This window comes from Rhea pennata, chromosome 8 (genome assembly GCF_028389875.1).
Source record: "Rhea pennata isolate bPtePen1 chromosome 8, bPtePen1.pri, whole genome shotgun sequence".
Lineage (NCBI taxonomy): Eukaryota > Metazoa > Chordata > Aves > Rheiformes > Rheidae > Rhea > Rhea pennata.
In genome coordinates this window covers 2,636,747-2,758,642 of record NC_084670.1, presented here as the reverse complement: position 1 = coordinate 2,758,642, position 121,896 = coordinate 2,636,747, and the positions used below count along the sequence as shown (strand labels likewise).

The 121,896-nt window shown below is 40.9% G+C and overlaps 2 protein-coding genes across 2 annotated transcripts; one reads left to right on the top strand and one right to left on the bottom strand.

The window, feature by feature from the left end:
• Positions 1 to 5,142: 5,142 nt before the first annotated feature.
• RAVER2 (ribonucleoprotein, PTB binding 2) lies at positions 5,143 to 41,972 on the top strand (the record flags this gene model as incomplete). Its single annotated transcript, XM_062581559.1, is given in 14 exon segments — positions 5,143 to 5,164; positions 5,167 to 5,366; positions 15,377 to 15,443; positions 19,429 to 19,898; positions 23,968 to 24,159; positions 25,608 to 25,734; positions 27,054 to 27,136; positions 29,246 to 29,350; positions 29,548 to 29,659; positions 31,636 to 31,868; positions 33,954 to 34,065; positions 34,460 to 34,605; positions 36,406 to 36,495; positions 40,283 to 41,972. Coding segments are annotated over 14 exon segments (2,106 nt in total), but the record flags the coding sequence as incomplete, so codon positions are not given.
• A 194-nt stretch (positions 41,973 to 42,166) lies between these two features.
• JAK1 (Janus kinase 1) lies at positions 42,167 to 107,309 on the bottom strand. Its single transcript, XM_062580937.1, has 25 exons — positions 107,212 to 107,309; positions 76,025 to 76,106; positions 74,580 to 74,778; positions 72,240 to 72,363; positions 66,479 to 66,632; positions 64,337 to 64,500; positions 63,065 to 63,407; positions 60,844 to 61,029; positions 59,774 to 59,931; positions 58,444 to 58,567; positions 56,715 to 56,901; positions 54,575 to 54,681; positions 53,187 to 53,333; positions 52,307 to 52,394; positions 51,635 to 51,762; positions 50,938 to 51,073; positions 50,494 to 50,645; positions 48,529 to 48,679; positions 47,956 to 48,050; positions 47,264 to 47,456; positions 46,486 to 46,610; positions 45,548 to 45,720; positions 44,974 to 45,091; positions 44,525 to 44,635; positions 42,167 to 43,876 (listed from the first exon to the last, which is right to left on the bottom strand). Exons 2-25 carry the CDS (start codon positions 76,028 to 76,030, stop codon positions 43,775 to 43,777), a joined length of 3,471 nt encoding a protein of 1,156 aa, XP_062436921.1. The 5' UTR covers positions 76,031 to 76,106; positions 107,212 to 107,309; the 3' UTR covers positions 42,167 to 43,774.
• Positions 107,310 to 121,896: the final 14,587 nt, after the last annotated feature.

The window sequence follows — 121,896 nt, the reverse complement described above, 5'->3', positions numbered from 1 at the left end:
CTGCAAAATAGTATTAACCTCTCTAAGCGTGTTTATTTCAACTGCAGCTTAATTGAGGAAATCTCTATAAACAAGGCAAAATGTGTTATCTCAGCCAGAAAACCTGGATAACAAGGAGTGCATTTTTTGTTGTTTTTTTCTTGTTCCCTATGAAAACAGAATAAACATGTGTAAGTTAGTGTGACACTTTAACTATGTTTACACCAAAAAGTCATGTTGCATGACAGTTTCTATGGAAACCTTTTTATAACCGAATAGCAGACTAGTTGGAACTCTCATAAAAATCTTAAGAACATATTGGGAAAGTTTAACTTGACTTACATTCTTCATGCCAGTTTTCCATATTTAACAAGTTACAGCATTTTAAGGGCAAAGTATTGTTGTGGTGTTTTGAATTGTGATGTCCACTGTCATGATAAATCATTGACAAGCTTACAAAACCAAAACAAGTTGGCAGTGAGATGCATATTTCATTCCCAATACGTACCAGCTATTCAGTCGTTCATCTTAAAGCTTTGTTGAGTTTTCCTCAAGTTTTATAATTAGCCGGATGTTCAGCCGATGTAAATGGAGATGTGCTGACTTACAATAGCAAATGTTTTAATTCAATATTATAATTTCAGTATTTTTTATGTGAAATGGTTTCACATTTTCTTGCAAACTTTCAATATTTGTTTCCAATGCCTTAAAAAAAAAAAAAAAAAAAAAAAGGCACTTACAGAGAAGCTGGGACAGAATGATTTGACATTGCAATTTGCAGCATATTAACAGGATAGCCAATAAAAATATTCTCTGAAAGAATATGGCGCACACAGTTGGGTGGGTTATACCTGCTTTTTTAGAAACCCCAAAAGCTTTTTTTTTTTTCTTTTTTAACGCTAAGATTGCCAAAACGTATGTTATTTCTAAATTTGAAATTGACTCTAATGAAAGAGGAAAAATAAGTCTTGGGCAGGGAAAAAGTCTGATTTAAAGTAGGGAGGGAATTGTTTTAGAAGAGGATATGGCTGAGATTCCACTGTGAGTGTATTAGCCTTTAGTGCCACTTATGGAAGAGGACTGTACTTATTTTGTGATTTAATATTTCTGCTTGAGCTTATTTTCTTTCACTTGAAATTATGATCCAAGGAGCTGAGTTTGCTTTGTAGTGGTTTGTTTTGAGATTTACTATGTTTTTGCTATCTTTAAATGTAACTTTCACACTGATTTGCTCAGGATATTCACTGGCCAACAAACATTATACATTCGATAGTAAAGACCATGATTCCCAAAGTGGATGTTAAATTACATTCCAGTGTAATGGTATCCTCAGAATAGTTATTTGCTTTGTAAGTTATATTCCTCGTCTCTCTTATTTTTTACTGCTTGTTTGCAGACCACTGTCTTTTACACAATAGAAACTGAGGAGGTGTTGCTAACCAGTCTCTTTCTGTTACTGAGTAGATCTGTCATTCCTAACCCAGCTAGGAGCAGTGTTATACCAAGTTTCATAGCTATCAAATTCCACTTTGTGTTCAGCTGCGGGCGAAGTTGCCTGAAGTGTTTTTGTGTAGAAGAAGGATTCAGGAGTAAAGAAATTCTTTTCTTTTCTTTTCTTTTCTTTCTTTTTTTTTTTTTTCTTTTTTTTTTTTTTTTGGGGGGGTGGGGGTAGGAATATACTTGACAAACTCTAGTGTGAGTTATGCATTGCCAGTATATGTAAGGTACCTGCTAAGAAGCACAAGCAAAGTGAAAACAACTGTTTAGTGAAGTCTGCATCTCTGAGCAAAGCTGGGGGCTCTTGGGATCCCTGGAACAATCTGTTGCCCATCTGGCATCTCTCAGACAAGACGGCACTGTTGGGATATGATTGATGGACCTGAAGTCTGATCCGATATATTGCAGTTCCTAAGTGCTTGGAGAATTAACATTAATCAAAGTATCTCCGGTATTAAAACAAGCTTAGCAGTTGATTGAGAAGCCTCACAATACCTGTCGCAAGCAGAATTTCCGTCTAGACGTGCAGAACTGTTCGGTTGTTCAGTGGTGCATTGCAACCCTGCGCTACAAGCTGAGACTGTGCTGCAGCTGCGGAGGGGTTATGAAGTTTTTTACTTCATCAGGATACCAAAAGTATCAGTTGCTCAGACACTGTGCTATTCTAGGTTGGTAATTTGATACGAAATTCAAGCTATTTCTTAATGAGCCACACTTTTAATTGTTACTGCACTGCAGAAGGTTATATTAAGAATGGCAAACTTATTTAAATTCGTTAGAAAAAATAGTGAAAGGAACTTCTGGCACCTCTGGTATATTTTCGAGGCAATTTACATTTGTGAGATAAACATGTTGATTGAATACTTAAGTGACCATCACTGAATTAATGGTGGTTACGGTTAAATCTACATCTTCGCTTTTCAGAAGTATAGTTCCCTAATGAAACAAAAGGAGCAGCTACGGCTTGAAAGAAGTCATAATATAAAGAGAATGATACTGTTTCCACTTTGTTCACATTAAGTAGTGCTAGAAATTGGGGGTTTTTATGGAAGCTTATAATTTGCAGCAACTGATGAATTCCAGACCTGCACTGCAGGAAAATGAATCAATTAAATTGTTTCAGGTTTTAGAAAATGTTTAAGTTTCTCTTTTGTATAAGCAATCCTTTTCTAAGAGTTCACAGATATGTTCCCAGTATCTCCTATATCCAGGAACACTAGGTGCATCTTTGAGATGCAGTAGGTGTTCTGAACCATGGTTTTTATTTTATCTGCACAGATCTGAATTTGTTCGAATGCTCAAGTCCATTCAGAAAGGATGTTTGTGCCACAATTCCCTTCTAACACTTTCTTCCCATGAAAATGAAAAATATAAATACACATGTCCTTCGAAGCTACAGAAGCATGGGTAAGTTAGTCTTTATCTTAGCTAGGAAAGAGGAATAAAAGCAATTCTTGTGGGTAAGGACATGATTCTTTATTAATAAGGAATTTAGTGAGCTACAAATGAATTACTGCGAAGTGGCTTATCTGTGCAACAACATCAAGTCAGCAATTCAACCAGTTATGCTTGCAGATCAGGATACTCTTTTCAAGCAGTGCTTTTTGCTTAGACGGCAATTTTGTAATGTAATGGAAGTGCATTAGAAAGCTGAGGACAGAAAAAAAGACTGAAAGCTGTGTGCAAAACATAAGCATGTAAAAGGCTTTGCTTTGAAAGCAACGTAAACTGAAAGTAAGAGTGTGCACACAGGAACATGTCTCTACTGTGTTTGCACATGGGAGTATGGTCTGAAATCAACTCAATAATGGTAAAGACATACAAACTGTGGATCGCTGTCCTCCTCCTCTTGGGTGCAGCTGTACAGGGGGAAACTGTTACCGCCTGCATTTCATCCTCAGTTGCTCAGCACCATCTCAGCATCTTTCTGAAGATGTTTCTCTCTCTGGCAAATGCAGCAGCGCAGAGCTTGCCTTCGGGCTCCCTAACCTGCAACAGTCCTCATGGGCCAGGTTAGCCAAGACTGTGCAAGCTCACTGTTTGTTCTCACTGGTACCAGTTACAAAGAACAAACTTGAGAGATATTTGGCTGGCTGGTCCGAAGGAGTGCTGGCCAACCCAGCACACGGGACAGGAACCTCTTCTGCTGGCCCCGTGTTTTGTAGATTGTGTCTCTGCACTTCTGGTGGATACTGTATGGTAAAATTGGAGAATACATGTGGCAGGAGATTAACTTGTGAAATGAGACAATTGTGTATCGAATGCATTGCTATTTTTGTGGAGGTTCAAAGAAGACTGGATTGTTGGTTTGCACCATCTTTATGCCATATTAATGTACCCACTGCTCACCTGTGGAGGCTGCAGAGGACTTTGGTTCTTGGTTTTTTTTTTTGTTTGTTTTGTTTTTTACTTGGATTATTTTATTTCAAATTATATTATCCTCTCATTCTTTGAAATATTGGAATGACAAGCATGACACTTGAGTTCTCCTAGTAGCATTAAAATTCTCCAGGTACTGTTTGTTGTGTTGTAGATTAAATCAGCCTTGACATTCAGGGTCAAGAAATAATATTCCAGTAATTCCCAGCGAGGTTTGTTTAGGGGGTTTTGCTTTTCGTGTAGGGTGATGCACGGCCTATTTCCCTGCTCATTTTCTTGGAGAAGCTCCTCGGGCAGTGGCAATGCCTTTGATCCTTCCTGCAGCACCTTATAGGTGCCTCCTAGGGTAGGAAAATCCCCTGATCTACCTGTGCAAGGTCAGGCACGTGCACGCAGAATGAGACCTGAGCGCTGTCATCTCACATCAGTCTCATTGGCATCAGAGGATCAAAAGAAGTTTAGATAAAATAGATGAATGCCTTGAATCGTAAAACATGACCTTTTACGTATGTATTGTGAAGCAGGAAAGATGTTCTCATTTCTCTGGAACTATTTAGAACTTTTGACTTTAATACAGAACTATAGTTTGTGAAGGATCTTTTAGCACAGCACTTTGATTACTTAAAATTCAGCTGCCCCGTTCAGCTGGCAAAAAGGGGCAGGTACCTTTGAGGAGTTTTTTTCTCTAGCTGGGGGGATTATTGGTTATCAGCATCACACAAGGGGAAGCAGTGTGCCCCCTTTGAACTCGAAAAGTACATTTAATGGTATAAATCGTTGCTCTGCTGTGACAACCTGATGAGCTTCAACAAACTGTGTTTTTCTTAAAGTAGCAAAGCAGGCCTGAAACTTTGCGCCAGCTTAATCCGGCGGTGATGCCTGAGGAGACGGCTGGGTGTTTCCCTCTTCCTAGCGGAGCGGTCTTTTTCAAGGTGCCAGAAAAACTTCTGACCCCGTAGCTGTGTGACTCGGGTAGGATTTCGTGTCAAGTTGGGAAATTTAAATAGTCGCAGTGGATGCTGCAGCCTTAAATCCCGTTTGTGAGCGTGTCCGCTCGCCGCCCCTTCACTCGTAGCTTTTTCTTTTCTCCTTTTTTTTTTTTTCCTTCCCTCCCTCCTTCCCCCCTTTCCGAGGTAGTTATTAGAGGTAATTCGTAAACGCCGAGGGTGGCGGGTGCAACCCGCTCCTCAGCCCCCGCGGGCAGGGACGAGCCGCGGGCGCCCAGCGCCCTGTGGGGAGGGGGAGCCGCCGCCGCCGCCGCCCTTCCCGCCGCGGGGCGGGGCGGGGCCTGGCGCCGCCGCCGCCGGGCGCGCTGCAAGATGGCGGCCGCAGCCGAGCGCGGCGCGGAGGAGCCGCCGCCGCTACCGCTGTCGCCGCGGGGGGCTGGGGCTCGGCCGCCGCCGCCGCTGGGCGCCGAGGAGGTGGCGCGGCGCCTGGGCAGCACCCGCCGCCAGCTGAGCAACCGGCGCAAGATCCTGCTGCGGAACCTGCCTGCCGAGAGCAGCAGCCAGGTGCGTGCGCGCGCGCGGGAGGGGCCGCGAGCGCGGGAGATGCTGAGGCGGCGGCGGCGGCGCCTGAGGCGCGGGGCGCGCAGCGCCGCGGACCGTCCGCGGGGCCCCTCGGAGAGGGGGCGGAACCTGCCTCGGCTGCGCGAGTCCGAGCGGAAAGCTTCGAGCCTGGCACTCTGGAAAAGGGGTCTCTTTTTCCTTTTTCTTAATTTTTGTTTTTCCATTTTTCCTGTTTTTCTCTTCCCTCTCTCTTCCCTCATTGGTCTTGCTGAGTCCGCTGGCGGCTTAGGAAAGTTCCTCTCTGGTTCTTGCAGCGGGAAATTAGTGAACTCTTAAAGCAGATGCTAACAGCGCACGAGTCAGTTTTTAAATGATTTAGTTGTGCTGCCGGTTACCAGGTCTTTAGGGACTCCAAACCAGTGCGAGTATTTAACTCGACGCACTAACGTAAAAACACGCAGTTACGGTTTTTATTCGGAAGCGCTCCCTGCATCCCTTCCTGCCTCTCTCCAGGGTGGCGGTACCTGCTTGCTCAGGTAAGTCCTTCCCACCTGCAGGCAAGCACAGTACGTGCAGGCCGATGCTCTTCCCCGGCAAGCGTCCGTCCTTTCTAGAGGAAACCTGCCGCGGATCAGCGTGCTTTGGTCCAGGCTGCGGGACTGCCTTGCCGCGGCCGTTCCTGGTGTTTCGCCCCTGTGGTGCCTCCCAGCCCGTGTGACCGCGCTGCAGCCGCTTCGCGGGTCGCCGCAGGTTTATAAACGGGAGCTGTGCTGTGCCGCAGCAGGATGGTTGCACCGAGCTTCGCCTCTGTTCCTGGCGGCTCTGGTGCCCTCCTCTGTAGCAAGCTCTTGCTAAGTCACAGCTCGGAAAACCCTGCTAATCTCTGTTGCCTTGAGGGCCATCGCACGTCGCGGTGGTGTTGATGGAGAAGACTTCCTGGCATGTTGCAGCTCCATCACCTTGTCATACCCTGCAGCGCAGTTGCATTAAACATCGCTGTTTCCCACAGCGAACACTTCATGGATCCGTGCGTGAACCGGTTAAATACAGATTTGGTGTATATGGAAACCATCAAATTTGGGGCTGTGTGCTCAGACAAAGAATGCTGGAAGACAGTGTTAGTGTGAAGGTCTAGTTCGCAGCCATATGGTATCTTGGAAGTTTGCCCACTTTGCTTTGACGACTTAGGAGTAGCACTGAGACCGGCATCGTTCTCTCGATGTGTGAGACTTGTGCTGTTCACGTACCGCCAGGCTAGAAGCTACTGCACAGGTCCTGAAATATAATTGGAAAAGATGTTACTTTAATTTTTAGCATAATTAAGCAATTGGTGTTTGTATATGAAGGTTGAATAATCACATTATGGAGAGGAACTTTCTGTTCTGGAGTGGTTTTGGAAGGAAAAAGTATGTTTGTGGTCAGGCATGTTAAACATAGCTGTATATTTGGCTGTCATGTTATTTCCATAAATTACCATGAAATTTATCATATCTTAAATCCGGTTAACACCTTTGGCAAACACTATGCAAAGATGTTTTCTTTGCCACTTTGGAGTTGAAATCGTTGATTGTCTAAGTAAAATTTATTCTCTGTAATGAAAGAGGTGAATGTCGCTGAAAATGCACCAAAGCAAATGCAGCAAATAGGATTTCAAAAAGTAATTATTCATCTCTGGTCCCTGGAGTGCTGGGTTTATCATCAGTCATTGTGAAGAGTGGGGCCAACCTTTACTAAAATAGCTTTCCAGTAAGAAACATTTCTTTTGCTGATATAGATATTGTTGATAGAGATGTTCAGTTTTGTCAGAAGGCTTATTATTTTCAAAATGAGAACAAAACTCCAAAATTTTCAGGTGAAATTAGGTAGTGAGCACTTTCTACTGCCTGTTGCAGCTACGTATTATTCTTTTTCTTTTTATTTATTATTGTATGTGTAATCTTCTGTTACCTTTGGAGCTCCACCTGAGTTAAATTGAGGTTAAAAAAAAAGATTCCCAAGGCCACAGGAAAAATGTATCTTAGTCAAGAAGTTTCTGAAGCAGAAACAGACAACCACAGGTCTATAGTCTTAGAAACCAAACGAAGATTTTCAAGTGTCAGAAGTGATGCCATGTGGCAATGGTGAGGGGGAAAAGGGTGCCTACTTTTGAGTCTTGATAAGTTAGATTTCCCTTTAAATGCATTTGGTAACACAACATCTGTATTCTTAAGAAAATCCAGAGCCTGTTTTTAGGAGGATGAACAGTCCAAAAAAAGCACCCTGTAGTCTTATCATTCTCAAGTAAATCATTGTTCCCTTATTAGCTTGGTTTATCACATGTAAGTGTGAAGGGGAAGCAAATTAAGTCAAAATTATGTAGAGAAGATGCTTTTTACAGTGGCCTTATAGCTCAGTCTGCAGGTATTTGCTAGCAGGTTTAATACTGCATCAAGCAATTCTCTCACTACAGCCATGGAGAAAAGCGGGGTTTTTTTGGTATCAAGTTTGCGATAAACATTTTTGTTACTACCTTTACTGACTACTGTGCTTGAAGTCAAAGTCTCTGATTACTGTTTTGTTTGCAAGTTAATCGATTTTGTACTGACACATCACAGTTAAATCTTCCAAGCTTGCCACTAATTTCCCATTTTCATCCTCATCTGATTCCTCCAGCGTAGTACCTAAAGTGCACTTGACTACGGCTTGACTTGACTGCCAAGATCTCACTGTGTACAGTTGGAAATTTTTTGCCTTAACACAGTATTTGTGTCTGTAGAGAGACAAACGCATGTTATCAAACGTGTCGTTCAATAAACTGACGTAACTTGCTGCGATCTCTCTGAATCCTGAGATAAAGCACCATTAGCTGTACAGCTATATTTTTAATTACTTTTTTCTGAGAATATAAAATTATGTGGACATTAATTTGTCCCTAGTCTGACTGAGAATTCTATTAGCTTGGTCAGCATTGCTAGTAAAACTGCTTACCAGATCAACTTCTGCCTAAACTAAGGCAGTGTTTTCCCTCCCTCCCCCAATCAAATGTTTTTTGTCATTGTGGCCGTATGAAAACTGTATTAAAAAACTTGTTCAATTTCTTCTTCTGATAAGGCATTCTTTCTTCTCTCAGCCTGACCTTCCTTCTCAAAAGCTAGGAAAGAAGTTTGAACATACTTAAGATTTTGAGGTAATATTGTAGCACTGGCTACTGCTTTAAAGGAGAATTCGGGACATTGTTTGAACCAAGCCACATCCTGCATCACAGCTTGCCTTCATCTTTCTCTATGGATCTTAGTTCATGCCATCAGGAATACCACGCTGCATACTAGCCTTTGCATGCAGGAGGTGCTTTCCAAAGAGAAATCCCCTCTCCCCCATTAGCCTTTTTGTAAGAGTAGGGGAGTGTCATCTGCTTTTACCAGAGTAATGGTTTTATGGTTCCACTAAGCTAAAAGGCTATAGGCAGCATCCAAGCAATCCTAGCAGGGCAGTGCTATGTGATATTTTACAGTAAAGCAGGAAAGATCTCACTGGTATCGGTATTTTTAAATTGTCAGATGGTGGGCCTGTTCTCATTAGCGCCCTTTGATGCATTTTTGTGGTGGGACTGATGTTAGCATCAAGGATGGTTTAGCTCAGCTGGTTAGAGCATGGTGCTAATAATGCCGAGGTTGTGGGTTCAGTCCCCGTATGGGTCACTTGTTTCCCTGCTGAGCAGGGGGGTTGGACTAGATGATCTCCAGAGGTCCCTTCCAACCTTGCTGATTCTATGATCTTTGCAGAGAGACATAAAGGTAAGCTTACCTGCAGTTTTCGTTTGCATCATTGCTCAGTAATAAATTAGTTGGAGTTTCCTTGTGATTGCTCTGTTGTGCAGGTATCTCTGTGAACCATCAGTTCTGAGGAATCATCTCATACATCTCAATAGCAAGTAACAGTTGCGTACTGTGTTGGCAATGCACAGTGTTGAAGGTGTGCAGCATGAACCGGAGGTCTTTGGAAGGGCATGAAGCTGCTCAGGGTGCTCTGGGGCACAGGAGGACTTCTCAGGGCAGAGGGAGTGAAGGAAGTCCCAACTCCCTTTTGTCCTTCACTGCGGGAGAGATGCCAGGAACTTTGGGATGACCAAGGTGTCATCATCTGTGTCCTCATCTGTGTCTGCTTAATTTCCATATAAGTGGCAGCTTATAAAGGTGATATAAATAGGCAGTCTGATATGCTGACATACCAGTTAAGATCTCACAAAATTGTTCTTAGGAAGAGTAGAACTTGGATCATCTTTTTTATGGATCATCACCGAAATGTATAGGAAAATCTTTTGCCTTCCCTCCTAAGGTTAGATGATTGACAGGGGCAGTTCATGTTTTGATTCGCCTGTTTGCTCTTTGCAGCTAAGGAACCAGTGATGCATAAGTTGCATTTGCTTCATGTAGGATGTGAAGTAAAGTAGGGCTGATTAGTTATTTTAATGCTCTGTAATTCTTCTTTGGCACGACAGAATCTAAAGTCAAAGCATTCAGATGTTGGTAAAGAGCTGGTGCAGTCCGCTCATAGGGATTTGCTTTGCCTTTTGGGACCTGATACTGCTCTCCATGTTTTTTTCCCCCAGTCTGTTTCTGATCAAAAGGCAGATCACCAATGAGAATGAGAATCTGCTTTTTATCTTCTTTCTGCCTGGATTAAGCACAGTTTTTCTTTATTCCTTTTTGATCAAAAGCCTTTTATGAACTGTGATGTTCTAAGGGAATCTCTCTCTTCCCCTCTGTTGTATGCCAGATGCTTAAGTAGAAGGGGTCCTTGTGTTTTAGTTTGTCCTCTGTCACTATGACCAGTTTATTTGCTGGATAGTGAGGAATGCACATGCCTTAGGATGGATGTGCTTTCTGATGTTCTTTATTGCTTTCTTTTTGCTTTGTGCTCTTGCTCTCTCTTGTTGCCCCATCTGTGTCTTTTTTTGTATGTCATTTGGTTTGCATACACTCAGGTATGCCCAGTGTCATGAACTGTTCTTCTTATCAACGCACTAACATATCCCTGGAAGAGCAGAGGAATACGTTTTTCATTCCTTATCCAGGATATGATGAGAAACTGTTGTACTTCTGTCTTAATATTTTCTTCTATTACTATATTAAAGGTCTGTGGAGTGTGTGGGTTTTACAAACGTGAGAGTCAGTTCTTAAAGAAGAGACCACTACTTCAGTATGCCCCAAAGGCAGGTTATGGCCTAGAATCACGGGCTTGATTTTAGTTCTGGTTTCGTAGGCTTGTGGTTATTTGTGGAAATGAAGGAGGTGTGCTCTGATGACGAGGTTGTGGACCCACCCGTATGCCCCCTGTTCCTGAACACCGGGGCAGGCGGGAGAGCTGGCACACGTCTTAAACGAACACTGGCTGCTGGACCAAGTCTAAGAGTGTGCTTTAAAGCAATGATGAAAAATACGAAAATTTCTTGGAGAACATACTCTGTGTGAGTTTCTATGTGCAGCTGGCACAGAGAGCCCAATCCTTGTCCAAATTTTTCCTCCTTAGCCGTAAATATTAAGGAGCAAGGGAGACTTTATCTGGCAGTCGATGCCTAGCGGGTGAAAAGCTGGGGACCTCTCATCTCTGCCATCATTAGCTGACAGGAGAGTTTAAACTTTCACCAATGTTTTGTTATCTAAACCTCTTGTGGGAAGTATCTAGTGCTCTAAACCACACTTCTTGCTCTCCAGCACATTCTCTGTGTTTTTTCCTTAGTAACAGGTTATTTTAAACTATGTTGATGTCCTCTTGCTTATTACCTTTTCTCACAACAGACTTTTTTTATATATGTCTACTCTGAACTGCGTGCATTGCCGTGTGCTCTGTAGTTTGGTGCCTAAACCTTTTGAATTAAATAGACATCCCTGTATGGCATTTGTAAATGTAAAGCTTTTCCCTGAGAAATCTTTCTCTTTCCTACTCTGCCTACACAGATGAAAACAAAGTCTTTTCTAGTTGTGAAATGATTTAAAACATCTTGACTAGCCAAATACATTATTTGGTTCAACTGGTTTAAATATAATTGATTCCCATTTCAAGAATATGTGTTTTGTGAAATTTAGGCCTTCAGCTACTTACTAGGAGCCAAGTTATAGGCCCGGCTCGTACAGTGTTTATGTTGGAAACGCCACTAAAGCTTACTGTAGAAATCTTGCCAGGCACCATTATAATGGTTTAACATTTTTGTTGCCAGAATAACATAATATATATAGAGAGGGAAAAACTTATTTTTAGGGTGCCGTAGGCTTTATCTACAGTATATTGTGCCAGGTGATGACTAAGTATTTCTTGCATATATTTTTGCTTGCAATCCTAGGTCTTTGGTATGACAAGGTAATTTTATTAGAAATAATATGTTGAGCTTTCTTGATTTGGTCGGCAGGGCAAACGTGCCTGGTAATGACTGCCTTTCTTGTGCATATTTGAGGAAGGGAGGTAACGAAGCACAAAGACAGATCCTCTCTATGGAAGATGTTCTTTCCCTTTAGGAGATGCTGATATCAAGCAGATAATACAGCGAAAACTCATATTGGTAGTTTTTCCACCCAAGACAAGATAGGACAGGCCAAGAATTGAAGTTTTTCAAGACCACATTTCTTACAGTAGCAAATAATACATTTTACATTTTTTTAAAGTCTGTCTAGCCTATGTTTACAAGTGCTTTCTCTTAAAAAAAAAAAAAATAGATTTATGATTTGGTTTTCCTTTTTCTGTGCTCCTTTTGGAGTATGAGCTGATTATTCTCTAGTTGAGATTTTAGTTTTTACTAATGAAGAGATTACCTAGTTTTTTAAAGTGTTTTTTTTTTTTTTTTTTTTTTTTTAAGAACTTTGAAGATTTAAGGGTCTGTGTAATAGCTGAGCATTATTAGTTACATTTCTGTCCCAGGATGTTTAGTTAGAGCTGCTGGCATGGTCCATGTGTTTATGCAACTGCTGTTGCCCTGAACAAGCTTCCTCTGCTGTTTTTCTCCTCCTCTCCATTCCTGTGGTATGTATCGTGCGCGGGGACAGATCCCACGGGAGCTGCCATGCTCCGTTTTTCTTCGGCACAGGCACACCTGGGAGCTGTGCTCGCACCAGGCTGCTGTGCCAGGAGCTGGTGCTCAACGTCGTACCGGGCTCCAGAGCCCACTGCGGCTCGCTCCTCGGAGTGCAATTATTGAGAGCCAAGATATGCGCCACTGTAAACACCGCTTGTGTTGGAAACTGCGTGAGATTCATTACAGCAGTAACTCTGCCAGAGAGCATTATAACAATTTACAATTTTGGTTGCCAAAATATTATTATCCAAGACGACATTCAGTGTATGATGCTCATGGCAACTAGACCTTCTGTGTGTCAGCGGATATTGCCATTTTGTGTAGACTTAATATGATGCAGTAAAATCATTTATTCTTGTAATTGTCAGTTACATTGTTTAGGCTGGATTAGGTTGGATTCATAAATGAGAGGAAAAAATCCTTTAGGAGAAGCAGTTTTGTAATTCTTGCATGGAAAACACTAACCATGGTGGGGCTTCACCAGCAGGTGATGGGGTGACACCTGGAAGCAGAAGCCACCGCTCCTGCATGGTGTCATGATGGATGCTGTTGCAGCTGCCTTGCAAAACGCGGGCACACGGTGACAGTGGCAGGACCCAAATGGTGGCACAGCAGGTGCCATGCTTGGGGAAACAGGCCTTTGCTTCAATTCCCAGCAAGCCAAGAGGGTCGCAGCTGAGGAGATACCTGACTTGGATCACTTGTTTCTCCTCCCAGAGTAAACAGTCCTTCCTGGCCCAAATACTGGATAACTACGAGGAGCAAAAGAACCAATGATGTTCAGCACTGTTGGTGCACAGTGTGTGCTGGGATGTAGTTAAACCTGGTTGGGAGCAGTGCTGCTTTCCTGCTGCTTTCCCTGGCAGTCCTTTTCAGGGCTGGCTGGAGCGGAGGCTGTTAAAAAAACAAAAGGATTGCAGTGCTCATCCTTTTCTAACTGACCTAACTGTTGAAAGATATTGAGGGTAACATTCAGAAAAATGATCGAGTCATTTCTCTAAGTGAGACTTGAATTCAAAAGCCAGCTTAGTACTTTTGAAAATATTACAAGGAGTCTTAGCTTAATGTAGATTGATAGAGACATAAATCTGTTTAATTTAAAGGAGTTTACATTTAAGGGTCAGTGTGCTGCCTTTTATTGTAGTAAATTGTCACAAACGGTCCTTTTATGAAAGATGATTTCACTGAAATAATATATAGACCCAACTGTGGAATTACAGGTCTCAGTCCAGCAATGGAAGCTGTAGGAGCAGAGAAACAAACATCTTTCAGGAAGAACCTCTTGCAGGATCCTGCCTGAGTTTGCAGCAACCTGTGGAAATCAGTGTAAAATTATTTTGCTTAGATCAGTTTTTCGTTTTCATTACTTTCTCATCACTTTTCACATGACACCTCAGCATTATGCCTTGAAGATAGACTTACCACAGGTTGTTTTCCTTCTCAATTAAAATTTCAAATAGTCATTAGGAAGTCACCTGGAATCATCTGGTTCACAGAGGATTTTCAAGATAGTGTTAAGAATCATTTGAAATAATACTTGCTGCTACTTAATTGCCTCATAAAACTTTTAAGGTTATTCTTCTAAAATAATGTATCAAATAGAAAAAGAGGACACATTTACTTTTTTTAAGTGGGACAGTAATAACTCCATTGGGAGTGGCTTCAAGGTCATAATATAGTTGAGCTCTGCAAAGCTTTGGAGAAAGCCCCTTGGCTCATCAGTTTCTCATGATTTTGAACAAACTGCTGTCGTAACTCTTGTTAGAGAAATGTCCATGGTCAAAGCACCTACCTGACTTGAAGCATTGAATTGTTCCTCGCATATTTTGCTTTTCAGAAACCACCTTCTTATCATATCTGAATAGAAGATGGCTGGGAGCCTGAGAAGCACTCTCATGTATTATTAATATAGTATTTGACAGCTGTTAACTAGTGAAACTAGAGATTGGTGTTCACTTGACTAAAAGGTGTACACTTGATACCAGACAGATAGGACCTAATTAACATCTAAGTAGTATTTGGCAAAGCTGCAGGTAGACTGGGCTCCTGGAAGTTGTCTGCAATGACACTTTCAGATAAAGTTTGTTCATTAGTCTGCTTACTCAAACCGTGTTTTGTTTTACTGTATGGCACTTACCGGCTAAAAGATTAAATATGTCCAAGTTACTACTAACTGCCTCTTCTAGGGCAGGTTAATTTTTGTCTCTTCCTTTTTGCAGTTGAGCTGGTAATAGCCCAAGATTTTTTGTGGGTCACATGCATACATTTTTCTGCAGGAAAAGGGGATGCAGCATACCCCTCCTATGCTCACTCCTCTCCGACCTGTCCCACTCTCCTTCTCTTTCCCCGTTAATTACTCAGAGCAGATAAAGGCAAGGAGCTCGTCACTGACCACCTGTGTTATTGACAGAGGATACTTCCCGAAGGGGTATTCTGGGCAGAATTCATGGCTAGTAGAAAGAATATTCATTGGTAAAGGAGTGGAAATCTGCTAAAATGAACTTGAGCAGTTAGAGGCAGCTAGAGTAACTGTTGCATTTGATCATAGCCTTGCCTGCCCTCAGTAGACTGCATGATGTAGTATTGCTGATATCTCTAGTCTGTGTAATGTTTTAACTATGCTAGCTGTCCTTCTGAAAAATTGTGTTTTTTCCTATGTAATGAACTGTGGTGTAACTCATCTTTATCAAAAGATAGTCAGCAAGACACCCGGTTGTGCCTATATGCCTTTATATAATGAAAAATAAATTTGTCAAATTCGGTAAGTTCATTTCTCATATGAGATTAAAACATGACTGCAAGATTATAACAAGCTCTTTTATAAACAAATATTTGATAGCGTTTCCCTGGTGACATTTTCTGTTTATTGGGAAAGTTTTAGTTCAAAAGACAAAGCTGAATTCATATACTTATTTATTAAGTCTGATGAATTAATTTTTCTGATGTTGCTTGTACTTGTCTCTTTCAGGAAATCCATGACTTATTTAAAGATTATGAAATAAAGTATTGTTATGTGGACAGAAATAAAAAAACAGGTAAGAACTTAAAATCTTCCAGTGTCATGTGTTTCAGTGCTGTGAGGAAATTAAGGAGGAACATCTACCATGCATGAAGTCACCAGCTGTCTGCCAGTGCATCACCCGATTAACCCTTGGTGGGTTTTTTGGCTGTAGAGTTTGTCAGCTTCTACCAAAGTCAAGGGAAAACTGGAGAACATATTGATGTCAATGACAAGTAGATTGGCCCATTGTGGTATCTTTTGGGCATTCCTCTTAATCAGTGTCTCTTTGGGAGAAAGTGAACCTAAAATGTCTAATATCCTGTGAAAAATAAATCCTGAGGCCTCTCTTAGAACAAATCTTCACAAGTGTGTATGACTTGAGGAGAGGAAAGTGTGTCTAGCTCCAGATGCATTAATGTCAGGTAACGTAAGCCAAAAACACTTTCTTTTATCCATACTTAAATCTTTGAAGGAAACCTTTTCTTGAATTATGTTAAATCTTGACTTTTTAATGTTCGATCTTCCATTTAGAAATTAATTTTCTAAATACGGGATTCACAGATTCCTAGTGCCTGTGAGATACAGAACTGGGCAAATGTTTCTGTGCCCATTCCTGTCCTTCTAAATCACCCTGGGTACCACACACTGCAGCCTGGGTCATCTCATGAGGTGACCTTGCATTGCAGGGCCAAGTCTCAATGCAGTATCTCTGTCAGATTTCAGGCATGATTTTGCCAGGATAATGATGTTTCTGGCCCTCAGGAACAAAAGTTTGTACTTTAGTGTCCAATTATCTTGTGAATTTGATTTCTGAATCCCTGTAAGGCAAGTCTGTGGGGGAGGTACTATAATCTGTTATCTATCAACAGTCATATGTATATATCTGTGTTCAATGTGATGGACTTATTTGGAAAATACAGCTAGTTGCAGCTGCTGGGAAAGACTAAAAGAAGGTGATTTTTACCATTTAATCTAGATCTTCTCATACATAACTTTTTTACTACATGCATATTTGTGTTGGCGTGAGTGTGTGTATATATATGTCCCTGTGTGTGTATAAAATAACTTGAATATTCCCGTGAATTTTTGTAGGTCTTTTACTGCATGCCTCTTCAAATTCTAGTGGCTGGAGTACGCTGCTTTTGCTTTTTGCTTCTCCTTTTGATACAATAAATTATTTTATCTCAGCATTCAGGGGATTTACAACTGCTTACTGTCACAGAACCTTAACATGAGGCTATACAATCAGCAAAGGTTGTCTTGAGCCTCTTGGTTCTACAGGCTCATGTTCTTAATATTAAAGATTATATTTGATGTTAGTAATTTTGCTTTGCAAAATTTGCTAGTGATTTTCACTGTGTCTGTGGATGGTTATCCGTGCTTATTCTAACTTGTTTAAATAAGTACCGACACATCAGAATAGTCATTCACCCAAAAGATATTCAGATATGTAGTGCAGTGTGAATTGTTCTTGTAGGTAGCTTCATTTTTATTGTTTTTTGTTGTTGTTAAATACATTTCATGTCTTTTTAGTTTGATGAAAGTAATCAGAACTCTTTTGAATGAGATGTAAAATTCTTCTGAGTAAAAACAGTTTTTATTTACTCTACAAACTTATTTAAAATTGATGATGAGCTCACAGAAATGGCCATAAATGACCTGAAAATGTTTGGAAAAAAAAATCTTAAAAAAAACTCTGAATTTTTAAACTTGTTTGACATCTATCCACATCTTTTGTGTAACCATTCCTAGAATACCAAATATTATCCTATTACAGAAATCTTGCAGCACTGTATCAGAATACTGGGTTGTACAGCAGTGCTGATTGCCTTGTATTTTGTATCTGTTTCAGAACAGGTTGCCCATTTCCTCACAGTGTTGTCATTATTTGATTACTGATGTATCTTTTGAATTACTACAGATTGTAAAATGCACTGCAAGTGCATTTGTTTGTACAAGCTGATTGCTTGCATGATCTGTAGCAATGTTCTCTGGAATAGCAGAACTGAGATCTCAAATATTATGTGTTAGTAAGATTATGCTCAATTCTTCATTTGCTTTGTGAGTTGATACAAGGTAGTCACATTTGTGGCACAGTTCACATATGGCTTGAAAATACTCTGTGGATGTTTATATTTTATTTAGAAATCCTCTTTAGACTGTTAAAGGTTTGATTATTTAGGCATGAAAGAAAATGTTATCATTTCTGCCTCTGAACAGTGTCATCTTACAATTCATTTGCGTTTTTCACTTGTACAGTGGTGTTCGTAGAAACAGATGATTAATAGGTGTATCTGGAATAAAAGATGTTTTCTGTTCAAAGAATAATCTTGCTACCAGAGCTTCCTGGAGTTGAATTTCAGGAAGTGATCCTATTGCAATAAGATAGGATTTGTTGTGACTAGCACAAATCTATCCGGAGTCATGGTGTGGTTTATTCATAGAAAGGATCAGTGAGAGAATTTCAACAAAATAACTGTAGTTAAAAAGAAAAGAAAGAAAGAGAGGAAAGAGAGAGAGGAGAAAAAAGAAAGTGTTGTGTAAGTAATTGTACCAGGACCTGATTTATGACCATGAATTCTGTACTATTCTTAGTTTTGGGATACTTAAGAATACTGTATGTATTTTTTGGCTTGAGTTCTTCCTACAGAAATGATAATTGCATAGTGAGGAAGAAAGCATTCTTCATACTTGTTTCTGGACAACTGAGTCTCCAAATTTGGTTATAGGATAAGAAAATACAGTTACCACAGTTCTCAGGCTGCGGTTTTGAACAAGTTTCTTATACTGAGTATTGTTGCTGCAGACTTTCTCCTCTTCTGTCTTTGGACCTTTTTGACTGGGCTCTTCAGCTTTTATACTCTGGTTGTATGTGTCCACTGAGAGAGGAGTCAGAAGAGGCGGATTGGGAATGGCGTAAGCTTCCTTGCTTGGAAATGTGGGGAGATTCTGCATCATCCAGGCTAGATACGGTGTGGTGGTCAACATCTGTACCCCAAAGCATGGGCCAGCAGGATATTTTAAATAGTAATGTCCACAGCATAGCTGTGAGTTTTCTTTACTTTTCTTTTTTAAGATTCAGAAATGTTTGTGTTTGAGGTATCTGAGTAAGTCTGTGGCCATAAGGCAGGGTGGGGTACCTTTGCTGCAGTTCTAGCAAGGTCAGCTCCATAGAACGAGAGATGTTCCTCCTGGGGAATAAAGGTCCCTCTCATGAGTATCATTAAGGTAGAATTGGAATAGACTGAGCTAACAAACTGAGCTTTCTGGATCATTTCAGGAGCGATGCTGGCTCAAATCAATCTGCCTGTTAGGGATGTGGTATTTCCTCACTGTGGCAGACAGTTGGATGGCATTTGAAAAGTTTCAGGCAAAACCTGGGGTCAAGTTTGAATGGAAACCCTGATACCTTTTGTGTAGTAGCTTTTTGATGTCTAAAGAGTGGCAGGCAGAATTTGTTTATCAGATGCTCAAAGAGGTAAAGGGCGTTGTTCAGAAGACCTACAGACTTGATACAGCATCTTTCACACATTTCTATTAATTTTTATTCCCAATTTAGAATGTTTTAAATGTCTCTTAAGGACTTGAAACCTAAAAAAGATCCAGTAACCACAAAGTGAGAATTTATGGATGCTGTCTCCAAATAAATTCGGTTGAAGCAGTAATATGTTGACCTCAGTGGAAAATGTAATTACTCTTTGTTTACCAAATTTAAGATGATGTTGGATACTAAGTAGTGAGGGTATATATGTTTATATACACACTCACATTTAATATTTTTGAGTTAATTAGATATAATGTCTAGTTGATAATGCCAGATTTTGAAATATATAACATAAATGCCAGCATTCCTGGCTCTGTATTGCTTCTTCACGGTAAATTCAAAACTCCTGTTTTTCCCCTGTGACTTACACTAGTGGGTTTTGGGTTGGCTTGGTAGTGAGGCAGGCTATCGTAATTACTTACGTAGCTTGAAGGAAGCTATGGTAGTTAATGTAACTTGTTTTGGTCTTTTACAGCATTTGTTACTCTGTTAAATGGAGAGCAGGCTCAAAATGCAATTCGGAAATTTCACCAGTATTCTCTTCGGGGAAAAGAAATATCAGTGCAACTGCAACCAACAGATGCTTTGCTGTGCATTACTAATTTACCCATTTCGTTCACATTACAAGAGTTTGAAGAACTTGTGCGTGCGTATGGCAATGTGGAGAGGTGTTTTTTGGTTTATAATGAAGTTACTGGCCATTCAAAAGGCTATGGCTTTGTGGAATATATGAAGAAGGACTCTGCTGCAAAAGCGAGACTGGACCTGCTGGGGAAGCAATTGGACGAGAACACACTCTTTGCACAGTGGATGGATGTTAATCAGCTGACTCCAAATCTTATTCACTCTAAGTGCCTTTGTGTAGATAAATTTCAAAAAGACTACGCTGATTCAAAAGAACTGACGCAGACTTTCTCACTAAAGTATAAACCTGTGTTCTGCCAGGTATGTTGAATTTGTATCTCTTGGAAGATCAAGGTTATGATTTTAAATAGCTCTATGTTTGTATACTTCACTGCTTGCTATCTTGTCTTCTTTTTCATTTAAACAGTGAATGAGTATGCATGTGCATTGCAGAATATGATGTGGTATAAACGTTTTATTGGTGTGGGTTTACAATCATTGCAATATCATCTGGGAATTCTGCAGGAGACCGCTCCCATGAAGTGCCAATAAAATGTTTATAATGCATCCCATTTTCGTGTATTTTATTGAACGTTATTTCAGAAATATTTTAGAGCTTTTGAAGTAGATGTTAATAAATGGTTTTATTGCTCAGTGAAGAAATCCAGAGTGTATGAGCACCGTAAGTGCAACTGTGTAGATTGTGGAGAATATATGTAATTAATTAGAAACCTCTGAAAATATCTAATGTGTTTTTTCCATGGCTTGAGATCTAATAGTTGCAAGCATGCTGCATTGAAGTGCTGCATCTTTTGGGAATCTTGCAGGTACAGAGGAGGTAGATCCTTACTTGTCTTTGCAATTATAAGGGATTCCTTCTCATCTGGGTGGCCTGTGGGATACTAAACAGCAAATGTTGCTCATACAAGTCCTGCAGACTAGTGCACCATAGACAGGCAGAAGGAAGGCTTTGTTTATAGTCACGCAGTTGGGTATGATTTCACTTGTTTTTTGTTTTATTAAGTATCTTGAAAGGCTGCTCGGGGATTAGCTTCAAGGATAAGCAGCCAGGGATTTTAAGCATCTAAGAGCAGGAGGTCCGTTAGACTGTCTGGTCAGACCACCTGCAGGCCATTACGTCTCCCCAGAGCCTCTTTTGGAGCCCCGGGAACGTGCACTTGGCTAAAGCATATCCTTGCACTGACTTTGTCCAAACACATCGAGAGGCAGATAAATTGCAAGTAACTCTTTCCAGCAGCCACTCGTCCCCTGTTACTGCGCGCTTCGGTCTGTCTCCTTGGTTGGCCTCAGCTTTGCTCCACTGGTGCTTGTTTTGTCTTTCCTTCCCAGATTGAGGAGCCTTTGCTTCCTGTAAGAAGGTATTACACACTGTAATCAAACCACTGCTCAATCTTTTTTTAATTAGCTGAACAGATTGATCTTATAAAGTCTTTTACTGAAGGCCATCTTCCCAGCTGTCAGATAATCCTGCAGCTGTTATCAGCTCCCTCAACAGTTTTTCAAAGTTCTTTTAAAATTACAGAGTTCAAAGACTAGCAGATTTCTTTGATAAAGACTGTTCTCCATAACACTGTTCAACTGTGCAGTTAGACGCCATTAAAAATTGACCTTTACCTCGCTTCTTTAATCCTAATGATACATGAGTCACTCCTGGCACAGGTGGAGGGGGGGTGTCCTGTATGCATTACGTCAGGTAGTGGCACTAGGTAGAGGTTTACAAAATGCAGGAATTAAACAGCATGCTTTTGTGCTCTAAAAGAGGTACCTGGTCAAAAACACATACAAAAAGACATTCTTGGCATGCTCTCATGTTACCTCTCACTTGTATAAATACATTTTATAATATACTTTTTATAACAAGTCTATTATAAATAGTAGTTATATAATATTAAAGATACTAGATACCTTCTATAGATAGATCTTATATCTGTAGTATCTGTGTAGTCTCTGTACAGTATAGCTCTGGTAGATATATAATAATAGAAGGAAAGTAGGTTTACTTATGATAATTTATGATTTATTCTCAGTGATTCTCAGAGGATAGATGTGGCATATTCTCTGTCATGCCTCCCATTTCCTCCGGGCAGGGAAAAGCCCTGCCTGATAAGGGAGGCCCCCGCCCCGGGCCATTGGGCTGTGGCAGCCGGGGAAGGCAAGGGGCGCTGGCCAGCGTGGGAAACAGAACATCATATACCCATGTCATGTATGTTTATCCAAACAGTGCCATGTCAGTTTTGTTTTTATGAATGAGATGACCTAAGAGCTAAGTATAAAGAAAGGCAAGAAAAGAAGACCCGAGAAGCTGTGGAAAATGCAGGGAGGGGTTGTGGCATGATATGCAGAGAGGTAAGAGAGAGTAGAGCAGCAGAAACCTGAGGGGGTTCAAGAGGGAACAACTAGGAAGAGTGCTTTAGCTTTGTCTAGTAAAGTTTTGTCAGAAGAATTAATGCATTTTAGAAAAACATTACGTTTATTCACACTCTTGCTTTTTTTACATCTTGAGCATTACAATGTCTTTTTTCTCCTTTCATTTTTAATGTCTTGGCAAATCCAACCTTCACACCACCCATGCAGTTAGTTCTCCAGGGATCATTTTGATCATTGTGCCCAGCTCCTGATATGGCTTCTTTGATGTAGCTGTCTTGTACTATTTTTCTTCCACAACTCAATTCTGCTGTTAACTCTGATGCAATATTTTGTCACGTAAATATGTGTGAATTAAAATTATTAGCAGAACTCAGTAGAACCCCCTCTTTTTTGATTTATTTAATTTTATTCCTAAGTTTATATATATATATATTTTTCATTTTGAAATTACTTTTATTTCTCCTCCGTTGAAAGTGGAAGTGTTCTGTCAGGAAGCTGAAGCCAGATACGTATGCATGGTTCTTAGAAAACTGGCATTTGCTGCAAGGAACTTAGTAGATAATGACACACATTCCTCTAATGAAATGGACAACCTCTCATTCCTTTCCCAGGTCAGCTTTAAATTGTATCTAGGAGGTCTCCGTTGGTATTTAGATATGAGCAGAGGGCTTTTCTTCAGTACCTCTTTATTTGGGAAGTTGAAAAATTTCTGATCCGTTTGCAAAATACTGATGCTGTGAATATACGTATTAAGGAAGTTTTTCTCTGTGCAACCTACACACACACACACACACACACACACACACACACATGTGTATAGATATATGCATTTATATATATATAAAATATATATATATATATATAATTTTGAACAAACAGAATGTGGCCAAATATTCAGTGCCACTGTTAAGACTGACCTCTGGAGAAGAGCTGTGGAGAACACACATTTATTACACACACACACGTGTGTGTGTATGCATATGTGTACATATATATACACATATATGTACATATATATACACACATATGTACATATATATACACACATACATATATGTACACATACGCACACACACACACGTGTGTGTGTATATGCAAATGTGTGTTCTCCACAGCTCTTCTGTGGCATTGAATATTTTACTACCTTCAGTTTGTTCAGAATCATTGAGATTTATATGTCAATTTTTACTGTATTTTAAGTCTTACCATTTGTGGGGCCAGATATTTGGGAGTAGGTTGTTTTTTCAGTGAAATCTGGAGGAGGCTTTAAACTGTTCCTGTTCATCAGAACAAGTAGCAGCATATCATTTCTGCACATTCTGGCCTAAGCTTTACTCCCTCCCTCTTCACCCCTTTTTTTGTTTGGTTTAAATCTGCTCATTCTGCTTTAAAACTCTTCAAACAAAGGACAGAGCATGACAAGAAGGCCTGTTTTCAGTGTAATTGATTGATCAGTCTGGCATCTTCTGTTGGCATTAAATACAACCACAGACTTCACATCCTCCCAGAAGGCAGTATATGTCACTGGACTTTATATTGCTACATGTTTCAACAACTATCGTATAGTCTTCTGAATGATGTTTTTGTTAGTGCGGGCTTAAAAAAGCTGAACAGTAAAGAGTTTGTAATTCTTATCATGCAAAATAAAAATTGTTGTAGTACGTGGATGTATTTAAAAATTCCTTCTCATCCTTTTTATGCTTTAAAATAAGCTGTTCAATACGTTTCATAGCTCAGGTTCTCCATGAGATTAGATGGAAGTGGCAATAGTAATTGAAGTAGATGCAGGATGCCTGCCAAATATAATATGAAGCAATGATACTCAGGTTATATTTACCACATTTGAAAAAGAAACATATTCATTTAGGTAGGTATTAACATGGATATCAACAGTTTGCAAAGTATTTTGCAGGAGTAGGTAAAAATACTGTAAGACAAATCCCTGAAATTCTGTATTTTTGTTCAATTTTATGACATGTTGTATTATGACATGTTGTTTCAGTTTGCTCAGGATGAAGATAGTTATATTGGTGACTTTGCAGTGGTGGAGTACGAAACTGCAGAGCAGGCTGAGAAGGTGCAAGAAGTCACCGATGGCATGATCGTCAGAGGGAAGAGAATCCAGGTGTCGTACTGTGCCCCGGGAGCACCGGGCAGAAGCACGCTAGCAGCACTCATAGCAGCACAGAGGATGGTAAGGGGGCCCTTCGCTTGCAAAGTGAGGTGTGCTATGCGTTCACGTGTACAGCAAAATCCATGTGAAGCTTGTGTTTTGACTGATGGTAGCCTTTAAGCAGGAGAAAACCTGATGAAACATGAATACTTCAAGTGTGATGCTACACGGAAAAGCAACTCCATGAAATAATACTATAAAGAAGTCTTACGTTTGTATTCATATAAAGACTGTGAGTGAAAACTGTTAATGTGATAAAATCAATTTCTTGAATCTGTTCTCAGAATGAGTTTGTTGAGCCTTGAGCAACCTGAGTTGAGTCAAAAAGCTTGAGCTGCATTTGCATTAGGAAAATTACTGAGTTTCTGGAAGCATCAGCCAGTTTGTGTATTTAGCTAGCCTATTTCAGTCTCTTCCTTAGGCAAAACAAAGCCATATACTGCAGGGAGGGAGGGTAGAATAAAGCCTTAAGATACCACAAAGTTACACTTATGTAGCTGTGTGATTTTAATAAATATAATTTTCTGTGAGAGGACTTGTTTTAATTCTAAACAAAAGTAAATAGAAGTGGATTCATTTGAAGAGTTATAACTTGATTTAAAACAAAGAGACAAATTGTCAATTTTAAAATAAATTTTAAGGTAGTAAAAATGGTTTAATTTCATGGTCAATATAGAAGAAAGCTTTCTACACCCACATGTCATATCAAATTATTTCCTAGAAAATTGAATGTGATAAGTGTTACATGAAGCTGCCTTGAAAGTAAAGCAGAACAATCTTGTTATGTATCTTTATAAAAGAGGAGATGAGTGGAACTGTTGTAAGATAGCGTGTGTTGTTCATGTTAACAGTGCCTTTCGTATCCTCCTTTAGTGATAACACTTGTTTAAGGGGAAAAAAATGGGCCCTAGGGAAAAATAATAGCTATGAAGCTTTTGGGGAGTAGTTAGGAGTTTTGTTTGGAGAGAAGGAGCATAGAAAGGAGCAGGAAACAGAGAAGGAGATGCTGGGATTATTTTTGTGTGTAAAATGAAATATGTACATTAAAGTCACAAGTTTGAGGTCTTTGCGTTCTGAGAAATAATAATTCATAATGTGTAAACTGCAGTGTTGACCTGTGATTAGATCTTTAACTACTGCAAAATCTGGGAGACAGAGTAGGAACGTTCAGGTGCTTCTAAGTCTATTAGGAAGCAACAGAGAAAGCATGAAAACAGAAGCTTAGACACTTCGCTAGAAAGGTGAGAAAGGCAACACTGATATTACCTGAGTAAAAGTAGTGCTGGGATGTATTGTCAGTTAACTGTACAGAATTGAAGTGAAATGGGTTGATTATTTAGATTTGGGATGTGGATGTTTTAGCTCGGGTTCTGTATATCTTATTCAAGAAAATACTGTTTATGTAAGGATTTAAATGTATGCTTTGTTTTCTCCTGATTCTAACATTTTGGTATCTCTCTTCATTTGAGATGAGGAATAATAGGAAAGGATTGCTCCCTGAACCAAATCCAGTGCAGATTATGAAAAGCTTTAGTAACCCAGCTATGCTGCAAATGTTAATGCAACCCCAGCTGCGTGGACATACTGTTAAACCTGGTAAGTTGTTTAAAGCTGAGTTAAAAAAGAAACCCTGTGCTTAGTGATACAATGTTTTCAACAAAGGACAGAAGCAGGAATAGCCTTTTAAAATCTGTGTAGATAGTTTTTGAGTTTGTCTGTACAGACACTTTTTCATTCTTTGTGGAAGCAACAGCAAAGAGGATAGATAGGCTACTGCAAGAGGGTAAAATTTAGTGTTAGCTAAAAACACCCTTGTGTTAACTGTGGGGTCTCTGAGTGTTTATATTAGAAGTAGATCTAAAATGTAATCTCTTTTCCAGACATCTTTAAAATTGCATGTTTAAATCTGATTCCAGATCTGAACTTTGCAGCCTGAAGTCTTCCATCTTAAGTTCATACTATTTTAAAATGATTATTCACACTTGCATGAAATGCTATGTACAACCATGGTAGCATAAGAAAAGAATTAGACTGGAACGTTTCTCTGAAGGAACTTACCTTCTCAATACGATGATTGTGAAAAAAAGTTATATTAAAAGCAATCTTACTACATTTCAAATAGTGAAAGGATTGGGAACAAGAATAGGAACAGATAATTTGGAGAGTCAAGTAGGAGCAGCTAAGCGTGTATGACATATGTATTGTATTATTTCTCACTTTTTAATTTTAACAAGAGGCTCAGAAGTACGATTTTCACAGATGTTTATCATTGGCTCCTGGCTTTTTTTGAAAGTTTGTCATTTTGTTGGTATCTTTGAATATTCAATCTCTTAATTTCCCAACAATTCTCTCTATAATCTTTTCTTTCTCTGTACTGTGGAGCTTCCCCTTTACTGTCATCATTCTTTTGGTGCTGTAAAACAAGTAATTGTACTGCTGGGAAGTCTTCACTTTGTCTTAGCATTTTAATCTATTAACATTTTTTCCAACTTCACTGTTTTGTAAGCTGGTTACTTATTTACAGTTTGAACATACTTCAGCTTTCATTGATGAAATCTGCTAATTTACTGCCCTTGTATAGTTGGTTAAAGAGAAATCTTTTGTGAAATGACTGTATCTTTCAAAGCACTTTAGCTAATGCTCTAGTCTTGCAGTTAGCTGCAGACATTTCTGCATCTTTGAGTAAAACTGTCGACTTCAAAGGAGCTCCGTAAATACACATCTCACATCTGATCTCTAATATACTGTTAACTACAGATCAAAGCTGGGTACATTGGAAGTTTCATTGTAGTGACTATTAGTATATGGAGATTTTTGTGGAAATCAATCTGAAATATATAGAATAATTCTGTAAAGACCATTTTATCCTCTATCTTATAAAAATCCTGTAACTTTTTCTTGTGTTTCTAAAACAGTTCTTGGAGCATCTGCAGGTTTACCTCACCTTATAAACACAGCAGTTGGCCCAGCTTTTTTGCAGTTAAACAAAGTTCATCAGGTATGTGTCTCAACACAAAATAACTTTTGCAAAAACAGATATTCGTGGAGAACATGAAATTACAGCTAAAACTAGGTATTCTTGTTAAGGCTATCTTTTAAAAAAAAAAAAAAAAAAAACAAAAGACCACTCTATTATTGTATGCCTGAGGGCATATAAGATTCCGCTGTCCTTACCCTCCACAAGTGACTTACTTTATCTTACTGAGTTTTTGATTTTCTAACATTTGCTTATGAAGCAACAGCTTGCCATTTCTGGCAAGAAAATTACCTCTTCTAGAGGTAGGAGCGCATGGGGTGTCTGTCTCTCTTGGAGCTGCTCATGCTTGCTGCCTGTAGAGATGTTATTGTTTTATCTTATTCAAGCCAAGAAGCTTATCATCATCTTCATTTTAAAGCCTACAGGAGTCAAAATATGCTGTATTTTCCATAAAAATTGTAATGTGCAGATGTTACTTGTTAGTCAAAAATAAACCAAGGCAATAAGCTGTTTAAAGTGTTCTCAGAGTACTTGTAATTCATTGTAAAGTTGCTATGACTTCTATATGACTCCAGAATTTCTGAAAGTTCCTGTAAAGGCTATTTAGGGTGAATTTACTGTGGACATCAGTGATGAGAACAAAGGCTCGAATAATACCCTCAGCCAGAACTCCTCCCTGCAGCAGTCTATTTGGCCAGCGGCCTGCCTAGCTTCCTCCTTGTCCTGGGGTTCGCTCGGGGCTTCTCCAGTGTTACAGCTCTGCTAGGAGCCATCATTTGCCTTTAGTATTTGTGCGGGCGGATTTTCATAAGTCACTATGAGGAACTGGAGTCAATTCCAGTGACTTACTCTTTCTGATGTTTCAGATACTCCATACAGCAAATAAAATCCTCTTAAGTATTAGTTATTATTTTTGTTATTCTTTTGACAGATGTAGACTTACAGATCATCAAAGAAACTAACCTAAAATGCAGATATACTGTTTACAATAAATATATTTAACTTTTCTGTTTTTCTCCTAAAAAGTGCCTGAGGAAAATATTCATTTCAAATGTTAAATTGCACATTAGATACCACAGTTGGTATCTTTAGTTACCGCTACTTTTTCTTGGAGAATCTATGCTTCCTTGGAAGGCAATATGAATGCTTTCTAATCCCAGCTGGAGAAAGGCATGTTTTACACAGTTAAGAGTCTGACTGATATGATCCAGTGTTTTTGGCTAACAATGCTGCAGCCAAACAAGTTAGTGCTTTCTTTTTGGAGAGACTCATGTATCTAATACTCTTCCATGGAGCCTGCCATCATTTAATTAGCTCCAAACCTGATCTAATAGCCTGAATTTTGTTGGCAGTGATTTGATTATCTCAGTTCCTCCTATTAGGCTCATTTTGCTGTTATTCAATTACTTACTCCGGACTGTTCCCTAAAGCTGGAGAAGCAGGTCACTCTTACTATTCTGGAATTCAGTATGGTCAAGTGCAGGGGAAGAAAGAACATCTTGCAGGCTTGACTCCTTCCCGCCTCCTCAGCCACACACTCGTTCAGCTTTCTGTGTAGGTTGCTTTTGCTATTTTATATTCAAAGTTTCCTGAAGTTTTATGGTGATCTTTACTATGTAGGAAATTTCAAAAAATGAGCAAGCCAGTACTCACTGTGATTTCACACATCAGTGTCCCATTTATCTTGTCGTTACACTGCTGTACAAAAAGATTTGTAAAGCAACTTATGTTTTGCCTGGCAGATCACGCCCAGGAACTGCTGCCAGAAAGATGGTTAAAAACATTTCCAAGCATGTGTTCAGCTAGTATGAATCATCATGCGGTTTTGTGATCTGACATGGACAGAAGTTTTCTTTCAAACCACCATGCTGACCTGAGCAAAAAGCTGAATATACCTGCAGCAAAGTCTGAACGTGGTATCCCAAGGTTGTTGATTAAGTGCCTTGATGGTGGTGGTGAACAATGATACAGAAATTTTGGATGAAAAATATTTTGTAGAAAGCACAAATCACAGTGAGAATGAATTGTCAGCTTTAAATTTCTGTAAACAGTATTATTCTGAAAATGTTTCTAGAAGATACTGTTTTCCGTGTTTCTCAGCTAATAACATTTCTTTGATTAATTTCACAGAATTCAGTTCTGGGGAGTACATCTAATTTACTGCTGCAGAGCCCTCCTCACCTGCCATTGCCGCAGCAGCAGCTCGTGAAGATTGAGAATATTCAGGCTAATAGTGTAAGGTCATCACTAACTCTGGCTATGTTTGGATACTCTTATAACTGAGAGAAGAAATATATTTTTTTAATCTATTATAATTTAACAATTTGCTGTATCCAGAAAGATTAGCTGAAATCTGTTAATCTGAAAATTACAAGAAATAGCTACAGACAGATTGTTTTAATCGTTTGAGCATTTTCTGTTCTTCCTTACAGAAACCAGGTTTGCTGGGGGAACCTCCAACAATGCTGCTTCAGACAGTGCTGGGAATAGGGGTAATGCCATCTGTGAGTTCGGGCATGGGAACCCGTGGAGACGCTCATAAGTGTAAATGACATTTTATTTCCTACCAAATCAGCTTGACTTTTGTGCTTGAAGTGCTTGTGGTTGAAGAATCAACTTGAAGTTAAGTGTTTTACTTTCTCCCACTTTAGCAAACGCAGTAATGTCTTTGAACCTCAGCACTGCACAGTAAGGTAGGGACAGAGCTGGACAGTAATACGAGTCATATAGCTATTCCCTGTGAAATGCCTATGGATATTGCTTCACTGATAAGTTTTTTCATCAAACAGCACAATACTGGAGGCTGCTCAGTTCAATAAACTGAAATATTTTAGGAGTAAAAAAAATCAGAAGTGCAAACAGTGTACATACATCCATTTAACTGTTATAATTCTGTGACAGATGTATGACTCCCTCCTTCTCCTCAAGAAGTTCAGTGTTTTTTAGCTCTCAGTGTATTATTTTTACTCTGTATGTTTTTAATTGCGTTATAATAATAACTCTACAGCAATATTTTATATTGTTTATCCCATCCAAAATAAAAATACTTGGAATGAGACCATATGTCCCAGCCACACTTGTCATTTCTTGTGGCAAACTAAACCTGACTGAATTTTATTGCCAAGTCAAGCAGGTATATGACTGTAAGCATCTAGGAGTAAGCAGAATAGTTAAATGTGTGTGGGAATGTTTTGTGTATCCCGTATCTAAGGTTGTACCGTCTGGCATTATTGCAGTGCAGCGTTAAGGTACCTAAGGTCTATAGCATTTTGGGTGGAAACCACCACCTTTGTTGGAATGTGACTGGGGAATGTTTCCCTGTGCCTTGGGGATGCAGATGGGGCAGCTTAGACATCTGAGGCTTTAAAGGAGCGTTTGGTGACGTCTCTTTCATCAATTCATGTCAAGTGAAATCAGCTGTGATCTTAACTTAGTGCACTCAGAAGTCTTACTTTGAACTACTTCTGTTCCATTTTCTGTCAAATTTTGGCATAAAAGGGTTTCCTGTTTGATGCATTTGTCTTCCAGACAAATTGGAGATCAGTCGTTGTATCTGGCAGCTCTTACGGATATGTCATTAAATTGATGATAATCGGTGCATGCTTTAGGCGGAAACAAACTGGAAGTGTGTCATCTTGTTGCCTGACTTCTCTCATCTGTTCACTCATGGGAGAGTACCCTGTGGCATTTGCTGAGTATTTGAGGATTTTTAAAAATTCCATTTGCTCAATTACTAGCATTTTGAGTACATTTTAATGTCTAGTCATTGGCTGATACTGTTTTGAATGCAAATTCCTAGGCACGGTGATGCCTCTAATTTTTATGAGGAAAGATCTGTTGTGACACTGCAGAGTGTATCTTCTTATGTTACCTCCATTGAGAGCCATATATTCTGCAGTGCAAGCTGGACCCAGTGCTTTTTAAATAATTTCTTAGTTGTTGCATTTTTGCTGGGTGACTTAGTTACATTGTTAAAGGAACTCCCATCTGTTTATAGTTCTAGACATGATTTGATTTAGTATACTAACCAGTAGCAAATAAAAGCTTTCTGAAGGCTTTCCTTCAGAAACCTACTCTGGATTTTTAGATTTTGGTTTTGCAGAATGCTTTCAGGCTTTTTGTTTTGTAAAAAGAATTTTACTGATGCCAACTGGTGTGGGGTTGTTTTCCCTGTATCCGCATACAAGACCTCTAGGATGTTGTTCGAAGGCTTTTTGAAAGCAGCAGGAAATGCTCGGTAACCTGCTATGAAAGGGGATGTTTAGAATGAGAATACTATCAAAAACACTCAAATTTTCTTTTATAGAACTAGTTTTAAAGTTGTTTGTTCCTGGGTGGCTAAAAGAATAAAAATTATCAGAGTCCAGTATTCTGTAACAGCTGTGAATTAGATCTGTAAATGTTTTTCTCATCAGTTAATAAAAAATCACAGGCAAAACGTACAGATAAATCTTGTCTAACAGAAAAGTTTCTCCATTTATGGTTGACTGCAGCATCTAATCTGCCTCCAATTCAAACAGCAGCCACGGCAGCAGCGGGGATGGGCATGTTGCCATTCTTTGCAAACCAGCACATTGTTGGGCAAGCTCTGCCAGGGCAAAACAACACTCCGGATAAACAATCCACTACTGAAGCGGTTGTCTCGGCGGCACAGCCCTACCATCAGACCTTCACAAATCTTTCTGCGGGAGTCCTGCGGGCTGGACATGCCAAACAACAAAACCAGCTAAAAAGTCCTGATGCAAGTCTGGGGGTAAGGTACACTGAATGCCAATGTTGCCTCTTCTTCTGGTATTTTTTTTTTCCTTGTGTGTGGATTCAGTGTCTTTTTATTTTAACATGCTTAAGAGTTAACTGCACCTGCTTACTATAGTTCTTCACTAAGGAAATTTGCTAGATCACAGGATCATTCATGAGATACTTTAAGGTCATTTCAGTTATGAATTATAGGGAGAGAACAGCAATGCACATTGGTGGTCCAAATGATTTAACAAAGGAATCTTTTTTTTTTCAATGCTGTTTGTTTTTCCGTGTGTATGCCAATATTTGATGATGAAATTATCTCAAGGGAAATGTCCTTTTTAAAGACTGAAAATTGAACTTGTGGTGGAACATAAGGCCTTCAGGCTTCCAGATTGCTTTTAAGAATGTATGTGTAGGTAGTTTTTCCCCTTTTAGTCTATGTCATCTTAGCTACAACTGACATCTTCACAATCAGAAATTAGTTTTATTATTTATTTCCCAAAGTCTGAGGGGGAGAGGTTGAACCAAAATTGTCTATTTTTTTTTCTGTATTGCCTGTGATTAATAGAATATGGTCTTTACATTTACATTTTTATAATGTACTTTGGCATATAGGTAGAAAAAAGAAGGTTGTACTTAATTCAGATCAGATCTCTATTTTCCTGATATAGCTGAAGTGACTAGATTCTGAAGGGCGTTGGTGGCTGTATTCTTTACACAGCTTTGACAGATTTCGTCCTGTTTCAGAAAGTAGACTTTTTTAATTTTTAAATCACTTTTTACTGTAATTAAGTGGGATTTTACATATATATGCCTGTTTTCCTATGAATGTTTACACATGGATAAAATATATAAGGTACCTGTGTATGCCCATGTAGCATCAGCATTTTAGTTCAGTGTTTCATTTAGTTAAAAATGAATGTATTGTTTGTGATGAGAAGTTCCTTTTTGGTAGATATTCCAATTGTTTCCTATTCCACATCAGCAGACAGATGGCCTCTTTTGCAGAAATCAGTTCCTTAATAAGACATTCACAGTTTGTACGCTGATACTGAACAGTCTTCATAAGTGCCGGCTTTTGTATCCAAATTAAGAATTTCAGCTCTGTTAAAGTTCTGTGTGTTTGAAAACTGGGCTCACAGTTTGTGAAAAGTTGATGATTAATACTATTTTTAGTATTCTTAAATAATGGGACCTTTGAAAAAATCACTGGAATATATTTAGAGTAGGGTGCTATATAAACATCTTTGAATTATGTATTTCTGTCTACAGGTTATCTAACTTACCGTAGCTGCTTCTTTCAAGCCTATTTTTGGTGGCTTTTTCTAATACTGTAAATAAACCTCCTGCTCATACATTAAACACAATATTTTGTCTTACTGAGCCACTCAGTTATTGAAACTAGCAGCTGTTGGCAACAGTTTTCCCCTCAGAATAACTCTACTTTTCCTTCCCAGTGAACTATTTATCTATACCTACAAATTTTCTTCTTTTCCACAGAGAGCCCTTCCCTGTCAAGGGGCCATAAACTGATAGCGTACACTTCCTAGGCCCTCGTAGGAAAACACTTCGGGTGGTTTGGAGAAGTGAGTCCGTCCTGATACTTCATTTCCACTCTAATGTTTTCCCCTTTAGAATAAATGCTGGCGGACAGAGCAGTCAGTAAGGTGGTGTAACGTCATGTCACAGACATTCCCATCTGAACATAGGGTTCATTTGCCCTCCATTTGCTTGGGACTCTGGGTGACTGGAGTTGATTTTTGTTTTGGCTGTATACATGATGCTAATTCCCTTCATCTGTGGTTGCTATGGTGGTTATTATGCATTTGCTTGAATTTATAAGCTTTGGGTTGGTTGTTGTTTTCATATTCCTCAGTAACTCACAGTTTAAAGAGACACCTTCTAAAAAAATTATTTGGCAAGAAGAAAATCTAGGCAGTGTCCAGACAATCTGTCCCCAAAATATATGCAGAAAGATTTCCTGTTGCTTTTCATTTTTTTTTCAAAATCATGCTGAGACACATATCTTATTTCTGACAATGTAGTATGAATGTAATACGTACTGACACATGATACCTCTCCAATTATTTTACAGACTCCCTTGAAAAAACAGACCTCGCTGCTGGGAGAACCACCAAAAGAAATACGTCTTAGTACCAACCCCTACTTGAATTTGGCAAGTGTGTTGCCTGGTATATGTCTTCCAGGTAAGCCACCATTCAGCAGTTTTCATTGAAAGTTTTCTTGACTAGAATGTGGCAAATTTTTCCTCTGCTTGACAGATAATTTGAGTGACATTTATCTTTAATGAAATCCTGTATTCTGTCTTAACATTGCTGTTTCATTTGTTCTCTCAGTTAATATTTTATTTGCAAAAGGGGCAGATTTTCAGAGTTGATGGGCTTACTGATGTAGATAAACCTTCTAGAAATCTTTTCAATTATTTGTAACACTGTTTAGTTTTGAGCTCAGCACAATCTGAACTAGCGAATTTCTGTTACAATCCCAGAGTATTGCTATACTGGAGTGCAACCAGAACTGAACTGTTTGAATTAACTTGCGCTGTTTATGTGAACTGTGTATTATTTGTGTTATGGACAGCAATTGCCAGCAAAGCCTCTAGCCCACCGCAGCAGATTGGACTTTCGAACAACATTTTGGATGCTGCTGTGTCTCAGGGAGCTACATCACAACACGGAGTGGAAAATTATTTTGGTTACTCTCAACAGCACGGGGAGTACACACAGGTATGTTGTTTTGCAGCACTTTCTTTTAAAGCCTGGTTCATCACTCAGAGCTCTGGTAGCAGAATTTTTGACAGGTTGCTCATACATCACTTGTCTTCAGACCAGAGGTTGGCTGTCGTTTTTCTCTATGGACTCTCCAATGCACTTCTTGATACACATGTGACCTGTTACCCCAGCATGGAGTTGAATAGTTTTGCCCAACATCACCAACCACTCTTCAGGAGATCCTAGGCTTTCCTACAACCTAGAGCCTTGTAAGTCCTCTTCACTGATAGTTTATCTCTGTGAGTGGCGCAGAAGAGATTTAGCACAAAGTACACTTAATCCCAGTCAGAAAAACCTCAGTCTGTTCACTGCTGCAGGCCATAACTGTTGGAAGATTGCTTCTCCAGAACCTTTTCTGAATTTAGTACAGTCAGCCAAAGAATTATTCTCATATAACTTCTGGCTTGGCTTTTGTTTCTCTTCAAAACCATGAAGTCTTTTCTCTTTGCCTTCCTGAAACCGTTTTCCCAAGTTTTGGCTAGATCCCAGAGATAGTATGTTCTTTATACCAGAAGTTCTTGTACAGCTTTGGGAATTTTTCCACTTCCCGCCAGTTGATTTCACTGCATAGGATTTCTTTACCATATGTAGCATTTGGTGATCAAAGTTTGGCCATTAATGTGGAGGGCTGCCCCTGATCAGAGTGGTGACAGCAAGGACTGAATTTCACAAACACTGGAACTGCCTGTGAAATAACATTCCTGTATTTTCATTAGCCATTACTAGTCTGTATAGAAGTGTAACAGTACAGATGATTCTAGCTATGTGCAAAGCACATATGGAAACTGGATAGTAGTGCTATTGGATTTTCCTATATAAAAATCTTGGATCTACTTGGAGAAGGTCTTCGTAGCTGTCTCCTCCTGCCCCCATCCTTATCATCTCCTTCTCCCCTGAGTTAAAGCCGTTTTGCGTGATCTCATCCCACAGTGGAGACGCAGAAATGAACTGCACTGCTGTCTTTTCCTCTCCTAGGCTGGTAACAAGGAAATCTGAATTGCTCCTGGCATGGAGCAGGGCTGCTGCAAGAGCAGCTCAGTCCGGGGGATTGGGAATGGGTGTGTGGCTGGCCCTGAGGCTGGCTTGTGCTCACAGGGCTCGGCCAGGTGGGCCAGGAGGGGCAGAGGGGACAGGATACCTGGAGAGTGTTTGCTGTGGCAGGGAACTTTGCCAGGGTCATTGCTCTGAGCTGGAGCAGATCCGGTGGAAATCTGGGTGAGAGGAGCAGGAGAGAGTGGCAGTGGATGCTGTGTAACATGTCCCATGCAACCACCTGACAGTCTGGAGTGTCTTGCCTGAATCTGATTATTGGCTTCAAGTTTATTTTGATGCCTCCTGGAGGTATTTCCCATCCCCAAGGCCCTGCAATCCTGCTTAAAAAAAAAAAAAAAAAAAGTACTATTGCAATATTTAGTGTTATTTTTAATATCAGTAGCCTGAAGGACTCAGATGGCGTCACTGACGTACAGAGGTGCTGCACATTGTTCAGCCCCATCTGCACTTCCCTGTAACAGAAACGACACTGTACTTCTGTATATACTGCCACGGCAGCAGTGCTTGTGTATCTTTTAAGCACTTAGCATTGCTTTAAATATTTGGTTTGAGCTCTATCGCTGCTGTTAAATGTGTTTTGATGCTTCTTGGAGAGCTTTGCCTTTAATTCATTCTCATGTCCTGCGAGGTGGTAAGAATTGTTCTCATTTAAAGTGATCTTAGTAGACAGCTAATGGGAAGAGATTTTTTCCTCCTTTATAGGAGGCTGTTCAGCAGTGGTATCAGCATTATGCTCAGGCATATAACACTACCCAGGCCAGAGTCGATGAGTTTGAAACTGAAGCCTCTGAGGTGAGAAATAATTTTACTTTCCTACTGTCTCCACTGGCTGTTTCTCCCATCAGCTGTGAGGATGCTTTAGGCTGCTGGGCAACTGCTTTGTTTGTGATACTGGCTGCTGCAGTACGGTAGAAATAAAGGACGGGGCTGTGTGGGAAGGGTGGCACTGCCTGGAGTTTGGATCCCTGCACGTTCACTCTTCAGGATTCAGACTCATGCTTTCGACTGTGTCTTCTATAACTGTTCCTCCTGCTAAGCTCCCACAGTATGAAGTTACCTAAGAAGTTCAGAAGTGTATTAAAACACATCTACCAGGAAACAACACTCCATAAAGTTATTTCCCAATGAGTCTGTTTAAGGACTGTTTTTTCTCCCAGGCCATTGTATAGCCCCTGTGCTACCAGCACTTTTTGTTTTTTTAAGGAATTATGTAAAGTAAAAAAAAAAAAAAACAAAAAAACAAAACAAGACTCTACATGGTACTACAAAAATTGCTGCATGCCTGAGCTACTCTGAATTGCACACTCTTCCTTTCAGCAAGAGTGCAACTGAGATGTTTTCGTATCCACTGACTGCTCCTATCAACTAAAATGAAATATTAAACATACTTTCTTTCAGCTGGTTTATCATGGATCCCATTCTGCGTTTAGGAATCTCCTAACGGATCTTACCCAGACTACAGGACCTGCTTGCAGGTGTGCCTGCATTTTACGCAGCAGCCCAGGGTTCACGCTAGTCAGGCGGCTGGCAGCTTCCTCCAAAAAAACCCATAAATAAGGGAGAGGAGAGCCAAAGCAGAGGGGCTGCAATGCAGCCCAAGCCTGCTGCTAGTGGAGGTGCTTCTTGTCTGTCTTATGCTGCCACCGAGTGGCCAAACGGAAAACGAGGTGTTTTCAGAGGCCCAAGTGTGCCAAAGGTTGCTTTCCTTCCCCAGCCTCGACAGGAAAAACAAAACAACCCTCTTCAGAGACTTTTGACCCAGAACAAACCAAGGTGGAACTTTCCCATTGCATCGTAGCCGTGCTAGTCAGAGTCCTGTGGTGTTCAGGATCACATGGGGTTCCTGGTGAATGTGATAAGTGAGAGCAGCAGTTTGGTACAACACTGAACTTGCTCCAAGCCCCCCAGGGTCCTGGAGATCGCTGCTCGATTACTACCGCCAAACCCCTCAGGTGAAGAAAGGTTGGAAGTTTGTGAGTGAAGTTGTTGGAAAGATGGTGTCTGCGAGGATAAATGTGCAAAAATGCTTTTAAGTAGGTAAGTAAAGAAAATGGAAAATAAATGAAGGAGGAGGAGGAGGTAGTTCAGAGTGTTTTTTCAGACTTTGGCCTGACTTGAAGACAAGGTCTGTGTTTGGCAGTGAGTGCTTTTGGGATAAAACCTCTGAAGTGAAGGTGGCAAGTCGTGGCAGCATACTTGCTACCTTCAACAGCCATTTTTTACAACTGTTAACTGGGCCTTGAGAGAAAAAATATTTTTAAATGGCTTTCATTTGAAGTATATACCAGAAGTCAGATGCAACCTACTTCAGTCAGACTCACCAAACAAAGCTTTCTCTGTCTGTTGGATGCAGTGGACCTTTGGTTTTTGTCAGTAAAACATGCCAGAGGGATGGGGAGATGATGTGAAAGTAGTGAGAAACAGTTTAAAGGAGGCCGTAGAGTCTAGGCTGAAAGATGAGTTTAATGCAGACCAAGATGATGCTAATAGAAGCTTTCTTTGGTCTAAGTGCAAGCCCTCCCATTTTCTTGGAAGTCTTGGGAATACAGACTGTCATGCCCTAGGATGGGCAAGACCTTAAACACCAGATCGTCATGTGTTTTGGAGTGGCTGCAGGGCAGCGTGCTGATGAGCATCATGAGCTTTACTCCTTGTGAGTCCAGTCCCAGCCGTGCAGTCATGAGAGCGATGATGGTCTCCGAGAGCCTCTGGAGGCGAGCAGGGCCGGCTCGCCGGCACGGCCGCTGCCTCCGGGGGAGCTCGGCAGCCCGGCCTTGTGCGCAGGTCTCGCGTGTCACCGTGTGAAACCCCGCTGTGACACAGAGACTGGTGGCAGGGTTCAGCCCACAATGTTCTGGCATTTGAGAACGCATATCTGAGACGTGGCGTGAAATGCCCGGTTTTTGGAGGAGATTTAAAAGGAGCATGCAGCTGTAGTAGGTCATGACTTGTGGACAGCAGACAAAGCCTGGCTAGAACCGACTTCGATGCACTTGGAATAAAGGTGGCCAAGGCCTGAACACGTCACGTACTGTGAAACCTATCAATCACTGTGCAGCAAAAATTGCACTTTCCGATTCCGAATAGCTATGACGTGACTGGAACCGAGGGAAGTTGTACCAGCACTGAAAGACAAGCGAGAATCTGGCGTTTGTGGTAACTGCAACTTTTCAGTTTATTTCCAGGCTAGCGAGGAAAGCTTGCATGTGAAGATGATGTTGAACAGCTTGCTGCAAAGTCTGTCTTAGTGCCAGATTCCATAAAAGGTAGAAAGAGAGCAATCCCTTGGCACAGACCAGGCAGATGCATAACTTGCCTTGACAACGAGGTACTTTTCTCATTCCCAGAATTAAATGATAACTCTCGGAGAAGAGGGTTCACAAAGCTGATCCCCAGAGAGGCTCCGTGTTGTTCAAGACTGAGGGTGTGTCAGTGTGAGCTCGCGTTAGCCCTGCCGTCCGCTGTTCTGCTTCCGTTGCTGCGCTTGCGAGAGTCGGAAGGAGCCTGGTCGGAGGCTGGTGTGAAGCCAGCAGAAGTGACGGTGTAGGCTGAGCAGAGGACTGGTGTACCCCATGGGACAGGCTCTCACAGCTCTTCAAACTGCAGGAGAGGAGACAGGAAAGAAGAACAAAAAGTTCTTTCCTCAAGCAAATTCCTGCTTAGGGTAAAGGCTGTTGCACTCACTCTAAAATGAAATACGAGGCTAGCAAAGGGCAGCGTGAGTCGTGAGTGTCACCGAGCAAGCGGTACTTCAGAGAGCTGGCCAGAGAGGAGACACGAGGCTCAGGGGTGTCTGGGCAGCGTAGCTATTCTTGTGGTTGAATTAAGGGATGAGCGTTTCCCTGTTTGGGAAAAATGTGTCACAGCTGCTAAAATACTAAAACTCCAACTTGAAGCAAAATGCCCACCTTCCTGATGGAGGAGCCAGGCCTACACCAGCGTACGCGATGTGGCTGAGCAGGAGGAGGAGAGACCCGGGCTGAGGTGGTTAACACGGAGCAGGTACCTCGCCAAGCCGGTGTGAGGCATTTTAGTTCAAGTGAAGTTTTTTTTTTTTTTTTTTTTTTAAAAAAAAAAAAAAAAAAAAGGTTACCACACTCCTCTTCATTGCTCCATCACACAGGAGTTTGTGGCTGCAAGTGGTCAGAGCTACCTGGTGGCTGACACCTCAAACTCGTCTTGGCACAGCTGCAAAACAAGTCCTTAAAAATCTTATTTGCAATGATAGCTGTACGGTGCCGCTGTACCCCATTCGCGGTTTTGAGTGATGCGGGTAAACCCGTAGCCTGCTGGTGAGCTGCTTTTGGGGGTGAGCATGGCTGGAGCTGCGGAGACCCTGCCGGGTACCAGCATGGCCACTGAGCTGCTGCGTCCAGCCGTGCCTGCGGAGCGTGGCCGCGTGCCGCAGCCCTCCCGGCACCGCGGCGCAGCCCGGTTTGACAGGGAGAGGGCACGAGCAGCGGCGCGGCGCGGCGCGGTGGGCGCTCAGCCCTGGCCTCTGGTCCTTCCCGCGCCGGAGCTGAATTTCTGGCGCCGCTCGTTCGGGATCACGTGTGGCTTTTTCGCTTCTCGTCCTTAGGTGGCTCCAACCAGGAGTGAAAAGCGAGGCTCTTCGTACCTCGTTTCCTCGCCGGACCCTGGCCCGGTGGAGTACGTGGGCCAGCAGATTCAGGGCTCAGCAGTACGTTACGCAGAATCCTCTCTTAAAAAAAAGCGTGTTTATTGAAATTTAATCAATCAATCAGTCCTGCCTTAAGGTATGACGGCAGGCTCCTGAAACCTCCGCTGTTTATTGCTGCCTTAGCTTCAGCCAGTGCTTCTTTCAGCGCGGGTTACACCGATCCCCGGAGGAACGCCCCTGTACGGCAGGCAGCGGCGCCGAGTGACCTGGGCGCACGGGTGAGCCCGAAGGCAGGTCGCAGCAGCACGACCGGACCGCTAGTTCCAGTTTAGTGCCCTGCTGAAATTAACAGTGGTTGGAAGCCCATAAAGAAAAAAAACGTGATGATTTTCAGTAACTTACTTACCAGCCAAAAGCAGTAAGAATACTGAGGAGGGACCTCGGAGCCTTGCCCTGGTTTTCAGGCTGAGAAAGTTAGAGGATGACGTTGTAATATCCCCCCTCCCCCCCCGAACTCAGAATGTGTTCTTTTTTTTGGGGGGGGGGGGGTCAGTCTTGCTTTTTCCAGGATTATGACCTCTGCATTTACAGCCTTTATATATTTTAATAGTTCCTCTTAATCCTGGATTGAAAAGATAGATATACCAAATGTATTCAGAGCCTCTGTGATGCTTTCAATAAATGTTTGTTAAAAGCGAGCTGCTATAGTTGTGTGCTGCCTTGCAATATCAAATCTGGTTTGAGCAGGTACGTGGTATTTGGCCTGAGCTATAACCTTTGTCTGCTCTTAGGCCAAGAATCCACAGCTTTTACCTGGCCTAAGTAATTTACAGGTTGTGAATGCATCTGCGTATGGTGGAAAGCCCTGGAGCACAAATACGTCGCGCAGCCGCCTAGCACTCGCGGTGAATTAGCTGTCCTGCGCTCTGCCCCGGGAGGGTGCCGGCAGGAAGGCCGGGTCGCTGGAGACACTGCGGGCAGCAGTCACGGAGGGGTTTGTAGAACTGAATTTTTCTCTTATTAATTAACTAAGCAACCGCAGCTAGTCTTTCTTTTCTGCTGTACATCCTTGTAGCTGAAGACTCTGAAATCACTATTTTTAGTATCAAAGTTCATGACAAATAAGCTGTGAGCCAGCCTTCTGTAACGGACCCGTGTGCAGTCACCTCCTTGGACCCTGCTGCAACGTGATTTGGACTTTTGATTCCTTTAGCCTTGAGGCCGTAACGGCTGGCCGGCTAACTTAATCGCTGTACAGACTACTGAAGCCATTTTTAAATACTAAATTTTTTTTTTAAAAAAAGTCTTAAACTCTGCATTTCAAGCTTTATGATGTAAGATGCATATTTTTAAAACGTACTTAAAAAAAAGAAGAAAAAAAATAAAAAGCAAAGCACTTCTTATAGGAAAGTAAGTAACTAAGTAAGTAAGTAAGTGTTGTATTGCATGGGCAGTATGCGATGCACATACTGGCAATAATTCCTTAAGATGGCGGGCTAGCAATGCATTTTATAGATGCTTAGTCTGGCTGGAATTCTACATGTACGTATTGAGACATTCACTTGTAATATTTTGTTTGAACTGTCTGTATATGCAACGTTCTCAAAGCGTTACCCTTTTCAATGAAAATAAATTGCTGGTGTATTTCTGAGTGGCTTTCTGTGAAATGGAGCATCTCTGGTGGTAATTTAATGTAGAGAAAGGTTGTTTTAAAGACATGTTCTGGTTGCCAGTGCTAGAGAATTAGTTACATTTTAAAAATAAAAAACTTCCTGTGTGGTTTATGATTAAAACAAGTATGCACATGGAGGAAAAAAAAACAAAAAAACTTTATTAGCTTTGTTTGTATAAAGAGTAACAAAGTGCTTATAGCTTTAAATCAGAGTCATAACTGACATACATACAAGAAAACAGGTAATACTGTAAAAAATAAATCTGACCTCGTTGCAGCTCATAATTACAGAGGGTATTTTTATATATATATATTTTTATATATATATGTATTATTTAAAGACATCTTTCAGTTATTGCCAGAATTATTTCCTCAAAGCATTTTCAAAATCCAGGTTTGGTGGGGAAAAAACATTAGTACCCAAGTTCTTGGACAGGGTCAGCAAAAGGTTTCCAGTTTGCGTAAAGGGTTGTTTATAAAGGCCTGACAGATTCACAAAATGACTACAGTGCCCTCCCGTGAGTGGCGCGTGGTTTAAATGCAAAGTCTGCTCCTGACAAAGAAAACACGTGGTCCCAAACTGGCCTCACCGGCCTCTGGCTTTTACTCCTGTTGTTAGCTGAACGCTGCTCTGCTGTGCGTATTGAGTCGGTGAGTCAAAGTAAGTCCAACGCTGTTGTTCAAAGCACAGCCATTTAGCACAAATGAGCCCTCTAGCTACTAACCTGTTTTGTCCTGAGTGTTTACAGAAAAACAGCTAAAATTAATTTACACGTTGGCCAAAGAAACCATTGACAAAGAATAAAAATCAGCAAGGCAAGCGCCCCTCCGGTGGCGCAGGCGGTAAGGCAGCGGGCTGCGTTTCGGGGGAGTGCGCCCACAGAATCGGCACAGATTCATTTCTGTTTCTAGCCCCAAAGTGGGCAATTATTATTTCCCGAGGCGCCTTTCACCGCGCTGTTGCTCGCTTGCATGACATGCTGCAGAGCGTCGTGTTTGCATGATTAACAGCGGCGTAACTGGTGGCAGCTTTAGCAGCTGGAAATGTGAAGGAGGGGAGCGATGTGTTAGTAAAAGCAGGCTATCAAGAAACTGGGTTTCTCAGTGAAATACGTGGCTAGTTACATACGCTGATTCATGGAGGGGAACATGACGTCAATTTCTTTTTTTAATGGCTAAGAGAGCTGTTACAAAGGCTTGATTATTTTATCTATCTTCTCTGACAGCTTGATAGTTCTCTGAGCTGTTTTTTTCAAATTTTTTACTAAAATGCAAGTAAGTGCACATGCCAGATAGTTGTCAGCCAGAATTAAAAAAAAAATTTTAATCAAGACCCCATTTAAAAATTATTAAATTGCTATAATAAGTTCTCTTATGTCCACTGGTTGTAGTATTCAAGGAATATATGTGAATAGCAGACTTGCTTGTTTTAAATGGTACAGGTTATTTGTACGCACTTAGAACTGTAGCGTTTTTGAAGAACGTTCTTTCAGTTTGTATTCATCCAGGATAGTTCAAATTGTGGCTACCTTCATCAAATAAACATTAAAAACATCTTGCAATAACTGGAGCAAAAGGAGTTGAAGCTATTTTTTTTTTCTGCTGTATCATTAATTTGATCCAACTGGTGACTAAATTAAAAAAAAAAAGGAAAACTGTTGGAAAAGGAATCCTTTAAACACATTAGCACAGTCAGAGTACAACAGTTAAAAAAATGAAAAGTCCTGGGCGTTGATGTTTCAACACACATCTGAAGTACTGATAGTACAAAAAGTGAATTATATCTTAGTCATAATCGTTTCAAATCCTTGAATGAGATTGTGAAAGGTTGTCCGTTCATCATGTTTGAATATCCAACACTTCCTCATCAGCTGGTCAACCTAACCAAAAAAAAAAAAGGAAAGAAAAGAAAAAAGAATAAAAAAAATTTAAAGGATGAATGAAACATTTAATTTGTTCCTCCAATAAAATGAAGGAAATGAAGGAGCAGATTCTCACTGCCAAGAAATGAAGAACAATACTGAAGCAAGGAGAAACATGCCAAGAACTGTGCTCAGAATCAGCAAGTATGTTACCTTTTTTGGTTGTTTAAGTAAAAGGTAGGTGTTTGTCTGACAGTGCAAAGAGTTGATGCAATAACAGTGTGAACAGTAGCTTAACTTCATCACACTTTCAGGAGTTTGGTCAAAATTACTACTGCGTGCCTCGGTAGGTCGCACCCCGGGCTAGGCCAGGCAGCTTCGCTGGCGGCTAGGGGCCGGGGACCGCCGGCCTGATGCGCCCCGCCGGCCACGCTGGCTCGGGCCCGCGCGGCTCCTGGGGCTGGGCGAGGGCTGCTCCCTTCCTCCGTTTTGACCTCCTGGGGCTCAGTAGTTCCAGCCATGCAAACACCATTCTAGTAACAAACGTAAACCATTTCCTACACGAAGTTACCGGGCCTGTTTGGCCGTGAACGTGTGGCACTCTCGCTGCTTATCTAGTGTGAGAGGAAGGACGAGAGCACTGTAAAAGTCCGGGTGCACAATTACCTCTTCGGGGCAGTTGGGGGGACGCGGCAAACGCTTTTCTTCTTGTAACACACGAACAAGTCGTGCTACTGTCATCTGGCCTTGGGTGGGACCAATCATTTTCAAGAATTCCTGTGTGAACAGCAAGAGTCAGCTGTGCCTTCACTTACTCTGTAAATCCATACTATTTAATGTTAAGAGGGTATTTTAATCTCTAAATGAACAGTAAATGCTTAGCATAGAGATCATACGCACCATGTACGCACATGAGAAAACAGTAAAAATCTGTAAAACTAGTTTCCTCACGAGGACATTAGTCACCACAACTTATCTTTGTACAGGGTCTTTAGTGAAGGACAACTATGAGGATTGTTTACGTACCACAGAAATTAATTCCATTTCTTTTTAGAAAAAAACCAAAACATCTAGTTTAAGGAGCTTTAACAGTAATTCCTCCAACAACCACTTACTGCCATTGGACTGGATTCTGAGTCACAGTAGGTAAGTAGTTCATACAACGTCACTCCAAATGACCAGACATCTGAGGCAATGTAAAATTTACTTTGAAGCAAGCATTCTGGGGCATACCTACAGAAAAAACACAGCTTGGTTTATTTTTTTTCAAAGCTGCACAGATCGACTCACATGTGCACAACCTGTATGCAGCGTTAACATAAGCTAAACAAAGAGGCACTGTGTGTATTTGCATAGTCGAATACATAAATTCATGTATCCATAGGGCCTGAGATGCCACAGGAGTAAGTGAACTAGGTACAACTGTTGGACAGCAAATCACTCTGAAACTAACAGAGACCAAAACCAAAATAAAGAGAAAATGGATCATCATTAAGTGCAGGAAGAGATAAATGGTGTAGTAGATTAGCAAGTCTACCACATGCCTCTTCCTTGTGCTCATGTCGTACATTTGTTTGTTTAGGGCTCTTACCAAAACAGGAAAAATCTTCAGGAAGCCTAAGTCTGGGGGAGCAGACAAGTTACTCTACTGCACAGTCTGGTCAATGAAAATAAGTTACATGTTACTACCAAAACACAGGGCTGTCGAGGTCATCTTTGACCGTGTAATACTCCTTATCGGTCTCAATTGCTTTGGTGAGTCCAAAATCTCCGATCTTCACTCTGTTCTCACTTTCAACAAGGACGTTTCTTGCTGCTAAGTCACGGTGAACATACTGACAGGACCCCAAGTAATCCATTCCCTAGGAGGGAAGAAAGCCTTTTACGCTAGTTTCTCTAACAGTGAAGTTGCTGTTTGTCTCCCAACTTCCCTTTCAAACGCTCCCTTGCTTGTATAACAATATTCTAGCCAAACTTCCCATGGCAGGAGCTCCTAGCATTGGCACTCTTATTGGTCCTTTTCTTACGCCATCCTCCCTCTAAACTCTGCCTTCGGGTTCCTGAGCTGTTAAGACTGTTTTTCTTGTTTCTGAATTGTGCTTTTTTCAGCAGACCATCCACTGTCTTTGGACCCTTCTTGCCATGGCAACAGGTCCTTTATACACTACTAAAATCAGTTGTCTGTGTCTAGCCCTCTTCTTAAAACTGTCCAGTCCACCATAATCACTCAGCTACAGCCTCTTGCAGGAAGCACGGGGCTTTACGTAGTCTCACTTACTGCGTTGTTTACTGCACCTCTTCCTCACGTTAAAGACGCTGCATTGCTCCTTCCTTCTCGCCAACACACCCTTTCTAAATGCTGTCCTCCCCTAACAACTTCTTAAAGTGATCTTTCATGCAAGGGAAGCTAGCAGCCATGTAATTATTCCTTTGCTGATCTCTGTGCAAATAGCATCTGAAACCCTGGACAAACTGCTTCAGGATTCAGGTCTCTGGAGACAAAGCAAGGAGAACGGACTTGTTCACAAACTGAGCTTCTCTGCCCCCGCCTCCCAATTACTCTATGAAATTAAACATTATTTTAAGCTAATCAACCAGAAAAGTTAAGGTGCTGCTGCCAAGCTCACCTCGCAGATCTGAACTGCGTATCTGAGAAGTTGTTTGAGGTTGATTTTGTTCTTGTTCCGTGGGAGATACTCCTTTAGGCTCCCAGAAGGAAGAAATTCCATGATGAGTTTAATCCCACTTCCACCTAAAAATGTAATATATGTTTTAATTTGCAGGCATGTAGCCCTTCTCATGTCATTACCACCAATAATTATTGTACGTTGCTTATAGCACTGGTCAACTGTTACTCTACAGTAGCACTTATTCAGCAATATCATATGGCCACAGCCAAACACTAGCCAAAAGTCACCAACTCCCATTAGCAGTCACTGCTGAGAGCTGTACAAATCCAGAGCAGAATCTATTCCAGACAGCATCGATATCATCCTTAAATACTGACTTAAAAAATCATTATTGTAAATGTAAAATATAAGGCATGAGTTTCTTTTCTATGAATAATAATATACGCTTCTAATAATGACCTGCGGGTCTATGGGGTTATAACTGGGCTGCAATGGTCAACTCACTCCCGGAACACAGACCCCAGTCTGCCCACCTGCTCATTGCTTTTAATGGATTTGGTGAGAACAGCAACCACTTTGGTCATGTCAAAGTTAGCTGAGCACAAAAAAAGGCAGGAGAAGGACTTCAAAGATAAATTGCTGCTTCTTCCGTGAAAGAGAGATCTAACTTAATAAGACAGGAAGCAAGACCATGTGCTTTGTAAAATGCTGATTAAAAAAAAAAAAAAAAAAAAAACTTAAGCCAGGTACTTCAGTATTTGACATAAGGATTTACCATCTTCTGTGCAAATTCCCTTATACTTGACAATGTTTTCGTGATAAAGATTCCTCAAGATTTCTATTTCCTTCTTAAGGTCAGCAATGTGATTCCCTCCACTCTCCGGCTTTAGAGATTTAACCGCCACTTGTTCCCCTGTATTGTCGCCTTCTGGATCGTATCTGCAGAGTTCCACCTTGCCAAAGTGACCCTAGTTGTAAAAGAAGGGATAGCGTTACTGCTCACCAGCCGAACTGTCACTGCTGCACTACCTCGGGCGTTTATGATTCATGTCTTCCTGTTGTGACGCAGAAAGCACATACTGCTATGTACACACGCACACACGAACGCTTGCTTATATAAAAAACACAAAGACCAGAAACTCTGCTTTTAGTAACAAATTCGCAGTTCAGATCACTGTGTACTAAACTTCCACCAAACACTGCCCAGGTTTCCATACAGAATACGCCTCCTCTCTACAGCTGAGTTAATCACGTATTTTACACCACCTTTAGCTCCGAGTAGACTGGGTGTGTACACAATTCCTCCTCCTCGTGATGCCCCAGCTACCCCCTTCCGGAGTTACCTGTTCAACGAATAATGCAGCCACTCGTCATGCTCAGCCCTGACTGGACTTAAGGGCAAGCCAGCCCAGAAAAGCTCTATTTCTGCTTTCCAGTGTAGGGACCTAAACCTGACATGCCACCTACCTCTCCCAAGTCACGGATTCTCTTCAAGAATCGTTTTTCAAAGAGCGTGGGATCGACCTCTGCAACAGGCTTCTTCTCAGAGACAATATCAGGATCTGAGAGTGGAAAAAAAGAGTCCCAAGTTAGTTAGCAAGGACATCTTGGTCTTCACACTTGGAGACAATCCGACTCCTTTCCAGTCCCCCGCTGCTCGTGTGTGTCTATCCCTACTGTCACAAACTTTTCTTATTCTTATCCTGCCTACTTCTTAACAGGGAATTCCTTCTGTTTGCACATGCCAGCCTTTCACTTGGTGATCTTCTGCTCCCACTTTGTGGGTTCCTTGCTGGGTATTCTTCCAGATTCAGTTTTCTCATTTGCACAAGTGTCTGGTTACACTTATCTACAGAAAAGACTATTTCCGGTGTCTCAAGAACACAACATGCTCCCATCACTACAACTGAACACAGCCTGGTTACTGCCGCCACACAGTGTAACTCTCTACTAGACTGCTGTTGTAAGGTGTCCAACCTGGCCAAACAGACTGATCTTCCTTATCCAACCCTCCACCTGGTGAGCCAGGTCATGCCTTACTTTGCTCCTCCAGTTTGTTGATGTCTCTCATAATTGCTCTGAAGAAGGGTCTCTGGTTGGGGTCGTAGTTCATGCACTGCTTCATCAAGTCAGCCAGCTCCTTGCACGACGGTGTTGCCAACACAAAATGTCCCTCGTAGAACCGCTCCTTCTGTAAGGTATAAATGGAAACTCCTGCATGTATTTTGGCTTTTAAGTGAATAGACTCATGCTTGACATGAGAAGATGTGACCATAAAACACTTATCTGTGAGCTGCTTCTTAAATTCAGGAAAAAAAAGAAGAAAAAAAAGCCTCCTTTGCAGCAGTAATGCTAAACCGTCTGCCAGTAGTACTTATTTCTGCTGAGCCTAGTGTAGTTTGGAGTCTTGGAACACCTGAAGCTTCTAAAACATGCTGAACATTTCACCTTTCAGAGTTTGTTTTTCTGATAGCAGTACTTCTGGTTTGGGACCAATGGTTGGCTGGAAACGCGTACTAAGGAACAACGCAACACCAGCTGCTCTTCGCAGTCTCTGGGGAGGTAACAGCTTTGGGGCAGATGGGATGAGGGCAGCTTTGTGCATTTTCTAGAGCTCTGCAAAACTACCCCGGCTGCCCGCCACACGCTGCCCAAGCAGCAAGTTCCTTTCAGCTCTCTCCTGCTAAAGCAACTCAGTGACTCAAGTACTCAGCCATTTCCTTCAAACACGTAGCAGCTGCTGTCTTGCTCCACTGTAGTCTTAACACAGCAAAACTTCAAGAGAGAAAAAGCACATATGGAACATATGCTGAGGAACTCCAACAGTGATTAATACAAACAGCTAGCAGTAAGGCAGAAAAAAGTTTTTTTTTGTTTTGTTTTGTTTTGGTTTTTGTTTTTTTTAACTTTCTGAGCAAGCAATACAGTATCCCACAGGAGACTGGGGAATAGTCTGAACTAAGTCAAACAGAAACAAGCAGGGACAGAAAAACCTAGGTACTTCTAAGCTGAAGCTGTCAGTTTACAACAGAGCATCTTCAACAGCAGAAATTAAACGTGGTTATTTCAGAAGCTTCTTCCTACATGGTAGAAAAAAGGGGATCCTTGAGGGTGACACATTCCTTGTTCTTCCCAGCTCCATCAGGAAAGAAAAGATGGTGCAGACAGTGAAATCTCAATATTGGGGAGGCAGTGGGAGAGCAGACACAGGGCCAGCGAAAAGAGCAGCAGCCCTCTGGGAGAAGGAATCACTGTCCCTCCCTGAACAGCGCAGGTGTTCACAGCCCTGGCTAAGAACTACAATGGATACTGGAAATGGCCCTTGCTGAAGGAGAATGAGGAGGAGGAGGAGGAACACATCAAAACCAGGACAGATCAGTACTGTTTAGTAGCTCAGAACTGCAATGATTCAGAAGAATATTTGAATATATCAAATTGAATGCACAACTGCTACACACGCAATGACCTACTGTACTGACTGTATGATTTGAGTCTGGGGAGTGTAGTAGGATTACACCTGCAAGAAGCAGGCAAAGGTATCTATCCAGTGCTGGCTGAGTAACACTATGCTCCAGCACTACAAGCTTGATGTCATCTTCTCACCTCTGTGCCCGTGTGGCTAGTTTCGGCTGTCAACACCAGAGGTGGCTACATGACAAGGTGGCTTATGTGACTACCTGCAAAATGCTTTGGGCTGGACAGAAGGGTTAGGAGAGGACAGGTGCAATCAGAAGCATAAGAAGTTCTTTTTAACTGTTATTATGCTGAGTCTTGGAAATCACCAACAAGGTCAGTAAGGAAGCAATAATTAACAGTCTTTGTTGTAAGGCTATGAGTTCCTGCTGCAATCTGAAGTAATTTGGAGGAAATCAGCTTCTTTTCAAGTCCATCTGAGCTAATTTTCCATAAGAACTTGAAAGAGACCCAAATTGAGTATGGAAACTAAAGTGCCAAAAGAGAATGCATCTGAGATTTCAAAGTAGGGTTTATGTAAAATGCTTTTACCTCTGCTAATGTCTTGTCTTTCAGTGGTATTTCTCCATTATAGCAGATTTCCCACAGAGTTGTGCCAAAACTCCACTTATCTGCTGCAATGCTCAAATTTTTCGAGTCTTCAACACATTCAGGTGCAATCCAGGGGATTCTCTCAACACATTCTTAGATAAAACACAGAGTTAAAGCATTTTAGAATTAATAGCAAAGGCTAGACATCCAGAAATGGAGATTCCTTCTCTATGGTACGAGCACAGCTTTTGAAGAGAAATGAATACAATAAGCACCCACTGTCAGCAACAATCCTTCACTTCTAGTGATGTAGTTTTCATCACATCTATGAAAGATGATTCCATCTAATTTAGGTGGAATTACCATCTACTCACTATAAATCATATCTTTTCCCTTCTCCTCTCCCACCTTGCTGAAGAGAAAATTCTGATTCCTGTATCATACCTTGTCTGGACAACACAGTTATTGGAATTCCTGGGTCACTCAGCTTTATGAATGGACCATACTCTGTGTCAATTCCCTCTCTTGCCAGTAGGATATTTTTAGTACACACATTTCCATGTACCAAATCCTTATCCTCCTATAGCAAAGGAGAAAGAGAGTACAATGAGTGCAATAATTCATCCATTCTGGTCTGCAAGTGCTCTAATATCCCTAGCATGGGAGAGAGGGGTGTCAATGTAAACTATTCCAAGTTGAAATCCAACAATGTAGCTTGGAAAAAAATATCCTAAAGAGAAACAGGAAAGGAGGAGTAGGGAAATGTACTGTTCGGATTTTAGCATTTTTATTCACAGACCATGATGCATTTTGGGAAGAAGAGACCAAAATTATGCCTTCTTCACAAAGAATATAATTGCAAAAAGAGAAAGCTGTGAATTTTCCAAGAACATACAATGAGCTGGTGGTAAATGCAAGCACATGGGCTATTTGGCGTGCTCACAGAAAGGGATCTAATCATCTTCTCTGAAAGCCTTTCTCTTTATTTAAAGCAAAATAATGAATACAAAAAAAAAATCTCCTATATTGCACAGTGCTACTACCTGAAAAAGGAAATTCATTTAATTACTAAAGCACATTAAATCCACATGGTCTTAGGCTGCAAGGCATAGGCAACACTTTTCTCAAGATGTCTTCTTACCAAGTAGCTTAGTGCGCTTGCTAGTTGCTTGGCAACTTTGAATTTCCAAGGAGTTGTCAGAACTTCACTTTTCCGATGCATAAACAGATCCAGAGGCCCAAATTCCACAAACTCTTCAACCATGATATCTACAAAGTCAGATGCTTTTTGTCAGTACTGCAGTCACCACAGTGTCTGAGACACCTGTTATCACCTTCATTTTTCCCCAGGGCAGTTGGTTATAGAGTGCCTGTATTTCACATTCTTTAAAAAATTATTTCACTGCTCAGGAACAGTCCAAATCAAAAGGCGAGAAGAGAGGCTTTACATAGTAAATAGTAAATCTGGAACAAAGCACTCCAAAGGCCATAAGGCTGAGCCTCACCAGAAAAATAACTTCTATTGGGAGAGTGGTTTGTATTGACTCTACTACTATCACTCCAGTTTTCTGACTTCAAGGAACCTTCTTGTAAGGCACTTACTCGGCACCAGCAGGGAAAACCTCTTAGTGGCAGGGACTTTGCAGCCGCCTTGCTGTTCCAATTTCACTTTTGTCTGCATTAAGAAAACATGTAAGAGACCCAGCTGCTAATCACTCCTCCCTCGGCACCAGTCCTGAGCTGAATGGCTGCTCTGTCCTTACCAACCCTGATACTTAAGAGTCCTCTCCTTAAGGAGGTTAACTGAACTCACTTTCCACATCACGGACACAGACTCCATGGAGGAGGACGATGTGCTTGTGAGAAACTTGCCTCATCAGGCTTGCCGTTTCAAAGAATGCCTGTCAGAAAGCGAAAGAGGTCAGCCATTAAACTGCTGGTGATCGTGGCAGCCAAGCATTTAAAGAAATACAAACCATCAAGTAACAAAAACATTCACAAAAGATCATTCTGTTTTCTAGTAACATGCAGGATCAACAAGGTAGGGATGTGCCCCCACTGTAGTAACACGGTAGTAGACTGCTATCACAGATGTGTTGCTCTCGCTCTCATAAAGCGACCTTCTTCACTGCCCTGCTCCAAACAAACACTAAGCATTAGCATGCCTTGTACGCCGCCGCATTAGCCTCTCTTACTAGATGCTTAAGTAGGATGTAGATCAAATAACATGCCTCTGGCCATGCTGGTAACAGAACTGAGGACAGACTCTCAGCCCACGGTGGAGCTGGGAGTTCATTTCTTGCAGCTAGTAATATTCTCACTGAACTGCATGGCTCTAAATTGACACAGTTCAAAGATATTGGGTATCCCTATGTATCTCATACCAGGGCATGATAAGAGTCCATTGCCCTTGTGCTTATGGTTGCCACATATGCAGACTAAACTATAATTCTCCTTCCTGTCTGATGAGATCAACTTACCAAAGCACTTACTCAAAAGTGCTGATCAGTGATGGATTTTACTGCCTAAATTGGTGAGATATACCTTCAGCATTTTTCCTTTCCCTTACAATACAAACTTTTTTTTTGGCAAAGCTAACCATATACAATGTGGTGAGCGATATTTATAGTATAATGTTTGCAGCATAATAAACCAAAAAACCCAATGAACAAAAACAAACAAACAAAACTTGCCAAAGAAATGTCTCTGTGGCTAGGGTCCAAGACTTTGAGGAGGACTTTAATCTCTTTTTCATTTTGATACCCTTCATTCTCATCATCTTTGTAGTTGAGAATCCCTGAATAAATCTGTGTTCTTGTCCCTCTTCCAAGATGTTCACCCTAAAACATAACATACCATATATTTTCAAGCCAGAATATGAAACAAACAAGCGAAGATTTACATGAACAGGTGAATCTGTACTCTATCCTATCTCTCAGAGTTAGCCATCTACTTGATCTAGCTACATGCAGATGTAAAAGTATTACAAAGTGAGAAACAAATGGCAACTTGTTATTCTTCCCTTCACTCTTCTGAGTATATTCACCTCTGTAAACTTATTTGACACTAATGGGATGTTACACCTCCATTAGCACAAAACAGGTTCCGAATGACTTAATGTCATTAGACTAAGCATCAAACCAATAAATAATAACTAGCCTCTTATTTACAATAAGCAGCTATTGATGCAATATTTAATAACTTCCCCAAAGTTATAGGGAGTAGTATTTCAACAGAACACTTTGTTCAGGAAAGTCATTTCCTCCTAGATAGCAGGGGATTCCTTTCCAAGATATTTTTGCAGGAAAAGTTCGTATGCTGATTGTAAATATACCAATCAAAACCAATCCACATAATCTACATGTGTCTTCCCCAGTCAGTGACACTATGTACAAAGAAAAGAAGTTTTTTGTTTAACTGAAGCAGCTAACTGCATGACTTAAAAACCAACGACTTTCAGACACGTTAAATGGGATTCATGCATTAAAGTCACTATATGCTTACTGAAGTTTACTCAGGTCACTTGAGTCCCTAACTGCATGTGATTGTCAGAAAATTTGGGCACTTGCGTGCTAAATCACTTCAGAAATCAAAACTTTGACTTTCAAGACTCTTCAGAGCTTTTGAATATTTTAATCCTTATTTTTCCTATAGGATATTAGTTTAAAACACAGGTTGTCAAGGCTTTAAAAGATACCGGTGCATTTAGTAAACAAACTAGCTAGGAAGAATAGCTCCTAAGACCTTCATGTTCTTTTAAGAATGATCTTAGAAGCAGTTCTTTCTAAGTATACTAGAAAATTGCTAGATTATCAATTTGATTTCTGGTGAAAGACATTATTTCCAAGTTTCTCTTCTTTCTGCTATGCAAGGGCATATGAACATTTTGATTCCTTTAAGAAGAGGTTTTAATACAAGTACAGATTCAAAGGAAGTTTTGTTGAAGAGAAATGGGAGTGGAAGGACTCTCCAACCAGCCAGAATGTGGTGATTTTATATTACCTTATGGGCATGGTAGCCTGCCATACTTGTTTGACTACAACAGACAAATACAGTTCAGCAGCTACCTGTATATACCTACCTGTATAATTTCTTCCTTGAGGATTCGATGGAAACTTAGCTGCCCTAAAGGATAAACAGGCTGCCATTCCTGAGCCTTCTTGGTTGCAACTAGCAAGTTGGAGATTTCTGGAAGGCAAGGAGAGGAAATATTCTTTAAGACTTTTTAAAGATGGCTGCATTAGTTCATCCTTCTCAGCCAGTAACATTATTATATATGCTCTCTGCAAGGTAAATTCCCAAGTGGATGAAGACAAGAGAAAAAGGAAACTTTCGCTTAATTCCTGGTCAAGTAACTTCAGTTCTATCATTCAACAGAATTCACTGAAATACAGTTCCATATTTTATATTATATTTACAATCTTAGTATCAGCCATACTGGGGAGTATAGTCCAAAAGCAACTGCACTGAGAAATACCTGGGACCCAAAGAGGCAGTAGCTCTGCCACCTGTTAATTAAACACTACACACACTCTCCTGCCAACAGCTGTACCTCCTTCCCAGTGCGCAGATGCGTAAGAGACAGCTGGAGCCTCATTTCTTCTCTTTATCCCCTTGAAAATTTCCTGTGCTCTGGGAAACACTAACAGTCTCCGTTTCCAGAGCATAAGACGTGTATGAGAAAGAATGAATATCAGGCAAAGACACAAAAGCCCAGCATCTTCTCCTCACTGCTTCCAGTCAGGGGAATGGCATGATTAGATCTAAAAGTCTTGAATATGAGTTTTGTTCTCCTGTGTTTGACAGCAGGAGTTATTCATCATTATATGATGGTTTTAGATGTCTATGTGCATCTCACCTTCCCCTTACTGGGAGCAGAACATGTGTGTCAAGACTAAACAATCATCTAGCATTCTTAAAACACTCAGTAATGGATCATAGGTTGGAAACACTATTTTATTTCTTCAGTACTTAAACTGTTTTGTGAATAACTAATTAAGCAGACAATTCAAAGAAAGGGGAGGAGGGAACAAGGAAGAGACAGAACTGAGAAGCAAAAGGATAATGCACCAAAGTCCAGAAATATGAATGCCCTAAAAAAATGAAATAAAATTACTGGCAAGTAAAATCAGAGATGGGTGGACAACAACTCATTGACCTGTTTTGTTTATTTCATTCCAAAAACATCTGCCAAAATGTAATCAAAATGTCAAAATATTTAATCTCTCCATGCTCCAGACAACTAGCACTGTTCTTAAGAAGGGTCTATAAACTCAGAGTTTATCTACAGAACACTCTCTTCTAAAACTATCAAAATGAGAACGTAATTAATGTAGCTCAGTTATTCCCCTTATTCTAACAGGAAACCATTATCTGATCAACATAACCATACCACTCAGTATTTCCTCTTTCATAGAAAATTCAGCTGCAAAAAACTTGTAGCTTATAGCAAACAATTTTAGTAAGTGTTGGTATTGACAGTTTAACAAAAGCATGATTGTCCCAGGCCATCTAAAATCTGACCTCACAGACAGGTCTACTGGCATAAAGTCTGTTCTGCTTGATAACAGCTGCTGGCCAATTCTTCCCCACTGCTTCATAAAGATTAATGAAGTACACAACAGTTCATAATGAGAGCAAACAAACTTCAACTCAAAGGTTGCAACACAACACACTGCAGGTTGCAGCCTTCCTTTGTTAGGAAAAGCAACGTGATTAGTGGCAGTGTTCTGCCTGGCGTATGTGACTGTGGAGCAAAGGAAGATCCTTGTATGGCCCCTGCTTCACTGCGGCATTTCAACTTGTGACTGTGAGTCAGCTGTGACATTTTCTTTTTAAACAAATCTGAAGTTCTGCCTCTGCTGTCGATTGTTTAGGTACAACACGGCAGACTTGAACTTTTCTCACCATCACCTGAAAAGCTCATACAAACAAGGCTTGTGACAAGCAGCAGGCCCTGAGCACTCTCTGCCAAGCTTCTAATATTAAAAGGAAACCCCCAATACCTTGTTCACAGTACTTACCTTTGCTCTTTGCCAAGACTCCCTTTCAATAAACAAGCAAGAAACACTAGTATACATTTTTTTTTAAGTGACAAGAGCTTCACACAAGAACATACTAAAATGCTAAAAGAAAGAAAAAAACAAAAAGAAAAGCCTCCTATTTCTAAAGTTTGTCTTCTTTCAACAATGAAGTTTTTTGTCTTAAGGGACAGACACTACCTCTTGGTTTTGGCTGGCAGCATCTCTTCAGTGTAAAGCTTATGTTGTCTGTCCGAAGTATCTGTCCTTTCAGGTGATCCATCAGCTCTTTTAAGGATGAGAAAGATTTGTTTGAACCATGTAGGAAATACCCGCCCTTTTTCACTTCAATCTGGAAGTTCTTGTACTGGACTGAACTATTTAGCATCTGTTGTTAGGGAAGGAGGGAGAGAAAAAAGCAACACACTAATCATTAAAGGGAAAGAACACTCATAGGCGCTAATAAATCCATACAGGGCAAGTTCTCATAAAGGCTCTCAGAAAAGCTTTTGAAATTACATCCAGGATCAGTTAGCCTAGCTCCTGAGCTAGGCTTCTCTAACCAAAGCTTCAGTCTCATGAAGGATTATAAAAACAGTGGAAGATGAGCAATATGAAGATGCAAGCATCTAACAAGTCCAAATTATTGCTTCTGTGTTTAAAGCTGTATAGCACAGCATAAGAGCACACAGAAGCCCTGAGTCTTCAGCAGGAATTTTTTCTCTGCTCAGCCAAGAATTGCACAATCTGGACCCTGGTTTCAAAATCTCAACTTAAAGATAGCAAAACTCCCTTTCACAACTCAGACTGTTCAACAAGCTGAATCAACAAGATTTCAGACTTCTGTTCAATTTTCCAGTTTCATTCAAAGGTATTGGGGAAGAATGAATAGATCTTCACACTTACGTATCTCAGGCCCATGCCCTATCCTTTACTTCAGCTTCCTCACCTCACACATTCTGCAGTTTCATGCAAACCTCTCTTCCTTCTCCTCTCTAAGCCTTGCAAGACGGCTGAATGTTTTCCATGACAAAACTCATTTCCTGTGTCAATGCCTAAGCTGCCCTGTCTGTTAGAAGATGTGATTTTTTTTTCCTTTTTGTTGCAAAGGTCTACAGATGAAAAGACCAATATCCATGCTAAGAGGTGGCTATTATTTTCAAGGTTTTTTTTCCCCCACACCATTTTATATTTTTGTTTCAGATTTCTGTTCTTGGCCTCATCATTCATTCTTGCAATTTTTTTTCTCAAAGCTAAAGTGTTTTGTAAGCTTTTATGCTAATATTATTGTTGCATAAAGAGTTTAAATATTATCCAAAAACAAGGAAATCAACTGTACACTTTCAATTGCAGTCAGTGATTTTCAATTTTTTTATGTAATTATTACATTCTTCTTTTCTATTTCTAACCATGACTACATTGTTTTCTCACCCATCCCACCTCTTGAGGTTTCCCTTTTTACTCTCATCTTTTACAAAATATATTCCACAAGCTGCCTGTCTGCATGACCCCTTCTGCAGTTCTCTACATGTAAAGCCAACTATCCTAACTCACTATCCTTTGTCAGTGTCTCAACAGAAACATGTTTATATATTTAAATTCATGCTCAAGAAACATTAGGTAAATTGCAGTAACAAATTCAATATGTAATTCTTACAGCATAAAGTAACCCCAAAAAGCTTAATTTGAATCATGTTCATGCACATATTGTACTGTTCTGGATGTAATGAATCGTATTTCAGAGATACCATAAAAGTCTAGGGAAAATGAATCTATCAGTACAAGAGCATACCCTCTGCTGCAATCAGCTACCAAAGAAAGGGAAGAGTGATTGTCCTAAAGAATGGGAATATATCAACATGGATTACAGGGAGCAGGTACTCTTTAACTCATTATCGGATTACCGCTGGTAATGCCACACCTGACATACCTCTGAGCCATCAAAACAAGTCACTGTCATAAGAATGTGGTTAAAGTTTGTGCAGCTCCATCTCAACACATACATTCCTGCTTCGTTCCCCTCTTGTCGCAGTTTGTTGATGGCGTACTCCGTACTGAAAGAGTTAGTGCACATTTGTTGCATTCAAAAACTGTTAGTAAAATCCACGAAAGATAAGTACAACAGCAACTTATAAATACTTACACTATTACTTACACTATTATACTATTATTAAAACATGATTTGTGTGCATTACACACACACACACACACATTTACAAAAGAAAGATGCATTAAGCTCTAAGCATGCTTATAATGGGGAAAGTCTGCTTCTAATACAGCGCACACAGTTTTCTATATATTGTGTCTTAACATATAAAAGGAAAAGTCAAAAAGGTGAGCAGAAGGGAAAATAATTCCTTTAGCTAAAGAAGAAACAAAGTCTTGTACTTCCATCCAAGTCTCCCAGGGCCAATGAAGATCAAGTTCACCTTTGTTTACCTAAAATATTTCCATCAGTTCAACTACCAATGGTCTTTACAGCTATTAGTGAAATAAGCCTGAAAATACTGCTATAACAAGGAAATACAGTTTTATAGATGGGTAAGTTGATGTGGAGGGAATAAATGTGGAGTGATAAATTTTTCTTGTAATGGGAAGACAAAATCTAGGAATATGCGACTGGTTTAGGACAAGAAATTTGAATTTTTATCTTGTATATTAAATGCTGATCAGTGTTAACAAAGCAAAGCAAAGTATTGAACTACAGCCTATGAGAGAGTGCTTTATGTATGTCATTTGTAATGACCAGCACAACTATGAAAACAAAATGACTGCAATCTATTAGAAATGTAGCAGCACAGCAAAGATGCTGTGAGTGAAGGGTTTTTTGCTTTTTTGTTTTTTTTAACACTAAGTTGTCTCAGTTTTGTTTACTTTGACATTACGAGAGCTTTGTCCTTCTTTTACTGCCTGCAACAAGAGTACAGTCAGTACTGCTGAAAACGCAACTCTCCCATTTTCAGCTGCGTAGGTAAGGGACCTCTCTTCTCCCTCTTCAGCAAACTTCTCCTACTAACTGTTCACATGAGCATGTGGGAAAGATTTAGTTTGGAGTTACAAAAATGAAACCCCTACAGCCAGGTGCCAGTTGACACCAGCAGGTTGACAGTATCTACATTGTCCTACTACCTTTTGGTAACTAATTCTGGGCAGCATGGAAGCCCTCCAAAATGTTAAATTTTCTTAATGGATTAAATATACAACAGAATTAAAGCACTAATTATTTGATTGGGAAATTAAAATCAAACCATTTTACTAACCAAATGGGTCCATGGCATCCATTTTTTATGTTGTGCTCAATCAGCGGAGGGGCCACATCTGTGCAGAGATAATGGTGGGCATCTGCTGTAAGTCTGAAGTATCCGTCTATCAAAGATGCAAATGACAAGGCCTCATCATGTGAGGACAGTTTTAATTCCTATAACAAAAAGATATTTCAGTCAAGAAATCTTACAGTATAGTTAAAATATTACATGAATATTTTAATATCCAACAATTTGTATGTGTTTTCATTTTATCATGGTTTTTGCACGGAATGGCTAAAAAAATTGGCCAGAAACCTGGAGACCTGTGACATTATGACTACAGAGAGAGAGAGAGAGAGCGTGAGAGTGAGCGAGCACATGTTTATTTATACATATACATATAAATAAATAAATAAATGAGGCCAATTTCACCTCCATTATTAGCTAGGAACTTTAATCATCTAGCATGATGTAAGGTCTGCTGTAATCCTATGTGAGATCTGTCCAGCAAACTCTCATGCTAGCCTTTGTGAAACACCGCAAGTTTAGGACTAGGGTAACGTGCTGGATTTGAAGCCAAGTGAACTTCAGTGGCTCCTTTCTAAATTCTAACAGCTGGCAGCCTCCAGCAAGAGGAAGCAGTTAGGACACAAATACTGGGTATCTATAAACGGTCTTTCCACTCCCTCCTAAGTCTTCTCTGCATTTGTGTCCTCTCCCTCTGCCATCATTTCTGAGTTCCTCTTTCTTTATGCTACTTTTGGCTATCCAAGACATACACAGGAAGGCCACTAGCTGAGAAGCCTGGCAAGGAGCCTGCTGTAAGCTTGGGGCTCCAAAGGGAAAATAAGTTGATAAACAGTATGCAGAAAGAAATGTAGAGGAAGTACTGTTCAAGTACTCATCAACTGGCTTCTCTTCTAACTAATACTTCTGCATTTGTACACTGAAGTCAACATATTTATGCTATTTAAAAGAATCCCCAAACATTCCTCAAAGAGGTTGTCACCAGTTGCCCAGCAACCCTGTGTCATTACTACAGCTTCTGCCCGTAGGAGGGGAACCTACCCACGCCTGGTTCTTACCATCCTTTTGTTATCCTGCTTGTTAATGCTAACTGTGGAGTCCTTGATGACAATGTGGGTGATTTCAGGAAAATAGGAAAAATTGTTCCATGAGTCTCGAATTCTGTGTTTTTCTTCCTCCTTTCTGTTTTTGCCATCTGATTTTTTCCTCTTCATCTTATGTTTCTCTCTTTCTATCTGTACAGACTGCAAATACATTTGGGATGAAATTATACTAATAAAAAACATATGTTTTTAGTACAGTGTTTTTACTCCAAAACAATCTCATGACAGAATAATCTTCCACTGGTATTTAATTCTTGAGCGTCTTCTGCACTGAATTAAACATTTGTTTGCATCTTCAGTGTGTCTGTATTGCAAGGATATACATTCTCAGGAATTGTCCATACGACTGTTGTCTTAAGGCTGAAAGAGGTTTGAGAGCAAAGAAATCTTATAATTTATCTTAAGTATGGCCAGCAACCACTGTGCAATCTTTAGCTGGGCAACTTACCTCTACCAATATGATAGGAATATTATTATTAAGAAAGGACTGAAAGGGTTAATTTGAAATTTCCCAAGTATGTGTCTGAGGTATCCTTTCAGACCTCAGCCCGAAAGCAAGAGTCACGTTCTCCCCACAATGCATGCCTCAACCACTCCTGAGAGCAGCTGCAGTTCTGCATGCAGACCACAACAAAGCTGGGCAGGTTACAGATCAAAAATTCTGGACAAGTAGCGACTAATGCATTAGATTATTTAAAAGATGTGAATGTTCAGGCCTGGGCAAAGCTTCCTGCTACCCACAGAAAGGTTCTCATTGAGACAAAAGTGTTTTATTAGGCATTTAAATGAACATAAACTATAAATCAGTAGAAGCAGGATTTTACAAGGCTGCAAAAATCAGGCTGCATTACTTGCAAGTTTTTCTTCCTCAAACATTAGTTCTCCTCCCCTCATTAATACTATCATTTAAAACAGAAAGTCTCCATCAGAGACAGAGGTCATTAACTTAAATGGAGAAAAGCGCAATGCTTTCTGTGCTACAAAAGATAGCAACCAGCAAGTTTCTCATCACTGGGGGGAACTGAGGGAAGCAAAAAGAGGTCAATCTGTTCATGTACAACAAGTTGAGAAAATCTATAGTATGTTCCATAATCCCTCCAAACCTAAAGCATACTTGATGGTTACGTACCCAAACTAGGAAAGAGGTTAAGCAAAGTGACCTTAGGAGCGCTGAAATGAAGAACAACGTATAAAGTATCACTGACATAAGAAAGCTTTTCTTTAATATCACTGTGATATAATTTAATTCATGAAAAGTCTGTCAGCATGAGCAAAGGTGGCATCTGGGGGTGCCAAATACATAGAAGCAGTGTTAATGCTTGATATCACGACAAAGCACCAAACCCTGAGGGTCTCCAAAGCAGCTGATATTTCAAGACCTATATCTGGTTTGGTAAAGACAGTACCATCTTTAGCTTTCCTGGTGATTTTTTGCACTCAAGAGAAGCAAAGGACAATGCTGTTTAGGCACAACAGAAGGTTTTATGAAATTACCTTCTAACTTGCTTGCTACCTTCTAATGCTTGCTAATCATCTCCTTCCGCTAAAGCTATCGGCTGATCAAACTATGCAGCAGTTGTATAGTACAGAGAAGTCCTCCTGTCTTGTAGGCAACACTTAACGAAAAGATTTGGAATTTTTCCAGATGTAAAGGATAGTATATTAACAAACTATCCATTTATACTTGTAAGGATAACTGCTCAGTCTGGAGAAGAGATGGCTTCAGGAGAGACCTAATAGCAGACACCAGTGCCTGCAAGGGGGTTATCAAGGAGACAGGACCGGGCTCTTCCCTGCCATGCTGGGTAGGAGGCTGAGAGAAATGGGTGTAAGCTGAAATAACAGAAGGTTCAGAGCTGATAGAAGAAAAAGTATTTTCCCCATGAGAATAATCAAGCAGTAGAACAAGCTGTCCGGAGAGGCTGTGCCATTTCCATTCTTGGTGGTTTTCAAGCCACAGCTGGATCAAGCCCTGAGCGACCTGGTCTGACCCCATAGCTTACCCCGCTGTGAGCAGGAGGTTGGACTAGAGACTCCTGAGGTCCCCTCCAACCTGAATGATCCTATAACCCTGTGAGAGAAATCTTTTTATAGGAAAGCGGATCTGCAGTGTCTAAAGATTACATACATTTTATGAGAACTGTCAGGACCCCAAAAGTAATCCTCCAATACTTACATTTGGCTTCAGCCGCCACTGGATTCCATTGTTTCCTGTTACGATCACTTCATATTGTGGGAGGATCTCATTGTCTCCACAATTAAACCTATTTATTTCGTTCTCGGATGAAATCAGCAAAGATGAAGTCTCAAAAATTTCTGCTCCATAATGTTTAGTCAAGGTCTCCATTGTCGACAAGTATTTAACTTTCAGATCATGTGTAGACACACTACTGTCACAAATGGTTTTATTGTTAAACTCTTTAAGGAAATCCTTGAAAACATTATTTATCCGAATTCTGGTTAAGAAATTCCTCTGTCTGATGGTCTTGTTCAAAGTTTCAGGAATATAATGCTTGTAACTAGAAGAAAGAACAGCACTACGAGTTAATATTGTTCTCTCCTAAACTTTTAACTCTAAAATGCAACTGCCTTACTTTAAAAGTATTTTACAGAGAATGGATGCAGTAAAATGTTACGCATTTAGGGTTAAGAAGTGGTCTATAGTATTAGTAGCCAACAGCAATTCAAATAATAACCTTATCTGAAAGTTTTGTAGTCAGATGGATACAGTCCATTCAAATCAATAACATTTCAAGTAAGTAAATTTCGAGATGAAATTTTTTTAAGAACAGTTCACAGCACCTCTATCAAAAGCGACAATTCAGTGCTTGTATACAGACTTGAAATTCTGACAAAGGTGAATCTCAGCCTTCAGGAATGATTTCAAAGAATCTGCGTTTCACTTGGTCAAAAGAATAACATTTGAACTAGCAAGAATGACAAAGCTGTAACTGTAATCCAACATGATAAGTTGCATGCTATTTGAAACTTTAATTGTAATATACTACCTGCTAGAAAGAGCACCAAAATTTTATTTTGATATGATATGTAAAACTGAAACGTTACTAAAACGAGTCATTAATCAGATGCTCTGCTGAACTGACTCAGCATTTTTCTCATTAGGCTTCCACTTAATAATGCTTTAATTTTTGAACCTACTGATCCAGCATCCTGAATTTACAGCAAATCAACTGGAACATAACACATCAGTGCGCTAGCTGCCCTAGCTGCATAAAATTTCATATACTCTCCAGAGAAGAAAAAGCTTCAGATACACAACCCTACTGACAGGATTTGGAAGATCCACTTAGCAATACTAATGCTAGAGCTGATAACTCCTGTATGGTCAAGACCCTAGAAGGTAAAACATTTAATATCCCTTCTAGAAGAGGACAGCCAGCTCGCTTCTAGCAGGCCTAATTGTGAACAAGAATTTATCCTCACTTACCTGATATCTTTGGGAAGGTCTGGAAGTTTCATCTGTTTATTGATGGCATAGTGAGAGATTGCTAGGACAGCCATTCCCAAACATTCATTTTCAATTTCATGAACTTCTTGATCATTTTTAGGATCACGAACTGGTGCCAGGCCTTTCACTAAGTCATACTGTCCCTTAATAGGAAGCAAAAAAAAAAAAAAAAAAAAAAAAAAGGTATTAGACTTATTAGACTTCACATTTGTCATTGTTTATCTACTAGTAACCAATAGGTCACAAGATCAAACTCTGCTTAAGCAGGAAAAGCTGAAAGTCATGAAAAGAAGGGGTAGGGGAAGAAGGGAAAAGCTGTGCAAAAGAGTAACTCTTCTCTTAGATCAGTAAAACAATATTGTAGGCAAGCACTAGTCACTTCATAAATCTGCCTATCTGGGAAGGAACAACTACATTTATGCTTTGCAAAAGTCTTAAAATGATGGTTTCCAGACCACAAGTAGAATCATCACATGGACTGTTCCCAGAACATCCATCCCTTACACCATCCACAGCTTTGTGGATTATCAGGAAGAACCTATGTGGTTCCCCTTGCTGAAAATGGTTTTGTCAAGCTAGGCTCTCAGCTAGCACTGCCCAAATCTTTCCAAACTCCCAGTTCACTTCCAATGTTAGCTTATCAAGAATCCACATTTTTACTAGCTAAAGAAAGCATATCCTTCTAGCACCATCATATTTTTTTGGTACAGAATAAACACTTTGTGTCTCTGCTTTATATCTGCTCATCACCTGATCCCTTTATTCACTTCATAAACTTAGTCTTTAAGTCATGTTGCAAAGCTAAGACTGTAAACTTCCAATGGCAGCCACCTTGCCCAGGGACTGCTCGACAGACACTAGTTTGCCAAAGAGCAGAGATGTTTCTGTTCCTTACATTAGCTCTAACATTTTTCTTTTTAGCTTTTCTTTGTAAATGGTGTACTGAACAGTGAATTTTTGCTTAATGTAATATTATCTGAAAATATTAATTGGAGTTCTTACTCATTCACCAACTTAAAAGGCATTTATGATCATTTTACTGGCATTCAAAAAAAAAGCTGGACACAATCATCTTTGCAGTACGTTTTCAAGCAGTAATTTTGCAAAGTTGTATATATGAACACAGCTATATGTTCACATCCTGAATGAAATAAGGCATGAGTTCATTATAGAGAAAAAAATCTTTCCTCCTTTTATTTCTTTAGAATGCTAGTGGTACCATCAAAATGCACATCTAGCTGTAGCTAACTTGTTACTTTATTTTATTGTGGTTTCATAACAGGATTGTTTACTTTTGCAGCCTTAAGCTATCTCATTTCTAAAGGACATAATCATATTTCAATCTGAAAATTCTGTAGTTACTATAACTCAGAATTAAGAGCAAACATGTTTTTCTCCAGCGTATTTACCTTGCTCCTTTCACAAACCTCCATCAACTTCAATCTTTTAAAGAGAATACTTCCCCTTTCCTTGATGAAACCAGACATCTTCTTGCTTGCAAAATTATCTGTATGTGTGTAAACTTGTTTTGGTTAAGTGCATAAACTTTCTGATAGAGGGACCCTGTCTGATTGCCATGTTCAGCACACTACATGTGCTGCCAACAAGTAGGAAGCGCAAAAGAAAAAGACACTGCATGTAAGCAGGCTGTGGGACAGTGGTATTACCAGACAATGTTTTAACACCATACAATAAAAGAAGTTAATTAAAAAGACACAATACTACCACAGTTCTTAATATTGCTATCATTCAGCTGTAGAAGTTAAAACTGTAGAAGTCGTACAGTCATTCTGTGCTAATGTTTCACAAAAGAAAAGGTGATACTGTTTATATCAAAAAACAGTTAATATTAAAGAAAGTGTGCCTTAAAATACAGCCCTGTTTGGACTGTGGAATAGTGTTCCTTTCTAAGTTCTGTATATGGACAGATTCTTCCTCATGCAACAAATTCTCTTTGCTCTACCACGCAGAGATATGAAGAAAATGCTTATTAGCATCAACAGATAAGGTTTAGAAGAGCTTTACTGCTTGAAAATAGATTTTTAAAGCAGACAAAACTACTTCTGTATTAAACAGTTTATGTGACTAGAATAGCTGAGAGACTTGCATACAAGCTCTTACCTGTGCAAAAATGTATTCTAATGAGCTTGCATCAAGTATGGGGGTTCCTTCTGGAGCTAGCTTCTTCTCGTAAGAGTTCTTGGACTTCTTTGGGGAATGCCTCCACACCGAGGGTTCGCTTTCACTTGTCCCATGCCAGTTTGTAAAGTAGTATCTGGCAAGAAAAAGAAGGTATCTTTAAAAACTTTTGGGGGAAACCTCAGTTATTGTAAGATACATAAACTTTTAGAATAAAACAGTCTAGGTACAAGCCCAAACTTCATTCTTCTACCCTGAGATTGCAGCTCACACCAGTTCACTGCCAAAAGTGCATTCCTAGGCCGAGGAACTGGGGAAAAGTGGTGCATCAGTCAAAGGTCTTCAGCATTTCCACTGCACAGTATCTCACACATTCTGAACTCACAATATCATGATTTACTACCTGTCTCACCCCTGTGCAGTCCACTAAATAAGAATGTGCCAATCAGTTGGCAATTACGTTTTAATTATCTCACACTGCTTGAGCAGTGTAATGCCTCGACTGTGCATTAACCGTGGTTGACACTTCCATTCCAGGATGAAATGGCTAATCGAAAGGGCCAACTTCAAACCTCCTCCTCTATAGACAGCAATACACAGTACAGAATTGTCCAGAGGACCAGAATTGTCCTGACGGCTGGGGCCAGAAGCAGTGCTACACCTTCCTCACCACCTTGAAATTTCTACTGCCTTTTGGTTTAAGACAGAGTCCTAGGTGGAGCTGGTATAAAAGACACTAATTCAAATCATCTTAGTTTTAAAAGATTTCTGTGTATATTACAAACAAACTTTCTACTCATAGGTCTACAGTAGGCCTCTTAAGTAAAAATCTACTAAACAAGTTGACAGCTGCTGAAAATGAATAATTTTTTGAGTCCAATCTTCTGTTTGCACCTTTTGAAAAATCTTTGTCTAAATGATTCCATTAATTTGTGATTATCTGGGTTCCGGTAGCATCTTAAATTAAATAAAGTTTTAATTAAATCTGGTTTGGATCAATGTTTCTTTTGCAAGAGTACACATTTTGCACGTGACCATGACATGATCAATTAAGAGGTCAGAGCAGAGCAAATACATCTACTAAATAGGAAGGATTTCTGTAAGAACACACAAACAGCAGCCCTAGCAAGTAAAGCAAAAGTACTTACTACTACAAAAGAAGGTGAGAAATCGGACATTTCTTGTAGACAATGACCACAGTGAGTGCCATATAATTTATTTCATAGTAACATATGAAGCCTTGACAGCTAAGGTTTGAATGTCTATCTAAATGTGCAATAAGTAAAATCAGAAAGAAATCAAAATGAGAATAAATAGCTTAATGCAGGATAGTACAAATGAATTTGAACTATAATAGACATTGCACATAAAAGGAAATGTTTGAAAAAGAGAGAAACAGAGGGAGAAAGGGAAGGAGAATAAAACCTAAGCTTTTATGTGGAAAATGTTGAAGCAGGTGATGGGCATATGCAACTCCTAAACTGAAAATACATATTTTCCGTATTCAAAGAAAATGTTGAAAATCAAAACTACTTTATAAACTATGAAGACACTGGGAGCATTATAAGAAAGAGGTCCTTCTGCTTAAGTAACAAATTAGAATGTTGCCCAAGCAATTTCATTTTACATATAACGCAATAAAAATTTTAAGAGACATCTTAGATAGCAGTAAGTCAATTGGTAAACTCTTACTACTACTGTGGAGGAAAAGGTCCACGCGAATGTGTATTTTAAAATATGTGATTATAACTTTGTGATTTGCCTCTGATCAGAATGGGAATTTGTGGATTAATCCCCAATTCTGCAGTAACGGAGGTCAGTATGCATCAGTCTCAATGGAGAGTCAAGACCTTAAGAGCCCAAGACAACGTCTACTTTTGTCAGCCGAGTATTACGTGCTTTCTTTACACATATTTTCCGCACAATAAGTTGGCCATTCAAGTGAAGAATTGCGCATCAAACTACTCTTAAGCAGACAAGACTTTCTTTATTGTTTCTGTCTTTTCTTTCTTTTTGATAAATTCCCCCAAAAAGCCTCTGGATATGGCGTGAGTCGGAACACCCATACACCGCTATGGTGAAAACTCCTGACAAGCACTCCAAGACATGGTAGAATTTCTTTAGTTTAAGCATAAAGTCAAAGGAAAACAAATTCTTCTGCTTCCAGGAAATTACTCCGTCTCCTTATGCTCCCTTATAAGACAAATTATAATTAACAACTATAATTCCTTTGGTATTTCCTGAAAATAATTATGGGCAAGTTATTGTGTATTGTTTGTAATTGAGATGATAATTTGTTCCTTTACCTGTTACACTGTGCTGATTAACACAGCACTTCAAAGTTACAACAGAAACTAGAGCGCCATTGTTTGAGGAAGCGTATAAACAAAATAAGGGACAGGCTCTGCCTTGACACTCACCGCCAGTGGGAAGGAAAGGACTGCTATTCCATTTTCACAAACAGCAATGGAGGCACAAGATTTTGAAGTAGGAAAGCCCATGGAGGAGCAAGAAGCCAGACTTGCAAGAGTGTGAGTTACCTCTGCTTCAGAGCCTGCTGGCCCGGGGCGGACACGGGGGGCTGCAGGGGAGCTCATGCCCGCCTTGCCGGGCTGCCAGCGGTGCCCTTTCCTGACTTTCCAGGGCCTTGGCTCCCTTTGCCACGTAAAGAAATGTTGGTAACCTCTCGCTTACACCTAACTCAGCTGCAGAGTAATTAAACTCCACCTCCTTCAGTCTATGTGCTAATTATTCAGGATATTACAAAATATTGTGGTTTCTTATGTTGTAGACTTTTTTTTTTAGTTGGTGTAAATGAGGGAAATAAGAGTTAGTTACAAAGTTTCCCGTAAAAAGCAAGACCTCTTAAAATACAATTCTGTGCATACATTGTAGGCCAGAAGTATACCAGCTGGCACAGATTTGATGCGGAGAGGAGATGTATGGGAAGCTCACACAACCAGAAAGTAAACCTAGAAGCTTTCGGCAGTGGAAGAAAAATCTAAACAACTAAAAGCATTTGAAACTATTTAGTCATCATGTACCTTCACTTTATATATTTAATTTAGCTAAGATATTACTAAGTCAAGCCCATAAAAGTAATGAAATGTCAAAAATAAGGTTGTTCATACAAAGCTGACTTAGTCTCTGCATGATTATATACTGTCTAACACAGTGCAGTATTAAGTAAGACCACACCATTTTCCTATTTTCCTATTTTAAGAGGAATCTTGCTTCTTACAGAGTTTAGAATAAACAGCATTCATTTAGAGAAGAGTTATTCTGAATCCTGCATTGCTTATAATTTTTCAGTGCTCAACTCTGTTGTGATCAGGTGCCCAAGCCAAGACCCACACAGAATCAGAAATGAAAGCAAGGAAAATCACACTACCAATATACTGCAGTATTTATATGAATCTTTATATTATAGCATCTAAGTTCATATAATCTTTTCTTAAATGTATTTGAAATTATTTTTAACACATAATTGGCCCAAATTTTGCAAATTTTCATGCATAAAGTACATCTGACAAAAGAAATACCTCTGCCAAACTTCAAATCCCAACTCTGAAAGCTTAAAAAAAAACCCATCAGAACAAAGCAGGGCATTTTCCCTAGCTTTCTTTTATGATATGATAGAATAGAAAGAAATACAGAAAATAGATTTCAACATAGAAAAATTCTGCCTAAATACATAAAATTTGGCAGAGTTGTAAACAACTAAAGAAGATTTATAAGAGGGATCTGTCCAAGCAATTTTAAAGAAACTGGTTTTATCAGACATATATGTAATACGTAGCTGAAACGGAAGTGTACCTGGAGGGCATTCTCATCATTCACCTAAAACAGCAGAAATGAAACGTGTAGCTGGAAGGAATTCTCACCATTCACCCAAAGCAGAAACATACCAAAACAAAATGTAGTAGAAATTATTTTCTAAGAATGGAGTTAAAAACAGCATTATGCTTCAAATCAAAGGATCAAATTCCCACAAGTATTTTGAAAATACTTTCTTCTTCTTTTAAAGAGAAAAGCAGACCACACCAGAGAATTTCAGTATGAGGGGAAAATGACCCAGATTCACATTATAGGAAGAAAAAAAAAAGTTTATCCAATATACCATTGATCTGACTGATCCTTTAAAGCAAGAAAGGGTAAATAATACTTTGTAAGAGCCACCAGAGTCCTCCCAGCTTCTTTCAATTAGTCACTCAGTTCTATTATTGCACGGTGTTTACCTACCAAATTTTATCACGTTATGATTTGAGACTAGCTGAGGTTAAGTCATTAATGCTGCTAATACAGAGACCATGTTAAAGAAAGGCTATAATACTCTCTACTAACGATAGCTACTACATAGTATAGTATATATAGTAATTTTTTGAAAAGCGAAGAGCTATCTGTTAATTGTAAGTTTTCCTTGTAACAGTTCATCCAATAAAAATAGTTCCTGTACAGCACAAATGTAATCACAATTGATATTCCTTAAAGTTCCAGGATCACATTTTCAAGTGTCTCTCTTTGTATCTGCAGAAGCAAAGCGTTTGTTATTCTCTAGGTAGCTTAGAAAACAGTTTGCAGGTACAACCTGAGTTTTTATATGCAACAGTTCTATCATTAATGTGTACAAATGATAGGCATGTTGTCTAAATATAGATTATCAGGGAAAAAAAGATATTAAAAAGCATACAGTTACATTAGCACCTGATTTTATAAACTTCTGTCTCTACATCCCAAACTGACCATGCAAGTATTACAGTTTAAGGCAAAGAGGGGATATTATGTAGAAGCGTACTTTCTTACAGATTCTCCTAGGAGAACTGACAAGGATGAGATGAACCTGCTCTAGGAAAATGTGCGAAGTTTCAAGATTACTTATGCCTGGAAGTAAGAGTTTATTCCAAACACTTCTATCCCACATCATATGCTTAATACTCATACTGATTCAAAAAAACAGAATAAAAGAAAAGGAGTATCATGTACAAAATGAGATTTCTATCAAATACTAAAATGAGGACATCTTTCCTTCAAGCTAGAGAATGTGGGATTGCTCAACAGTTTTCAGTATTGCTGTTTTCACTTTCCAGTGAATAAGGTTGTGTATCCATTCAGACTCAGCTATTTCAAGAGGCTACGTGCTATATTTTAAAAACGCCACCTGAAGTTCAGTCTGATGGTATACAAAGAATTCAGACCCTGGGAACAGTGTTTTGAATTTTCTGATGCATTCTCCAGTCCAGTACACTCACAATTAGGCCACACAGATTCCCCTGAAGTCCTAGAGGAGAATTTTTAAAAGCACAAGCATGTATCATCTTCCTTTCAAGTTAATAGTAAAATTCCCATTGACTTAAGCAGGAGTATAGTTCACTTTGAACACTTCAAATGGAAACCGAAATATGCAAAATACTGATATGATAAACCAAAGTTTTGAGCCATTTTTCAATTTAGCTTTTAGCTAGTTCAGTCAGCTACAGCTTTATGGATTTGGGTTATCGTGGTTTTCAACTTTTGGGTTTTTCTTTCACGGTTATATAGCAAAGACAAAAAACTTCTGGAAACATTTCAAGCTTTTCCTGTTAATTTCTTATCTATGGTGTGAAGAGCAAGCCACTTCTGGTTTTGTTTTCTTGCTTCTTCAGAAAGCTCAGCAGTAAGAGTTAGAGCACCTACATATCTTTGAAAGGACAATACTAACACTGTGGCTCTCAAAAAATTCATTTTTCAGATGTTTTACACTTACCTCATTCTGTAATGGAGCCGGTGTGATGTTTTCTCATCTATTTTAAAGACCTGGTTGGGTGCGTACCAGAGTCTTTTGTTCTCATCAAACAGCGCAAAGAGATTATGGCACAGTGGAGATATACCTGTTAGAGAAACAAACGCGCTAATTCAGAAGGCTACAATACATACACCCCCAAAAATACAAACACATAGAGCAAACATTTGATCTTGCAGTATCTACCATAAAAGGAAACTGATAGTATGATTAGTTAAAAAAAAAAAAAAACATTAAGAAGAAGATAGGGCTAAAGGGTGTGTTGGCTGACCCCACTGATTTTATCATGTATAAACTATCTGACATCTCAGACACTTCTGACGCTAAACTTATTTTGAAATCTTGATTTTGCCAAAGGACTGGACTTAAAAACCATTATCTTTTCCAGAGCACAAAAAAAAGTCTGTTTCAACAAAACCACTCAGAAGTACCACAATTTTGTTACCAATTTTACTTTATTAATAAATCTTACTCACATAGTTGAAAGGGAAGATTTTAACGAAATGATGAAAATCTCCCTATTAGCACACAGACAGAAAAGTGTAACATCATTTTTCCATTTTTTATTAATTCAACAGAGAGTTTTCCAACAAAGGCCAAACTTTGACACATGCTTAGGCTGATCCGCATTAACCTTTGCCCTTACAGCAACCCTGCAAAAAATAAGCCCTATATGTTTACTAGACTACTCAACTAGACTAATGCTTGAATTCTTTGCTTCAGTTTCCTCTTCAATAGGAGGCAGTACCTTTTTGCAACAGGGTGTCTGAGGCCCCAGTCACGTATGCATCTTCCCTCCAGAGAGGACTAAAGCAGGTGCTTAAGGCCTCTCTGAATTAGGGCCAGCTACAGAGCTCATTGTTCAGTTCCTACAGGATTCACTAAAACAATCCTATTCTGAATTGGGGAGAGAGAGAAGGGAAGAACAGAAGCCAAGGAAATATGAATAGCTGAATAAGCTAATTACAAAGTTCACAGAACATGAGGTTGGGTAGTCACTGCTTTCTGCAAGTAAACTGGCAGCACGTAAATGGTTTAACTATGAGCAATTCAGGCAGTAATTCAAAACAGAGACCAGCACCACCGGCTTGCTGAAATAGTAAGACTTTTATATTTCCCTTAGCTAGACTGTGGACATGGCTAAGAGTAAGAGAAAGCAGAAAGACATTCCCCTAAGGAATGTTCCTTTATAGTGGGTTTCAAGCACTTCTGATTTTCATTAACACCTATTCAAAAACAAATTTGAGTACTTATTTGACCGTGTTTGTTCTTCAGATTCTCATCATTCTGTCTCTTATAATGGAAGAGAAGTAATTAGGCAAATGAATTGGAAGGTACTTGACCTGAACCAAGATGACAAGGGAAAAGAAAACATTTGAAAGCTGCAGGGAAACTTATCCCCAGAAACAGGTCTGCCTGTATACACAGCCAGATTTACTAATCCCATATCAGCTGAATGATACCTAGTGTTCCAAAAAGCCTGCAGAATAAAAAATTGGGGTAGGAAGAAGAAGAAAAAAAAGATGAACCTTAAAAATGTATGTATAAAAGGGTAACAGAGCCCTGATTCATGAGGGTTAAACTTAAGATTAAATCTACTGAGTCCAGTAGAATTATCAACACATTCATAGAATCATAGAATTGGTAATGTCCGAAGGGACCTCTGGAGATCATCTAGTCCAACCCTCAGACGAGTGGCCCATGCAAAACATTTTGCTGAGTCAAGGAGCACAGTTACAGAGCTACACAACTTAGGCATCATTTCTGTACTACTACAATTGTACACAGTTCAGGTTATATTAACTGGTGAATTATTAACACTGTAGACATCGTAATTCTCTGCAAAGAAGTATCAGGTAACAGAAGAGAAAATTAAAACTTGGAAAGCAGAAAATGGTTACATTTTTTTCCCATTAGCCCTCTCCAAAAAGTGCGGGATTTGTAACAGCACAGATCTTGACAGGTTTACTAACTAGTATATGAGATAAAAACAGCTTTGCTCATATTATTTGTCTATTATGTCTCCTCTTCTCCTAAAGGGAGCCTAATCCTACCCTACTAAAAAAAATCAGTACCTGTATCTGCGAGAAAGCAGGGGGCAAGGTCATCATTTACCAGAAAGTCTCCATTTTTCCCACTCCAAACAAGTTAAGTACTGCCCAAGTAGACCCTTGCAAAGGTTTCCATCCAGACTATATATCATCCACATTTTTCCCATAAGCACTGACTTACATGGAGAGAGGGTATCGTTGCTGATGCTGTCAGACTTTGTCACTGAGAACATATATAATGCCATATACTCACAGCACTTTTGAGCAGCTTCAATGCACAGCTCCTCTGAGGTAAACTCGCCACTGGTGTACCAAATGGGATGTTTATCTTGCAGGTAGAAAAGTATTTCTAAACCCTGATGCTGAGCTTCCAGGTTTACTTCACTCTTCTTTGCGCTCCTCATTTTTGCACAGAAAGCCATGGCTTTACAATCTTCTTTTACGTTTAGATACTAGAAGCGGAGGAAAAATATTTAAAGAAAACACGATAAAGAAGAGTTTGATGTCAAAATGCTACCAAACTCACTGGCATGCTTTGCACATTACAGCTGAAGTCAGTGGAAGGGGTTGGGGAAAACACTCTAAGCACAGTAGTCAGGGTTCTTATATATTTAAAGTGCAGTTCTAATCTGAGAAGTGACTCAGAAAAATGTTATTGTAGAGTTATGTATTTCTAACAGTTAGTTCAGAAGCAAGCACTCCAAAGCACAAGTTTGCACTGAAAAAAATAAGATGAAAAAATAGCTGAAATAGACTATTTTAGGTCTGAAAGCTTTAATTAGACTGACTTTTGAGTTTAATTAAATTCAATTCATAGATAAAATTAAAGACGTCTTGAAGCCACAAAATGGAGAGTTAAGTTTGCCTCAAAGTTTTGGTTCATTATATCTAGTGAAAACATTTGTGTCAGTACACAGATCTGCTGCTTAAGGAGGTTATTGAATACCATGATGGGCTAGGCATAGCATTTCTCAACCTTTTCACATTGGTAAGCTGATTATTCAAAATTAGTATTTTTCAAAAATGGAGAGAAAAGTGAAAGAAAAATATGTCAATGATTATACTGGTTTTGTCATTGCTGTTCGTAGCAATTCCCCTCCACTGAAGACCCAGTGGTTCCATAAATATTTTGAAAGATTTCTCTTCTTTAATGTAAAACATGAATAAATTTCACACCCTTAAGCACCTAACTAGCTGAAAAAGCAATACCGGCTAATAAAAACAGTATAATTTAACAGTATAATTTTTACATGCTTAAAAAACAGGTTAGACATCTTTTATTACTACAATCTACATTAACAGCTAAATATTTCTGATAGTTTTCTCCCCTCTCACCATTTGTTTGTTAAACTCCTTATACTTAATTTGCTGTGGTGAAATAGGCTTTGAGTTACTTTCTCACAATAAGGAAAGAGTAGCACCAAAGAGGTTTAATGCAATGTTGTTAAGATGCTAAGAACACACATAATGCAGCTCTGACTCAAATGGAAAGGCATATTGTTTTATACCCAGTGCTTAAACAGAAAGAGCGATAATAGAGTTAGATGAACTCAGATTCCAAGTATCTATGGGGATCTGTGTTGCGTGTTTACTGAACTTTATCTCAATTAATAACAAAAGCCCAAACACCTATTCTATAGCTTCCTTAAAACTTCCACCAAAAAAAAGAAAGAAAAAAAAAAGCCAAATCCAACACACCTGCATTTATGTGACTGTCTGATCCTCTAAGCACAACTGAAAAAGATTATCTTCACACTTTCCAAGAGCAACTTGACTCTGGCTGAAAGAGAGAAAAAAAAAGATGTCAGGAATTGCCTTGTACAGTTTTATGAAACACAAAATAAAATGTCAGCCTGATAAAAAGCTATCTGCAATCAGGTGAATCTTTCATTAATAACACCAAGATTCACATCTAGTCTTAAAGACAGAGCAACATCTGGAAATGCATTCAGCGTATTCTATGCAAATCTACTGATTTCTTTTGAATCTTTGCACATACTAGTTGAGATACAAACCAAAAAATTGGGGAAAAGCCTTGATTATTTTATTGTTCACTTTTATTTTCAGAGCATCAACAGTCTGTTTGGTTTCATATTCATGTCATCCCTTCTCTTAGTTGTGACACCAAAAGAGACCCTCTTTGCTGCACCTCCTTCCTAGCTTTTTGAAGTAATTAATTCTTCCCATTTCTACCTTCACATTGTTTATTCCAGTTCTTTGCTAGTCTCTACTGTTTCTTCTCCTTCCAGATTTTCAGTTTTTTTCTTTGTTCTTTATTCTCCTTACCTCTGTGAAAGCTGCAGAGTCTTGTGTGGAATGCAGAGAAAAAGAGAAACTACTGAAAGAGGTGACTAACGATGCAAGGGTCATATTTCTTTCAAAGGAATTTCATTCAGAACAAATGAAGCCAACGATTTCAGTGCCTTCAAGCAGTAGGGCACCTTCCAAGAACCTACATTTTTTTCCAAACTTTATGCATCATATTTGTTCAAAAAACCCACATATAGTTCTGGAGATTTATTCTGTCTTGTGTCAATGGCAAGAAATAACCTCAGTAATTTTGGGGCTGGTTTGCAAAACTATTTCCACCCAAAGTTAGAGCTTACCCTTGTTACTTGAAGCAAACTGGGAAAACTTCAGTACTCTCTTTTTTAAATGGTAAGTGCAGTAGTTTGTCTATTTAAGGTACTGTCTGATGCCAGGGCTGTAAAATCAATGAGGTTCTAAGGGGGTACTTAAGAAGCAAGGGGAAGGAAAAGTGGGCATTGATAAAAAGTCAAGGGAGCACAGGCTGCTCCTCCTCCCACCAGCATGGGAAAAAGCCAGAGCTGCTGCAGCTGTGGGAAAGGATTCTGAACTTCTTGAAGAGAATAAGGATGTAGGACTCCTGTTCTGCATCTCTGGAAACATTCCCCTGTTTTGGCTTTGAGTCACTTTTCATCAGCCTCTGCGCCATGCTCTCACGGGGAAACCAGCCCAGCAGTCACAGCTGGTCACCCGACCACAGCAGCCCGGGCCCTGGGCTAAGAAGAACGAAACGGCAAAACGCCAACCAACGGCGGCACTATGCTATATACTACTGTGTAAATCGGGAGTAACAACGTCCCACAGAGGGTTAGGGCTAGGGCTGCTTGGGATTGGGAAACATTTTTAAGATTTGATCTGTACACGTTCCTGAAATTGAGCACAGTTGTGGAAAGCTTGCACGAGTGTTTTCTCATTAGTATTGCACAGTGTTGCTCTGTCTGGAAATACACGAGTTTATTCTTCTTGTCAGCCCTTGAAAATACACCAAACCACATAAGGAAAAGACAGGGCCAGATATGGACGCTGGTGGAGAGTACATGGTCTTCGCAAACTAGACCATAGTGTGGGTAAACTAAATGTGACAGTACTGCTCACGTAGTAATCACGTCACCCATCACTAGTCTAAGGCTGAAAGACTCTTCCTATTAGTATTCTCCATCCCTTCCTTTTTCTCTTCTTCTGTATCTCTGTCAAAATGTAGTTGAACCAAATGAGCTTTTTTCTTTTTTCACAACAGCATTAAGCCTTAATTTGACATTGCAGACTTCGGTGAATATTGCTCACAAAGCCTTAGGGCACAGTTTGCAGAAAGTCTGACATTAAACTTATAATGTACTCACACGTACAACTTACATATTCCAGGAGATATAATGCTATCACAGAAAAAATAACATTTAACAGCACAGTGCATATTTACAATTAAATTGCATGTTCCTTCCATCCATGCCACTTTAATGCTAAATTTGAGTTTCCAGACACAGTCCCTCAGCAATAATATGGGGAAGAAGTAATTGAGAGCATGATTACTAGAACATGCAGACAACCCAGGAATTATTTCTGTACAGCACAAGAAAATTTAAGTGCAAAAGATAATGGATGCAGCTGCAATCTAACTAATTGAAAACATTCCTTTTTAAACTAAATATCTTACAATTGGAAATCAATACATTTTAATGTTTGTGTGGGCTTGTGTTTTGAAGGGAAACATAAAACCATTGCATTTGTGCAAATTCATAAATCGTAACTTTTGCTTTTCAATAGTGTTCCTTGGTTATGCTTAATAGCTCATACTCTTGTTTCTAATTATAGCAGCAGTTCCCAGAACACTGAAGAACCCTAAGTATTGCTTCATTTACAATGTCCTTCTGAGAGCAAACCAAACAAGCCAATGTCTACTCCGTAACTTACTATTTACTGATGAGTCTTCCAGATATGCCTATGTTCAGTATGAGGAAGCCATCTTTTAAAAACACACATTAGTAACTTGAGTAGCCTTCCAAAACTCATACCTTCACCAAGAGAAACATCTTCTCTATCTTAGCAGCAATATTTCTCAACAGTCCTATACAATAGTATATGTAGGTATTATGCAAGTATGAAATGTGCTGGGGATGCATTTCAGATGAATTAACACTCACCAGCGTGTGGATATGAAGGATCATAACCAGGGTGCCAGCGCTTGCTGGCCAGTCTGGTCCAAGCCAGGAGAGCACAGCCGCGCGCGGCCCGTCACCATCCACACGCCGCCGGCGGCAGCTGCGCTGCCTCGCTGCACGTGGTACGGCTCAGCCCCAAACTGGCCTCCTCCACCTCATGTCTGACGACTAAGAGAGTTCTCCGAGGCCATTACGTTCAACCTCTCCAATCTCACGTATCACGTTACACAGCCCCCGTCACAAACCCACATGCTTCATCTCAGAAGAAATTCAAAACAGATTTTTTAACCTTTATCACTTAAAGGCAGTGCCTGAGCTGTGGAGGATTTTTTTTTTTTTTTTTTAATCTGGTGCATTTTTTCTCCTTCTCTTGTGGATGTTTCCCCGATAACTTAAGGATATGAGCTGTATCCTTTCTCAGACTTCATTTTGCTTCGCTAAACAAGCCCCTTTCTACTGGTCCCTTCCCATAGGACAAGCTCCACTTTCCCCCATTCCTCTTTACAGCACTTCTTCAAACTTAATCCATCCTCCTGGTATGGCAGTCTTTGTCCACAAGACATTTGCCTGGTGCCTGCTACAACCACATACATGCACTGCAATCTCTCTTAGCAATAGTTTGATTGATAGGATGGCATTTATCTTTTTTCAAAGCACATTTCCCTTCCCCTGATTTCTGTTTGGAGACAGGCTCTTGTGATGCATATTGGAAAGGATTTAGGGGCAGGTAGGAAGGCTTTTCTTGAAATATTGCTTAACTCCACACTTTGAAAGCTGATTACCTTTCAAGCATTGACAACACACACACACACACACACACACACACACACACACACAGTATTAAGCACCTACAATTGTCAAAATCTACTTCCAACTTCTTTGGACTAGGTTAATGAAGAACAGACCTGGGGCCCAAGGCAATTATTTTTGAAATTCTTATAAAATCATAGTAACAGGAAAATTAAAAGTTAAAAAAGGCAGAGGAAAATCAAGAAGGCAGGTTGTTAAATCAATTTGTTTCTGGTTTTGCTATTAAACTACAACACTTAATTAAAATTTGGAGAAAAGCATTTGCTAAAAGCTCAAGTTCCTCTTGCCATGGCCACGCAGAGAGATTCAACCACAATACACTTGGCATTTCTAAGGAAAAAAGACAACCATACAACACTTAAATAATTTCTTTAAACCTACGCATGCCTCAACATATAAAGAAAGGGAGGAGGCATGAATTAAATGTTTCAGGAATTATTTGCAAATTTGCTTGACCAGAAGTTAATAGGCAGTCTTGCACGAAAGAGCAAGGAAACATTTCTAAGAAACCTCCTGGCAAAGCTGGTAATATCCTGCACATCATGCTGCCAAGAGTCTGCACTAGAGAAGAACGCCCATAAACTCAAAAAGAGAGTCCCATGAATAAAGTAATAAAAGACTGTCAGTTCAGGAATAGGGATTTTGGCGGAGATATTTCAACATGCCGAAAGCCAACCAAATCTGGCTCCAAACTTCACAGGGTGTTTTTAAGAAAGCTCTTCCTATTTGAGCTCAAGCAAAAGCATTGACTGCACGCAGCTCAGACTTCCTGCGCGACCCAAAGGTTTTTCCCTTGACTCTGTTTTCTCATTTTCACCAGGCCACACCTGAATTTTCTCTTGCCAGAGCTGCTGCGATCCCAGCCTATACAGCCCGTGCCGCTCAAGGCACCCTTGATTCGCAGAACCACCCCCCCCCCCCCCGCCCGGGTTGAGTTTTCATTTGTAAAGCATTTTAAGGTGTCAACTGTAGAAATGAGAATCTCACAAGCTTTAAGAACATGACAACCTGTTCTTTGCCCTTCAGCCAAAGCAAATCTGAGCACTGAGACTTGCCCTAAAATACAAGTTTTACTTCCTGTGTTTTGTTAGCAGTTTGGACATGAAAATAAGACCCAGCGTGGCTAATGAGTTGCAAGAACCCGCTGATGTACTCCACCCCCAATGTCCCGCCCTGTTTGCGATACCATGTGGCTACTGGGGATATAAACGTTCTGACTATAAACAACAAATATTGAAGCAAAACGAAAAAAATGGCAGGTCTGTTCCATTGGCAAAAGTCCCTAAAATGTGAGGAGAGGAAAATCCCAGAAAATACCTGACCAAAATAGAACTCAATTTTAAGAACTATTTTCAAGCTCTTCCTCTTTTTCCTCAGCCCATTTGCTTCTTTTTTCATGAAAGGGACACAGCTAGGGCATGTTTAGGCTCACTTACATTAAGAAAGTAATAAACAGGTTTTCCTTAAGTGTGCAGGGCATGCCATTTTTGCAGTATTAATAGTTTCTGTCAGCCAGAAAGCCCTCATTTATTTTTTCCCAACGCACCAGCAAAGACATGGCCACACGCAGCAGGGAGGGCTGGGAGCCCTGCCACGCAATGGGGTAATACCGGGGGTTGATGCTACAGACATTCACGTCATCGAGCGTAACTAATTGGGCAATCACACGCTGTGTATTTAAATCTAGGCGTTCTATTTAGCTGACTTCATGCATTTCAGCAAGAGTAAAAGTTCCTATGTGAGAGTAAATTGTGATGAGGAAGCATAGTTAAAATCCCAAATCACCCACCAGGCTATCAAACTGCTGCCTAACCATCCTGCCAGACCAAGCCCTGGGAAGGTGCAACCGCTACCACAGCAGCAAAGATCAGACCAGCCTTGACCCAATAAAGGTCGCTGGAAAGCAAAACTTTCAGCTAAAGTCAAACACTGCAGTACTCAGAGCGTGTTCAGGTCTAAAACCCCTGTCCAAGTCAGTCTGAGGACAGAGAAATGTCCAGCACCACCTCCACTCTCCTTCCTGGCGCCCAAGGAGCCCACATCATCTTTGGACTGAAAAAGCAATTGAGAAACCCACTCCCAGCTTGGTGGACCTGCTGGCTAAACCACCCCAGTACTCCAAGTACTCCATTTGCCTCAGTCACAAATAACTTAAGTGTAGGTACAGGTGCGCTCTTTTCTGGGGATGTTCTGTCCAGTTACACTGGAAAAAAAAACCTACTAATTTCCCTTGGGTTTTTCTGTAGTAGTCATTCTACAATACGATCGACTTACGTTATCAAACGTTGCTTTAAAAAACAGACTGAGAGAATATACCACAGAAAATTTCAGCATAAATAGTAAACATGTAGCAAAGTTCTGAAAAAATGAAGAACAGAATACACACAAACAGATGTCAGCCAGTCTTCATTATTCACACGTGTTTTAACAGGTGTCATATATTTTCTTTTTTAGAAATCTCACTCTGAGAAGCAGAGTACATAGAGTCCTATTGCATTCAAGTGCTGACTTCTTCAGACCATACTAAATAGCGCATGAAACTAGACAACTCCATTTTACATTCTGAAAGCCCAACTGTGCTCATTTCCTGCCCTTTTCCCATTCAATTTCAACAGCTTCTCTGAATCTAGTGATGTGTCATCTACATACCCAGAACTTCTTCAGCTCGCTCACAAGGCTGTGCGTTAATGTAGCACTTTTCTTGTCCTATCGCAACTGCTGTTCTAGATGTGTCTGCGTGCACACAACCACCTCCCGTCTTCCTCTGTCTCAGCTGATCTTTCCAGCCAGAAATTATTTTGGATGCTAACTGGGCTTCTTCTTACTGGGCTGCTGTGAAAATCCCAGATAATATAGTGACCCACAATTTTCACAGCTTGCTTCTAAAATATAAATGTGTAAGAGAGCATATCCAAATCCTTTCTCATCCACAATTTCTGGTGTAATAATCACATTAAATGACACGATTCTTGAGAAGCTAGTAAACAATCAAGTACATCATTTTAGAGCCAATGTTAGCCACTTTTCAGCTACATCAGTCTCATTTTCCTTGGCAGCAAATGTGTTCACGTATCAAGCTACTAGCCGTCCTGGAAGTAGCACACCACGATAGATTTTTGTGCAATTATCATTTAGCTATTACTCCAAAAGCTGTTGCACACAAACTAGAAAAAAATCCATTTATTTTCCTTCACAAGTCAACCAGTTAAAAAAGAGGTTTATTACTAAGACTGATGGCTAACGGGACAGAAGTGGGATTCCAGCTTTAAAAGATTTTTATGGACAACCTGTTTATCCTCCTGCCTGAGATACATTAACGATGGCTTTCCTTCCCTTACATTCTCTTCCGCTCCCCTTACCTATGCCCCTTCCCTGTTCATATGCTAACACACGGCATTTTTTCACCTTTCAGATGTTTTGGAATGTCACTGGCAATGCTCCATCTCATCTTCCCAGCAACGAGCAGATCTTCAGGAAACTCTGCCTCTTCCTGGTGGCACTGCACTAATTTAAGGGGTTTCCTGACGTTTAGTTCAGAGGTGTGGAAAAGCTTTTAGCCCAAGTTCTCTGTATGTATGGGTATGTATTCCCCAACAATACACAACATCAAGAAATAGGAAAATCATTCAGTGTGACAAAGACCTCCAAATCTGCATTTATTTGGATGAGAAAACTCTATGTTGAATAGCAGTAAGTGTGAGCAAATCTTTTTCTTCATTGCTTAGCTAGCAAGCATAACTTGTTAGGCCACTAGAACCGTGTGTTGCAAGACTACACATTTGGTCTTAGCCTACCCCAGTCAAAAGTTGTAACTTCCATGAAATACATTTAAGTTAACATATTCTGCATGACAGCTGGGGCAGTCAAAGAGCAAGCATGGGGTGACGTACAGCAGCTTCACTAACGCACGGCAACTTGTTAATGTGCTCTAACAGTCATCTGCCCAAACCTGAAGTCAGCACAGAACTTACATCTAGAAATAGACAGTGAAACCCAGGAAGCGTCTCTACCTTGTCCAACAAGGAAAAGATGCCGTAAGAGCTGCGTGGATCCATTAGACAAGCAGCAGTGGAAATGTGCACAGAAAACAGTAAGGAAACACTATAATGTTTGACATCTTTTTTTGCCGACTGGAACACTAAATAAGGCTAGCGTCTTCATGGAGCTCATTGCGTTGCATGTGTCAGTGTCAAGAGCAGCAACCTGCCTGGGATGGTGCCAGGGTTTGAAAGCACAAGGAGGGAGTTGGTGTCCAACAATGCTGGGACATTTGCAAGTTGCAACACCTCCCTTTCCTTCTCTACTAAACGTTCTAGTAATTCAAGCTTCCTCTGCTGCCTGAATAGTCAGGACTGATGTAGAAGCTATCAGTGGTTTTCCTAAACAAGAAAAGCCATCAGGGAGATGAAGCAACTTCAGTCATCTACTGCCTTCCAAATGAAGGTCTGTAACTGCAGAACGGCTCCTCTTTTTGATCTAAGTGGATCAAGAGAGGTTGTTTTGTCCTGCTCTTCCAAGCTGTAAAATCTCACAAGTGCCATAATGCTGAAATATGCAACGAAGAAGCCTGATCTGCGGAGGCTGGTTATGCACCTACAGGTGTTTTGTTCTGGAATACTCCAATTTTCTACTGCTTAATTATTTAGACTGAAAGCATACCTGGAAGGAGACTGTTTGTACCCTCCTTTTACAGAATCACGAAATTACTGTTAGCATCCCACAGATTTGGTAAATTCCTTCAGGGGGATCTCCACGATCCACTGATGTTCCCCAGTAAGGGAATCCTACATTTTATTTGTTTTTAAAGAAAAAGAATGCTTAGATTTATTAGGACAGCATCTGAACTACTGGTCAGGTCTAAGAATTTAGTAAAAAGCCAATCAGGTGAACAGCTGATACCTAGTAAAGGCAAAACCAATCAAACCATACAAGAAGCACTACTATCATGCATCTTCTAAAAATGAGCAACCAAAGGAGAAATTAAATGACTTGCCCATTTACCTGGAAAATCAGTGCCAGCATTAGTAACTGAATCCAGATCTCCCACATCCCACATCATAGCCTTAACACAAGAAGCAGATTTAGCAGTAGTAGTTCCTCCACATACCAGTGGTCTGAGTAGGAGGACTTCACACACTATTAGCTTCCTAGCTTTAGCGCGTGCAAAGGGGTTAGGACTTCATGGTGACCACAGAGCTACTGCAAAGCTACCCTCCTCGAAGAGTCACCGAGCAGTCACAGACCACTTTACCAGCAAGAAGAAAAACTCCTACTGCGCAGTAACTACACATGGTCACTTCTCTCGTGTTCAACCCTGAGGCCACTTCCTCAACAGCAGCTATAGATGTGCCTAACCTTTTTCATTTTCAAATCGTATCACAAAATGGAGGCTCCTGTCACGGTTCTCTCCACCCCTGCTTCCTCCTCCCCAGGACTGGGCAGCACTAACTGCATAGACAGTGAAGGCAGAGAGGGACTACAGGCAAGCCGCAAGCTCATTCTTCATCCCCTGTGCAGTAACATACCTCTGTGTCCCTCTACAATTTACAGACCAGAACTGCCATATGCATGGAGGTCATCTGGCCCCAGGGAAGGAATTGGTAAGAGAGAAGGTTTTGCTAAATAAAGTTTCTTACCTCAGAGGAGGACCTCACCTAGTACCATTATGAAAAGGTACTAGGTACAACTCTCCAGAAACAGCTCTGGCAACCCAGTAACTCCTGAGGAGTAGGAATTAATGAAGGGAAAGAGCAACACGAAGCTGATGGTAGCAACCCTCAAAAGAACAAATACCAGCACATCTTTGCATTTTATCTGATTTAAAAATAAGTGTCACTAACCTTTTGCCATAAGCAACATTCATACATACATACATACAGACCTAACAGTTTTACCAATTTTGTCAGCTTCTACTTTGCAAATGGCGAGAGGTTTGAACTCCCTACATTTTTTTATTTGTGAAGATTTCTTTTAGTCACAGGCTTCCTGTGGTGGCTTTGCACTTTGGTAAGTGCTTTTTGATGGTTTGCTTTTTTCTTTTATTTTTAATGTGGTGAGAAGATAATGTTTAAGCTTGTTTTTAACGGCTCACCATTAAAAACAAGCTATAAACAAAAGCAAACACAATTGTACCAGTTATCTTTGCCTCTCTGTACAGAGCACAACCACCAACAAAGAGATCAAGTAACCAACATTTCTTCTATAATATAGTTGCGAAATCACGCAATTTGCTACAGATAGCAAGAGTGATTTGACCGTACAAGTGTCATACCATTTTCTGTGTTCTCCGCTTACCTAAAGTTAAAATCACCCTGCTGTAATGCTTGTAATCCCAATATTAAAAGCAGGCGCATGCACTTCTGGCTGGAAATCATATAGCCAGAAGTCACAAACACAATCTCAGGCTGAAGATCATGTCTCAGCTAAGACCCTCGTTGTTAGGCACTATATACGTATATATAACTAATATATATATATAAAAAAAGAAAAGCTGAGATTTGAAGTGCAGCCACGTCTGCAAAGTGGCAGGTATTAGAAAGCTTGCTGTTCTGGTAGCAAAGGAAGTAGTAAATGTAGTTGTGTGGCCCCATAAGCCATGGTACAGCAACATTTGTAGAGTTCACTACACACAAACACACACACAGAATACGAATGGAGCAAGGACAAAAATCTCGATAGAATTCTGGATCTGAGGACAAATCACCTCTGCTGTTACTGAGGGTTCCACATTAATCCAGTTTGGCATAAAACTCTGAGGTACGCACATTCAGGCTCTCTAGGGTTGGACCAGATGATCTGCAGAGGTCCCTTCCAACCTCAACCGTTCTATGATTCTGTGAAGTTTTACATACAGCTACCAAACAAAAGTCACCAACTAAGCAGGGCTGTTTCTATCCATCTCTTGGGCTCTTTGTACTACCCAGCAGCGATGCCTTCTTGTGCACTCCCTCTTCCTCGTCCTGCTCTGAGGAAGCAGCGTCTTCACTAGCATCTTTAGCAATGGTACATCTCTCTTCCAGTTAGCTGAACCTAACCGTATAGATCAACATGCAGCTACGTTGCAATCAACAAAGCTACTAAAACCAAGACAGGAAAACATACATCATCAACAATAAGGACTTTTTAGGCAGTACCTCTGTGCCCTTCAGGAAGAACCTCATTCTAGCCAAGTGCTGAGACTCCTAAGAAAGTCCTTTACTGAGAAGGATTTGCAGGGACTGCAACCCACCTCTCTCAGCAGTGTGAAGTCCTACCACTCTCGGAAAAAAAACATTACTAATTGTGATTCTGGTTCTAGTAAGTTAGAAGCCCTGGTCCAGAAAGCAGTGTTACCTCTTCTTCTGCCAGGTATATTATAATTTCTGCTATATCACATTCACTACCACCTACAGCTGAAAACACTCTCCCATGCGTGGTTCCCCCTGCTAAACAAAGCTAAACTAGCTTTTCTTTCCCATCCTGCTGCTACCACTATACCACCCACGCCATCATACAGTCACTGTGCAGGTCACTGGAGCATCCTTAGACGTAAACTACCAATACCTCAGTCTCTGAAGAAATTGCTCCTTTGTATCAACTGGTCATTCTTGCTGCTTGTTAGGTGATTAATACACACAATTTCTCTTGCAATAGAGTTGATAAGTGTTGCCATAGAGAGCCACTGAAAAGCTACAGCCACCTGAGAGAGACTGATTTACAAGAAGAGAAGAGCTCTGAAGGAGCAAGAGCAGCACCATAGTGAGCTTTGAAAATCAAATACGCTGAGCTTGAACTAAACACTACTTGCTAGGAAGCTACTGAAAGGGAGCTAGTCAAGGTAACAGTTCAACCTTTTCTTATTATATCTATTAAGTACTGAATTCTGAACAAGTTTTTGCTTTCTCAGGCACTGGGCTTCATCTTTCTCACTACAGTGAATTGCAGTCATAATGTCTGGAAGTAAAATGTAGATTACTGTGCTCTGTAATACCAATAACTGTCTAATACTATTGTAGTGCTTCCAGCAAATCTGAATTTGAAGACTTCAGACTGCTGAAGCAGTCTACAAATTGAAGACAGATGTTTTAATGGTGGCAGATACAGCAAAGAGGGAGCTATCACACAAAAACTGAAAGTTCTAAGATTAATTAATTAATGGTGTAATAAATAGCAAGGCAAGAAAAAAATTTGTATTTAGCCACACATGCACTCAAGAGACAGGTTCAAAGGCAAGGGAGTCATATGGAGCTTTTCAACAGTTCCCATAGAAAGTTAATTGACAACACAGCTATAAACTATTTAAATCATCAAAAATATTTGGACTATGTATAGAAAAAAATGTTCTAACTTTAGAAAAGCTTGAAGAGAGCGACTAGCTTGCCACTTCATGTAAAGCCTGAATAGCCATTTAAAAGAACAGCTAACCCAGATCCATTGGCCATTCTTTTCCAGGGAAGCTTACTGAGGAGCTCTGCAATTGGTTCACCTGGAATGAGGGAGGAGATTCCTTCCCTTCTCCCTGCCTCGGTCTGCAGGCCTCTTAAGAGTCCCACCGCTGCCTCCAAGCATGATGTCTGGGAACACGGAACAAGACAGATGTGTTCTCACTGAAACCCTAGGACCACAAAGTGGTTCAAATGCTGCATTTGTTTTTAGCCCCGATCTAAAAGGCAAAGGCTGTATGTAGAGACGTGCATATATATGAGAGTGGACTTGAGAACAGGAACAATTTCTGCAGTTACTTTCCTATCATTTCAGCTAACAAATCCTAAAGTTGTTTTCCAGACACTACTTCGTGATCTCAGCATGATGAAACCAACTAGACATATTTGGCTCAGGTGACCAATTTATTTATTTATTTATTTATGGCTTAAATGATATCTAACCAAATCAAATCCAAGGGATTGCACCTGTGTAAAAGATAGAGGAGATGACAGCTGGGCCCAAGACTGCTTTTTTTCTGCATAACTGCTTTCTTACACTGCAGAATCCCATCTATTTAAACAGCTTTTAGTATTGGCTCCACTCAGTATAACATAGAATCAGGCGTAAGATCTGTCCTCAGAATGGAAACCCAAAGTCAGGTTCTGACACCATTTGAAGCTCATTGTGGTTTTTTTGTTTTGTTTGTTTGTTTGTTTTGTTTTACTTTTACTGTAAATGATTAGTTCTTAATAGCACACTATAGATATTGGCATGCTCATACCTATGCATGTTCTTCAAAAATGTGTGTGTATCTGGAGGCAAGAAAGATACATACTGCTGTTGAAACATAATTTTTAATGTTGCTCTTTTTCATTATGTTTGCCAGGATGCACAGATACAGCAATTATTTTTTTAGTATCAACTAATCAACATGTTTAAGGGCCTGAAGGGAGAGTATTGGGGGGGGGGGTGGTTGTCAGACTCTCTTCAGTGATGTCCAGTGATGGGGATGAGAGGCAACAGCACAACCAGAAACACAGGAAGGTCTGTCTGAACATCAGGAAAACCTCTTTACTGTGAGGGTAACAAAGCACTGGAACAGGTTGCCCAGTGAGGTTGTAAAGTCTTCATCCTTGGAGACATTCAAACACCATCTGGACACAGGCCTGGACAATGTGCTCTAGGTGACTCTGACTGAGCAGGGCCTTTGGGCCAGGTGATCTCCAGAGGTCCCTTCCAACCTCAACCATTCTCTGATTCCATAACTGCAGTATACCTGTATGTTAGTCAGCTGTAAAAACTTTTAGAACTACTACTCAGAGGAAGGAACTAAGACTAGTTAAGTGGCTTTTCTAAAGCAAAATGAGAAACAACACTAAGCGCCTCATTCCAAGTCCATTCATTGCTTTTTCTCTGCTTTCCTCACCGCTTCTCTTGTAATCAGAGGCCAGGAGCTTCTCAAGAAATGCAACTATTTAGCTCATCTGCAAGGTATCACTAATGATTGCTGCACTATATGATGCATTCTTACTACCAAATGATTTATAAATGACTGATTTCACATATCCCAAAGGATATATGAAAGCCAGACAGAGGTAAATGCAGGTGTAGGAACCAGAAGAGTACAGAAAATGGCATAAAAACACAGAGATAAAACTTAAAATGGATTTATTTTTCAGTCTCTTCCTACTTCACTGCTTTTCAGATACTAATTTTCCTCTCTAAGCACCCTTCATGGTTTCATAATGCTTTTCCTGCTAGACTTACAGATATGGGACAGTTGGTTCTTCAGGAAGGCCAGGCTGCCCACTGCTGTGGTTAGAGTCTAATATAATGGCTGTTTTCTGTCTGAAATAGAGAAATATCTTGATAGTCTTCTAGCTGTTTTTTTAAATCTCCTGAGACAATAGACATAACTGACAGTTAGTATGTGAGTGCTGGCAGACTTTATCACAAGAAACTTGTTAGGCAGGAACATGGGAACATCAAGAAACCCATCAATCAGTCCACTCCTCTGCTATCACTGACAAGAGATGTAAGCATTCTCATGCAGTTACCTGAGCTGATAACCTGAATATAGCAGCGTGACGTTTCAAGACACCATTCTAGTAATTATTATAGATTTTTAAACAACCCAAGTTCTAATAATTACTTTCATCAAGTTCTTTGCTGTCTCTACTGATTTTTCTGCTATCCACTCTAATTGTAGATGCTAAAGACTTGATGTGGTGTGCTTCTCACAATCAAGCAAGTTGCTGGTGCAAGTCATTTGTCAACTGTGAGCTATGTTCAAGCATTGCTTGACCAAGCGAGCTAAATATTTACACTCGACTCATTCAATACGTTGGCCAAATATATGCTATTTTTAATTGACTTGTTAAATAGGAGTAAATCTTGCATGTTTACCTTAGAGCTGTGGGAACATTGGTTCAAAAGTGGTAACACACATCAATGGCTTTAGTGCCCAGTTGTGAGCAGTGGAACTTTGTTTTTCCTTTTTTATGGACTTTAGTTTGGTTTTTGGATTTTAGAGTTTGTATTGCAGATTTCAAAATTATCCTATCATTGATGGCTTAGGTAAAGAAGAATGCCTAGAGCTTGCCTTTACATTTATTCGTACCCAGACAGATACTACTGTGCTTACATTGCACACCTTCATGTCAGATGCTACAGAATCTCACTCTGACCAGTTTCAGCCTGGTAGCCTAAATGTTTTTCTGCCTAGAACTCATATGCCTTTTCTGCTTTACCCCTGTAATTTAATTCTTCTCCAAAATTCTGATAGGCCTGAATCATCTTGTGCTTATTTACAGGCCACAGATTTCTCTTTGTAGAAAACATTTGCTTTTCCAGTTCCCACAGCTGCTACCTGGTAACTTGGTGGTCTTCCATTTAACAATGAAAACGTCCTCCTATGAGTCCTACACAGTATTTGAAAATTCAAAGAAAAAAGAAAGAAAGAAAGAAAAACTTGGTTATATATAATCCACTTCTCAATTTCTAGTTTTGGTCAAGAGCGGTTTCATAAAAGTTTATGGCCAATCCTCACCATTCATTTTTCAGACCAGGTATAATTTTATTTCAGACCTTCAGAAGTATATAGCAGCAGACACTTAGCTGCAGCTCTCCTCTCTTTCCTGATGCCTCTCTGGCAACAACGGCTTCAGATTTAGGAAAGTTACAGTGCTAGTAAGAGTCAACATCCACAAATCAGCAGTTCTTGCTTTGTGCAAACTGAGGCTTCCATTTCTAGTTGAAGGCCCTCTATGCTTCCTACCACCACCAAGTCCTAAGCTATTAGTACGTACAAAAGTTCTCTTGACTGCGACAGCTCAAGCAGGCTCAGTGCATTCAAAGTCAGCCAAAGAGTCTCTGGTCTGAAGAGCTTTGACTTCAATCTCCCTCCCCAAGTGCCAAGACATAGTCCAAGTAATTTGGCTGTGCACTGGGAAGGATTTTCAGCTGCAAGAAAAGAATGCAACTTCCAACCAGTGCATTGCTCTGCAGTGAACACCCCAACTTCGCAGTTGCAGTCTTCTGTGTAACACTTTGCCAAGAAATGGGGAGAGGCAGCTGGAGACCTGCATAACAGCATATCCACAAGCCACACTCTTGCACCTCCTTTGACCCAACCCCAAATCCTCACTCAGCAGCAGTAAACAGGAAGCCACTGCTGAACTCCATGACATGCATGCGCACTGTGAACAAGCTCCTAAACTGCTCTCCCCTGCAAATATAGCTGTTCTCATCTGCAGAGGAGGGAATAGCTCCATGTGTATGCAAAGAAAAGAGTAAAAGCTGCACCTCACTAGTCATCACGGGAGGGGAGCATGCTGTTATTCTGCAAAATTATATAGACTGCGAAATTATATTGATTGCAAGCAGAACTTTGCAACTGAAAAGATGTCACTTATATTAATTGTAGCTAAAACTCAGAAAGATCTTTAAACATTAATTCATGTCTCCTATGAAATACATTTCCACCTCTAAATATTACACCAAGCACAAACAGCTCCCAACTCCAGCTACTCATTACCGCACTGCCTTGTCTCTTCAGCTGTGCCACTGCTAGCTGTGCTGGTTCTAAGGTCAATGCCAATTTATCCGTATAGGCCTGGGAACAGTAGCGATGTGAATATTAGACTGCAGTTCCTTGGAAAGCATTAGGCAGAACTAGCATTATGCTAAGATCTAAAATATTCGAAGAAGCAGGACTATGTCACTACACATCTGTAACAGAAGCTGCTGCCATGAAAATGATCTTTAAGACCTTGTAGCTTTTCCCTATCTTTACAGGAAAGAGCCTAGCACAGTAAGTGTGAGTAAGCAGATATTAAAAATAGCTCAGCAAGGAGACTCTTGTTCAATTGCTTTTAGCAGTGACTCAAAACATGTATGACTCAGCCCAAGTATCTTCTGCCATACCTATTTTCCCAGTGCTCACTGTAACACCTCTTTCTCTACATACTTGATAACACCACTGCCAGTCTTGGGACCTCCAACAAAAAGATATTGCCAGCTATTTCAGTTTTATTCCTGTCATATATGCTACAACATGAATTTCTAAAAGTCTCACAGGCAATTATCAAGCATCTCACTTTAGAAAATAATTTCTTACCCTCTCTCCCTCCTCGTTGCAGCCACAGTGAGTTACTAAGTTGCTCTCTAATAAGATCATCTTCCTGGAAATATGTATGCTCTGCAGACAAGCTTTCTACACAGTGTCTCACTGCAGCTATTCACTTAAAGAGCCCCCCAAAACAGAGGAAATCTCTTCTAAAACAATTAATCTTATTTACTGAACTTTACAGGAACTAGCAGTCACACAGAGGGAATTTCCACGTAGTTAACTTCATTACTTTTATACTTCAGCTGTACATTTATGATCAAAACATCAAGAGAATAAAAAAGCCATTATGAAACCTTCATAACAGATGCAAAATTTATTAAGACTAATGAAGATAATCAAATATCAATTACAGTATCTGTAGTATTAAACAGATTGTATAGGTGGCAATATGTGATCCCCCATCCTTTATAAATGAATACTCCTCCAGAACTACTTATGTGCTTAAAATACACACACACACACACAGTCTTTTCTTTCCCAGGGCAAACAGACAGCGACTTCTTTTTATTTTTATTCTCAATGTTTCTTTCAAAAAAAAAAAAAAAAGGTAAGTGCTGTGTGTTTTCACATAGCTACTAAATCACAGAATGGTTGAAGTTAGTATTTGTCTACTTCTAAAATTAACAGTGATAAAGTCCCAGCTCCAACTGTCAAGTCAGAAAAAACAGGAACCGTATGCTAGTATTAGGGCTTTTGTATTTCCTCTTTAGAACTTGATACAGAACTAACCACCCATTTTGCCTTCAAGAGGCCATGAGAGCCAAAAATCTGCTGAACTGAGGGGTGGAGCGAACCTGAAAACCAAGCCTCTGCAGCAAAGATTTAGTTCTAATCTCAAATCAACAGAGTAACTTCACACACAGGTTACTCCTCATACTTCCATGAATGAGGACACCTGGAACAGGGAACACAGCTCAACAGCGGGGCCTCTAGAGAGGCCTTTCAGTGAAACCCTACAACCACTAAACTACAAAGAAATGGGGAAAGGCAAGTTTAAGGAAATATGAAACACATCTCTACCGCTTTATAAACTGTGATGCAAGTATGTGTTTACAACTACAATTCCAAAGCTTAGATTTCAAAACTAAGACCTATGGAGAAAAGGAGCTTTCTAAAACAAAAGCTGAGCATTCCACCTTGCTCCGGGTCTGCAAACAGACAGTGTGCAACCACCACAGTGCAACTCTTTGGGGGGGGGGGGGGGGGGGGGTTAACTGTACTACATAACACTTCCTACAAAATGATACTTTGAGAAAAAGTTTGAGAATAAATCCATCTCTTAGAGTGTGTGTATTCCTGTGTAAAATTACCAAAAAAAAAAAAGAAACCCACAGTAGGTGCACAGTGCACAAGCTATCTACCAAATGTACAGCCTGTTAAACTCGGCACTTGTGATGGCTACTTCAGGCTTAGTTCCAAATATTTGTGCTATAAAAGTACCTCCTTTATGTGTCCTTAAAAGTAACTCAGAAATTAAACTGTAAATTAACATGCAAGAATTTTAGCAACAAAATTTTTCAGATATTATATTATTAGTCTGTGCCAACGTACAAATATTTCTAATCTTAATCTGCTCAGACTAGTTATGCTACAAAAGGCATTTCTTATCATTTCTTATCATTTACAGATGCATCATAGCTTTTAGGCAGAGTAGACTCTTCACTTCAAACTACCAGCATACATCATTTCAATTGCCAGAAAGCTGTTTCCCATGGGAAGAAAAAAATAACTCCTCAAACTTAAAATACATCAACACTGAAAAGATTCATAATGCTTGACTGGCTTAAGAGTTTACTTAAGGGAAGACCAGATGATAAGACTACTTACAATCTGTAATCTAATCAATTGTTCTAAAATTTGAAAGGTTTTTGTTTAAAGAGAATGAATATTTCAGGGAATATTAAGCAGATGTCAGTAACATTAAGCAGATCTCCATATAAAAAGGCTGTTAATCAGGGAGCTCTGACACAGAGCAAGCTCAGAGAAATTATTTGCAAATGATCTGTATGAATTTTCCTTTTTCTCCCCCTCATGTTTTAAAGGCAAATTAGAAGAGCAGAAGCCAGTGTGTTGTCAGTCCGTAGATATTCAACAAGTCAGCACAGAAGTTGTTGCACATCACAGTGTTATTAACAACACAGAACAACAAACCAAGCGAACATCACCACTGCATCTTCCTTAAAGCATTCCTGCAGGATCCCATCACCATTTATTCCAGTGTCCTGTGGATTGTACAGGTCAGACTCAAACCCCATCTATGAGCTGCAACAGTACTGTTAAACCCTTGCCAGTTTCTGAGGCAGAAAGCGTGGGAGGAAAGGGGAGATTTTAGCCTTCCCCAAAATTTCCCTTCTTTTCAAAAATACATCTTATGCCAACTTTCTGGGAGGAGTTAGGGAGATCATTTTTAGAGATATATTTAACAGTTTCTGTTCTGGCAGGATCTTCATCTACGTGGAACTGAGACGTTTACGTGGCGCCAGTTCCACCTTTACATTGTTCCAGTCCTTTTATCGGGTTGAAGTCTTAAGCAGAAAACATTCTCAACATTTGTCAAAGAAGCTCATGCATGATTTTAAGTGCATGATAGCTACAGTTAGATCCCTAAGGCTCATTTTCTGTTTTGTTACCAAGCTACTCAAAAGCATCTGTTTGCTTCCAAGAAGCTCCTATAGCCTGACTTTATGGTGTTTAGAGTACAATTAATCTCTTAATATTAATCTTTCGAGATCATGAAAGTCTAGCAGAACAACAACATTCTTGTGAACAAGTTCACCTGAAATTAAGAGAAATGCAGAGAGTCCTTTGCACAAGATCACTATGAGCAGAATTCAATTCCCTACAAAGAAGATAGATATGCGTGTTACTATTTTGTTGCCAATCATAATGAGGAATGCCAAGTAAACTCAGATTCAAGCGGATACTCAGAAGAAACAAACTGCTCTATACTCTTCATGTTTCTTTAATGCTACTAGAAGACTTGATTTACTAAGCATTAAACAAATCAGACATACCAGGTCACTTCTCCCCGCACCTCCACCCCCCGGGCAAGAAATTGAGAGCTAACAGATTGTGACCAGAAGTCTCTGAAATCTGGGTAAAGGAGAATGGAAAAGGAATTTCTTAAGGCTTCTTTAAACTTTGTTTCTGCTAACTGTTATCACATATTTAACTTAAATGAAAAAAAACTTTTCAAAGACTTGCCCTGTCATTTTAGTTAAGAACTACTGAAATTTAACTGAGAACTATGGAAGCCAAAAAACCTTTTTTTAAATTTTTGTAGTTTCTTTTCCGTTTACTATAACAACAGAGCAAACAGATGTGGCAAGGGGAGCATATCATTTCTCTTTAACAGTAACTAATAAGAAATGGCTTGTTACTGGAATATCTATCATATACTTTGTTTTTAGTCTGGCAAAAATTCCAGTTACAGAATTCTGGGTTTTATTCTGAAATAAACTTATTTTTATTTATAAATTAAAAGTACACACATCAAGGTGATAGTTCCATTAAATCACAATTTCTGTGTCAGAACTGTTTGGTGCAGAAAGTAAAAGAGCATACAAAGTAGGTGCTATTTATTTTCTTAAGCATAACAGGCTATAGCATTATCAGAAAAACATTATGAAGATTACATTCTGGTTTTCTTTGCTATTATGTTATGCAAAGAAAACCACAGTAATCTTCATAAGTCCAGTGCCTTTGACTTAGAACAAGATCATAGCTATAAAAGCATTAACATGCAAAATAAAAAGAGTAGAGTAAAACTACTGAAAAATTAACCATATGGTTTCCCACCCTTAAATTACTCTTGCTTATACATGAAAAAAAAAAACAAACAAGGTGGGTTTTTTTCCATTTGTTTGTTTTCTCCTCAAATCATAGCTTCTGGAAATGAACAGGATCAAACACAAACCATACCAGAAAGATATACCTCAGCTGTGAGCTCAGAAAGCTTGATATGGATATGCAAAAGTCAAGACAGAATTCCACAATAGCATTTCTAAATCATCATTTTATTGTAAGGTATTCAATAAAGAAAATCTAACACACTGAGGTTCTTCATAAGGTTCTTCAGTATTTGACTTACCAGATCAAATTCCCAATAAGGTATCTTCTTCTACCCCTTTGAAGGGTATTTTCTAGCTCCTCTTTAATTAGGGGTGAGACTAGGACAGAAGCAGAAGGCAAATTGCCTCACTCTAGCACACTTTTATAAAGCTCCTCAAGCATGGTGCCTGCTCCTCTACAGATGTATGCTACTTTACCTAGCTGCCCACAAGAACAGTTTGGCTTTGAAGTCCTGAAAAGTGATCTCTATTAACGTTATACTTTGTCTTAAGCCTTTTGCTGGGGTTTAGCAAATTAAGTGCAAGTATTTGTGGGCTGTGCCTTCTGGGTGAGAAGGCGTCCTGCAAGCTGCTCTGCAAAAAACAGCGCAGCAGCTTACAGGACACCATTGCCTTGTTTTTCTTTTCTCTCTCTCTCTCTTTTTTTTAAACAAGATCAGAATCCACATGAATCTTCATGCCTGTTGATTAAGCTATTCTCAAATTTTTCTCTCTTTGAAACTACATAATGATAGATTTTAAAAACTCTTCAAATGCTCTCGAAAAGCTGGTCTCCACTCTTACAACTGCTTTTAAAAAACTTCTAAACCACGTCTAAGAAAGAAGACTTCCCTAGAAAGTATAATTCAGTTATTTAGTAAAATAAGAAGTTTGAACCAAAAAACTGTCTCAAATAGAAGAAACATGCTACCCCCTAGCTATGCACTCATCCTCCTTAAGTCTAAAATATCTTCAAATATTTTCAAAATAGTTTTTCTACCTACATCTCTACACTAGTCTGAACTACTAAGGAGGATACTAATAACTTACCTATGCTCTGTGTACTAAAATATTTTTTTAAATTACATTGGCCAGGAGCAGATATCTATTATATAGACAGCAGAGCCCACTGAAGATGTTACTGCTTACTTACTGGTGGTTTACAGCCTGCAGCTTTGCTGGCAAAAAAAAGGAAGTGTATATGGTTCAGCTGCAGAGAGACGAGGGAGGGCAGTAACTTCCAGCAGAAAGGGAGCAGTAAACATCTGAAGCTGTTTCTAAAGCACATATATACATATATGCAAACTGCCTTAGCCTTGATTGTGAAACCCATACTGTTTAAGTTGCTTTAAAAATGTAAGCTGAAATTATGTGTTAAGTCTTATTTTTAGCTGGAGCTGTGCAGAAAAGTTGTAGTTCTAAAATAAGCCTTTGCCAGCTTCAGTGAAATTATCAAAAAGAAACAGTGGTTTCCATCTCAGCTGTATTTTAAAGGCTGTGCTCACCACAAAGCTTGGCACCAATGAATTTCTTAAAGTGTATAATTCTTTAGCTTCACTGATGTGCACTGATTTGTCTATGCTAAACTGAACTTGCTTGGAAAACTAACACTAAAATATAAACGGGAATTAACAGTATATATGCAGATAACAAGTATAGAAGTAACTGCTAGTTAAATTTCATTAACCAGTTAAGTAACAAAGACATGACGGATAGAAAAAAGTCCTAAGTAACTTCTTTATCAGAGACAGCACGAAACAATCACAAAGAGCAAAACGAGCCAGTGCCAGCAAAAGAGGTGAAACTAAAGCATCACCCAGATTTGCCTCCCTAAAGAGCCAAAGCCATATGATAGATTTATGGGCTGGCGGGGCCTGCCCTTGCCATACAAAATTAATTCTCCAAATGTACAGAGCAAGAGGGTGGCATGAAGTGCTTCTCTACACGCTAAATGACGTGTGAAACCTTCAGTAAACACTGTGACGCAAGTGAATTTGAGAGGACTTTCACGTATGCTGGGCTATCTGAAGTTAAACTGCTTCCACTTCAAAGCATACTAGTATTTCTTAAGCAGATTTTTCACAACACAAAGCATTCAAGTTAACACATCCCTGTGGAAAGTATGGGTGGGAGCTGACGAGAAGTCTTCTAAGTAGGAACAGGTATCCATCAGTGTGCTAGTTGCACAACTGGAAGAGGTGACATGTTATAACAAGAGTATGTTAAGATAGTACTGCTATGATTGGCAACATGAAACCATGGCCTCGCTTATACCCCTGCAGCACTGAACTTCCCTGCTCCTCCCTGCAGACATACCACAAGCTAAGAGAAAAGAAAAAAAAAGAAAAAAGAAAGCTAGCTGATGAATCAAGAGGAAAAAGAGCCAACCTGTAAGAGTACAGTGTGATTAAAAACCTGAAGACACAAAACACCTTGTTTTTATTGCAAGGTAGACTTTCAATGAATACTGAAGACAAACAGTTATTCTGTACAAAGCTAACACAGCTGGCATCTTAGGTTTCATTGTTTCAAGCTGTGTTCACATACACTGGGAATTCAGGATTTAAAAGGTGCCTTTTTTTTTTTTTCTAAATAAAGTGAGTCCTTTGTTTGTTGATATACTTTGCTCATATGGATTTAACTTGCCTGAGTTGTAAGTCACATGTGCAGGAAGCTGAAGTGACTACAGAACCTGGAACATTCTTTTTAACTTGGCAGAAGACAGTTACGTTACAAAAATGATGCTTTCTTTAACCAGCTCTCTCCAGAGATCCCTTCACTTCCCAACTGTGTTTTTATGGTGAATTCAAACCCATTCTCTCCTATATTAATCAATGCCATAAATTATTGCCAAAGTAAGTGCTGATATACAGCGTGCAAGGCGTTTGTTTTTGGAGAGGCTTGGTGATAAAATGTAGTTCCAAATCCACAGATTGACATGCTTACGCCAGTGACTTGCATCCTACATAGAGACTTGTTCTGAATCATCAAGGAACAGAACTTCTGCCTCTCTTTCACGATGGCAAAGACACAATAGTGTTAATAGGAGTAGAAATTTCCTTGTCAGTGAGCAGATGAGTGTGATATCCATTTTTGGTAAGGTCATTTTTTTCTGACCTATAAGTATTTTACAGAATCTGGATGAACTCTAACTGTTCTCTGTCTTTCAGAGACTTTCTGAAAACCCATACATAGCAGTCAAATAAAATACAATTAAGCTATTCTCTGCCTAGGGCAGGGCACTGATGTTTCTAAAAGAAAAACACTTTGTAACTAAGTCATGATGTCATACCAGTATTTCAGAAGAATCTGGTGTCCATTACAGCCTGCAGACCATTCTAATGACCCTCAGCATTAGAAGTGGTGGAAGGGAGCAAGGTTTGGAATTGCAACGATTACTTTACTAATGAAGTCAAAGGCATCTATCTTGCTTCAGCTTAAGTCCTTGAGGTAGAGAATGCCATGAACTGGGAGGGAGGAAAAAAGATTAGATCTTGATTTAACGGGATTACAACTACCTGAAGTTTCCCCTAGAAAATGTCCTAACCCAGAAGTTCCTCAAATGGTGGGAATATAAAGTAAAGACAATGTGGTCTGCTTAGCCACCATAGCCAAATGCAACGCTCTAGGACCAGGAAAGGGGAACACAGGGCACACCTGAATAACCAGAACGCATCAGAACACTCAGTTGTTCTGGGACAATCAAGCAAAAAAATTAACCGAGTTTGAGTTCCTAGGGTGATGGCAGAGACGGAAGATTGCATCCACGGTTACACACAGAAAGGAAGTGACCCTTTGTGTTGTTCTGGTGCATATACTCTAAAAGCATCCAAAAACCTGAAAAGGCTGCAAAAAAGTGCAAAAAAAAATCCACACAAGATGAGCTCATCAAAAGGCTTGATTTAATGTAAGCACCATCATGGGAAAAAGGCTGCACATACTAAATGGATCTTTAGTGGAAAAATAAGAAATGGAGGGCAGAAGATGAAAGCATTCAAAAAGAAGATTAATACAATGCAACAGAAAACAATGGAAAAAAAAACAAATGACAACCACATTTATCATCCTCTGTTTTCAGACAAGAACAGATAATTCCTGTAGAGCAGAGTGCTCTACGGTACACTTCACGGAGCTATAAAAAGGGACAACAGTAGCTCACTCATACAGGTCAGGCTATCTGTTTTAACTGGCTGGTTCCTCTTGAACTTTTAAACTCTCTAAATACATGGGCTCCGACAATTTCAAAGTTATTAGTGTCTGTTTTGCTGTACTTTGAGGAAAACTGAAATACAGAAGCATTCAGAAAGTGAAAGGTTATTTCTTGTGCATCAGCAGTAAACATGAAAAACCTGGAGCATACATGAAAACTGTATAAAGTAAATTGCAAGAGTCAGCTTGTAATTGTTGCTGATCAAAATCTGCGAACTGAGGATGACCATTCTTTCCTTCCACGCAGACTACCAACTTCAGATGTGACACAGAAGTGACTGAAATACACCGGGTTCATTTACAACGGCAACGCCGTGGCTTGCCATCTTAGGGACAAACAGCAACCCATGCAAAACAGCAGATTACAATATGAAAGGATGAGCCCAAAACAACACTTGAGCTAGATGGTACCTCTCGCATCTTTTATTCTTTTTTTAAGCAACTAATGCCCCACAGACTAATGTGACTTTAACCAAAAAATCTGTTTTCAATTTGTTGTTAAACTAGTAAGTAAAATTCAGAGCAGTGAAAAGACAGAGCTACTTGTGGATAGCAAGCAACAGGAAGTTATTTAGACTGCGCAGGTGCCGAGGTTTTTATGTTTGTTCTGTTTAATGTCTTGCTTTCTGCCGCTAACATCTCAAAATGAGTACAAAAGCCAGTTCTGCCAAATTCATTTCCTGCAAAACTGCATCCAAATAAAAATGAATTTCTTGAACGTGTTCCCTGTCTTCCCTCTCCTCTGTTCCCTTTCCAAGTCACAGATCTACTACAATCTGCTTCATTTTCCTTAGCTGACAAAACTAAAAGGCTTACATCTTTTCTTCCTTCTGACAAAAGGGATGTGAAGTTGCTCCCAGAACTGCTGTCTCCAGCCCAACCTTAGGCATGGTAGTTCTCACAGCAGTGTTAAGAGGTTGTAATGGTGGGAATCTTAAAGCAAGGGGGAAGAGTGTGGTGACCACAAAACTTGCAACGCCAAGAGCCACAGAGGCATGAAAGTGTGACTCAGTACGTGTGGAGTGTGGAATAACTCTCAGTCAAAAATCTGATACCAGAGAACACCCTTTATCTAGGGCACAATAGTACTTTGCTTGTCAAAAGCTCAATTTAAAATATACAGTGTCCTATATTTCAGGCCTCAAGGATGAGCAGCTGTCAGATCTGGTTTTCTCTGGCATTCCTGCTAATCCAAAAACAAACCACTAAGAAAGGAGGGAGAGGGAGGCAAACACTTACAGACTTGGGAAAAAAAAAAAAAAAAAAAAAAAAAAAACACTTTTTGCTTTACAAATTAACTCCGATCCCAGAATAAAGTGTAACACTAACAGGCTCTGCAGAAGACCATGAGCCAATAGTTCTGGTATGTCAAAGCCTTAAGTCTTCAGACCCTTTTATCTTACTCTACAAGCACCTACATAAACAAAAAGCTTCAAAGCTCTTCAGCAGAGAGCTGTTGGCATTCCTTCATTTCATGTACCAGGAAAAGAGAAGTACTTGTGAGACTAACTCAGGAGGTTCTCTCTCATTTGAGATAGCGGCCACTGAAATAGAGATCTATAAGAAGTCAGCAAGCCATTTCCATAGGAGGAAGTAACAAATGTCAGTAGCACTCATTCTTCCTTTACAACCAAAAAACATTCAATATTTTCACCTGCAAGCAGCTGTTTGCCATGCCACTTGGGAGTTATTCAAGGAAGGCAATTACTGCTGAACAGGAATTTTTTCCTGTTCACAACACCAAGAGTCAATATTATCTCAATCTCAGCCTCCAGCCAGCCAAAATTAAGCAGTTTAAAAGATCTAATTAGAGCTGGAAGATCAACAAACTCATTTCAATAAAATATGCACCACATTGAAGAGTAATTATTAAGACTACCACTAATTAAATAGCTCATCGCCCTGTTAAGTTCTAAATAGGCTGCCTGATAGGCAATCCAGACTGCTCCATCTTAGAATAGCTGGAGACAGGAGACAAAGCTTGCAAGGAGCAGTTTAAACAGCACCTAGTCTCCAAAACTGCTAACGGCTTGCACTATAGCATGCACAACAAGTCGGGGTCTCTCCCAGATCCGTGCTATAAAAAAGGTGCATTCCTCAAACTGTGGCAGGCAAACCTCCCTTCAGAAGTTTTCTACCAGACATATAAATAGCAGTTATTTCTTAGTTTTTTTTGTTCAAAGGGAGTTAAGGCTTTGAGGATTTTTTTTTTTTTTTGGGGGGGGGGGGTGAGAAAATTATGCATTTCCAGGACAAGAGTAGGAGAAGAAATGTGCTGAAGGCATAAATGGGTGGTCTGACCCGAGTCAGGTAGCGGTTCAGTGACCCAATCAAGATTAAAGCAAAGGACTCGCAACTCACCCCAAGACCTAACAACCCACTGAAGGCTGCATGACATAGACCAACTCTGTACTTTCCTGAACCCCTCCTTCAGTTCACCCATAAACCTAAGTCCTGACTCAAGGTAAATCTTACATGCTTCATAAGTCAGAGAAAGGCCTTTTTGGTGCAGCATTAAATATTGATTTTATTCAGTTTAACAGTAGACCTTCTTTAGGTAACAGACTTGGTTCAAAGGAGCAGAATGCCAATACTTCACAGAACAAAGCTGTACACATATCAAAATAAATCCACGTATCAAGTATGTGGATTTATTACAGATGGGTTTCTCTAAACCAGTCACAGTGTAGAGCTCTTTCTTTCCTAGCAAGCCCTTTTTGCTACTTTGGAAGCTTGCAAGCTAGACCAAAACACCTGTGACTTGGTATTTCAGGAACACTGAGCCACTTACTCCAATGCAAATGATCTTTCTGTTCTTCGGTAGCTATTAGTGCACTTCCTTAGAATCTTAACTCTAACTATAGGCAGGTTCCTCCATAAACTTAATCTTCAGTTTGATTACTTGCAAGCTTCCAGTTCTTTTCCTTTTATTTTATCTGTTTTCACATACTGCAAGAAAAATCTAACAGAACAGTTTTACGTGGCAGCTATTCTAAAGTGCTAAGTACAAATAATCATGATCACATAACATGCAGAGAACTATATGTCACTGCTGATATCAAATGATTCATACACTGTCAGAGGGCAGTAAAAGGTAACAGGATGCAAAGTAAGAGAGAGAGGCTACACTCCTCCAAGCAGAAGCTCTTCTGCCAGTCTCCTGCAGCTCTGTTTCTGTCAGTTACAAAACTTAAGTCAGCTGGGAGGGGAGGGGGGGGATTATTTTAGTCAGTAAGTCTTTCAACTATCCTGGTCATGAACAAGGAAATGTTAAGATCTGTTCCTTAAAAATCCACCTGTTCTAAAAGGGCCAGAACTTCAAAAAAACCCACTAAATCACACTTCCTCACTCCCCTCCCCCAATTTTCCAATTTCAATCAAGAGTAATTTAATTCAAGTTACCCAAGAGAACCACCACCAACTTTATAACTATATAACCTAGTACTTTTTTTTAATATTTTGGTTCTTTGGACACCCCAGGTGAATGGGGAAAATGCAGAACATTAGATGGCATACCTAAAGTGCTGTTAAAGACATCAAGTGACCAAAATAATCTTTCCCTGATCTGTCACTTCATGCATTGTAGTGATATTTTAACAATAAATGAAATTTACAGTTCAGCTGCCAAACACCCCAAATGTTCTGCTGATATTCCGCTTTCCTTCTTGATGAGGTTTAAACATTTCTGTTTCATCCAACTAGCAAAAGTGGTGTTGGTCCTTGAAAAAACTTCTTCGAGAAAGTAGGCTACAAGCACTAATTGACTGAATCAGGCACTGAACACTAAACGCAATTTTCTATCAATTTCACAAGTATTTGCTATTATCAATACCTGAAATCTAATTGCATCCTAAGTACTTTAGAGATTCAGAGCAACTGAGTGTTTACAGGAATAATGCCTCATCTTTAAGAAATTGCAAACTTCAGCTACAAAATACAACCTGAGAGCTGCCAGTTCATCATTCATGAGGGTAACATTATTTTACCATTTTAACTACTAGTGGACATGAGACAACTCAGAAACCAAGACCATACTCAGTCTAAGATTTGGTCTAAGCATGATTTCTGGTTCATGGGTTCTTTTAATGACTATTTACATATCTGAATACAAATCAGTCTTAAGAGGTTGCTGTTAGACATACAAGTTTTAACTTTTCAAAATAATCCAAACACTCTTCATGTAAACACACAGACCAGCTCTTTCTTGTGCAATCAATGCCCAACAGAGCTTACAGATTCAAGGGTTCTCTATTTGGTTTTGAGCTGTATTTTGAACCTCTCTTGCTTGTACCATGTCAGGCAGCAGCAAGATACCAAGAAACCTGAGGCCTGTTCTGACGGGGGCAGGGTCGGGTGGGGGGGGGGAGAAAAAAATAAAAGAAGTGTTTCATCTCTAAGTCAGAGAAGGATGGGAAGGTATGTAGTGGGAAATAGGTGAGCAGGCATCACCATCAGAATACTGCCTAAGAAAATGAAGATTTTTTTCCCCTTCTGGGCAAGACAGGGAAGTTTGTTTTTGCAGATTCAGGTTTTTTATTTGCAAGACTAAAGTATGCTAGAAGTGTCAGTCTAAAGCTACCAAATGAGTGTCACAATAAACCCTGAATTACTTCCAGTCCCTCAAGACATGAGGTAAAGGAGCTAAAGTAATTTTAAATTGTGGACTCTATGTAAGAAAAATTGAGTTACAAAGGTGCGTTGATCTCATTCCAGCGACCCAGCTAAGCTGCATTTTCACTTTCTGCTTTGAAATTCACAAGTTCACTTTCCAAAGCTTTTATATTAGATTTTCCTCTACAGATTTTGCTTCCCATTTTTTTTTTAATAACTCATTGGGCAGATGTATGAATTTGCACATACGAAAACCACGTAGTCATGAACAGTTCTATATTTAAAGAATCATTTGCTCAGATAAAGCTAGTTCAAAATTAAACATGAAAGACTTTTTTCCATGCAGAAGCTTCCAAAAGTTAGTGAAGTTAAGTTTGCTGAAGAGTACAAACACAGAACTGAACAAATCTAAGTCACTCACTCTGGCTACCCAGAGATTTTTCACCTAATACTCCCCAAAGGGCAAACGCTTGCAGTTTTGCTCTGTAAAGCATAGTAAGTTCTCTGTTCCACTGAGTTTGGGGTCAAATGCCTTGCAGATACATAAAGGCATCTGAATCATTAATAATATATTTACAGAAATGCTTCTAAAATCTACCTGTGATCACTGCATAATTTTTAACGCTGCAAATGACATGAAGAGCCTGATCCGATCTGTTGTTCTTTAAGACTTAGCAGCACATTCCTAATCTGCTTCGTATCTCAAAGCACCTGCCATACAATGTCACCTAGCACAAACCGAGTTCAAGGTGCAACTTCCTGCATGTTTTAAAAACAAGAGCTAGAAGGAAATGCCTACCACTCACCGTATATGGTCAAATAGAACAACACACGCTCTGCCCCGGTGGTTAAAGAGGTACCAGTGTACATACATTTCTACTCAAGAATAATATCTCAAACCAACTTTTGCAAGCAAGAGTTAAGCTGAATTAACTGGAGACTAAATTTAAACATTGAAGCAGCTTTGAAAATTGTTTTTCGTCCTCACTAGCTTTCTCAGACAGAACTTACCTGCCCTGAGCTAGACCCTTGTATTTCTGCGTAGGCAGAGCGATCCCCCCGGCAGCCAAGCTCCCCCCTCCACGACCCTCCATCCAAGCGCAGGACTCGACACCCAGCTAAGCCGCGCGGAGTCCCAGCTCTCCCGCCGCACTGAGCGGCTGCCGTGTCACCTTTATGTCTTAACCTACATGTTTTAGCACCGGGGCTGACATATCTCCCATTTTTATTTCCTCGTTCTCCTCATACGTGAGCCTCCTAGGTGTATTTTGAAAATCCCGACTCACGAGGATTATCCAACTAACACAGCAATCGCTTTTTTCCCCCTGCTTAGAATTATATGGGGTTTTTGTTTATAATGTATTTAAGGCGTTTGGAGAAGCCGCAAAGTCACGCACAACTTGCCAGCTGACAATCGTCCTGCTTCACATCCCGCTTGTCCCTTCAGCTAACGCGTATCCAAGGGAGAGGCAGCGCGCACGACGGCACGAACCTCCCCGGGGGAAAGGGGCACTACGCGGCGCTTCGGGAAAGGCCCGGGGAAGCGTCGCCACCCCCGAGCGACGGCGGACTAGAGGCCGGGTCCTCCCCGCTCCCCCGCGCCCCTAACCGGCGGGACCGGGCCGCGGCCAGCGGCGCCGCGGGGAAGCCGGGAACCCCCCGTGAGCTACGGGGGGAAGCCGCGCCGCGCCGCGCGCCTCCGGGGATTTCACTCCGCCACGACTCGCTCACCGCCCCCAGCGCCGGGCCCGGGCCGTCCTCCTCGCGCCCGCTTCCCGCGGCCGCCGCCGAGGGGAGCGGGCCGCCTCCGCCAGCCCCGCGCCGGGGAACCCCCGCCGCCGCCATGTCGCGGGGCGCCCGCGGCCTCCGCGCCGCGCCCGGAGCCCTCCCGCCCCGCTCTTCCTTCCCTCCCGCCACGGCTCCACTCACCGCTCCCGTGGTGGCGAGGCGGGCGGAGGGCGGCCGGGCGGCTCAGCCGCTGCCCCGCATGGCCGCAGGGCGCGAGGGGCGCTGCCGGGGTCGGCGCGGCGCGGACGGCTGCGGAGCCGGCGGCGGCCCCGGCTCTACGGCGGCGGCCTCGGCTCTACGGCGGCGGCCGCCAGCGGAGCATGCGCTGGGCCGGGCCGCGGCGCGCCCGGGGGCGGCGCCTGGCTGCCGCCCGCCCCGAGGAGGGGGACGCGGCGGCGGGGGCGGCTCGCGTCGCGCCGACTTCCCGCCCTGAGGGGAGGGAGCTTCGGGGGGTCAGTGGCGGCGGGGGGCAGGGGGGAGCCGCCATTTCGTGCCTCAGGGCACGGGGGGGGGGGGGTCGTCTCTTCGCGCCCCGAGGGGAAGGAGACTTCAGGGAGTTAATGGCGGCGGGGGGCTGCCCTGAAGCGGGAGCGCCTCGAGGGGGTAATGGCGGCAGTGAGAGGGGGCGGGGAGAGCCGCCATTTCGTGCCCGAGGGGAGAGGGGGCCGCTCTTTCCCACTCCGAGGGCAGGGCGCCTCGGGGTGGGGGGAGTTAAGGGGCAGGAGGGAGGCGCCATTTTGTGCCTGCGGGGGGAGGGGGGGTCACTGCCTCACACTCTTAGGGGAGGGCGCCGAGGGGCGGATGGCAGCGGGGCTGGGGAAGAGCCGCTGTCTGTCACCAGTCGAAGATGAAGAGATTGTTAAGAGCTGCATCATTATTTTTGCTGCTTCCCGCACTGAAGAAACAGCTGTCGGCTTCCTGCAGGTGTTCAGCGTTCAGCCTGGCTGCGATAGAGCCATCGCAGAGGTGATGGAGGCTCTTCAGAAACTCCGCAGGCCACAGCCGTTGTGCAGATGGGTTCCTTCAAACTCTTTGAAAATAAAAGCGAGACAGAAGAAGCCTTGTTTCCACAGCTTCCCCAATACTGCGTCTGGGGCTGAGGCAGTGGGGCCTGTTCAGCCTGAAGAAGAAACAGCTTTAGGGGGGACTGACGTAGAGGGAGGTGAGCATGGAGGGAGATGGGACAAATCCCGGGAAGCTCAGGGTCGGAGGGGATGCAGGCTGGTGCGCTCAGGGACTGCGTAGGCCTGGGAAAGCCTAGGGACAGCGTGGAGGTGGGTCCAGGGCGCCTGGACAGGTCCTGTTGCACACGTTAAACCATCTCTATCTGGGATTCACAATGATCCCATTTTTTCCTTAATTCTCACAGAAATCCACTCCAGAGCAGAGCTTGTCTGAGCATTTTTCTTTGGCGTCTTGTGTGGGAACTTGACAGCTGAAAACGGTTCAGCCTTCTGCATAAATAGGAGAGCAAGGCAGTTGTTGCAACCCAGTACGAGCTCTGTGTCTTCAAATTAAAAAGTTCGCATGGGATGGGTGTATTTGGGTTGTCATTAAGAAACAAACATTCCTGTCTCTAAACTTAACGCAGAGGTGCACAATGAACTACCGTAAACAACGTGGTGTTTACACTTAAACGATGAGATAAATACAATTCTCCCTTCTGCCCAGAAAACTAAAGTGGTTTCTTCATTGTGGTTTCCAACTTGCAAACTGACAGGAAACAGTACGAGTGGAAGTAATATCAGTAAGAAAATGATTCAGTTCAATAAAATGGCTTCCCCCCCCCTTTCCCTCCACGCACACGTTTGGCATTTTCTTCTGAAAAAGGAGCCAATCTGCTGCTCGATTTTTGCGTGAATTGTCCTAATAGCAGAATGAAACATTAAAAAAATGCCCCAGTAAACATGACCCTATCAACATAATGGTAGTTTCATGTCATTTACTTTGGTTTAATCAGAGCACAGTGATAATATCTTTTGGTCAATGTCTTCTCATACACTGACAGCACACACGCGCTGCTAAGTGTTTATAAACTAGTGGTCAGTAGAGCTAAAAAGTCCTCATTTGTCTGTCTTCTGCCTCTGCCTTGATTTTTGAACCTTTTATTCTGGAAATCAACCCAAAGCTTCCCACCCTTCACACCAGAGCTGGGGGCTGATTGCTATTTTCCCTCCACATTTGCTTCCAGGGCTTGAGGGAGTCTCAGAACAGGGGTGAGTGTGAGTGTGTGCACATCCATCCGTTTCAATTACTCTGGTAATTTTTACACAGGTTAGAAAAGAGACTGAGGTTGGAAGGAGAGAGATATTAATTCCCGTCACTGAACTGCACTTGTGAACATGCTGGCTGGCTTCGTCTGGCACTGGGAGAGGGCAAAGTCCCCCAGCTAAGAAGGCTGCTGCGGAGGTGGCATGGCTCCTCACTGGGTGGAGGCAGGAGGGCAGCAGCTGCGGGCTTCACCAGTCACTCCACCAACTTTGCCGTTTGCCTGGGAGGGTCACATGAGATGGCATTGGGTGAAGGCGCAAGGGACGCAGAATAGAAATATGTAGGGAAACAGACTTCATTAGCGCTGGTGCTCCAGCTTTTATGCCTTCACGTTCATCCAGATTGCACAGAACAAGCCAGCCCCTCTGGAGGGCCTCCAGGAGGGGATAGATGTCTCCTTCTCTACCCAGACTCCCCTGTTCAGACAAGTGAGTGCTGCTGCATGAGGCTCTTGCCCCACCACTGCTGGTCCCCATATGTCCCAAACACAGGCCAACCTTGGTGTTTCCCTGGGGCACTGTCTGCGCTGCCTCTTCATCGCCAACCCTGTGGTCGCCCATGGAGGCACACGTCTGTGCTGAGTATGGTTGGGGAAGTGTGGCTTCCAGACGTGGCCCCTTATTGCTTTCTTGTTCCATCTTCACTCTCAATCAATGAGAAGAGCTTTGTTCCCATTGATTAGCTTTAATTCCTGCTAGTCTTCTGCCTGTATAAAGACAAGATTGGCTTTTCTTGGTGGGTCTCCATGCTCAATAACATTTCAGATCTTTATTTATTATTTATGCCTCCCAGTCAGGGCTTGTTTCCCTGCACAGCAATTGATGCTGCAGATGTCCGTAAATCCCAAGGCTCAGAGCTGCAGATTGGAGATGAGAAGCTGGCAGCAGTGCCATGACCCAGTGATGGGTTGTGTAACGAGCTTAACCTAGGACCACATGTCGCTGTGGCAGCTCCAAGCAGGGAGGCATTCCCTGGGCCTGCCGTCTCAGCTAATCATAGAATGGTAAGGTTGGAAGGGACCTCTAGAGGTCATCTAGTCCAACCCTCAGCATACGGGGATTGAACCCGCAACCTCGGCATTAGCAGCACCGTGCTCCAATCAACTGAGCTATTTGTTCTGTGGCACTATTCCAGCGCCCCAGACTGTGTCCAGAAACAACTTCTCCTCGCAGGAGGCCACGTCCCCCAGTGACACTGAAATTCTCATGTGCTCTTATAGAAATGGGGCTGGGCTTCTGTGGCATTTAGTCATATAAAAAATGTGTGTTTTGTCTTCTGCCAGCAGCACGATGGGCCTCCCCCCCCATCCCCTTAATTTCAGGACACTGGTGTCTGTTGTTTCCTACTCATTGCTCTGGAACATACAGTTGGGATGAAATCAATGTGCTTATAGAAATTACCTCAAGGATTGGCAACGTTAACAAGCGGGGAGGTGTGCAGGCCATGGATTTGTGACCTGTCCCCAAACATCGCGGAGAGCTGTCGGACAGCACTGCATGCTGTCTTGGAGTGTGGCACCAATTTAAGGTCTCTCTGCTCTTTCCAGCTACCAATTTCACAAAAATCTGATGAATCTTATTATTTTTAACACCTCTGTCCATCTGCCAAATGGACTGGAAGTGACCAACAGGCTCAAAAGCTATCAGTGACGACAGGCAGATGGACAGATAGACAGCACAGTTTTATAGAGCCTATTTCCTGGGCAAAACAAGCTAAACATTCAAATGTTCTGCTCTGCTTTTACCACATTATACCATCCTATGGCAAGGTTACAGTTTTGTGTGAAACATCTAAAGCAATTTTCTCTAAGGGAATAACCACGCACATTTGTAGCTGGATATGTTTTCATGCTTAAAAAGAGAATAGCTGGGGAAAGGCTTTTGATGCAAAGTTCTTCCTACCCCATCAAATGGGAAGTTATAACTCCCAGGCCACACTGGTACCATCCAAGAAAAAAAAATGGCTAACTATAGATGACTAGACTTGATGGTGTTGGTATTTGTGGATTAAAAATTCAAACAAAATCAAACAAATTATTTCTTACAGCTTTCTTTAAAGAAGTGGGTAGGGAAGGATATACAAATTTTCTTCTACTGCTCTGAGGTTCATTTTCAGGCTTCCAGAAGCCAGGCTGCACCCTTGCCTCGCAGAGATCACAAGGTGCCAGATACTCAGTGATGGGGTAGGACTTGCCACAGGAGTGGTATAAATAGATATGCTCACCCCCGAAGCTCTTTCATCTGATCTGTTGCTGAATTTATCTTAAACTTCCTGTGCTCGCCTAACAGGCATGACACTGTTTGTGGCTCTGCTTGCAGATTGCTTGTCTCTGTTTGGAAAAAAAGAAAGTGGAAAAAAAATTATTTTGAGGCATCTAGAATGTGTAAATCATTTCCTCATAATTCGCTACTCCTGAATGTTGTACTCAAACTCCTTTTTTTTTAAAGCTAACTGGAGTTTCTAAAAACCTCAGACAGGGAAGAAGATGTACTTCAATTTGGTGCCCCAAATTTACTTAGCAAAAAAGTGATTAAATTTTGTTCATCCAAAGCAGACCTCATTGCAATGGTACTCTGGCAGTTGCTAATGAGAGCCCAATTTGGGGTTATTTCCTGCTTGGGTGCAAAACAAACTGGCAGAGCGGTGTGTAGGAGGCATGACGCGTAGCTTCGTTTCATGATTCCTGGCCTGGGGGCCAGGGTTCACTCACTTTGCTTGGCACTGGGGAGCCCAGAGATGCCACTGCCTTATCCTAGTCCTGCTCCACGAGCACTCATGTTGTGACTTCAGGTCACGACTTTGGTCATTTCCTGCTCTTCCCCACCACTGGCTTTCTGGTTCTTCATTGTTCTCTTAACACAATGAAATGACTGAATTATTTGCACTTCTTCCAGCTTTCTCTACTGGAAAATATACCTTATGTTCTCTTTTTGTGAACCAGATACTGGATTTGTGTAAAGACCTCTAGGACAACAGCAGCAAATGGTGTTACACCAGTGCCCGTGGCTTGGTGGCACACTGCAATCAATGCAGACTAAATCCAATTTCTTGTCTCAACCATCTGTTGTTCTGAGAAACAACAAAGCAGTGTAGCGTCATTGGCCAACTCCAAATCCCACTGCTGATTTCCCATCCACAGAGTTCAAACTCGCTCTGTGAGCACACTCTTACTGCGCTTCAAGCAGACTAATAAAATCACAAGGATAGATCAAGATTGCCTGGACCTTCAGCTTCATTTTCTTCAGCTCATCTGCTTTGCAGCCGCTGCTGTCTCCAGAAGGATGTGTCTGACAGTGGCAGCGTTGGCCACTTGCCTGGCTGCCTGCCAGCCACATTGCCAACCCTGGGAGGAAGCTGTTGGATGGGGCATGTGGCATAGGTTATGTGACACGTACAATAGGATATGAAACAGCAACATCTAGGCCTGCAGAAGATGGCTTTTATAGGGGCAAACGTAGCATTAATTGGAACTGGAAGTGTGTCTGTCCTGCCAGAGGGGGAAGAAGCAGAGTAGTGACCTCTGCTAGAGCAAATAGTCTGAATGCTTTAGGGCTGGATATGGAAGACTGGGGCTCCGAAATAAAAGCCAGATAGAAAAACTCCAGAGCCTCATTACATAACGCTGGTACCTTACCGTGCTCAGGGTAAATCTCTGTGCTGCAGCTCATCTCTGCCCCATATCACCTACTGGTAGGAGTGCCTGGGAGTGGTAGGAAGTAGCCATCGATTAAGGGATTTATCCTGTCACATCTAATATGTTCTTTAACCCCATAGGACTTTTTTCCAAGTTCACTGAGGACAATCAGCATCACCATCATGAGCTCAGTTACCCCATCTTTGTCTTCTACTGCCATACCGCTTAGCTGTGCACCTGGTGAATTCAACAGGACTGCATGTCTGATTTAAGTGAGTACATACATGCTCACAGGACTGAAGTCTAAGCTGATAAAAATGTCAGAGGAATTTTTGTAGTGAAAATATAAAAAAAAAAGGGTAACTAAAAATGGATCACACAGTTATACTTGCTACAGTTAACTATATGTGTAAGAAAATTTAATTTACAAAAGCAGGCAAAATCATAATATTGGTGAAGACTGTTTAGAAGTAGTTAAATATAAGATCTGATTTTAGGGGAGATCTAGATTTATAGATAAAGTACGCTGGTTCCTACATTATTAAGTGATCGTGCTGGATTGTGTTTAAATGGCATGATCTACAAGAAAAAGATAATTTTTGTAATGCATTTTAATCTTCTTTATGGGTTTAAAAGGTACCAATGGCATTCATGTTGCAATCCAAATTCCTGTGTAAACAGTTGATATTGTAGTTTAATTGCATGACATTTATGGAAGTGAAAACTAGTATAGGATTTTTCTCCCATCTTATGCAACTCTGTTGTTCACCATTTCCCCTTGAATACACTGTATTTCATACAATTATTTTAAAAGGATATGGTGTGTTTAATTTAGCTGAGTTCAAGGGATTAAAAAAGAGTGAAAAATTCTTGGTCTAAGAAGCAACTAAATAGATAATGTGTTCTGCTAATCTTTGTCAGATAAAACACCCACTGTGGATTGTGATTAAAATGAGCTTTCCTTTAATGGGGATGCAAATGCAACAGCAGCAGCATGTCAAATTTACACCCAGAATTAATTAAGCTTCATTAGCAATACGTCTCTGGAAGTTTCAATCTCCAGAGACCCCTGGAGTATTGCATTTCAAGCCAAATGCAGCAAGGCTTCATATGTTGGAGGGGAGGTATCACATGGTGTCTTGAGAAGCTGTTCTGCACAGGATGGAAATTTTTCAAAAAAAGCATGTGACTTTTTTATCAATCTGAGAACATGAAGCCAAGGCAATTAAGGAAACTGTATGTGAAACACACCAAATCTGCAGGCAATCCCAGGCACACATACATCCAAAACACAAGCACGGAGCCTCTCCCATTCTGTTTGCCCATCTGTGCCATCTGAATTGGCCGAGCCTTCATGAGCAGGCTGCCCCGGCACAAGTACTAACTTCTCCTCGTCCACTTCCCTCTGGAAGGATTGCTTCTGCTCTGACACTCCAAAATGCTGACCCCCCAAAAAAACACTTGTCTGCTAGCACGTTTGTTGGTATGTTTTTGTTAAACTCACACTTTCTCTATTTAATAGTCATGCAAAGTGAAATACCCAGTCATGGAAAACAGAGAAATCCCTGTAACTTCAGAGTCACAGAGGAAAACTGCTGATGTTCAGACCTGTTACCTGCCTCAGCTGCTTCCTCTACCTCTACCTGTGCCTTCCTCTACCTCTATCTTTCTCAAGGCCTCTTCACCAAAGGCGTCTTTATTCTGTTCCAAGACAGCCAGACTGGTAACCACTGGGGTTGGTGCTGGTGATAAGCAATAACCAAGCAATAGGTTTCAGCATTTTTGCTGTCTGTGGTGAAAAGTGAACTAAGTTGGTGGTTTCAGTCCATTTCCTACTCGTTCAGTGCAGAACAGACACTGCTGGAACAATGACATTGCCCTTGGTACTGAACAATAAATACATGATTTGTGTAGCCCTTGACATATATCCTTGAATACCGTCACCACCATTGGGCCGCTCCCAGCATCAGCAGTCAGGTACTAGCAGGGATGAGCCCCATGGCTGGTCTCTGCTCTGGTGGTGCTATGCAATGATGGCATTGGGATTGGGTCCATCGGCCCCTTGCTCACCCACCCCTCCACCAGCGTGAAGCTGTGCAGAGCAAATACAACTGCAGTGCAGCGAGGCCCAGCACTGCCAGTGGGCGATGCCCTTCGATTCAGGGCGAAGCCTGAGGGAAGATAGCTCAGCCCCCAGTCACCCTCTGCAGTTGCGTGGACAACCTGACTGCTTGCAGTTCTGCAGCCACTCTGCTGGTGTTCTCAAATCACTGTGAATGCCCGCTCACAACAAATCCAGTTTCCTTAGCTCTCCCACTCCTGCAGCCCACGGCAAGGCAAGCAAGCTGTCAGGAATCATTTGTTCTCTCATAGACTTATTTTTAAGCAGGAGGAATCTGAAGCTTGTGTAAATGTTTAAACATATGTCTCTCTTGAATTATTCAGTGTATTCTGCCTGCTTCTGGAGTTAATTAAAATGAAGGGCAGTCGATAGTGAGTTCTCATGCTGGGGAGGAGGCAAGGCATGGGGAGAGAGACTGTTGATAACCACCTGGCCTTTTCTGTACTTCTGTACGCTGCAAGCTTGCCACACCTCAGCAAGGTGCTCAGTGCTCCCTCAGCAGCAATGACAATCAATCACAGTAAAGAATCATACTGTTTGTCTTAATATAAGGAGACTAGTGCATGCACAGCACCAGGGACTGATGCATCTTGAGCTAATTTTCCTTCAGGAGGCTGCACTGCCTCGTTTCAGAAAATACAGGGAATCATCCAAAACCAAGAACTGTTTCTCTCCTGAGTATCTGCAAACTGAGGGCTTGGTGACTGCATGATAAACAAAGTCGAAAAAACCCTGGGCACGTTCCAGGTGAGAAAAGCACGTGTTTTACTGCTAAGGTAAAGCAAACATTGGTGCATAGCCCAGAGGAGTTCCTCTGGATTTTGAAGTCCAGCACATGGTCTGATACTACAGGGAACAGGGATAACAATTCTTTCTGTATGGGACAGTGCACTGGACATCAGGAGAGTCGAGTCCTAGCTCTGGATCTGTGGGTTTGTGGCCAGCTACCTATGATTTTTCTCTCAGCTTCCAAGTCTGTTCAACAGGGGTTGTGTAAAACCGTGAGGTACACTCCAGAGGCCAAGCTACCTTGCCAACAAAAGAGGAAACCTTAGAGGACTTGCCAGCTGGCTGAGATGTGTTTCTGCCATCTTGATGGTTTGGGGTAATCTTTGCTGTTACAGAAATGTAAGTCCTAGGATCATTCCATAATTTAAGCAGACCTAGGCTTTGATTATATAAACAAAGCATGATTCAGGGTGGTTAAAGTAAATTTGTACACAAAATCTTGAGGAGAGCATTACAGTCCTGGGCAACATCCACAGAGCCAGGCTTTGGTTACTGCAAGCTTTTGCCTGGTATCAGGAGGAATCCACAATAAGTGCAGCCCTTGTCCTCTTGAAGGCAGTGGGCATGGGGGGTTGAGACTGGGACCAGAATTTCACCTGTGATCTGAAGAAAATTACACATCTGATCCAAAGCCCATTAGAGTCAACGTGGGTCTTTCCACAGGCTCCAGTAATGTTTGGTCCCAGAATGCATATAATATTAGCACAGTGAAAATGTGTAAATTATTCATCTACATGGACATTCCTGGCCCTCTCTTGCTCCTGGGAAACGTTATGAAGAGGAAATTATGCACTAAGTTGCAGACTGCTGACTTTTTCATCTGCCTGAATACAGAAATGATAACAGTAACTTTGATACTATACCACATTGAAACACTTAGTTCCTGTTGAGTATTTTTGTCTCCAAATAGGCTTTAAGTTACAGTTTCCCTTTGTGGAAGCTACGGACAAAAATCCAGGGCTTGCATGTCACTCTAGCTAGGAGGAACAGTCAGTGTGGACTGAAATACTTTTTATTAATTTCTGAGTCTTGGCAGAAGGGAGCAGAGTCCTGCTGCTGCCTTGGGCACAGGAGGAGCTGATCAATGCAATACATGGTCCATGCTCAGCAAACCACATTGCCATCCACACCTCAGCTCAAAAAAGTCCAGCAATCCCCAAAGGCCACAGACCAGTTCATTCTGTATTGAAGTCCCCCTGCATCTATGCATTATTTCAGCATAACTATCCAGCCTCAGACCCAAAATGCTGGCATGCCCAAGCAGCCTTAACTTTTTTTATATTATTATTATTATTATTATTTATTTTATTTTATTTTTTGAAGCTGGTACCTGGCTGTGTCTCAGGGTGGTCTTAGGAGAAAAGTGAGTGTGTGTGCTGTGTTTACCTGGTTGTGTTCACTGTATTGTGCTCCTGGCTATTGTTGCAACAACTCACTCTTAGTTATCAGAAATCTCTGGAATGTGAGATACTGTCAAAAATATTTCATGCAGAAAGTAAGGAAAAATATATATATTCTGAGAGCATCATTCTTTGTTCACATGCCTGGGGCCTACTTTTCCCAATAATGGGCATGTGTAATTGTCATTAATGTTACTGCACAGTGTTTGCATTAGGTGGAAAAGGACCCTCTCACCTGGAAACCGAAGCAAGAAGGTAATCACGGCACTCCACTGGGAATGGTGAGAGTGGGAGTGCAGCTCTAACACATCAATCCAATTTAAGGGTAAGAAAAAGAAAATAAGATATTACCCCAGTTGAACTTGAGCATATTTGTAATGAATGAATGAAGTCTCTTCATGAAATTTTGCAAGTAGGGTGTGAAGATCTCTAGCTGATTTTTTCACTATTATTTGTGAATAACTTTGCAAACTATTTTCCATGAACAACCTGTGAGGTCAGATGCTGTTTAGGTAGGCAACATTGTATATTTTTCTTTTTAGGATCTAACTGCGCTGGTGAAGTGTTGATGTATAAAGTGCACCAGAATCGATAGAGAACAATCAACAGTGAGTCCTTTGCACTTCTGTGAGCAGAAGGTGAGGCCAAGAGGGGGAACCCTACCATCTGCTGTGTCTAAATCCCAGATACTGGCTCCAAAAGCTTCCAGGATGCACCTGGTCCCATGAGAGTGTGTAGCACTGCCTCATCGCTACAGCTCCTGGACAGAGGCTTTCTTTATAAACCCTCAGCAGAGTAGGATGCTGCATCTCAACTCCATCCCCAGTATGTGTCCACAACTCCCAGCCCCTCTGACAGCTCTGTTTTACAGCTTCCTGGAAGTTATCCGTTCACAAAGGCAAGCAGACGTCAAGAGTGTATTTGCATACAGCAAGATGCAAAAGACAGACAAATCTGTACAAGTCCTAGCCTGCAAGGCTGTCTGCCCTGATATCCTTCCCCTTTTGGCTTAACCAGTCTTTCCAGGATCTCTCTCCCTGCCCTGCCTCACAGCTTTCTCTCCCCTATGGTTTGCTTCTTCCTTGGATGGTTCCACCACTAAACATGGCTCTCCCCAGCTCTGCCCTGAGAAACCCGTGTTACTGCCTGACTTGACTCAAAAAGAGGATTCTGCACACCGTGTTCACAGTGTTCAATGACAGCATGCTGTCATGCCATTAACCAAAAGACAGTTTCATTATCCGAGGAATGAGCTTGAAGATGGACAGGACTCATTTCGCACAGCACTTCATAGAGCTTTAATTGAGCTTCCTCTGCATCTGAAGGGGAAAAGATGTGTTGAAGGGCTGAGCTGGTAACATTTCTGGTCATGTGAATAGACTTCACCACAAAGTCTTTATGATTTTCTTCTTTTCATTCTAGTTTGGCCAACATTTCCAGGCTCACATTTGGAAATTGCTTAGCATAATCTAAAACCTAGTTTGTCATTGTTACATTCTGGTATGTCTAATCCTTACACATATCAGAACATTGCAATTATGTTAATTGAGTTGTAAAAGTGTCAAATCAAGAAGATACGGATTAAAATTCAAGTGGGAGTGTTTTGCACTAGTCCGAGGCAATCTGAATAACCAAAAATTAAAACACAGTCTGATGTACACTGGGCAGCACTGGACTTTGAGATGATGACTGTATGCCTGAAGCTCTGTCAGGATGGATTCTTTCTACTTTCAGTATGACTAAAATTAAGGTTTTTACCGACATTTTATGCCATACAATAATATAAGTGTCACATTTAAAAAAATGTATTTTGGGCAAAGGCAAAATCCATAACTGGTTTCACGGTTCAATGCTAGCAGACAATAGAAATCTTTTATCCTGCTTGTGTCAGGAGAAGCAGACACTGGCTGGCCCGCTTGCTCACAGCAGAAACTTCCACCCTTAAAAGGATCATTTATGGATGAGAGCCAGGAACAGAACAGACAATCTCGTCTGCAACCTCACAGCCCTGAGGAGATGTCGCAGGAGCAAAAAAACCTGTGGTTGTTCTCATGCAAAACATGGGTGGAAAGAGGAGGGCCTCCAGATGGGAAAAGGGACTTTCCTGGTGAAAAAGTCTGAGAACCATTGCGTTAGAACAAGTCCATCTGGAACAATAGCTGAGATGTGTCAGAACAAAATTGCCTTTACTTGGGGTCAAAACCATAAAATACGTAAAGTTATCAGAAAACTGGTGGTCCTCAGAGAGCTTATTTCTGAGTAGAAAGTGATGTGACGGATCACTGTAAGCATGTTGTTTACATCTTTCTTTAACACATTTTGTGGGAGGAAGTGCTCCACTGCCAAAAAGACTCGATAGCTGCATTGTTCCTGTGTAGCAATATTTAGACATAGCAAACCCACCAGTATTTATAAGAAATCTATCCAATTAAGATATCAGTAGGAAGCTACAGGAAAAAGAGATGGAGACTATGTCTACTGAGCTAGAAAGGGAGATAAAGCCTGCCATTAAACCTGATGTAGAGAGAAGGTGTTGTTTTCAAGCACAGACAGCGTTTTCAGTTCCTGTCCCGTATCAATACTCTAACCTGTATTGTTTTAGCAGGAAATGAGAATCAGAATCTGAAGCCCAGAGGCCCACGTAATTTGAACAGGCAGCTTTGCTGTCCTTCGCCAGTACCTGAAGTATGCTGCAGTACACGCAGGGAAGCTTTACTAAACATGCCGCAGCTAGCAGTGCTCACTGAAGTACTCGAGTTGGTTATTAAACCTGAAATCCAATCCAAAGCTCATTATGTAAGGAGGCTTATTCCTTGGATCAGGTCCACAACAAAATTTTTATCTGTCTCTGAGTAATTACCTTACTTCCTGTGGGAAGGATAACCCAAAGGAACTTCTTTTCCATTTCTAGTACGAATCAGTGCCTTCACCACTGTGTTCATCAGTGAACACCAAAAGCAGTCCCAAGTGCAGGACTTGGAGGGCCTGGCTGAATGCCCCCTTACTTCCAGCTTAAGAATTCCACTATCATCTGCTTTCCTCCCAGGAAAAAGGAGGCTTTTTCTGCAAGCACTTGTGGGCTCCCAAAATGATAACAAAAATAGCTAAAGGGAGATATAAGCCAGGAATGGCCAGCCTGCAAGCCTACAGAAGTTCCCACTCTGCCTCTACTCTCCTGTGACCAGCTGCACATTTATCGTTAGCCTGGACTAATTAGCGCTGCATGTCACATGAAGGAGCACACGCCTGTTGCTGCTGTATGACCAGAGACCACCAGGATGCTGCACAGCAGGAGATGACCACCTTCCAGTTAAGGGATGAGTGTATTTCAGTCCAGGTCAAGGGGCCTCTTCAGGCTTCTGAAAGAGGCAAAAAGGAAGATGAAGATTGGCAGTACTAAGCTTAGACTTTCATCTGTTTGAAATTTAAAGCTCTTGACAGTAGGATGCCCCCCCCCCCTTTTTTTTTTTTTAATCATTTGTACAGTTTCTGGTACAATAGAGCCCTCCTCCAGAAACAGACTCAGACTGCTATCACAATACCAGTAATACTTATTGTATTATTACTTGTCCTGTATGTCTAAAAGATTATTCCCCTGTTTAAATGACACACACTGGCAAATGTTCCATCCCAGCTGTACGGCACTGACACGACGGGCTCGCAGACACAGCCAGCAGCAAAGTCTGGCAGAAATGCCTTCCAGTAAAGGAAGATCAGAGGAGTCGCGTAAGCTGTGTAATCGCCGCCTTGGAGCAGACCACTGGCTGAGCTAATTCCTGCTCCTCGCCCTAGCAGTGACCAACACAGTGTTTTGTAGGAAAGCACAGGACAAGTCATTGGACAATTATGAATCATCCAGTCCCGATGGAAGTGCTCTCTAAACATCACAGGGCTAATGACTCCAGTTAATGATGACGGTGTCAAGAATGAAGTGTGACCTCTGGCAACTGCTGCACCAACCCCCAACCTCCACAGTCTTGGAGGGCCACATGCTTCTGCAGGGGGGCTTTCGGGAAAGGACACCAGACACCACGCTAAGGGGTTTGCAGGTCTCTGTTTACGTTATGCAAAAACCCCTCTTAGTTTTCACAACTCCTAACCACAAATTGGCCCAATGGGCCCCTCTGCTGTAACTTTCTAGCACTGCAGCCTAGCACTGCAAACACCCACACACAGCACCTCCGCGCAGGTCTCCTCCCTGGGGGAGGCTCTGAGGCACGCGAGATAACCTTAGCCTCTAAACAGAATTTGTATTGGGCAAATGTTTTTTTTTAACTCGTATAGCATAAAAAATTAAAAACCCTGGCTTCAGCCAAGAGCACAATCCCTGATGACCTTTGCCTTTCTAGGTACTTTGATGAAGTAATCTGAAGGGAACTAGGAGCCTGCAGCCTCCCACTCCCTAGGGCTCAGAAAGACACGGAACAAAGCGAGCCCTGCGCAAGGTCAGGCTTGCTAAGGTCAAGCTGCACCAGCAAACTGCAGCACCTCCAAAGCCTGATGGCTGGACTGTAAAATGAGCAGTGTCCTATGTATCAAGAGGTACACAGACTGAGCTAGGACACTAGGAAGTGATGGAATGTGCCCTTCCTAGGTGTTTACACAAGTAG

Bases quoted from the DNA above. Each gene is read 5' to 3' on its own strand.
- JAK1 (XM_062580937.1), bottom strand. The intron at 58,568-59,773 runs GTTAGTAAAATG...TAACTCTTTCAG, and splicing joins GGATGCCATGGACCCATTTG to TACGGAGTACGCCATCAACA. The intron at 45,092-45,547 runs GTAGTAACATGT...TTTTTTCTGTAG, and splicing joins CTCGACAGCCCTGTGTTTTG to GTATGCCCCAGAATGCTTGC.